This window comes from Lepisosteus oculatus, chromosome 12, assembly GCF_040954835.1.
Source record: "Lepisosteus oculatus isolate fLepOcu1 chromosome 12, fLepOcu1.hap2, whole genome shotgun sequence".
NCBI classification, from domain to species: Eukaryota; Metazoa; Chordata; class Actinopteri; order Semionotiformes; family Lepisosteidae; genus Lepisosteus; species Lepisosteus oculatus.
The window spans coordinates 31,171,109-31,315,287 of NC_090707.1; the positions used below are offsets into that span (position 1 = coordinate 31,171,109).

The following is a 144,179-nucleotide window of genomic DNA, read 5'->3' on the forward strand; positions in this document are numbered from 1 at the left end:
TTTATTCCATGCTGAAAAAAAGAAGAAAGAAAACACAACGTTTTAGCAGTGGAGCCTTCTTCAGGTGTGAGAAAGACAAGGCAGTAAGCAAAGGTAATGTAGCGGGAGAACAAAAGCTGGGAGAGAGGAGGAGTGAGAGACAGGAGCAGGGGACAGAAAGAGAAGCCAATCAAGAGGTGTTAAGTCAGAATAGGTGTAGAGAGGTGTGAAAGGAAACCTACAATGAAAGGAGAGAATTTAGAAGAAAAATAGTCTGTCGTTAAGAGAAGGGGGAAGATGTGATCCTAGCTGCAGGATAATTTTGGTTTCTGTAGTCTTTCTGATGTATGAGTTCTGAAAACCATATTTGAGAACACAGACGTAGAGATTAGAATGGCCATGGCCATCAGAGGTGAAATGAGAAACAATGGACTTGGAGAGATCTTTAGTCTTCACAGCCCTAACATGTTCTGCAAGGGTTACAGTAAATAAGGTAATGGATAATGTTCTAACTGACTGAGAAAAAAAATCATGGATAGCAGAGCAACAGTTGACTCTGTGCTGCTGGGATACGGCTAAAATTGTCTGAGAAAGTCTGTGGTAATGTCATTGTGGAATGCTCCTCTTTTCTTCATTTCAGGAGTTGAAGAGATTGCAGAAGATTGAAAGATGGGGGTCAGAGGGGCTTCTCTGTGTTACATTTTTCTTATGTGGGTACAACATCAGGTGTCACGGACGTCCAAAGGGACTAACCGTGGGGAGCAGGAGAGCGGAAAAAGACCCATGTGCGTAGCGGCGAGATGGGAAAAAGGCCCGGGCTCATTAGTGCAAAGAGTTCAGGAATGCCATATAGAAACCTATGCCCTCAGGGAGCGGACGTGGGGCGCCCTGGTGCTAGGCGGGTCTCAGGACATCCGAACGTCAATGCTGAGCGAGGACAGAGTGCAAGACCCGGAAATATATAGCCCAAGGGAAAGAGAGGGACCGGAAGGACAGCAGACGGCTGCAGAGGGCGTGACACAGGTGATTTCTAAATATAATGAAAAATGGATCAAACGGAGGGGCAGCAGTTAACATTACTGTCTCAAAGCACTGGGGCCCTGGGATCAATTCCTGCATAGAGTTTGTATGCACTTCACATTTTCACATGGGTGAAAAAGTGGGTTTCCACTTGGGTCCTCTGGTTTCCTCCGAAGACATACTGGTAGGTTCACTGGCTTTGAGGAACATTAGTTCTTGTGTGAGTGTATGTGTGTTTGTGTCTGTGTCTGCCCTGCAATGTCTGGATTGGCTTTCTGTCCAGGGTCTGTCCTGGCTTGGGCCTGTTGCTTGCTGGGATAGTCTCTAGCTGCCTCACAACCCTGTATTGGATAAAGTGATTAGAAACTAGATGGATATGATGAAAAGGTATTGGCAATTTTTCTATAACCTGGAGGTTCTGAAAAGGACTGGTGTAAGACCAGAGTATAAACCTGGGGTCATACAGACTAATTATTTACAATTTATTAGTACCAAAAGGCCCAAGCTTTTAGCAAGAAATTCTTCCAGCTTGTCTTGGTCATGAAAAGAAGATTATTTTCTTGTACCATTGTACCTTTCCGTTATATCAATGAGATGCATTTTTTATTGAAAGGCTTGTAAAATTTTGAATCAATTAATATATGAAATATTCACAGCTTAGAAGCTTTAGAACATCTATTCCCCCTTCAAACATTAATCAAACAAAGCAAAAAACTTATCTCAATCAAGCTTTAACCATAATGTATGTACAATTGGCTGTGGTTCCTCAAGGAGTCAAATGAAGCACCCCATGCCAACTGACATTTTTACCTGATGGAATATCATGGCTTGATGCATGAGTCCTTTAAATTGACAATCTAGGATGTGGTATTGAAAAAACTAAGTGAACCATTTTTCCCACTGTGTCTGTGGTTTACCAATGCTTTTAAGTCTTGTATTACAAAAGGATGAAATTTTGGAACACATACAGAAAGGGAGCTGAAATCATACCAGTGATTCAAGACCAGAGAAAAAGATTTTGCATTGATCAAGTAAAAAGGTGAGTGCTTTTGCATGAATACTAAAAGGATTTTTGCCTGTTTTAATGATTTTCCTTGATGAAATGTTTTAATCTAGTATTGAATTTTATTCTGACTTTATGGAATGACTTAACAGAACCTTTTTTCATAAATCGATGCTTAAAATAAGAAAACAAATTATTTTAATTTTCATCTTTATTGGTGGACTTTATTTTTTTATTCAGTCAAAAAGTTACTGTTGAGCTCTAGCACAATTATTCAGCAGACTCAGAAATTCACTCATAAAAGTGTAATGGGTCTGCGCTCTGGAATAAACATTTGAATTTGAAGAGTTCCATAATTTAATGCTCTGTTTGGTAAAGTAGAATATTTAATAACTTAGAAAATTAGAAACAGAATTAACTAAGCCATCAAAATTTTAAAACATGTTTTGATTACCTCATGACTATTGTCAGCCTGTCCTGAAACAAAAAGTTAGGTTTAGGTACATAGATTAGAATAAATATTTGTGACAATATACAATTAATCAATCAGCAGAACTTTATTATCAATCAACAATATTTAGGTAAAAAAATACAACATATTGAATAATATAGCGATAGACATAAAGAAATAACATCATTAGTAAACCACAAAATCTGCCAGATACAGTTCTTCATTTATCTCAGCTGGTGACATGTTCAGTGTATGTGTAATAAGACCCCAATTGAAGTCCTTTTATTTTAAATGTTCACTTCTCTAATTACAAATTATTCTTGTTTTTAAATACCAACCAATTAAAAATATTCTAAAGTATGTACAGTACATTGTAGTTTCTCTTCCAAAACTCTTTCTATACAGGAAGTTTTATTTTTCCATTTAAAGCTTCTCTCGTACTCGTACATATCCTATGCCACATGAGCTTAATAGCAGATCAACTACATAACTACCTGAGCATGTAATGTGGAATTCAATCTTAAATGCAAGAAGCCCTGTTTAAATAGGAATATTAGTTTTATGTATGAGACAACTAACAAAACGATTGTCACGATTATAGTCCCTCCTCCTTAAGGGTGCTCCAGCCCTTTCACTTCAAACTTGATTATGTGCACCTGTCCCCTGCTCCCAGTCCACCTTAAAAGCCAGGCGCTGACGTTCATCTGGGCTTTACATTTGATCTCAGTATCGTGCGAGTCCAGGACCTGGAAGCACCCGGTCCCGGTCCGTCGGTTCTGACCCAGTTCATGTTTTTTAATCCCTTGTTGGATGGATCACCTGGCCATGGACTTATTCTTGTGTTTTTGGATTGTTTACCCCGGACTCACTCCCCTGGACACCTGCACACTTTGGACACGCCCCCCTGTTTTCACCCCGTATTCCTGCATTATCTTTTTCCTGGTGTTTCCTCACTTTTCTCTGGATCGTGTTGTCCGCATAGGGTCTGAAAGAACTGTTTGTTACAACTATTCATGTTTATCTAAATGTTTTTAAGCTTTTAACACAAGTTTATTTGTAAATTCAGATGGAGTGACACTGTAGGAGACAGAGTAAACTGGCAAAATTGACATGAATACCTTTTAAAATAGTTAAAAAATGACAAGCAATTATTAAAATATGTAGAGCTTTCCTATATACATAAACCATTATATGTTTATCTGCAATACTAGTTTTAATTACAATTGTGAAATACTTTAAAAACTCAACAATTATGGCAAATATTACAAACCTACCTAATCAAATACCATTAAGGTTTCTGTACTCTCTTACCTCATGTTTTTCCTTTCTCTCTTCTGTGCTGGATTGAGAGAGGCCATTTTCCTTAACCTGCAACACATAAAACAATTTCTGCTTTCATCATTCTGAATACAAAATAATTATCCACTTCATTTCACATGCCTTGTGATTTACATGAAACTTACAAAGGAGAACTGCAAACAATCTGAAAACTGCACTTAAGAATAAAAATAATATTTAATATATTAAACCTGGTGAAACAGTGTAGATGCAAATGCAAATTCAAAACTGTAGGATAAAGACTTTCATAGATACAATTGCAAAATTTTAGTTGCTTTATATAATTCTATTCTATTATTATTATATTGTTCTATTGTTTCTTAATAGATTTTTCAACCAACAAAAATTGTTGAAGGAATTCAGGTCAAGATTCAGGAAATCAGGTTATTATAAGATTCAATTAATCCTTTTGCCCTAAAGCAGGAGTGTGGAACGTCTGGCCCTGCCAAGGCAACCGCAGTTGTAGAGCCTGGCGATAATTCGATAACGATAAGTATAATTTTCCTTGATATCATTTAATCAAAAGTTTGATAAATGTTCATGCTTTACGCATGATACGCACATGCGCACTAAATACTGTGTGAGTGTGCGTGCGTGTTGCAGACCGGGCAGCTAACAGATTTGTTTCTGCTGTTTGGCAAGTGTTGTGTTCTTAAAATAAAGAGTTGTTTAATTCACCAATTAACTGTCTGGTTTCTTCAACTTTCACTCAGGAGAAAACAATTTGCCTTTAAACTTGAAAGAAATAGTGATTTGACATTTATCGTGATAATTATCGATATCGACTGATATGAATTTTTTTATCGTGATAATGTTTTTGGACATATTGCCCAGCCCTACGCAGGCAGGACTTGAAATTCAATAAATCTAGGAGCTTTTTTCATAACAACATAAATTTATATTAAGTGAATCATAATAATAACGTAAATTTTGAGGGACAAGCAAGGAACGTCCATTACGGGATAGACAGGACACATACAAGTACATGACGGGACAGACACGCATGCTTCTCGCCGGCTGGCCGCAGCCCGTCTGCCTGTATTGCGGTGACTCAGAGGACAGTCACTGCCAGGCAGGCTGGGAGTGTACACGTTGGGAAAGTGTTAACACACTGTGTTTTACGAACTGCGGGATGAAGTCAAGCAGTTCATGGAGGTGAAGGGAAAACCTGTCAGGTAACTCAATGATAGCAAGTGGCTGTTTGATCGATTGCGCTCCAGACTGACCGACGCAAACCTGGAAAAGCAGTTGCGAGTAGTAACATCATCAATACCAGCTAACATCATACGCCTCACCAAAGAGAGGCAGTTCCAGCCATCACATTAGGGGTGAGTTAATTAAATGTTTGACCAAATATAGCAGGCTAATTTATAAATTGATAATTTTGTATGGCCCGCGAATGATGTTATAAATAGCCAGATGGCCCTTGGCAGAAAAAAGGTTCCCCACCCCTGCCCTAAAGTATCTCCATATCCACTCCTCTTTAAACAGCTTCTTCTCAGTGTATCTATTCTTGTTTCTCTCTTATTCACTAAGCTAATGATCTTGTTGATTTACTGTATATCTTTTGATGCTTTAAATAAAATGCTTCCACATAACATAGAAGGTTACATAATTTAAATAACGTAACCACTGTTTGATTAAGGACAAAAGCATGCAAGAATTGAATGCTATGTGAATGTTTGGAATATTTGGTGAGATAGGCAGGCTTGTCATGTGTCAGCGTTGACAGACACTATGGAGTAAGCCGCTCCAGTGTGTCCCAACTGAAGAAAAGGTTTCAGCAGACTGGCAGAACAGATGACCATGAGAGATCCGGTCGCCTTCGAGTGACCACACCAGAGCAGGACTGACACATCAGATTGGTCCATCTGAGAGATCGTTTCAGATCTAAAACCACCAGCAGACACAATGCCCACATCAGTGACAGGACATTGAGGCTCCATGCTGCTGGCCTTAGAGCAAGGCGACCTGTCAGAGGATCTCTGCTCACACCTCCTAGACGTCACATCCGACTGGCTTGGGTCAGACAGAGGCTGCAATGGACTCATTAGTAGTGGCATCAGGTCCTGTTCAGGGACGAGTCACTCTTCAGCCTGTTCCATACAGACGGGAGGGCCAGAGTGTGGAAGAGGAGTTGTTGCGTTTCTTTTTTCCATCAGTATACTGTATATAGTTAATGTCAGTAAAAATGCTAATTAGATTAAGCTATGAGATTGACCTTTTAGTTATCCCCACCACACTTCAGTTAAAGGGGAACTGCAGTCCCAGTTTCTCAGACTGGTTATTAAATCTTGGTAACGAAATACAGTTATTGACGTTATAGAAGAGTTTAACAAATTTCAAGTTAAGCACAAAACCGTGAACTTTGTGAAAGTAATGTAAGTCGCTATACATTACACTATTCAACTCCAATACATTCTGCAAGAAAATGGAGGCTGAAATGTTCAATGTTGTAGCTCTGTAACGGGTTTGTTTTTCTTCAGATCATGATTTACTCCATGAACTCAAAAGTAAAAGCCTTTATACAGTTCATAAATCTAGAATAATACAGATCTGGATTTTCTTCCATCAAATCACAGCCCAGGAAGCTGAAACAAAGTTGCAACTTGGTAAAATGAAACATTACAGACTGTCCTGAAATCCTTTTGATTTTTTTTCCAACATCGTATATCTAAATGTTTCTTTTCTTTATTGATTGTTTGTGTGCCTGTTTATTTTACAGTAGAACAATGGATGGGTTTGAGAACGTTTTGAATAGAACAGAAGAGACCGACGTCTTCAACAGCAGCTATGTGATGGGCAATGAAAGCAACAGTACCACACTACCATGGGTGGATGTGTGCCTGGACACAATCTTTATGGTATTCGGGTGTTTGGGAAACGGATTGTTAATCTGGGTATTGGGGTTCCGGATGAAAGAAACTGGCTTCTTTATTTATGTACTCAATCTAGCAGTGGCAGATTTTGGATTTTGTGCCCTTCTTGCCACTCAGATTCCCATTGACCTCGCCAAAAATGACTACATCTATGGTCTGATGTTTTGTAGAATTGAGCAGTACCTTGCACGTGTCTTTTATTATGCCGGTACCCTTCTCATCACCACCATCTGCTTGGAACGCTGTGTGGCAATACGCCACCCTATCTGGTACAAGTGTAGGCGCCCAAAGAAAGTCCCTGTTTTTGCGTGTGCTCTCGTTTGGACTATCTCATGTCTTCTTGCCTTGATGACCCTCTTCAATTTGGAATTGGTCTTTTTCTGTTTCAATGATGGCTGTGGGCATCAATGCTTTGTGAAAGATCTAGAAGCATTAAAGCTTCTTACCACCTCAGAGGTAATACTGGTTTACCTCCTTCCCTTGTGCACGATCTTCACCTGCAGTTCCATCATTGTCTACCAGCTCACAAAAGACAGGAAAGTTGGGACTAAACGATGTCAGGTGAATCGCACAGTTTGCTTTACAGCACTTTTATTTTTGGTCTGTTGGACTCCTTTCCAGGTTTCCCAGTACATCCATGTTATTCAGTTGATTTTCCTTCCTAACAAAATCAGCTTAATTTCTCTTGCAGGTCAAGTTGGCTACTATGCTGCTTTTTTTCTTTATTTCAATAGCTGCGTCAATCCATTTATTTATGTGCTCATGGGCCGGGAGATAAAAAAAAAAGTTATGCTTTCCTTTCCTGGCCTCCGTATTATTTTGAAAAGAGCTTTCAATGAGTTCACTGGAAGTGTGCCAGAAGATCATTGTGCCACCACTGATAACACAGTTTAAAACTTCATTCAAGACAGATCTGAATATTTAACTGTGGTTACCAACATCTATATTTGGAAATGCACCATGAGCATGTAGCAAACATTTTTAATATTTATAATAGGTCTGAAAACAATGTACATAGAAAAAACTAAAACCAAGACATACTGTAAGTACATAACATAAACAAGAAAACTGAGTCTGCTATTTTCAACATGTACCATTTAACAAAGGATTTAAAATCAACCAAGGAACTAACATCCTGGATTTCTTTAGGAAGGGAGTTCTAGAGTTAAGGAATAAGAGTCTATTGCCCATTCTTGTAGTTCACAGAATATGAGAATCAGTGGATACTGTATAAATAGAAAACATCACATCAGAGCAATGCTTTAAGTGAACAAAGATTTATTTTAAAATCAATGCAGACCTTGACCAGAAACCAGTGTACAGATGCCAAAAAAGGAGTAATATGATCATGATCTATTCAATATTCTAGCTTTTCAACATTTTGCTGAGTTAATTGTTACATATGAAAGCTAAATTATCTATCACATTTTAATCTTTTTCCATGAGTGTAAGCTGGTTAATGTTCATGCATATTTTGTAATACTGTATGTGTATGCTGTCTACATTTAATTTATTTTGAAGTGTTGCATCTTTCCATATATTTCCACTCTTAACTGCTTCATATAATAGATGGAGTGGCTCTAAAATATTTTTACCTTTGATGCAATATGTCTTAGTCCTGGTTTTAACAAAAAAACTGCAAGTGTGCATTCCCCAAAATAATGAAAACATAAAAACGTTATGATTGAATGTAATCAGAATTGGATATCCCAAAATATGTTCCAATATTTAATATTTTTTATTTTAATAGATAGGCTTTTGCAATGTCCAATGCATGTGATGTTATAATTTGGTTACAGAATAGCTCTTAGTTGAATAACATCAAACACAGTGAATGAATAATCTTGAAAATACAGTATCTACAAAATATCCTGGTCAGTACCAATTATTGAGGGCAATAGACATAGATATTGGATAGATTGCTCCACAAACGAATGTTGTGCAAAATCTATTTTTATGGTTTGTAAATATCTGCCTTTTTGTCTTTGAATGTTTCTAAAATAAAACCCTAGTGTCAGAAAAGAATGTCTTCTTCCTGCTTATGAAATCATTTTTAGCAATTTTGTAAAGCAATTTTTAGCTTTCATTGCCTCAAGAAAATAATTTTCTTCAGTGTAACTGTAGCATAACTGAATATCTGTTTCATAGGCCTCAAGCGGTTTATATATTTAGATATATATATATTCACTCTGATGGTAAACAGCTATGAACAACATTCTTAGGTAGTCTACAATGTACAAATGGGGTTAAATGAAACAGCATTTCATTCCAGAAAATGCATTATGTTTTAATTATGTATTAGTTTGTATATTATTGCAGCCCTTACTTCAAATGTTAATATTAAAAACAAATGAAAATCTTTTTTTTAAATACTATATCAATTCTTTATTTCTTTTTGAATGGTAATTTAGTTTCCTCAAATGTGCATTCTGTAACTTCGATCTATGCTATTAAATTGAAATCTTTCTTTCTGTACTTTTGATTTATCAAGTACATTTGTAAAATATTATGCTGTAAAAGGATGCTGTGACCTTGGCTAACACAAATAAATTCATTGATTTTTGCCTCAATCAGGAATACAATTGATCAAGGTATTTACTTATGAAACAATATACTGCACATTGATTCTGTCTTTATTGCATGAAAATGTCTAATATATCTGAGCAGTTAAAAATAAAATCTGTATTTACCGCTATTGCTGTTGTCATTATTAGATCAATAATGACCAACATTTCTGAAATCAACAGAAAAGCATGCAAGCAGACACATGAAATATTTTTCCAAGAAGGGAGACCTAAGTAATATCAGCCAGTAGTTTATTTCACAAATTTGCTTAATGTAAGATGTTTTAAAACGTTATTTATGTTACGCTACACTACTGTACACTGTTACATTGGCAGCATGTATATTTTAACACTTCAATAGTTGGTTTTAATGTCATCAAATGTTAAAAATGTTCTTATAAATAACTAGAATTCAGTTTGTGTAACAAGGAATGTGTGATGTTAACTTGAAATATACAGTAGAAAATAAAACTAAAAAAATTAAAAAGCATTTTGCAAGTGTAAAAAGTATTACTTATTTTTTAAAAATGTCTTGTTAAATTTAAACAGCTTTTCTTGTAAGACATAATATCTTTAATACTATGAAAAAAGGGCTTTGAATACAGGGCACAGGATGGAGAATTCAAATGATTTTCTTCCTGGGAATGTCCTGTTTTAAGTGATTTTCAAATGGAAATATGTAGCATATATCTTGACTTTGCTTAAGCTTGTTGGTTTTGTTATGCATTTCCATTTGGAATGTTGAGAATAGTGGAAAATATTATTTTTTTTCCGCAGATGATTTATCTTTCTTCTTGAAATGATTAAGGCATAATACATTAGGTTTCATGTCAAACTTAAAAAAACAAGTAACAAAGTAAAGCAAGACTATTGCATTTCATAAAGTTTTTTCATGGTCAGATCATATTTTCTGTTTCAGAAAGCACTATTCTTAAGCAGAAAGTTAATGGAGAATATGCTCAAGTATACAGTTGCTGTAAAGCAGGTCTTTCTTCAAGCCATATTCTTAAGTAGAGAAGTTAATAGAGAATATACAGTATTCAAAGAGGCAGTGGTGCTGTATTCTCTGTGTGGTGAAAAGTGAGTATTCTGTTAGAAAACCATAGACTGGCCTATAGGGAAAATACTAATACATATTTCTGTACTGGATCACACACAGTTCCAGGAAACTATATAAGGGATTGATCTACTGAAGAGGATGTGTTTTCTGTATTTAAAGGACTTTGCTCTTCTCTTGATCGACCACTGTCAATAGAAAGAGAAATGTATCCCTTAGATTACTTTAAGTAAATGTAATTCCTTTATTGTATTAAATTCTCTTTTTTTAAAATTGATTTGACCACAGTATATGTTATTTTCACACAGATCTAATCAGTTTTTCCATAATAGATTTCAGAGTAGCCCATTTTATATACTGAAAAATCATAATCTTTCACCATTATTCAGGAATAATTAATAAAATTATATAAATATATTTTGGGATTAAAATATATATATATTCACAGCCTTGACATTCACACCTAAAATTTACAAAGATGCTTGAATGAATATGTAGTTTGGGAAATTGTGATCGCTCAGACTGCTGACCTGACTGTTCCAGGAGTGTCAATAGATGAAATTAGTTTTTTAATTCTTTAGATGATACAACATACTGTAAAGATGAAAAGATGAAGTGGAAAGCTGATTTGTTCTTTTTTTAACCAGAAGAAAATACGCATAATCATACCAGTTGACTTAAGCCACAAATGTTCCAAAAGCTGTCAAACAGGGACATCTACTGGGAAAGAGAGGAATTTGCAGTAGTATTAGTCGACATCACACCTTAAAGCTCTACTTTCTCTCTTCTTTTTGCTTCTTTTTATAGGAAAATTATGGGGAAAGCAGGTTAATTCATTTTAAAGTGTGTTACGTTTTTCTAAAAACATCTACTGCGTCAATATGTCAGCATGGATGTTAATCTGTTTTCTGTTGTGGAAGTAATTAAACCAAAACGGTTAAGGAAAAAGTAGTGTTACATAAAAGTATCTACTTCATGTTATTGTTATATGAACTCTCTGTACAGTGCTGCTAGTGATAAGAGAGGTTAATTTAAGGTTAAATAGTTTGAATTTAAGTTAATATAGTTAGAACAAGCAATTTATAATAAACAGTAGACTCTCAATAGACACTGAATACTGAAACATGTAATTTAGCTTCTGTAAGCTTTGATTAACAATTTAGTAGTACAGAAATAAATAAGCAATAGCTATTAACACAATTAGCGCTATTAACACAATTAAGACCCTAACAAACATGGAGAAGACATAAAACACAGAACCTAATATTTACAGATTGATATTAAAAGTAGAAATTAGAATTTAGCACCTCACAACTAACCTTCTCCAATATTGCCTTAAGATTGATCACCTCATTATCCTTAGAATGAGAAATTTTAAAAACAATCTTCACTAGGTATTAATTTAGTAGGTAGAACTGCTTTCACAAACTTCACAGGTCTGCTTTCAGTTCAGTTCAGTTTATTGTCATATGCACAAGTGCAATGAAATGCTTATTTGTATGTACACACCAATACAAAGACATTAATGAAATTACCAAAACATAAACACAGAACAGCAGCAGCAACAACAAATGAAATACCATACAATTTAAAAAAACATCAGTGTGAGCCAGTGGTAGGAGTAGAGTTCAGTAATCTGACGTAGACGGGCTTCGGAGACAGTAAGGAGGGCAGAATTTGAAGAGCGGAGGTTGCGAGATGGGGAGTAGGGTGATAATAGTTCGGACAGGTACTGAGGTGCCAAGCCATGCAGAGCCTTATAGGTGAGCATGAGGATTTTAAAGTCTACACGGAATTTGACCGGAAGCCAGTGCAAGGACTCCAGGACAGGAGTAATGTGAACACTTGCACTAGACCTGGTCAGGATTCTGGCTGCTGAATTTTGGACATACTGCAGTTTGTTCAGAGTAGATTTTGATACCCCTGCAAGTAGAGAATTACAGTAGTCAATTAACAAGAATGTGTCCAAAAAACAATAAGAAGAAATGTTGTCGACAAAATGTAAATAGGAAATTTGAATAGCTCCAGCAACATGACAATAAAGCTTCTTTCCCTACATATTGTCTGAGTCTTTTCAGTTTCCATTACCATACATGTTTTGGTTCATCAAGGAGGAATCCAGAGGTTAATGTCCGTTGTAATGTAACATACTCACATCTGCCTTACTGCTTTCCTGATATTTTCTTCTCTTCATATTATATATTTGTTACATTTTGCTGTCTTTCTTTTAGCTTTGAAGACATGAGCACAACTAGGGAAATTCCAGAAAGTCCATTCAGCTCAATTCCCTAAAATTGAGACAGATGTCTACTGTAGTTACAGTAGATATAATTGTACTGTAGCTGGCATGAATTGCTGTCATAAGCTTGGTAGGTTGTCCAATCATCTAGTCTCTACTCAGTTGAGGTTTGCTAAATAGGTTAGATTTCACCTCAGATGTACAAATATTAGTGTGTTGGTGTATCTTCCTAAGATGAAGGACAACAAAATCACCACCTTTTAAATTCATATATCATCTCACACATGATGTTAGACTTAACACACAACACAGTGTGATCCTCGGAGTCAAAGAAAGGTTCCATTGTGCAAGTAGTTTCATAATATTTGTAACAAAAAAGAGAAAAAGTATTACTTTGAATTTGTTTACAATTTTGGCAGAGAAAATAATCAAAAACAATTGGTCAAAAATATTTTTTGGATCATTGTAAAATTCACAGTTTTCTCTGTTTTGAAACAGAGAAATGGCATCTGTACAAGGTCTGCTCCTTAAATCTGAACAGTCTTGAGGAGGCACCAGCAGGTAGACAGCAGTCTCAATATTTACAAATACCTTGCTTCACCACTGTGGTGAAAGACGGGAGAAGTAGTTATCATAAAAGACAGGAGGGTAAACAAAAGGAACAGAAACGTCTGACAGATGATTAAAAAGAAAAGACAAGAATGTACAGTAGAAAGGGAAAGACAAGGGGCTGGACAGAGAGGAGAAGACAGAGTGATGAAGGGAATGTTAAGCAAGAAACAGGATTAGAAATCCTATGCAAACAGAGATATGGAGACAGTGAATATTACACAGAAAAGGAGCTGCATGGAAAAGAGGACAGAGACAGTCATACGAGGGTACAAGATTTCTGGCACATTTGAGCTCTGTGAAGATAACAGGGAATAAGACATTACAAAAAGGTGGGAAGAAAGGGAAGATCTGAACATTGCCAGCAGAGGTAACAGAAGCCATAGAATGAAATAACTGAAAAAAGAGGGCACATTCAAGACATTACACCTGTAGACAGGGGGTGAGGTAAAGAGAGACAGACATGATCTTGAAAGAAAAACTGAGAGTGGCATGAAGAGTTTTTTTGTGATTTGGAGCATTACACAGTAAAAGAAGTAAAAAAAAACAACAGGGTTCTAATTTTCGAAAGAGGGTAGGTCAAGAGAACTGTTTTGGAGAATATTGGCTACACCTACCTTTTTATTTCAAGAAAAAGGGAGATTGAAAAGAGAAATAGGACAGGAAAGGGAGGGTGATTAAGAATGCATGGATGAAAGATCAAGATGCAGACATTGGTTGAGATAAAGGATACAAACAGGGCAAAGAGTAGTATGAAATGTACAAGGAAGCAGTAGAACATTACTTCTAAATGTCAGAAATGTGGGAGAGGAGGGTGGAGTTAGAAGACGAAAGAGTCAGAAAGTTAGAGCAGAACTAACAGAAGATTAGGAAGATTACTTTTTGATGACATACTTTAAAAAAGGCAAGATAATTTTCAGCATTTTGATACTCTTTTTCATTTCTTGCTTTTCTGACTTTATCTAAATATTCATGTAACTTTGTTGGGGGAAATTGAAACCATTTGCTTATAATTGCTTCTGTTATGCTGTTATTTGTGAGGGCAACATAAAGTTTTAATCACCTAAGGAATGTCTTAAAGTGCTTTTTTTAACAAAACAAAGTAATTGAAAAGAATATCAAGCAACAGTTTTGGTAGAAGCAGCAGTTGTATTGTACAGATTCCTACAGAAAAACAGAAACCGAAAACAAATGGCTGCCTAACACTGATAACATAAATTATTAATTTAATGGGTGATATGCATTAATGTAGTAGCCCAAAAATATTGTTACATTTATTTCAAAATAGACAGATGGCAAAGGCTAATCCAAACATATTTTTTTTTAATGGAAAAATGTTTTCCTGTGGGGAACACTGAAATGTTTAAAAATGTCGGCACATTTAAAAAATGAAATTAAAAAGGAAACATACATTTTCATGATTTATTTTTCATGACAGATACTGCTGCCCTGAATGTTATATGTTTATTTCTTCATTCTTGTTAGATTGAGTAGAGCAGCATCTCTCCTGGCTCCTGCCAGAAGTTAAGCAAATTTGACACAAGGCAAGCGTCACATGTTGTTTGTTATTTTGCAAAATTTCAGAATTTCCTGGGACTGCAAAAAAACAACAATCATCTACTTATGCACATTCATCCATCTTTTTCTAACAACTTCCAATTCAGGGTCATGGGGGAGCTGAAGTCGATCCCAGCAAGCAAGAGATGCAAGGTAAGGTACACCTTGGGTGGGACGCCAGTCCATCAGAGGGCAGACGCAAACACAGATGCACACCCACTCACACCTAGGGCCAATTTTCCACTAAGCCAATTAGCCTTACAATGCTATGCTAACCACTATGCCATCCTACTTAGGCACATAATATTTGGAAATGAAAGAAAGGACAAATTATTAATTATAATTTACAGTATATTAACAAAATATTAATTCAAAACATCAATTTTATTACTTGCTCTCAACTTTTGTGGTCAGGTGTAAAATCCTAACAGTAAATTCAGATACCTTTTGACATAAATATTTAAATTTGACACAAGTGTACCACATAATTGAATAATGTTCTGCCTTGTTTCTCTATTTTTCTCTTCACATACATTGAATTACACTTTTAAAATGAAACCTTTTGAGTGGAATGTGAAAATGTTTCATTTTCCTAAGGGCTAAAATGAAATAACCTGGCTTATTTTTATATAGAACCAATATGATTTCATTGTTAAAGGACAGTGTATATATGAGAATACCAAAAGACAATTCTTTAAATTTGCTCCAATTGTTTTTTTAATACCTCAGAATTATTTTAAAATACTTTATTTAAAACAAATCAAGATATTTAGTTCATATTCAAATATATGCATGTAAAATTATAAAGACGCTTTTACTGGAACTTTAATGTTTATTAGCTCTGGCTGTTTCACAGTGCTAGAAAGCAGAACTATTTTTCTTGACTTTTTCTCTAAAGTCCAAGTAAGCAGGCATGGACAGCTGTTGAACACTCTTTCAGTAGTTTGGTTAAATGCTAATAATAATAAGAAAACAAAACAATGAATTAAAAGGGCAGTGTACTTAATATTTGGTGTTACCTAGCTAGGAAATTAAAGCACTGACCATAACCTTCTCCACTTGGGAGGACTAAACCAGGAAGAGAATGCTGCAAAGGTGAATGTGTGGTGAAGGGCACCTCTTTTTAAATATATATACTTTCCTATATTTTACCTATACTTTCACTGGTGAAGCTACCATATGAACGCAACTACCTACTTGAACTACTATGAACAGTATATACCGTACTGTATCTTACACGAAACACCATTCAGGGATAAAAGTGTCATAGCTAATTAAGAATCACAATCCCATAATTAATGGCTGGCTTACTCTTAAAAAATGCCATAGTCCTAAAAGTGTTCGCTGTAAGGCAGATAAATAGCAGTAAAAACAAAAACTTCCCTTACAGTATACATGTAATGCAATCTCAATAGTTACTTCAGTAGGTAACCCAAAAATAATAATCAGGCTGGGGTGGCTATTTATATTTAACAAGTAATGAAGAAAACAATGCAAAGTATTGAGGAAGGTATCCAATTACTGATAAACAAATGTTGTTATTACTTTATATTATACCTTTATAAAAGGGCATATACACTGTAATGAGCATCGTCATAATGCTATTATGGAGAGATCCCTATAGCAAAAGCACATGTGATTCATTTTTCTGGATTTTCAGACTGTGACCAAATTAATTACTGTAAGTATACTAGTTCAGTTTTCAATCAGATTTTAATCCATATCTCCAACATTCTCTCTAGACTTATGTCTGTGACTTAGCAGAAAGCAATATTGGGATGACCAATTATTCACTTAACAGGACATTTGTTCAATGAGATCCAGATAACATTACAAGGGACTCTGTCTCAAATAGAATACACTGTTATGCTTTCAACAATCAAATGCAGATGGAAAAGTGGATGAAATATCATTTTAAATGTATTAATTAAATTATGTGTTTGCACGGCAGAATTAATTAGGAAGTGCCCACATTTGTTCTTCATCAAATTTCCCACTGATTAATTATGATTATAATCACTGGAAAATTGCAATTCACTCAATAATAAAATATCAAAAATAGACAAATAAATGAAAAGGTATCTACATTTTCCCACTAAATCACACACTGATGATTTCAAGAGATAACGTGCATGTAATACTTTTCTTTGCTTTCTTTGTATTTTTTCTAGACTTTCAGGATAACCAAGGAATTTCCCAAAAGTCAGGCTGGTGTAAACATTGTTGTTCATCAGTAATAAGACAATAAATAATGAGAAGTTAAGTTTAGTTTTAAGTAACCTAAAAATCACAGTTGCTTTCCTTATGTTTGATACATTGTCACTTTTTATGCTTTTATGTTATAACTAAAGATAACCCAATAATCTTACTTCATATTACTGCATTACTTTACATTTCACTATTCAGTGTAAATTATAGGCCTAAGATTCATGGACTTGTGGCTGTGACAAATGAGGTAAACAGGGTCTGAAATGGGCTGGGGGGCGTCTGTTTGTAGACGATCTGTTATTTTCAAAAAAGCATACCGTGTGTGTAACCTTTGCCACTTCAGCCATTCCATGCTGCATTTAGGAAACCGGGTCTGGTGATTTAATAATGGAAACTATACAGTGTAATTGTAGCTTATTTATCCTAGGCAGGTACTGGAGAGACAGTGACCATTAGGGGGTAGGAATATGAATACGCTGTAAAAATTAAGGGGATATTAAGAAAATGCTTTCCATTCTTTGACATAGATATTATATGCTTTCCATTCTTTGACATAAATATTTATAACAAAATAACTCTTTTGTTACAAGAATTTGTAACAAAAGAATGGGGTTTGGTTTCTGCTTACACACTAAGAATATATCTTCTAATACTCCTTACAAAACAATATCTCCTAGTACAAGCAAATCCTTATATTTTATTAATCATCTGTGTTTGTATATACAGTACATGATTTTGTGATTATATACATACTTCCATATTTTAGGTAATACAAAATTGTTGCATAACAATTTCACTGCATCAGGGTGTTGCATATTACTTTTAAATGAAAAAACAAACAAACTGCTAATCTTTACACATTATGTAATTAAGCAATTTTGAATGAATTAACTCATTTAACCTGTTAAGGCAATTTAAATCTCTGTCAAACTCAGCTCATTTTCTTTGACCACCAAAAAACAAATACTTTTAGTCAGGTGCCCAATCATCAAACTCCTTCTCCTGTTCCCTCATGCATTTTTAATTAGATCCACTAGAGGACACTAGAAGAGTATTTCATGTTTCATAGAGTATCATGCTTTTCATAGTTCAATAAAACACTCTTTAAAATTTAGCTTTTGTAAATACATGTATTTTAGTATTTCAGTGGTTTTCTCCTATATCTTAGGAAAGTTATACATAAATTGGTACTTACAGTATATACAAGCTACTGTATATATATATACACACAAGGTATATATACAAACTATATATAAATTAGTTAGTGTATGTAATCTTACTATAATCTATATGCTTACTAGTGTTTTAAAAAGGAATATTCTAGAATCTGTTACAACAACAAATACATTGTGATGTTACTGCATCATTAATCTCATCCAGTGGGACATGTGTAATATACTGTAGAGTGCATTTAGATGACACAGACCACGTACCTTAGACCATGTAATTTAGAACATACCTTCCCATGAGATTTTAATATTTCTATTGAATTCGCTTGATATTACACAAACTTTGAATATTATAATTTTAAAAGTGGGGGATGCATTTCTGACCATTTTAGATCCTAGATAAAAGTTATTCAGTATAGGTGAAGGATATTAAGAATAAAACTGTATATAAAAAACAGCCGTTTGATTTTGGGCAGCTGATATCTTTTGAGGCATTTTTTTTAAGATATCGCATAGAAAAAAAAATTGGCAGAGTAAATAAATGACAGTTCATTTTGACTCGGATGTAGTATTCCTTTGTATAAAGGCTGTTTAATAAAGATTTGGAAAAAAAACACCCCCAAAAAATTAAATCCCATGCCAGAAATATACTTTTCTATACATAAATGTAATTTTGGATTTTACACACATAAACCAAAGTAATAATCTATTGAGCAATACAATTTGGATTGTTTTCAGTTTTAATAATAATGTATTATTATTTAAAATAACATTTTCCTATTCTCTATTTCTTACATTGAAATTAAGCAAATAAGAAGAACATGCAATTCTAAACATGAGGGCTCTTAAAGCTTATCTATTACTTATTGGAATGTTGAAAGAGCTGCTCTCTTTCAATTCCTTCACAGCAGTGCACTTAGATTGTAACCATCAAGATACAATTGAGGATTAATAAAGCACTCCAGAGTAGATTAAAAACTAATCAAGATAATTAAAAAGACTGTCACAGTCCTTGGCCATGTCCAAAAGCCTAATGGCTTTCTCTGTCATTTAATCTCCTTTAAATCAACTTGTGATCTTATGATTCAAAAGTTCTGGTCACCTTGTCCCTTGGGTTTTTGTTGTAATTTGTTAATCTCATTGAACTACACTACTTTAAAGATCTAAAGGGATCATCTTCAACAGACAAACACTACAAACAATAACAAACACTCATGATTCTTCATGCAGCATATGTCCTATTCTCAGTCTTAAATTCTTTTTAATGCCCATTTATTTGTCTAAGTCTTTGTTTTATTGTTCATTCTGATACTTGCATTAAGTCTTTAATATCTCTGATGAAAAAACATTCAGCCCTATGAACATATATGTGCAATTATAACATTTCTTTGAAACCAAAAGTTACCCAGTCCTTTTAACTACTTCACAGTAGCAAAAGTAGCAAAAGTCTCTTTTTAATATGATTATCAGAAATTATTCTAAATGAGGTTCTTCTGCTTTGGACACCTCCTGCATCTGAATAAAAATCACTACAAGGATAGTTACAGAATATGACTTATTTGCAGCATATAGCCACATTTCTTGTCATTAAACAATATTTAAAGCTGAATTCCCCCCCAAAATCACCATGCTTTTTGTTTCTAAGCCAATCATGACAACACATAGAATGCAATTTTAGACATCTGTCAAAACTGAATCCTGGCTTTTAATATGTCTCATGATCTGAATAGAAGAATCAAACTACAGACCTCAAAAAAATAATAATAAATTGTGTTTCAAATACAGTACTACCTGAACAGCTATAGAGCATTGTAGTTTTAGAGCTAGTGGATTTATGATCACTGTCATATTAACTTATGCAAAATTAATTATCTTTTATACATTGACTGGAAGCAAAGCTATCTACTTATTTACCTAAGACAATTACTCTAGGTACCTTAGGGCAAAAGGCAAATGTTCTTACTGCTCAAGCAAAACAACACCTCTGCCAGCTCACAGGGATATCCTTGTTTATCACAAGGATAATCTTTTATTCCTGGCTTGTGTGACACACACTGGAGTGCACCATAGGCAGCTAGTTTAAATTAGAGGGCCAGAAGAAAACTTTTAATCTTTAGAAGGGTTCATTTAAACTGCAAACCAGAATAAGTACAAAGAGGACCACAAGGACAATCTTTCTCAAAAAGAAGGGCATTCAGCTGGGACAAGCAGCAATGGGACAGACAAGTTCCCTTGAAAACAAGGAACTTGCATTACAGTAATCCTAAAACACCTCAGCTTCCATCCTAGGTTCTATTTTCTTTGGAAGATGAGCTCAGCTGGGCCTGTTTTTAAAATCTGGAAAAGAGACAAACTAACAGAAGCAAGAGCATAAACAACCTTATACAATACTGCAGTAATCTCCACCCATATAGTATCAGACATTGTTCTTAACAATTCTAGGAATGAAGGTCTGTGAACAACCATAGACACAAAAGGTGGGTATCAGTAGATGATTTATTCTATTTACTTCTTTCAATTACTTCCAAACATTATTTAGAATAATCATAATTGTTAGCCATTTTCAAAATACATCTAAAAGGTAGTTGCTATTCTTAATCCATTATTGTTGGTGATAATGTTTTTATTGTTTTGTATTCAAAAAGGGGTTTCATTTTAAAAAGAGTGTGTTTACAAAGTAACTTGAAATGATGTTTTTAATGCATAATCAATAACTACAGTCATTTCAATTTCTACTCAGGAGCAATTTTAGCACAAGAATAATTAAAATAAGGTTTAAACACATAACCATAAATTAATAGGAAAAATAATTTTGCTAAGTAATGACAAAAGATAGTAATCAAGATGTAATACAATCACAATTACTCACAATCACTTTTGTAAACTTTTTATTCAGGCATTGTAATGGAAGCCAGTCCTGACTCCCGTGAGTGCATAGTTTAGGACCCTGTGCAGACAGTATAATCCGGAGTGACTGGAAAAGGGCTACAGGGAAAACATGGTGAGGAATTGAAGGGATGGCGAACAAGGGGCAGTGCCAACAGTGATCCAGGTGCATGGGGGGAGCGTAGGCAAACATGTCCAAACGAGGGAAGTCCAAATGGGAAACCAGGGCGCAGTCCAGGGTCCAAGTGCCGAGAGATCCATCCAAGACAAACGATTAAAACAAGGAATGGGATCAGGAACACGAACAGGAACAAGGAAGTTAAAAACAGAGTGACGAGGCCAGTCGCTCCGAGCCCCGGACTCAGCTGATTAGGGTGCTGTTCGGAAGCCTATGCCTTCAAGCCACAGACTTAGGGCCACTTGATGCTAGGCGGGCCTCCGGGTGTCCATCTTCCAATGCAGAGCCCTGGGCTTCAGAGGCATGAGGTTGAAATAATAGACGGAACAAGGGGCAGGTGAACGAGATAATGAAACTAAAAAACAAAAGGATCGGAGCACCCTCTAGAGGAGGGATGAAGATCGTGACAGGCATGCAAGTATCAACAGGGTGACGTGAAAGTCAGTGCTGCTTACTGAAAGATTTTCAGTCTGATTTTGGCTGCAATGTTAGCCTCATATCCATGGTATCCCAGTTCCCAGACATCCCAAAGACTTGCAAGCTCAGTTGAACAGTGATGTTGTCTTGCCTTATGCCCACCAGGGTAGATTCTGGATTGCCTCACCCCTCACAATAGAAAGATAATGGATCAATGGATGAATATAATGTACATTCCATCTGTTACATGGGAAGTGAACAATTTAAACTGTGTAATTTACAAGGCAAAGTGAATCCTTTTCATGTGGTAAGAAATATTTTATAAAACCATAAAGCAAAGGTGGAACAGCAATGTAAGTTTCTCAGTATTTCACCTCTCAAGATTCAGTTTGCAAGAAGTAGGCTTATGAAAATCCCCAGCATAAGAAGCAAATAATAGTATTGTAGATAAAAAATAAAAGATGCCACAAAGGTATGTTGAACCTTTCATGAATTATTATGAACATAAATTGAAATTCATGTGCTATACTGTATATCAAGCTATATGCAGTATGTGTTTATATACATTATACTAAAAAAATTCTCTTCATGTATGTTTTTAGAAAATGGTGTGATAAGATAAAATTCTGTTAAGAATGTACACAGGTGTAGTAGGAATGAAAATGTCATAGTGTATTTGCACCAAAATCAGTCTGTGAGACTGTCTTTCCCTGTCTCAAAGAAAACACATTGAATTATGTGGTTGTGTCCTTACCAGATTTTTCAGAACCATTCTTGACAAGCTCAGTTTAACAGTGACTCTTAACTGTTAATGCGCATATTCTGGATGCCTAGCAATAGGGTAGCATCCAATCCATGATGCTGTCTTGCTTTATGACCACCAGGGTAGATTCTGGATTTGTTCAACCCTTTAAATACCTTGGAATTGTATATTGTTTACATTTTGAAATACATGTAATTACATATAGATTTTATAATTGATATTGTAATTGTATTATATCAGTCATGTGATCTATATGTAAATACATGTATTTCAAAGTGTAAATATCACAGAATTACAAGAAAATTACAGTGTGACGTATTTAAATCTGCTCATTTTAACAAACACTTAACTGTGTGTCCTGAATAAAATGCAATGTGCGACGGTATTAAAACACAATTCTAAATATATTACTTTTTACCTGACATTGTGGCAATTAAAACTTACCAGCTACAGTACTGTTAGAGTAGCTGAAAACATTGCTGAATGATGTATGAGGTTTGGAAACATACAGTACTTCTCTCCAGTCTAGAGTAAGAGCAAGAGTCTAGTTGTTGTAATCCAGTGATATGAGTGTCACAAACTTAATGAAACATACAGTAAAACTGCAAAATTAATGAATTCATGCCAGTTACCTTACACAGCTGATGCACAGCACATACAGCACAATAAATGCATCGAGTTAAAATGTATGAAAAACTGTCTGAAAAGAAAAGAAAATAAACACAATATTTTGGCTGTGGAGCCTTTTTCAGCCGAAACATTGTGTTTCTTTTCTTCTCTTCTCAGCATGGAATAAACCTTTACTTGTTCCTTTGCAGCCTACGCATGTTGACGCAGCTACAGTACCTACTTGAAAAACTGACTGCTTACATCCTGGATTAATTACAAAAGAAAACATATTTCATTCAACAAGCTCACAAATGCCATATACAGTCATATTAAGGATATTCAACCTGAAACAAGCGTGCACTTGCATGGATACCTCCCAATTATATTTCAGGAGAATGAACTTATCTAAATTGGACAAATACCGTATAAACAACCTTCTAAGGCAGTGGAATTTGTTTGGATGTTTTGGAAAAAAATGAAAAATAGCCTACCTAATATAAAAGGCTATATTATACTTGTCAGTTGTTACCAATTATATGGATGTTCAAAGAAGCATTTCTTCAAGTGGGTACGTTTTTGCACAGCAAACATCAATCCATGAAAGTTGAATGAGTAAACAATAATTAAATTTAACAGTAACATATAATACACCGGACCCTTTCTTTAGCTGAATTGTAAGGGACATTTGTGTGCTACTAGAAGATGGCCTTTTCTTATTTTTTTCACTTTACTTGTTTTTATATAGGCTGATGTAGCTTAAAATGTTCTTGCTCCTTTTTTTGTGATTTCAGTGTTATTAATCTCTTCAATCCAAGCAAAATTAATTAAAATTGCTCATTTTGAAATACATACCCCTTTTGAAAAAGTGTCAATATACATCACTGCTCATCTACATGGGGAATATGTGTGCAAGTAACATTAATTAAATGACAATTTAGTTCACTTTGGCATTGGAATGATTGTTTTAGGCTATAGAATATCTCGTAGTTATGAAAGGCTGAAATAAGGGTTTCAAAATTAGTGAAGAAAAAACAAACCCTTACATATAGACTATTATTTGTTACTGAGATGAGGTGACTGAAGAATCTGAACCATATGATATTTTTGCATGAATAAATGTGATCACCTGAAGGTAAACATAAGTATATAAGTATGCATTTTATGCATGTTTGCTCTCAGATATTTATTTTCTCTCCAAAAAAAATTACCCATAATGCAAATGTGCCAAATGTAATTCACATTCTCATTAAATCCTTTTTTCCACATATGACCATATTTCATCATGTAGTCAAACACTCAATGATAAAGATAATAAACCCAAACATTCTAAGTAGACAACTTCTTAAAGTGAATATGGGTATTTTGTCAGAGTTTCATTGCTGAACAATGTCATTAATTTGCTGTAGTACATATTTTTAAGGTGAATTTCCCTTACAGGCTTGGTAAAGACCTAAATGTGAAAAATACGCAATTTACTTAGGTGACAACTGTTTGAAATATTGCTTAACATGGCTTAAAGGTAAAACATAGCAACAAAGATAATGTAATGTGAGGACTATCCTATCCTTCCAGACCAGCCATCTCAAATTAACTTCTTTGAGGTGACTATCTCTTTTTCAAGGTGAGATCCAGGTTAAATTTGGGATCTACCTGGCAAAGTCCAGATGTCACATATCATGGCTGTATGTTTATCTGTTGTGTGTATCCAATTAAAAAAACACAGTATTTTGCGTTGGGTCACCAATTACAGCAGCAATCTGGTCTTCTATCCCAGTACAGACCAGACCCAGCATTGCTTAGTTTCTGAAATCTGAAGAGATTATACTAGAAAGTGGTAACACTGTTTTCCACCATAACAACAGTCTAGCTATGTGGCCTAGTTTGCCTTCTTTTAGGCAACATAGTCTTAAGGTAAAGGAGAAAATAGGTTGTTAAGCAAATCAAACAACAAACAATCAAACTAATGGTTGGAATGGTCTGAATGCATCAGTACATGTACCTCTCCTTGTACTAAACTCTCCAGGCAACACTGAGGACTGATTTTTTCAGACTGGCAGGGTGGCATTTTGGAGATGTTGTGGTACATACAGTATGATTATCATAGAAAAGGTTTTGAACACCAGTTTTGAACACCATGTATTTGATGTGTGATTTTGCAGGTACTTCCCCTCTAAATTGTTTATTTAGAAAGAAGTTGTATTTATCAGATAAATCCACAGATACTGTTTGTGCCAGAATGAAATGCTTTTAGGCAGAAATTAATATTTGTTCAGTGATTTTAGGATTCTACTGTAGCTATTTTAAAATGAGGGCCAGTAATTTTTCAGTGACCTATCTACAACTGATTAAAATGTATTTCAAAGTACCATGTCTGGCTTTGGGGCACTACACTTTTTATGCCAAAAATTAATGTGGTGGGAAATTTTCTATATTTTTTTGTAAAGTAACATTTCTTTCTTCTTCCAGATTACAGCATAAATGTAGACCCTGTACTGCTCAGTGGAATGTGACATTTGTGCTTGCGAGACACATTTTGATCTGATATACAGTATGTTCAAATCTGGACACTGCTTCCACTGTTAAATATACAGTATATACTGATACTGATGTTTATGTGAATTCAGATGACACTTTAAGGGGATTTTCAAATGATAACACCAGTGTTAATTATCAAATCATCTACCCATAATCCTTATATTTTAAAAGGATTGCAATTCAAATTTTGTAAATGTTTTAATATTTTTTAAATAACATCACTATTTCATCAAAAGCTTGAAAAAACCTCATAGCTGCTGATAAGCTAAACTAAATGTGACTGTATAGTATTTGTCTCCTGCAAAAAATTATTGTTACTCATATAGGGCTTTGAAACCAGAGTTACTGAAAAAATCTAGTTAATCATCATAGCCATTTTGCTTTGACTTCTTAATCTTGTTAGATGTTAAATCATGATTTGAGAATCTCAGTAGGGGAAAATTAAGTAGGCCAGATTGTGCAAGCTAAAAAATAGCCAGGACAGTGGATTTAAAATTCCTACCCTTGCAACATTGTAATGGGATATGTTATGATGAAGTAGCAAGGATCACATTCAATCTCACATTTGGTGATGTTGGCACCACCCTGGTCACTATACTGGGATATTATTTTTTAATATGCTACTCATAAAACATTAATTTTTAAATTGCATTGTGATAATGTGGCGTGGGATGTCTAGTCCTTATAGTCATCAAATGTAGAGATTAGTAGTACATTGAATTTGTGGTTCTTTGGTACAAATTCTGGGACTTCCCCTGCTTGTGGGCTCTTCCTGAAGGGACAAAACTCCATTAGGGCAACACTGCTCATGTAACAGCTGCTTTATTGGTGTATGAGAATGAGACAGTTAATGTAATGGATACCCTACTCAACTGATCCCCTTTGAACATTTGTAGAGTCATCTAGGAAAACGTGCTTGATCTAAGGCTCAAGAAACAGTCACATGATTGCTCAAACTGTACAAAAGGAGTGTTGTGTTACTTCTGAGAAAGTTCACAGGGTAAATCTCTTTAGATTTTAATCAGTGTGCAATACAGGCAATGAGTAATGTAGGGTCAGCAGATTGCAGTACAAAAGGCTCCTTGAGTCCTGGAGTCACTTAACCTGAAAACCTGTTAGGATTTCTGCAGTAATTTAGAATTCTGGAAATCCTCAAAGAAGAAGTCCTCAATTGAAGAACTGTCCAGGACAGTGAGACTTCCTAACATCTTTATCCCTACACTTTGGATCAAGATTGTTTTCTGTCAAATATATATGTTGAAACTGGTGTGTCATGCTTTCTCACAGCAAAAGATGTCATATGTAGGCACCTTCCATCCTCAGAATATTTCCCCATTATTTTGTTGACCATTATTTGGTGATAGTAATAAGACCATTGATGTCTGGAAGCTCCTAATGATGATCTACCAATAGAAGTGATTGTTACCAGAGGGTTTGAAAGGATTAAAGTTTGAACAAAAGTGTAACTGCAACTGAATAGTCTTTTTAGGATACACTCTGTTCACCCATTTTGGAAAAGGGACCAGAAAAGTGCCCTAAACTTAGTCTGCATCACCATTCAATTGGATAGTCATGTCCTGGAGGGTCACCTTTCTGCTGTAAAACATTTAAAAGAAAGTTTTAATTTGGAAAAAGGACATCAGAACCCCCATGAACTGCTCAGACAAAGACCATCCAGTATGCTGTAACGTATTAGTTTCCCTGGAACGTCTAAGATATGATATCAACAACACTAACCTGAGTAAAACATGAAAAGCTGGAGAAAGTCACCAAAAGAACAAGAAGGTGACATCATTTTCATATGGATTGGTAAATCAGAGAAAAGTTGTAAATTCATGTATGGAATATGTATGCATCTGTGTCTTTTCTATTTTCTTTCATATTAATGATCTATTTTCATCTTGTTTTAGTTTTTGATTTTAATGTGTGGATTAGGTTGTGTATCAAACTAAATACTGAACACAACTAGTATTTCATTTGAACCTGCAAATGTTTTTAGTGTTTTTAATGTTTCATCTCTTAATTTAATGATGTCTACATACTGTATTGTATAAAACTGCAAAAAACAGCATACCTTCTGACTAATCAGCACCCTTCACCTTTTCTTCTTAACTTGTGCTTCCCTATTTATTTATCTACCTGTTGTTGTTTTGGCAAATGTAGTTTATAATATACAGTACCCATTAGGAAAACTTAACTTAAATAGTGAAAATAAAGTAAAAAAAGGTCCCTGATACTTGACTGATTGATTAAAACAATTAAACAACATGAAGAATACAATTCAATTGTTCAAAATAAGTTGTTTTCAGATTAAGCAAAGAAAAACAGCTTCATCTGAATTGTGCTTGCACTTTACAATGTCTATAAGAAATGTGCACATCTTTGTCATTCTTACATTGTTACTTAGACAAAGAAGGCAAAAACAGAGCAGTGCAATTCCCAATCCCATTATTCCTCTTTGCAGCCCATGAGCACTCAATGAAAAAAAATCACTCTTTCCCAACAGGTTCTGTCTCTGTTACAGATAAGTGATACCATCCTGCATTCCACATATTACCAATTAGTATCCTACAGTCTGTAGACTTGTTCCCACAAGAAAGTAGTAATACAATAAGAAATACTAGAGTTTAATCAGGTAGTATGAACTGTATACATTACAATCTTCAACTAAACATGGGTAAGTGGTGTCTTCTACTGCCTAAAGGTCTTCATTGAATGAATTGTTTTCTTAAGATATGATTTACAGAATGCTAGATGTGACATTAGATGTAACATGAATTATTTCCTTTCGGAAACAAACTCTTACAGTATGTTCCAGTAATACACAGACCTAAAACTGTAATACTGAAATATTTCATACCTACTAAGGTCTTTACACACAAAACAAGCTAGGTTAGTATGAGTAACTAATCCACCATATTATAGAAAATAGTTAATGTTCTGTATATTAGGCATTTAATTTTAGCCCTCTCAAAATTTCCAGAACATCTTATGAATTACTTAAGAAGGGACTTGTCACTGGTGCTACTTTAATCTTTTAATGATTTATAATCTGATAAAAGATAAAGATCCTTATGTCCTCAGATTATCAGATCGATTTTCAGATGTTCAAAATGCATTCTTGAGATATAACAGTTTTGGAAATGCTATTAATACTTTTTAAAAGTAGCTTACAGGAGTTTAATACCGTAATATGAATGCAAACCATTTATATTTATGCCTACACTGTAACACATTTACAATATCATTAACCTTGGTGATTATTGCAGGCTGCCTAAGGCATCTCTCTAAAGTGGGTTGGCTAAATTTAGAAAAAACCTAATCTGAAACAACAACAGTTTATGAACATACTATAGTTCTTATCACAAATTCTAATAAAGACTTGTTTAGTTTCCCACATCAACTATTTAACAGTTTCAATGTTTTTTTCTAATTTGTTTTCAATCTTATTTAGAATGTCTTATAAAATATCTTATAAAACTCATAAAATCTCACATTGTTCAAAATGTAAGAAACCCAAGAAAGAAAAAGAACTCTGAAACTTTAGCTGCTGTTCATGTAAAATCACATGAGTGCATACTTTTCCATTCTGGGAAAAGCAGCCAAGGAATTTGCACTTAAGGCATTCTGAGTGGCATTTTCATTGTGTTAATTGGTAGACCTAGGGTGCTTGTTCCTTCCCACTTTTCATTTAACCTTTTCTCTTTGAGGCTGTATAGACCACGTACACAAGTATCTGACAAGTCTCACCATAGAAGCAACAATGGGCAAAGAGAGAAAAATTCCTGCGCCTAGGAAACAAGTCTACTTATGTGTTCAATCCTGGGAAAATACTACACAAATTACTTGCTACTTTTGCAGAGAAATACTGCAGAATCTTTAGGAGCAAGAATGCCAGATGGCACTGACCTCTCCATTCAGTTCAATAGTAGTCTTTAGATCCAGATTCTTCCCAATGATCTTTAATTCCTTTGTTTTTCTGAAGTCCAGCCAATCCTCTTCCACCATGACTATCCTTCGCAATGCAAATTAATCCCTTTGAGCCTCTCATCATCCCCTCTCTAGTGGCACAGTTGTTTTTCAGCCTCCTGTAAAGTGTGATTCACATGGCGCAGTTCTGACAACAAGCAGAGTGACAAATTATCCAAAGGGAAAGAGGAGTAGAGATTTACTGACTATTGTCAGGAAATATGAGGAATTTCACAGCATTTAATTGAAAAAGGATTCGAAAATGCCAACATTTGAATAGTTAAGATTACTGTGGTGACTTAGCAGGCAAACAGGCAAACATTGAGAAGATGGAGTTTTGCTGATTATAATAAAGTCTCTTCTACCTTGATCAGGCTAAAACAATTACTACTGGTGTACTTACTATAATGCCCACATTTATGATATACTTTTTTTTTCATTTTTGGACTGCTTGCATTTCTGCTTCTCTTTCAACTTCATAACACTGTAGTTTCCCCACAGCATATGATTGCTAAAGGTAATTTCATTAGTGCAGTATATTAGTGTTTCAGTTGACTATTCTGTAAGTTACACACCCAAAAAATAACAACAAAACTCATCATATTCCCCATTAATATGGACATTATAGAGGGTTTAAGCTTGCTGTAGAGAAAAAATATTTGACAGAGGGATGTCCAGTGAGTTTCATTCTGGGAGTGCTCAGTATTACTGTTCATTCAGACACATAATGTACCTATAGAAATTCTACATACTCTTTCCAAAGCAACACATTTTGTGGCCTAACCACACAACCACACAACAAGCCAACACCTGCATTCAATTGTTTGATTCTGATGATTTCTGAGCTATGTGCCTTGATTTTAGGCTGTCCGGCCACAAAATGTGCTACTTTGGGAAGGGTGTTCAGTCTTTCTACAGGCACTGTATGTATTGTGTAAAATGTGAAATAATTAATCGAAATTGAGTTTGTACAGTGATGTCCTTAAGCATTGTAATAAATTGTAATGTAGCACACTAATGAAGCAATCCAAGTATGAGAACTAGGCTTTTATAAATTGGCCGTGGTAACTAAAGTGGCAAGCAGGAGGCAAATTATTACCCTTTTTGCAGCACATGCACTATTAAAGCCATAATAAAAATACTCCTTTTTAGTATAGATGGGGAAAAGCAGCATTAAAGAGTGTGACACAATCAATTTCTACAGAAAACAAATGTAAGAAAAAAACACTTTTCTGATTGAGTCATTAATGGGATTTTCCATGCTTAATAATTGTTTACTGCCCTGTGATGCTCTGGAGTCCGGTCAATGGTGTATCCTGCCTTGCACTCATTGCTTGCCAGGATAGGCTCTGGCTCCCCCATTGACCTGCATCAGATAAATAAGTAGAAAATCAAAAGATTGATGGATAAATTTTAACACTTTCTTTTGTAAAATAATTTAATGTATAGGGAAGAATTTAATTTTATAATTGTTACTCAGTGACACCAAATGTGTTGACATTGACTGTAGATGGCTCCAAAAGGATTTAACTGTTTGTACCGATACAATGGATTACATCTGAAAGAGATGGGCACCAACATGTGTGGGAAAAGGATCTAAAAAGTAATTCAGAAACTTTTACATCGGAAAGGACAGGTGAAGAGTCCAAAGAGCATCTGCAGACCTACAAGAGGAATGCCTATATTGATCTAGGCGTTTTGAATAATTAAGATTAAATAAGACAAAAAGAGGTGACAGAACTTTAATGGAACTGTGATCATGGGAAGATATGCTTTAAAATATAACTTGAATCGGTACAGTCCAAACATAAGTTTTGCAATTAAAGAAGGCTATGAAGAAATTAGTTTAACAGTAGTAAAGTGCAATATGATGAATGTGGAATCAGAAAGGAATTAATAGAAACAGTTTAATGATACTCTGCATGAAGAAATAGAAAAAATCAGTTCCTAAACTAAGTCAAAGTCTACAAAATTGCGTAAGCACTAAAACAAGAAATATATAAAGGGGGAAAAAACTCTTCACATCATAATTTAAAAGAATAGCATCAAATTAAAGAAATGGTGTACATAAGATTGGAAGCTCAGGTAAAATGGATATTAGAAAAGCTAAGCAAGAGAAAGAAAATAATACTGTAATGAAGGCTAAAATAATAAATGTTTAGTATTACAGAAATACAATAACAGTAAAAGAAGAGGAAATGAGTCTCAGAGATGTTAGTGAAAAGCTTTTAGATGATGAAAGGTAATGGATAATATAGTAACTGAATATCTCACCCTGACTGACAACATGCCACATGCTGGGAGCAAGTAAAATTTAATATTAAATTTGAGGGAAATAGAAAAAAAATTATTGTGATATCAACTGTATTGCAAGAAACAAGTAGCAAAATGTATATGTCGACAAAACTGTTCAGATAGTCAATCAAGATGGAGTAATACTCTTTGTGTGGCATTCATCAACCAAAAGTGAACCATGTAATTAAAGACTCTACCTTCATTCATATTTTGGTCATGGAAAAAAGAATAAGAAATAATCCAGTTCTACATCTACATGACATTGTCTTCTTTAATTTATGTGGTAGAGTTGTCTGAACAAGAAACCGTAGGAACAGATACAGACAGAGCATATGATATAGTGTATTAAGATGTTTGTAAGGTTTTAAAAAAATTGCATGAAAGATTAATACTTAGCAGAATTCACTAAAGGCAATGGCTGGGGATTAAGAACTAATTATTGGATAGGAAATGGAGTGTACAGATATAGGGTGGATGCTTAAATTAGTGTGATATCAGTACCACTGAGATCTGTATTTATATGGGTGTTTTTTTAATTTAAATCAGTGAGCCATATCACCCTGCAGCTCACAAATAGCAACGCACCAAAACTAAGCAGGTACGGGCCTAGCCAGTACTTGCATGGGAGACCTCCTGGAAAACACTAAGGTTGCTGGAAGATGTATTATATCAGCCAGCAGGGGATGCTCACCCTGTGGTCTATGTGGGTCCTAATACCCCAGTATAATGAAGGGACACTATACTAAAAAGGTGCCGTCCTTTAGATGATAAATAAGATCAAGGTCTTGACCCTCTGTGGTCATTAAAAATCCCAAGGCCTTTCTCGAAAAGAGTAGGGGTGTTACTCTGGCGTCCTGGCCAAATTTCCCATTGGCATTTACCAGGTGATGGCCTCCTGATAATCTTTATGATATGTCTTCATCACTTTGTTCTCCTCCCCACTGATACTAGCACACTGTGGCTGCTGTTACATCATCCAGGTGGGTGCTTTGCATTGGTGGTGGTGGAAGGGAGTTCTTATTACCTGTAAAGCGCTTTGAGTGGAATGTCCAGAAAAGCACTATATAAGTGGAAGGAATTATTAGTTGTAAACTAATCAAGTTTGCAGATGAAACCAAAGCAAGATGATAAGCACATACCGTGAAAGAATTCCAAAGAGAAGTGGACAACATTCAAGCCTGAGTAAACTCTTGGCAGATAAGATTTAATATAAAAAATACAAAGTATCACATACTGTATAGGTAAAAAAATATGCCTAAATATACTGCATGATGGTAATCACTGCATTTCATGAAGCACCTATGTACAGTAAAACACTTACATGGTATCATTTTCATGTCTGGGAGGCACAGTTGTGCAGTGCTGAGCATCACTGCTATGCAGTGTTGGGGCACTGGGTTTACAGTGTTTACAGCAACAGTGTTGGGGTGGAGCGGTGGCTCTATGGCTAAAGATTTGCACCTGTGGCTGGAAGGTTGCTGATTCAAGTCCTGTGGCTGGCAGAGGAATCCTACTCTGTTGGGCCCCTGAGCAAGGCCCTTAACCCCAGCTGCTCCAGGGATACTGTACAATGGCTGACCCTGTGCTCTGACCCCAAGCTTCTCTTCCTGTCTATGTGTCTCATGTAGAGCAAGCTGGGATATGTGAAAAAGACAAATTTATAATGCTAGAAATTGTACATGGCTAATGAACTGATCTTTTCTTGTCTTATCTTAATTCAGGATCTGTGTGGAGCTTGGATGTTCTCCCTGTTTTTGCGAGGTGCTCTGGTTTCCTCCTACAAACTAAAGCCATAGTGGTAGGTTTATTCGGCATCTGGAAAAATTGTTCCTGTTGTGAGTTTGTGCATGATGTGAAACAAATGTTTGTGTCTGCGTGAATCCCACCTAGCACCCTCTACTTTGCCAGGATAGGCTCTGGTTTCTCTGCAACCCTGGATTGAAAGAGGCAGTTAGAAAATGGATGGATGGATTGATGGATTTTCTTGTTCTACAGTTTATGATGTGGGAAAGAAATTTAAAAAGCGGACAAAGTTTTAAGATAAACAGCTGTAAGTGTAGAAATTAAAGTACAAAATGTTAAGTGACAATTGCATTATGTACTAGTAAAATCTCAGAATACAGTGTACAATATTGCTAACCACACTGTAACAAAAATATGACACTTCTGGAGTCAGTCCAGAGAGAAGCAGCCATGGTTTTCAAAGGAGTCTCCTGCTATGACAGGTTTAAACAGCTGAATATTTTTTAACATTGAACAGGGTGAACGACTAGGTGAGCTGATACAAGTATTCCCAATCCTCAAAGGCATTGACAAAGTCATCCCATTGAATGTCTTTAGAGCGAACAATGAAAATCAAGCCAGGAACAAGCTGCTCGGTCATTTTATCGATTACAGTGGCTTGGCATCTTTAAAGACATGGCTGGATGAGATCCTTAGTATTAAGTCTTCCATGTATTTTATATTTGCTCACTTACCATAGTGTTCTTCCTTTTACCTGTTCTCTTGCTATTTCTGAAAATACCTTTGAGATTCAAAAAGCTGTTTTATTTAATTAAATGTACTACGAAGAGGACCTAAACCACAATAAAAAAGTGTGGTTTACATTTAAGTAAAAAGAGTTTTTGTCATCATTACCAGCCATTCCCTGACCTCCACAAACAACAATCCTGTTTTTTAAATGTTGAGTCTAAATGATCTACTTAATGTTTGTATGTGCAGTGAATACAACACAAAATTAACCACTGAAGGGACTACATATCTATAATATGTATAATATTCGACCCTTTTAGGCACATGCTTAAAAACTGTTACTGCATAAAAGCTATCGATGCTGTTAATAACCACCTGTTATTTGAGTATGTTAAAATTATATTTTATGTGATTTTACCAAAATAATGTTGGCAGCCCCTTCTCAATGAAGTGTAAACTGAAGGCTATAAGGTATGTGGTTTAAAATTAAGTTTTAATTTACAGTACGTGCTCACTTGCAAATTGGGATACTCTAGTATCAGTAGTGCCTGTTTATTGTCTTCTTAAAATCAGACAAGGTGGAACAGTAACAATTTGCCGGAATGTAAATTAATACATTTTTAAAACATGGTGCATAGTTTTGGACCATTACATGCCAGTTTTAACTTCAGACAAATACATCTACATGAAGAATGGGAGATTGTATAGTTGCACTGTTATTATATTAGACTTTTTGCACTTTAATTCACTTTTTTGTTTAGATTAGTGCAGGTTTAAATTATTGTGGTATTTGCTTGCTCTTACATTTTTAGCTGCTCCCTGTCTCCAGCCTCTTGAATTGTCAACGGTTGAATTATTCATAATTGACCTATTAATGAAAGCTCATGATTTAAGCAAGCACAATGGCCATTCTTTGGGCATATGTCTATCATTCTGTATGTTGGACAGAGAAATAGAAACAAGACACAGGTGTAAATGAACAATATAGTATTTATGAGCTTCAGAAACTAAGTAAAAAATACTAAATGTAAGTTATAGAGAGCACTAGACTAGGAAACATTTTAATGAGCTACAGTAAATCTGACTAAGCTCTCTCCTTTGCACATACCATGTGTTTAATTTGTAGATTTTTATAGAAACACTTTTCTGATGTTAGAGACTAATAAATATTACTACCCCTATTCTCAGGTATAGCAGAAATTTGGATGTTATCCACTTCACTGGGAGTCTTGTCACCTATTAAATCATACTTTAGTTTTGCCAAGCAGAAGCTGTTTGTTTGAGTTCATGTTTCTCAAAATGGTTTATACAGTATGTTAAAGGTGTTAATATTACGATAGCAAATCTTCAGGCTTAAACTGTAATGGTTTTCAAAGATGGGTTAAGCTACCATCTTAGGTGTTGCACAACCCCCAGTTTTGTTACAATTCTAATGGTTTGTCAGTCACAGTAGACCTGCTTTTTAAGGAGTTGCTTGGTTGCCAAGCAGAAAGAAATCCTTACAAATTATATAATAGAGTTCTCTTCAGAAGCCTAAAAAAGATCTTTAAAGAATCCAGGCCGTCATGAGGCACAACCTTAAAGAAAAACTTGGAAAAACTAGAAATCTATACTGATTCAGTCAGTAATTGATTATTTTACGTTTTTAAGATGTTAGGTAGAATGTGACCCTTCAGGACCAGAATTCTTTCTGTAGTTTGGGAGTTTAATATTAATTAATGTATTATATCATTATTCTTCGCTTCATTGGTATTTTGTATTAATGATTGTGTTTTTTGGTCAAGAATACCATACTTTTTATTTGTTTGCAACAAAAGTGTATGCAATATTTTGTGGTTACCTTAGAGCGTTCTCTAGCTTTAAATAAATCCTGAAGGTTTATTTATTCATATCTCAAATTTATTTGAAGTGTGAAAAAGCTCAAATAAAATCTGGCTTTGTGTTGTAGCTTTAGGGTAGTGTTGAGGAATGGAATTGAAATTCAATTTAGAGACTGCTTTTGTTGCTTTTGTTCACTTTTATGTATTAGAACATCATCTTGGATAGAGCAGAATGCAATGTTTTTTTTTGGAATACTGATGAAGTTACAAATTTATTTTTACCAGCTGAAAGAAATTGCATGACCCATATTGATCAATGTGAATTTCTTTTCCCTCTTTTCTTTCTTTTTTATACTGAAGGATTTGGTAAGACGTGTGAAATCACCCTTAATTATTATTATTATTATTTTAATTTCCAGATTTAATTTAGCAAATTCAATGCTCATTTACCTTACTTAATGAAATGAAACATATTAATATTTTCCTGCAATAAAGCCACTTGGTTCTGTTTGAAACAAAATTCTAATTTCCATTCTTGTTGCTGAGTTTTTAATGCTACTGACTTTCATTTTTAGATGTCAGAAATTGTTTTTTTTATTTCGCCATAGCTTTCATAAAAGTAATACTAGCAGAATCAGAAATGTGCAGGAACAGTATTAATTCCAGAACCATATGGAGAGCAGCTGTTTGTTAATTAAAAATGTAATGTATTTTAGTATTTTTATGACCATAACTATTCTTATAGTTTGCAGTAAAATTAATTTGCAAAAATATACTTCAGTTTGGCAGTAGATGTAATTTATACAGTATGTGCTGTTATAATGATATCTTGTACTTGTACTTGTACTTGCATTTTACCATGAGTCTATGAGTCTGTTTATACTATACTTACATTTACTGTGACACTTTGTACAAGTTGTATAAATAAGGGCAACTTCTGAAAAAATAAATGTTAATAATTCCCGTCGAAGACAACTTTTGCACACCAGATGCGTCTTTAATATTTTTATGCAGTCTCAATCAGAATGACTATTTTACAGAGTAAAGAGAAGTGGACAACACTCTAGTCTGAGTAAACTCTTGGCAGATAATTTAATATACAAAATACAAAGTATTACATATAGGTAAAACAATATGCCTAAATATACTGCATGATGGTAATCACTGCATTTCATGAAGTACCTACATACAGTAAAACACTAACATGGTATCATTTTCATGTCTGGGTGGCAGAGTTGTATATAGTATAGTTGTATATAGTTGTAAATAGTATTGCTGCCTTGCAGCTCTGGGACCCTGGGTTCAGTTCTGGACCTGAGGTTCTATCTGTGTGGAGTTTGTATGTTCTCCCTGCTCATGTCGGTTTCCTCCAGGTGCTCTGGTTTCCTCCCACAGTCCAAAGACATACTGGCAGGTTAATTGGCTTCTGGGAAGGTTGGCCCAGGTGTGCATGTCTGTGTTTGTGTCTGTATGTCTGCTCTACGATGGAACTGGTGTCCCATCCAGGGTGTCCTGTCTTCTGCTGTTTGCTGGGATGGGCTCCGGCTCCCCCGTGACCATGAATTGGATGAAGCAGAAAAAGATTAACAGTATGCACCAAGTTTTAGAGCTTTATTTATTGATTTAGAAGTTAAGCAGTGACTACATTTTTAATTATATAGCATAATTGCATAACTAAAAAACAAAGGATGTTGGAATCAAGGACAAAAGATCGGTCTTTTTAGAGCTTTATTTATTGTTTTAGAAGTTTAGCAGTGACTACATTTTTAATTATATAGCATAATTGTATAACTAAAAAACAAAGGATGTTGGAATCAAGGACAAAAGATCGGTCTTTTTTTTTTTCTTTTACAAAGAGGCTTGGGTTGAATCTGAAGTTTTTATGTACCTGCTAATAACCATGGCCTTTTATCGGATACAAGAAATCACTGTCAAACCTGCAAGCATAAACAGGATTTTTAATTTGAAATTGTCTGGTAGATCACAGTTTTTATAAATCTGACTATAGGCAGTCTCAATCATATTTGCTGTCATTCCTTTGAAGAAATATGTATTTAAACATGAATATAACCAAGATTTTGAAGAAATGCATTGATTCACATTATGATATGTGACGCTCAACACTGACATCTTGGATATCTGGATAAATTTAATTTTCAAATCTCACATACATTAATCTTTATGAAATGGAGCCTACTGGGAAAATAACTCTTGAGTAACATTTAATAATTTATAATATGTCTGAGGAATCTCTGCAGCTCGGGCAAGAGTTTTGCAAGAGATACAGAGAGGGGGAGTGGTAACACAGGATAGGCCCTGGCAGAGATGTAGCCAGAGGTCTGAAGGAAGATAATAAGAAAAAAAAACTGACTGACAGCCCAGAGTCTCTTAAAACATTTTGCAGCGTATGATTTCAAGAGATTCATTTTCACTCAAGATGAGCTGTCCTTAAGGGTTTAAAATCTAAAACTTCCCACAGAAACTCATACTGTATTTCTAGTTGTTCTGCAATTAGAATTTCAATGTACAGTATCTGCACTTAACCATATTTTTTTCTCTGTTTCCCGATATTAGGAACTAATGGAAAATAACAAAGAAGGTGAGGCATTAAAATCAATTTCTGAAAAATCATTTGTATCGTAATATTTGTACAATTTGTCTGAATTTTGTTCATATCACTACTGTAGTGTGAAGGCATATTTTAATAATCAGATTATTTCTGATTATAGTTTCTTATGTCTTATATAATTATATGATATCTTCAAAACTCTTGGGTCAGACTATCTTTAAAGGGGCTGCAGTGCCCATAAAATGGCCTATAGAGGACACTGTGGACAAAGTGACAAAGACTCTCGCATGTAAATGCTTTGCTTGTTTATTAACTATATGATTGATTGTTTGAAATGCATAATATTAATTAATTTTAATATAGCATCGATCTATTTAAATTCTGCACATTTAATTATGTATTCCAGCATTCTGTTTTGCCTTGTATTGCTTCCTCACGTTATTTGACATATACTGTAAGTGATGTGTCAACTTAAAAACCTCTTATAGAGCTTTATGAAACTCAGTGTTTTTGTGTATGTAGTTTGTTTTCGTTACCATAATGTAATACTCTACACCTGCCATCTATTATATATCTCCTGGATGTTTAATACTAAATTCTTCATCTTTTTTAATTTTTCAGCTACAGAACATCTGGTTTTATTTTCAGCTTGCACAAAAATGCCCTGTGTCTTCTAACCATTTCAGCTTCTGTTGTTTTTTATGGCTTTTAAACTCAGCATTATTTTCTCAACATCTTCTGTGGCTGCACCTGAGTCTCCTGGTGTTCTGCTGAACAAACCATTTTAAGGTATCTCCATGCTGTTTGTACAGCAAGATCCCTGGGAGAGAGTTTGTGTATTTTTTATTTATGTGCCTGCCGGGAGGCTTCAGTTTTTCAGGCAGTGCTGATTTCTGCAAATCGGTCTTTGAGATGAAACTCCAAGTAAGAAGAAACCGTGCTGGCTGGAATTTGTGGAAGTTTTGTTTAAAGTTACCGTAACTATAGTGATTTCTTAGCTGAAACTATGCACACCTGCCTAAATCTCTGGAAACACCAAAGCAATGAAGAAAGGAAGGTATGTGAGGGGAGTGTAGTTTTCATTAATCAGACCTGCTTAATATCTTAATGTATGAAACCCTTTAGCAAGACGTTCTCTCCACAGCTCTAATATTGATACTTTAAGGGCAGAGGTGTCTTAGTTATAAAGGTACAGCATACAAAGCTCATCCTGGTGTGTGCATTTTTCATTAAAGCAAATACAAATTCTACATTATTAAAAAGCGAGGTAACCTAACAAACAACCATCTTTTTTAAAAGTAAACCTAAATAAGAAAAATAAGACTAAAATTTAGCATTACAGAACACCATATGCTGCTTTTTTTCTAGTCTACATTATGGCATTTTTTAAATATACAAATAATGTAAACCATGCTAATGCAGCACACATTGTCCTTGTGTCTTTCTTATGACAAAAGATGCTTGTAGTCTATATTTCCCACACCTGAAGAAGGCTCCACGGCCGAAACGTTGTGTTCTCTTTCTTCTTTTTTTCAGCATGGAATAAACCTATTACTTGTTCCTTTGCAGCCTACGCATGCTGACGCAGCTACCCACCTGAACTACTATATTTCCATTAGATTATAATCATACTAGTTTTGTTTTAAGTGGTAGTTAGCATTGCTGCCTCACAGCGCTGGGACCCTGGGTTCAATTTCTGGGGTGCTATCCACATGGAGTTTGTACAGTATATTCTGCCTGTTTTCACCTGGTTTCCTGGGTGCTCTGGTTTCTTTCCACAGTCTAAAGACATACTTGTAGGTTAATTGGCTTCTGGGAAATGTGGCCCTCGTGTGAGTCTGTGCGTTTCCTGCGATGTACTAGCGTCTCATCCAAGGCGTATCCTGCCTTGAGTCTGTTGCTTGCTGGGTTCACCCACAACCCTTTATTGGATAAAGCAGTAAGGAAATAGATTGATTGTTTTGCTTTATTTAATTCATTTTTTGCTACTTTTTGAATGGTTCATATGGAATTTTAAACCTATAGGAGAAAATGGTAAATGCAACAATGTTCTTCAAGATATTTAGAATGGTAGTCACTGCAGGACTATATGGATTCAGAAAGGCTCTGTACTGAATATGTATTAATGTAAGTTACCATACCACTTTTTACTCAAATCTTTTTGCTCAAATTCCTATGAATTACTAGAGATACATTTTGTATTTTCTATATAGTTATAAATCTCCTGCAGGATTCACCAATGCAAAATGAAATGTATGAGGCTGTTTTGAATTCTAAAGTTCTAAACAAGTATATTTTATATGCATATACTGTATGCATATATAGCTGTATGTGTTGGATTGATAGGTAATAGTAACAGCAATGAATTGAAATCATAAGACTCAGATTGTGTTACAGGCTCATGTAGTCTTTATAACAGTAGTCAGTAAAAGGATATACTAAGATTTTATACACTAGTATACACTTACAACCTACAGTATTTCAAAGAGAAATCCTCTGCACAGCATATTACCTGTTTACTGGTGATTCCATGCAGTCATTACAAAAATTACAACTGGTGTGAGAAATGAAAAATGGCCTGCAAACAGGAGACAGTTTAAAGTGAACATTGTTTCCATGGAATGTGGCAACTTTTTAATTCTGGAAAGTTCCTGATAACAAAGATAACAAAGGAAAAGGAACAGCCCCATCAGGTAGTGGATCGCCAGCACTACAGATGATAATATTGGTGAGAATTCGCAGGAACTCATGTGAAAGAACTAAGCCTTATTAAACGACCTCCTAGGTTCTAAATTTTAGGAAGTTTAGAAGCTGGAAATGAGACACTTTTTTTTTCTCAGTCATATACAAGAAATAACTCTTCAGACCCGTAACTGGTAGCTCATACTATGTTTCAGTTTTATGAAAACAGGTTTTGATTTATTATGTTACCTATATATTTTATTGTGTGGGTTCAGCGGACCCATTTATGTAGAGAGGTACTTGAGCAACTGCTGCTCTGCTTTGCATTTGAAGAGCTGAATACTGATCAGCTAGGAGCGCAGCAGCTCTGCTGTTGCCGTGGAAACACAGGAAGCTTGTGAAAAGAGGTTTCTAGTCAGTCTGTGTTCTCATTGCAAAGAAGAGACAGAGAGAGCACTCCCTTCCTTAACCAAACACAATCAGCAGCATTATTATAAAAACTTACATGTTTAACCTCTCTACTGTGAGAAATCTGTATGGAAATATCTCTAGTTTTGTTTCAAAAAGGGGGTCTGTATTAAATCTGTATTCTAACAACTGAAGTGATGTTAAACAAAATATTATTACCCTCTTCAGGTTTACCATTTCCACTATGAGATTTAATCAGAGAAAGTATAGATTCTGTATTTTAACTAGTTTGTCACAAAATATTAAGTACATCATTGTTAAACAAAATGGCAAGTCCTTGCCAAGCTTATTCTTTAAGATGTTTCTTTTATTAACAATTATACACTCAGTGATTCAGTCTTTAGAAAGGTTTTCAAGTAGGTAGCTATCAAAAGTAGGTAATGTTTTTTTTTTGGAGCCTTCCCCGGGTGTTTCATTTCTTTCTGTTTTCAGCATGGAATAAACCTTCACTTGTCACTTTGGAAAGATGACACATTTTAAATACATTTGCAAAGCTAAACCACTCACCTGCATTATTATATGAGAGGTTGTAATATATCTGTACAGTACAAAGTATTGGAGTGGCATTGCCTTTTTCCACAGCTCTTGAGTATGAAATCATAATAAATGAAACCACAGATCTGGTAATAAAGATGTGTACTTTTGCACCCTGAACACAATCATATGAGAAATATGTTTACATGTTGAAAATGATGTCACAAACAAAACCTAACTTTTATTCTACTTAATGCTTGTCTTCATGTTGTGCTGGTACAGTATATTTTAACTAATACGATATATCAAGTGCCTGTAAAATGTAGTAAACTGCAGAAAAACTAATATGGTATCGCCCTGTTTCTTGAAGCATGTACTGTAAGTATTTTCTTACTCCTCCACACATTACTCCAGAACAGTCCGGTATGGGGTTACCATAGGGGTTACCACCACAGTTTTTATTATTATAACATCAGTTTCCACACACTGCAGACTTGTCAAGACTTGTTTTCATTCTGTAAAATATAGAACAGTCTTTCAAAATGTACTATGAATGTCAATGAATATGGTGTTGAATAATTATATGCATGTATTCAATTTTCAAGTCAGCAAATGTCATTTTTTAGAGACCCATAGATGTTTCCCTAGTCAATCTTTAGCAGTGTCAGGCGTTATTAAAAATTCATCATTGCTCCTCTAGTAGATATATCTAGAGACTATAAAGCTCTCTAAAGACACTACTAAAGTATAACTGCAGAGAATAAAAGTAGTAATTTAACATGAAATACAGAAAACTGGAAGACCTTTCCTTACAAGCTGCAGATAGATAATGCGAGTGTACTGACTGTAGTGGTACATTTCTGTGTGCTAATCTTCTGGAATTAGTTATATATATTAATCTACACCATGAAAGGTAAATTCAATTGCAATATCTTTGACATTGATGTTGGCAAAGCCATGCTTTGTGAGTCATTAACATGTTCTGTACGGTAAGTGTTGCTGATTTTAAAGTTAGTTTTACTTGTAAAAAATGTCTGGCTAACCCAAAGGTGATGGAAACAATATGTGAACTGGAGGACCACATGCATCTACTCAGAGAAAATAGAGACCAAGAAGTGTGTTAATTTGGCATAATTTTCCAATTCAGCATCTATTCCTTTGCCAAGTCAGACCACCTCTTGGTCTCAGTTAAAATGGTCTCTAGGTGAACATATTAGCTCTCACACAACCAATTCACCATTCAGACGTCAAACATATTCAAGCCTCTTAGTTTGCTTGTTACTATGGTGCTTATAATAGGAGATTACATAGTTAGAAATTTTAAGATTACGCCAAGAAGTTTCTGTAAAATGCCTCCTGGGAGACTAAGGTTTTGATCTTGAAGTTAAGATGGATGAATTGTCAAAGTTTTCACTATAAATGTACATTCTGACACTTACAATATATGATATAGACAATCAGAGAAAATAAAGTGAATCTTTATCCCAGTCAAAGTATGAAAACTATTTCTGGCCCCACACCTCAATGAGGGGATGAATGCTTTATCAGGCTCTTCTCCCATGGAACACTCTGCTCAGCACACAAAATGCACTTTTAATAATTGGAGCTATTTCATCTGCTTTTTCTAGGAGAGACATGTTGCCCCCTAGGTGGGGGGATACTTTATGCCATGAGAGAATATATAAGAGCACTGTACAGGCCACAGTCTCACAGTGTCTGTGTCACAGATTATTTCTACATAAATCTAAATCTTATGTGGGGCATCTGAAAAGAACACAGAAACCATTTCAAATCTAGAAAATAAAAATAAGTTTCCCATTAAAACTATCACTGTTCTTGTGGAATGAAATTGATATTCACTGATATTTTTCATTAGGTGCTATCACACAGGTAATTTATTTAAATAAGTCCTGATAAGATAACAGGTGTGTCACCACCATGTTAGGCTTTGATGTATTTCAACAATTTTACTTACCATTAATACAAAATATTTGCTACCTGACTAGCAGAGCAGTTTTAACAATAGTTGAGGATTTCCCAGATGAATTTTAACATTTGCTTCAGTTAAAATCCAAACATTTCAATCCATAACTGTTTATAGCTGGTTGGGTTAACCGCAGGACTATTCTTCTTCCAGTGTGAAGTTTAGAGAATTTTCTCTTTACATTATTTGTGAGGGAATTATTCTTAATTCCTTTTATATCTTAAACACCTGTGTCTTGAAACATCCTACTCCAATGGTTGTGAAAGTATGTAGTTCTGTTTTTGTCTATATATGCTGGATTGTCAACGTATGTTATGCTGCAAGGCATAACAGCCAGATGTTCCTGGCAGAGTTACAAAAACAATGAGGAACTTGCTTGACTGTTCTTCACATGCACAGCCAATGTCAAATCCCTTTTATGGACAAGTTTTACAGACTTTACTGTATAAAAAGTGTAACGAACAGTTCTTTCCAGACCCTATGCGGACGACACAATCCGAAGAAGTGGGGAAACACTAGGAAAACGTAATGCAGGAATACGGGGCTGAAAACAGGGGGGCGTGTCCAAAGTGCGCTGGTGCACGGGGGAGGTGTGGCCGAGGCAAACAATCCAAAAGAGTAATACATAGAGGGAATTCAAAACACGAGAATAAGTCCATTGCCAGGTGATCCATCCAAACAGGAACTAAAACCATGAACCAGGTCGGAACCGGCGGACAGGGAACGGGAACAGAGATAAAACCTTAACGGGACCAGGCGCTTCCAGGTCCCGGACTCACATGGTGCGGAAACCAGATGCAGAGCCAGGATGAACATCAACGCCTGGCTTTTAAGGTGGACTGGGAAAAGGGGTCAGGTGCACAGAATTAAGTCTAAAGTGAAAGGGCTGGAGCACCCTTAAGGAGGGGGGACTATAATCGTGACAAAAAGACCACTCTTTGAGTCTGGCCTTCAAGAGCTAGGCTCCCATATGCATATGTAATAAAGAAGACTTCTGTTACGCGGACATTACTGTCATTTGTTTGACACAATAGTTGTTAATTTTGATAACATTCTTTGTGATACCTGTGTACGCTCACATAAATATTTTTTTATTTATTAGTAATTAGTAGTATTACTTATAAATTATTTATTTATAAGTAACGTGAAGTACTGCAGATGTCAGTGCATGACCCAACACTGTTTTTCCTATACAGTACATGTTTCTGCCAGGGAACATCATTCGGAAACATAATCCAAACCAAATCCAAAACCAAAACCTTCTGCCTTGCAAATGTAAAAATTGGATTTTGTATCCTATTTAATAACTTTCTTATTTTACAATTTTAGATCAAATTAAATTTTACAATTTGAAAAGAACCCTGGACTGTCTTAACTCTAGTGCCATCCATTTCCTAATTTTAACACAACAGTGGAAACACACCTGTGCCAATTTTCCCAGAAACCAAATAATCTATCATTGTCTTGACCTTTTGGTTTAGATCAAGTGTATGTAGCTTGATTTCCAAAGGTCAAGAAGGTGATCGAAGACCTTGAAGAGTTCTTGAGCCGGTATTGGTTTGGTTTGAGCCCATTATATTAAAGCCAAGCAGCAGCTAAGCTGGGTGGGAACCAATATTTCCTCTTCCTTCTCCCTCCTTTCTTTCTATCTGCCTCCTTGGCCTCAAGGCTGATAGTAAGTGCTTGTGGCCTGCCTGAGACACTTGCTGTCTCCTTGAGGCTTGAGAGAAAAGAGAGGCTATCTGTTCTCTCTTTTCTCTGCTTTTTTTCCTGTCTCTTTGCTGGGCCTGCATGTGTGGCTTGCCCGCAGCACTCATCTTCCTCTTCGAGATCAGTGAAGGCTCTCTCCCTGTACTTCTTCCTGCACCTGAACCTGGTTGGGTTAACCGCAAGTGAAACAAGGTCAGGGCTCCTTTCCTCTATTCTTGTCTTCCACTGGAGCCTTGTGTTTTTTCCCTCTGCAGGAATGCCAAACACCAGAAATACAGTGTGATTCCAATGGGAGAACACAGAGGAGAAAATGACAACACGTTGCCACTTCATGGTGACTCTCCTCCAGGGACTGCTACGGCTCCCAGTGGGGGAAATATACTTCCTCCAGGAGACTTGATCAGAATGATACCATACATGGAGGCTTTCCTGGCTTCTGACAAGAGTTACCAGAAGGTAACCACAAAATGTAGGGAGTTGGGATCTAGGTCACCACTTTACAATTTCAGGGTGGAACCCATGAAAGGAGAAACATAGGACCATCACGCTCCTGATGTACAACCCCTGTGTGCCGACAGAGCTGGTAACAGCTTTCCTGAAACGACACGTGGGACAAGTTCGACGTCTGGACTGGCAAATGCCAGTACTGGGTTTTCCTGAGGGATGACCCAGTCCGTGTCAATAGACTACACCAGCCACCAGTGCAGTCCTCCATTGGTGGTTAGAGAAGGTAGCTCTGCTACCCAAGACCCAAGTTCGTCTTGGAGGTAGGTATGAGTACGTCATGAGAAACTGGATGTGTCAGACAGTCGAGGAAGGGAAGAGACATGCCACATTTCTCCCTAAAACTAGACAGCATCTTCTCCTGCAACCTCTGTTGTACACTGCGGGAGCCAATCAGCCAGTATTTTGTCCCAGTACTTTGTTGTTCTATGGCTCTCTGTCCTGATGAGGCACCTGACAGAAAGCAGAAAAGTCCAGTGGACAAACACCAGACAGAAAGCAGAAAAGCAACTGGAGACCTGCAGCTATGCTGTCAAGTAGAGCAGGAGGTATGAGTCTACAAGACAGCCAGAGCTCTGCACCAAACAGAGCCCTGTACAAAGAGGTGAGGGGGCAACTGGTCACCAGAGAAAGATTGTTGGTTCACAGACAAGTCTGGGAAAGGACGTAACCAAAAGAATCGGACAATAAGCTAAAGGACCTCAATTGAATGGCCAGGCACCAGAGGCTGGTGACTAGAGAGGTCCTCTACAGAAACTCACTCACTAGGAACCTGCATTGCCCTCCAGGCATTTGTTTCATCAAGGAAACGCAGGAGCACTGGAGTATTCTGGAGCTGTCCCTTCGGCAAAGCAGTGTGGGGCAGGATGGACAACACTACTCCTGGGACTGAGAGTGGTACTCAGCTACCACTGCATCCGGCTGGGGCTGGCTCCGACCGGATTGGGCAAAGGGACATAGTACTTGCTTTGAAAACTGGTGTCCCTAACGAAACAAGGACTATGGAATGCAAGGAACACTCTCATCCAGCACAACACAAAGTAGGGAGCGGGGGAGCTGGAGGAATAATCCTTGCAAACTTCATAGGGAGGATGATGCACGACATCACCAAATGAAGCTTCTCAAGGGTGAAGGAGCATTGGAAAGGACTACGGGCCTTGTACGGGGATTCCTCAAGAGGGAATCCCTGTTCCCTGGAGCTGCTGTGAAGGACTGGATGACCATAGTTCCAGAGCCAAGACAGGGAAAAGGCTTGGACAACAGCAAGTGGTAGGGCTTGGAGGGACTCTTTCATTATGCAGATCTGGCTCCAACATCCACTTGCTCTGATTGATAAAGGACAATTATATTTTTTTAGTACAGTTGTCAAATAGTAGAGATTGCATGACTCTGCATGTGTGTGTACTTATTATTGTGAAATAAAGTTTATTTTGATAGAAAATATAATCATATATGGGAGAAAGTGGTGCGAAAGCCCACATGAACATGAGAAGAACATATAAATTCTATGCAGATAGCAGCCCAGGAATTGGACCACTACTACAAGGCAGTAATGCTAAGCACTACGCCACTATGCTAACCAAGCCCCAGTGCCTTGATATATAATTTAGATGTGCTAAAACTTTTGTTCACATGTAAAAAAAAATGTTGTTTCCATCTTAGAAGTATTTCCTGGATAAACAGTTTTTTTCAACATGGGACAAAAAAAATTATATGCACTTGTTACTTTCTGAATGCTTTCTGATTGGACAAAAGGGTAAACATCCTCGAGTCAGGGCCCTAACCTTAATCCAGTTGAAAATCTGTGTAATGATTTGAAGGTCCATCAATGGTTCTCTGCCAATTCAATTGAGCTTGCATAGTTCTGTAAAGTGGAATGAGCTTAAGATTGCCAAATATAGGTGTGCTACATTGGTTCAGACCTATGCAAACAGAATTCAAGCTAAAGGTGCTTTCACCAAATGCAGACTCATTTTTGAGGTTTTCATTTAATTCTTTTTTGGAATGTCTCAGCATTTGTTTTTTACTTTGCGATTGTATGTTACAATGTATAAATAAATGTAAAATAAATTCTGGTTTAACATGTCTTGATTTCAGACTGTAATGCCACAAAATGCATTACTTTAAAAAGTGTATGTAGACTTTCTATAGTCACTGTACCTTGTTCATGCCAAAATTATCTTATAGCCCTTTTTTAGTTTGTTTTTATCAAGCTCATATGATGTGACAGAAGTTAGTTTCAACAGTGTCAATATTTGTGCAACGCAACTAGAGGAAAAGTTTTGAAAGTTTGTTTAGTGATACCTGTTCAAAGGTTCTTAAATTTGCTTTGATGTTGTGATTCAAGTTTTTTTTAAATGTACCATAAACCAAAACAAGCCTCTGAATAGAAGTCGAAATTCCACACCATGATGCTCTGTATGTTTAGGCATACAATACTAAAATAAAGCCATTGAATTTTAATTAACTTTTTCCACATAACAAACAGCAGTAAGTCAGTAAAGCAGTATAGAATCTGTATTTTGTGTGATCATTTCAAGCTCTTTCCTTGTTCCAGAGCTCTAGAGCTCTAGATAAAGTAAGATGTTTCTGTAACATCCATAGAATGACTGAAAAAAGTTCACTTTGAAAAAACACAGAGAATTCTGAATAACAATCATTCATTATCTAGAAGCAAAATGAACTGCATTTGAACTACATGAGTCTACAGCAGCACAACATACAATCACAGTCAACTACAATTGTAAAGTTAATGCAATTGGTAATAATAATTGGTAATAAAACTGAAAACTGTCATAGTATTCCTGTTGTACAGAAATTGAGATAAAACCATTAAACCATGCAGGAAACAACATCTGTTTCTCTGAAGTAAGTACTGGGATTATGTTAATGTTCTCTGTATAATCAAAAAGCTATCTCAGAAATATGGGTGTTAAGTTTCAGAAATGTGTTTCTTGTGTGATGCCTTTTATCTAGGAACGTTGTGCCACTTATGAAAGTCAGTATTCTTTACTTATCAAAGTGATGCATTTTCCTGTGTGTGTTATCTGGTAGAAATACATCACCAGCTTCAGCTCTGTGAGGCAACAATTCTAACTACAACTCTGTGCTTCCCTAAAAGAATTAACTACCAGAGGTAAATGGTATTTTTTATGGTATTCAAATTAAATTAATTCTATAAAATCTGTGCCCACATGCCTACAGTTCTAAATAGGTACTCACAACATGTTGAAGCAGGAAGCTTCTGAACTCACACAAAAGGAATTTGCCTTAGTGGAGGCAAAAAAATAGACTTTTGTTGTAATTTTACATTCATGTTACTGCAAGTTTTAGGTCTTGCCCAAAATTCAGCAGTGCATAATCTACAAGTACTGGTTAAAATAAAACATATACATAATTACAAATGTGTACATGTGTACATGTGTACATTTTTTCCTTCAATATTTGAACCATAACACTTAAAACTGTCAAAACGTTTTCATAGTAGAGAACAATAAAAAGCAATACATCTTAAAGATAATTACAATAAATTTGTTACAGTGAGAAAGGTCCATTCCTTAATGTTGTCTGTATTTCTTTAGTGTCTGATACCTGATCCAGTAGGATTCAATTCATCAGAAGAATCCAAAGGGGAATGTTGGTTGTAGGCTGTAACCTGTTACTGTGTTATTGCTTCTCCTTATATCTTCTGTTCTCTTTCTTATGCAGTTACATCTGCTATCTTTTTAAATTAGGATAAATTAATATTTTTTTATTATACCAATCCAGTTTAGAATTGCCAATAGTGTGGTTTGCTGGACTGAACACAGGGGGAAATAAGGAAGTACTACAGTCGTATAAAGTACAAACAATCTGTTTCCAAAGTTACATATTTTGTAGCCTAACAGCCTGAAATGAAGACATTTTTAATCAGAATTTACCATTTTTTTACCTTTATGAACACATTATATATGACAATTTCCAAGTGAAAAACAAATGCTCAAACATTCTGAAAAGTCTTCTTAAAATCTAGAAAAATTGAGATTGAGATTGAGATTTTTAGTCCGTGCAGAAAAGATACTTCCTTTATTGTCCCAGTTTTTAGGGCAGATTAACACATCATCGAAAATTACCATAACAACCCCAGACATCTTTTCTCCACCATCAACAGCTTGCTAAAGCCAAACTGCCCCACCACATTACCTGCCTCATCACAACTTTGCAGCACATTCTTAGATTTCTTTAGCTCCAAGATTGACAACATCCAGCATCACATCCTCTCCACTACGCATATCATTTCCATACCTCCTCCCTCCTTATCCAACTTTTCTGGTTCCCTTCTCTCCAACTTCTCTTCTTGACTCAGCATCCCTCAATGAGCTAGTTACACACATGAAACCCACCACATCTGTTTTAGATCCCATTCCCACCACTTTATTTCAGTCCTGTTTCTCTTCTCTCTGTCCCATTGTCCTCAATATTATAAATGAATCCTTGAGCACTGGCGTTGTACCAACGCTCCTCAAAACTGCTGCCGTTGCCCCTGCGCCAAAAAAGCCTAACATGGCTCTCAACAATCTTAACAATTTTTGCCCCATCTCCAACTTACCCTTTCTTGCAAAGATTCTAGAACGTGCTGTCACACTTCAGTTACATAACCACCTCATGACAAACAACCTTTTCAAACCCCTCCAATCTGGCTTCCATCAACTTCACAGCTCCGAAACTTCCCTGGTCAAAGTCACTAATGATCTTCTAATAGCTTCTGATTCTGGTTCTCTTTCCATACTCATCATTCTTGATCTCAGTGCTACTTTTGACACTGTTGACCATGACATCTTACTTTCTCGTCTTGAGACTTGTTTGGAGTTTCTGACATTGCTCTCAAATGATTAAAGTCTTACCTCACTGATTGCTGTCACTTTGTCTCTCTTAATGGGTATAGGTCTGAAATTGGTCTTGTTAAGTCTGGAGTTCCTCAGGGCTCAATACTGGGCCCCTTGCTCTTCAGTATTTACATGTTTCCACTTGGTCAGCTTTTAAGGTCACATGGCTTCAGCTATCATTTCTATGCCGATGATACTCAAATATACATCCAAACCATACCATACCAAACCTGACACTGATGTGGTTGTCTCTATTCTATCTAATTGCATCTCTGTCATAAAAATTTGGATGAAAATTTCCATAATCTCAACTGTAACAAAACTGAAGTCATGTTTATTGGCACCCCCATCAACTCTGTAAAGACAATCCTGTAACCCTATCTTTAGATGGTTCTGTATTTGAGCATTAGTCTAAATTGAAAAATCTTGGGGTGATATTTGATTTTGGCTTAACATTCGACTCACATGTGCAGCATATTGTCAAAACATCTTTTTTAACCTCAGAAATATCATTAGACTACGCCCTATGTTATTACTAACTGTGGCTGAAAAGCTGATCAACACATTTTTGTTCTCTCGAATTGACTACTGTAATGCTCTACTCGCTGGGGTATCTAAATCTACTTTGAACAAACTGCAGTATGTCCAAAATTCGGCAGCCAGAATCCTTACCAGGTCTAGTGCAAGTGATCACATTACTCCTATCCTGGAGTCCTTGCACTGGCTTCCTGTCATATTCCATCTGGACTTTAAACTCCTCATGCTCACCAGGCTCTGCATGGCTTGGCACCTCAGTACCTGTCAGAATTATTATCGCCCTACTCCCCACCTTTGCTCTTCTAATTCTGATCTCCTAACTGTCCTCCAAGCCCTTCTACATTGGGTGACAGGGCCTTCTCCTGTTATGCCCCCAAGCTCTGGAACTCTCTCCCCAAGGACATCAGAAAGTCACCTTCTCTAAACTCCTTTAAATCCAGACTCAAAACCTTCTTCTTTAGATGAGCCTTTACTTACCTGGATCCATTCTTTACCCCTCTACTTCTACTTTTCTTAGTTCCACCTTCCACGGTCTCCTCTGTATATTGTAATTGTATTTTATGTTGTGTATTCTTTTTATTTATTGTTGTTGTCATTCTGTAAAGCGCTTTGAGAAGCCACCTATAAAGCCGCTATATAAAATAAAGTTTATTATTATTATTAAAAAAGGTACACAATGCATAAGAAATTTCACACAACACAAATCCATTTAATCTTATGCATTTATTAATGCATACGATTAAAAAACAAGGATTGCCAGTGAGTGAAATGGATACATAAGATAAATACAGGACATGATTATATTAACATACAACAAACATTAAAATTCCTTGTGCAATATCCCAACAATAAAACAACAAGTATAGCACAAATATAAATACTTTCTATCCACCCTAAATCTATCCTATTTGCTTAGTTCACACTACTGTGTTTCAAATTTTTTGTTATAAATATACATGTCAAGTATCCTCAAATGAAATATGAATGCATGCATATGACAAATATCATCATAATAGCTACAAAATACTTATTTTTGATATTTATAAAGTATTTATACAATCAGTAATTATTTGCCTTGGTACAATCTACTCTATATTTTTCATTAATGTTAAAGCATAAGCTGTTTTCCTGGTCTTAGTCATAACAATAATTTAAGCACTTCTGCTATTGTAGGCTCTTATACAAGCACAAACTGTTTCCATATAAAGAAGCAAACACAAAAAAGTTAATTAGCAAGACAAAAAAAACCTCCAGCCATACAATGCAGGAAATATTTTTTGTCAGCTAGGCAGTCTTATAGTGGTTACTTAAAGGATTATATGTTAACATTTAGGACAGCAGCAAATGAAATGAGCATGCTATTGGAACACTAACAGCTAAAATGTTTTGAAGGTCTACTACTTTTTCTGTGAAAATGTTTATTTTCTTTCATTCAGGGAGGAACACAAATACCTTAATGTTTTTGTTTTTCAAATATAATAGTTTCACTGCTGTTAAAACAAAGTTAACAGTTGGATTTAGAATATATCAGAGATCACTTGCATGTGCAATACTTTGTGAAAATATTAAAAGAAATATGCTGTTTATGATAATACAAGTTTAACTTTAAGGTGCCATGACCCTTGTATGGTCGCAGGTGTCTGTGAGAGCTCTTACAATGTCTTCATATTTTCCGTTTCTAATAGTATAAAATCCTCCTCATACTGTCATTAATATTTTATTCCGTATATCCCAGAATTGAGCTGTCACTGTTTTTTGGATGTGACTGATAGAAGCATTTTTAACAGATGTGCTGTGTTACTCAATGTGATGTGTCACATCAAGTAAGTCGACTGCATTACTACAAACAGTATTAATTCAAACCTAAACTATTGTAAAACCTCACCCTTTGTTGAAACTAATAAAGTAGTGGGACTTTTAAGTGTCTGCTCTGCACACCACGGTGCTTGCAATGAAGTAGAAGGTGGAGGGACTTTTTACCCCACATTACAGGTGTCAGTGACTTTGAATAACCCTATTTACACAACTCCCATGTTTTAATGTTATTGGGCTTTACCAAACAGCACATTTTATTCCAGACATTTGTCGATTACAGCACTATGTCATTCTTATTGTGTACAGATCATTTGGACTACATGGACATACTATAGTTAATTTCCTCATCCTCAACTGAAGAAATATAAAGAAACAAACTATCAACTCTTCCTTTTGTGTATTTTGTACATACAAATGTGATGCTATAATTTTGAACTGAACCTACCTGCATTTATATGTAAATACACCCATTTCTCAAAACAGCTAAAGAAAATACAGTGTGTTAAACTCAAATTTATTGCAGCACTGTAGTGCTCGGTGTTTACAGACATATTTATTTTTCCTTTATCAAGAGTGATCTAAACAATATTTACATAACGGTAATGTGTTAAGGCCTTTGTTCTTGTAATAAACATCCTGTGATTATTTTTAATCCATTTGAAGCCTTTGTTTAGGCAAGTATCAATATTTCTGGGAAATACATCATGCAACAAGCAGGTTAGTTCCACACTGAAAAGTCCAATGATAGAAGACACAGCTTTGGCTGTGGAGCTTTCTTTTGCAAGAATAAGAGGCATACAGTACATACGGTGTAAGGAATTAATACTACTACTACTTTTGCTTTTAAATTGTCTCCTGAAAAGAGAAGATCAATGACTAAGATAAGGTGCCCGAATCCATTATATGCAGAACACTAGTGCTACACAGGTAGTGTAAACAATGGGGAAAAGCAAATGCATTCAAATTTCAATGGTAAATAGTGTCTTTAAATCTGGTAGCATTCTATGCGCTGAAAATCAAATCACAATGCCTGACCATTTCCCCTGTAAGTGTTTCTCTTGCCCTCACTTGGTTTGTCGCTGTTGTGTGTTTACCAGTACTGAAACCATCAGTAAGCACACACACGCAAAAGTGTCAATTAACCTTCTCAGCACGGCTTTGGAGAAGATGAAAGGACACCAGAACACCCAAAGAAAACTGAGATCCAGGTATAACCACAAAGATATGTGAATAATGTACACACTCCACCAAAGAAGGTGATCCAAGAGAAAACAGGACACAAGAGGAGTGATGGAGCAGCAATAATTATGACTCACTGTTTATTGTTAACCGAATAATTATGCAATATCAAAGAAGCTGACAGACAATCTTTAGTATGTGCATCATGAATGTTTAAACTCAAAGTGAATGCTTGTGAAGAGAATGTGAACTGAGGTCTGCCAATCATCGGCAAATATAGCAGAGCACACAAGAACTACTAGACTGTTCAAGATGGCGTGCAATTAAATAGCTGTTAGGTGCATACCTCTTCTCCATTTACATAGTGTTAGCCATTTACTGCAATAAGCGATACAATGGGAACACAATGTCCTGTCTTTTGGGATAGTATCAGCTTTTCAACTGAACACCCATTTCACAGTTCTCAGTTATCATTTATGAATGTGGTGCTGAGCTGCACAAGCAATATCACTTAACTATCCGTAGTATGTGAAATGATGGTGGTGGCCTGAGAGAGAACTATAAATATAATAGCCTTTCACTTAAATGTACACATTCTGTGACAGGATCAGGGATGTGCTGCAGTCCCATAAAACATGATATTGCAGTTAATATAACGCGTGAGGTTTTGCTCGACTTAAAAAAAGGGGGGATATTTTTCCCCACTCACTTTTTTCAGAGCTGTGCATGTTTACTGCTGATACTGTAAACACGGGGTTAGATCTCCAGCTGGAGACTTCCTTAACTGGAATGATTAAAAATGTGCAGCCTTCATACAGCGAGCTGAATAATGCTGACTAAACACCACCAAGTGCTGAGTACCCAAAGGCCAACAGCACAGAGCGTTAAATGTAACTGAATCACGTCCACGTCGAATTTTCAAAGTTTCACGTTTGTATCCACCAGGTCTCCCAGGGGCAATAGGAAAGTTCGCGAGGAGCTCTGACGGAGAAAAATAAAGGTCGCGCAATTATATTTAGAGCTCAGGGTTTGTTTTTTTGTGACCCGTAATTATTATAAGTAGGAAACATAACTTGGATCGTGGTTTGCATTACTAGTTTGTACTATACTGGAACATTTAAATGTAATCTGAAACTCCCGATTGAATGACATCAGTGGAACCGCTGGTTCCCGTCCCTCCCTCCCAGTGACATCACGAAGCCTCTGCTTTTTTTGTAAGCACAGTACTGTATAGTGGAGACTCACAAAGGAGTGATATCAGAAGTACCTGCGTTCGAAAGCTGTCCCTAGTTGGATGTATTCACCGTTAGTTATCAATTTTTACTTCGGTAAGTAAAACGTGGTTTTCAGCTTTTTATTTCTTTGTTTCTTTTTCAATGTGCTTTACGTGAGCGATCTTGTTTCGAAAAGTATTGGTAAAGATTTTAAGGAGCACATTTGTTCTGTACGGTTTGTGCTAAAGGTTTTTTTTTGTTTAGTGATACAATATAACTTGGGGACTGAATTGGACTGGTACTGTATTCTAGATGTTTAGCGAGCTAGTTGCAGAGAATTTTGACAACCTTCGTTAGCACACATTAATGGTGGTTTGTATGTGTTGGTGGGGATGGTTAGGACATTCTTAATCGAGAAAACTATGATGGCTATATTTTTAGTTTTCTGACCTCCCCATTTTCAATTAATTTAACATCAATATAAAATTATTATTTGCTGGATTATGTTATTATGTTAATTGATGAATTATCTGAATCTCTGGGTGAACATAGGTATCCAGTGTGGTTATTCGACTACTTAATTCATTGTTCAATTGTACAGATTAATAAATCTATTTAAAACATTATCAGTTTGAAAAGTTACTTTGATGTAGAAGTGTGTGTGGACCTTGTGGGTTGTATTTATGAGCCTTTTCGCGTGCTTCTAGTAATGTTGGGAGTATGTGACAACATTGCGTCCACGTCTAGTGTTTTTGTACTGTAGTAGTTTTAAAATTAGAATACGCATGTTTTTTTTGTCAACTTAGTGATTCTTCATCACATTACGTATTAGGAATGTATAGCTTGTTGATATTTTTAAGATCATTCCAACGTGACAAACCTCAAGTGTATGTAATTTGTTTCCATGGCAGTATACAGAAGTTTTTTTCCAGCCTACTGGTGTAAATTCCGTTTGGAATTCGCATGTAGCTGAGCGACTCCATGCATACTTGGCCTCAAATTTGAAACGTTTTAAACTATGCTCCCAGAATTGTATCGTTATTTTTTTAAGTGAAACTTGAAGGCTTGCTTTTAAAAGATAACTTGGAACTGTTTTATAAAAACCGGACTAAGGCTGACGTTTTCAGAAAATAATAATAATAATAACAGCAAAATAAATTTGATGACATTTCATGTACAAGCTGCAGCACGATGTGGACAATTCAGTGAATTATTTAAATGAAACACTTTTGGTGTTTTGTTCACAGATCGGGCTATGCTTTACTTAGTCATGTGGTTGATAAGAAGTAGTCCCTTTTGAAATTCTGTTTTCAACCTCCTGCTGAGTTAGTTGTCCGTTTTCAATATTTTGTGTAGTCAACAAGATGTGTGCGGGGTGTAACGCTCAGACGAAGCTGTTCATTTCGGTTACTGTTGAGGCTACTTCGGTTCCTAGGTGGCAGTTAATGGTTTACAAGTTAATGAAAATGTTAAAGCATTGAAATTAATTTGGATTAAGCGGCAAAAAAGCTTATTTTATGTAGAAAAAGACAGTCAAATGCTTTAATTAAAACGCTCTATCCTTTTTTGAACCAAAACGAATAGATTCTAAATTTAAGGTAGGTGAAGTATTCAATAACAGTACGATTATCAAGTTTATTTCTCTTCTTGGATATCAATGATTTAGATTTTTTTTAAACCAGTTAGAAGATCTCATTGCAATTTTAATTTCATTGTTTCCTTAAGAACATGTTTGCAAATGAGAGGAGGCTTTTCAGCCTATCTGGTTTAAATAGACCTCTCCCTCCCATGTCATTAGGAAACAATTGGTGTGATATTTCTATTTGCCATCTGAATACAACAGAGGGTAGCTCAATAGCTGTGCCCCATTTCCCTAATCCCTAGATGCAATCAAATGGTAGGATACCTTTAAGGATAACCTTATCACTAATAAATACTATTGTTACTAAATCAAGACAGTGAGGAAACCCACTTAATTTTATTTCTGCGGCACTGAGAAGTGTAGAAATGTGTGTAGCACACATTTTATGCTCGTTTGCTTAAAACACATTAATTCTTAATATTGCATTAGAGTGCCATGCACAGTATGTTTTATTTACAGAGTATGACTTCAAACTACATGCTTTCATATAGCCACTGAAAAACAGCTCTATCATTTCATCCTGTAAGTGATTTGTGGTTTAGATAAAATGTAAAAAAGAAAAAGTCATCCCGGCTTTGATAAACCCGATTTTTTTTTGCTAGAGTGTCCTAGATGATTGAATAGATGCATTGTGTAATGAATTAATGTTTTATTCAAATCTACACCTTGAAAGGGCAGATTGCTAAACCCTGGACAGCAAACTAATTCCAGCTGACACACAGGTAGTGGAGAGAAAAATAGAAACACCAATGTAAAGTCACTTCAATATGCTGTTGGACCGCTCGGCATTGCCAGTACAGCATAGGGCCTACCCGCATCTGGAGTTTTGCAGGAGTGGTGAGGCACCGAAACTCTATGAGAAAGTCAATTCATTCAAGTCACACCTGGTTAAGGGAGATGGTAAACACTGTCTTGAGAACTGTTTTCCAGTCCCAAAAATGCTTGATTGGATTGAAATCTGGTGACTGAGAAGGCCAGGAGATACAGTATGTATGACATGACATCAGTGACATGTTTATCAAATTATTGAGTAACCACACATGCTCTGTGGATGGGATGGAAGACAACCCTCCCTAAGGGGAAGAAATAATAATAAACTTTATTTTATATAATGTCTTTACAGGTGGCTTCTCAAAGCACTTTATAGAATGACAACAACAATGGAAAAAAATACAACAGATGCACAATGAGAATACAATGAGAGGAGACAGTAGATGGGGATACTTGAGACAGTAGGAGCAGAGGCATAAAGAACTGAGCCAATTAAGTAAAGGCCCTTCTAAAGAAGGCGGATTTGAATCTAGATTTGAAGGAGTTTAGGGAAAGTGACTCTCTGATATTTGTAACATAGGGTGAAGATGATCATTCGATTCCATTAAACAGACATTAGCATTGCCTTCTAAGAGAATGAGTGCACCCAAACCATGCCACTGGACTCACAAATGTATATTTCCAGGTTTGTGCACTTCAGTTCAACTGAAGTATCCCACTATGATGAACCTGTCTGCTTGCACCTCAGGTTGAAATTTACAGTCAACTGATCAGCAGTAGCTCACCCGTTTTGCCTTACAGTTCAAACTGATGCATTGTACAGAAAGATGAATTTCCACTGACTGTTAACTTTTTCTAATCCTATGCAATATTGCGTAACAACCTGCAAAAATGTTCCCCTTGTATATCCTTCATGACACCACCTCAGTTGTTTGTGAAACATTGGAAAGTCTAGGTCACTCAATTTCCCGTGTAATGCACCCCAACAATCACCAGTCTTTCAAAGTTGCTGCAGTCTCATTGTGCAAGACAAATGTATTAATCATTTAATAAGACAACATTAATCAATTCTATTGAAACTGAGATAGAAGAAAGAACTTATACACGCAGAATTTCTTTGGCCTCAATCTTTGGCTTAAGTGTTCTCCATATGTAGTTTATTATATTTCTGTCCTGTTACTGTCTTTATATTTTGTGCATTATATACACTCAGAGTAATTTGGGTTTATATTTCTACTTAAGCCCTTGCCTTCTAAGTTTAGAAGAAGTTCTAAGTTGGCCTATAACACCAACAGTGTTGGTGTACAAAGCTTTTCTAACACGCACAAAGGAGTCCCTAAACTATATTTTTGCTGGTAAGGTAGTTTATATGTTAAGTAGGATTGTATGAGGAGACAGAAGACGTATAAAGTTGAAATACTGTAGCTTTTAAAACCCAGTTGTGAATATTAATTATCTATGTCAGTATTAAATTACACATATGTAGGCTATATTCTAACATGGCGTTTGTTGGAGTTTGAGTCATTAACCTGTCTTTATACTACTTGTGTTTAAAATATATTAACTGTACTTTAAATGGAGCCTCTGCAGAGATCAAATTGAACTGTTGAGTCTAGACAAGTTTGTATCATTTGTGGATATATGCTATAATGCTGGTCACTTCCTTTTCCATAGTAATCCCAGTATTGACATAGCAGAGTGCAGGCCTATATGCCAAATAGCAGCCTGTCTCTCAAGCACTGCCCAGCTGTGAGAGTCGACATCTTGAAGGTGTGTTCAAGTCCTCAGGGAGTTTCCCAGGAGACATGCAGCCTCTGTGCTATGCAATTATGCATTGTTCCTTACTGGAAAGTACGCTTGTGTTGGGAGCTTTCAGGCTCATCCCACAGAGATCTGATTGGAAGTGAGTATGTGCTCTTGAAGTGCACACTGTTTAGTAGGCTGGTGCTCTTTTGGGAAGCTGTGGAGGGGGACAGGGGTAAAAGAACAAAGGGGAAAATTGGTCAGCTTTTAATTACAAGTAGAAATCTTGGTCACACTAGGATATGTCATGTCTTGGGGTTAGACTTGCAGTAACCAGACACTGGGCCTCCTGACCTCCAAGTAGATCCTTTTTTGGGAGGCTGTTGTTTTTCATGTTTGTTTTTTAAACAGGAACCTGCGTCATTTAACTGGCTATTTTTTAGTTTAAAAACATAGTCTGTGTTTATGGTATTTGAGCATTAAATGTTGAAAGACAATAAAAGGGTATTTTTTATAGCTCTAAAAATAGCAGCTTCTAGCCTTTTAAGGCCTGAGGCAGTTGTTTGCTAATGGGTTGGGCTAAGCACTGACATATGCCATTTGTATCATGACCGGTTTTGTGCAAGGATGCATGCTGAGGATCAGTTTTACAGAGATGTCAAGTCTTGCACATTAAGTGTGAAAAACACACATGTCACTCTTATCCTGTGCTCACTTGCTTAACTCTTTAAATTACATGACATTCTCCTCCTGGACAGAGTGGTCTTTATGGGAAATGTAGAAAAGAAAAGCTTGCATAGAACTCCCCCTTTGGAAAAGTGGTTTTTGCAGCAGTAGCATTTCCGAAAGGGAATAATGTAGTAAAACTACTCTAATGAGTCTTTCAAATATTCTTCCGTTTTAAAAAGTTTTAGTTTGTAAGTTATGGGGGGAAAAAAAGAGAGGACCATAAAGAAGACTTGTTAGTGATAAGATTAGGCAAATAAAATTGTCAAGGAATGTTGTCACAGTTTCCACTTATCTGTGTGGATATGCTACGGCTGGAGGAATTGAATCTCTAGATATTAATATAATAAACTAGATATTCCACAGTAGGATGCACTGTCTTTAATCACCTTCTTTAATCAATCAGCAAAAAAATTGTTTGAAAAAATTTTAGTTTAGTCTGATTCAGACGGCTATAAATATTTTTTTTCCTTTTCCCCTTGATAGAAAATGAAGGAAATATTACACTTAATTAATTTTCAACGTTTCTTGGTTCTTTGAGTTGTCATTTTACCATGTTTGTGAACAATTAGAAGAAGGGGAAAATACTTGGAAAATAAATCAAAGTAGTGTGGGCCTCATCTTATAAACCACTGAGCGTGATTTGCAAGGTGAAACTTGGCCGAAAAGAAATGTTTGTCTGCGGGCCCCCTGTACACCGCACGAATACTTTTGAAAAAGCAAAAAAGAAGTTTCACTCTTGAATTTCAGGCTATGGAGCAATAAATTCCACTCTAAAGAACAGTCAACTCTTGGCATCCTTTGCATTGGCAGTGCTGTATACTAGACCCAGTTATGCTAGCTCTAATCCGTTTGTGTTTCTTGGGGTGGATATCTTAATCTATCAGAATCACCACGTATTGTAATCTAAAACTTTTTTTGTGATACAGCTTTCAGTAAAGCAATTCAAATATACAGTACAAGGCATGATACTGTATATTAAGCTATTGGTTAGCTATCACCTATACAAAGTAACTTAGATTTATAAGCTTTTAACCATTTGGGGATTTGTGCAGAAATAAGGTAGGAGAGATATTTTGCTCAAGAATATAACCGCTGTGTCCCATCTATAATATGAAACTGGACGTCCAGGTAGAGGTCCCAGTACCCTAATCTTCATTTAAATCAACTTCTAATCCAGGCAGTAAGTCATTCTTCTTTGTGCTCTTAATAACTTCAATTTCCTCTGTTGCCTTCGATAGCCCTAACAGAAAACAGATGGGGATACTAAACCTTGGTTTCAGAAGCCGTCACTTTTGTAATTGGTCATATTTTACAAAGTAGATGGTTTGTAGTCCGAAATCTGAATGCTTTTCATCTATACTGGTTCACTTGTGCTCCGCAATATTTATTAGTACATCCCATACTAATTTATACTGCAACTCGGAGAACCGGAACAAATTCTACCTTAATACTTATTCAGTGTGCTTTGTTTTTTTTAAACACAATATTATAAGCACAAAAAACTGTAATTCATAAGAACTGTACTAAATGTTAGCTTTTATTGACCTGATTTATATAATTTGGCTACACAAGTGATACAGAGATATTGTCTGTAGCTTTGAAATGTACCAATAATGCTGATGGATTTCTTGAAACTAATATCTAAGACATGTTGTCACTTAATTACGAAAACATCACCGACATGTGGCACGCCTGGAGGATTCTCAGTCTGTGTAAAAAAAACTGAGTGGATAAATAAAAGCAGCAAAGTGTCATCTCCTTCCTTTTCCTTTTCAGGTTTCAGGTTGTAGTATATTTGATATGTTACCAGTCAAGGTTTCAGATTCCTCCTCAGTTCTCATCTGATTTCTTCATCTGTCAAGATTTTAGCAGTGACATCAAGCACTCTCTGAGATTGTGACAGATAGTAATTCACAGACAAGCAGCTCTCTAGGCAGCACATTTTTTTGTATGCTGAAACTCTTTGCAGTTATCACAGTCAGCTTTGTTTTTTCATTGGCTTGTGTTGCCTGCAAACACCGGTACTCAAACTCCCAGGCAGTGGGGAACCGAAAATCAATTCTGGATTTCATGTTAACTGTACTTTGGGAACAACAGGTATTGAAAGTCTTTGTCTTTAATGTTTTCCAGAGACTTAGAATTTATCCTTTTATATTTGTTACTTCTGTTTTTTTTGGTGCCATACAACATTGTTTAAAAACACGAAATAATCTTAAAAAATTAATAGTTCTATTAGTATTTCATTTTTCACAAGTATGGCTTCCAGCTGGATCTAATTAACATTGCATAACTGATAATGACCTTTGACTGATTTTATTTATTTAACTGCCTCAGGCTTTGAGTTCTCAGGCTCATGATACTTTTAGCCACAAGCTGTTCCATAATATTTGTCCTTAAATAAAGATGAAGATTTCTATACACACCAAGTATTTGGATGCATATCACTTTGAAAGTTGAAATGTTAGTACCAGACTCCCATGACCAGAAAAAAATGTTTTTTTAAAATAATTGTGGAAAGTTTGAATGTGGATGCTGAGATAACACTGGTTTCTGAGCAAGATAGTTTTCTGGAAAACAGCAATATTGAGTAACTACAGTTAATGTGTAATTAATTCTGAGCAAAAGCAGTCCAATTAAAATACTTTACTTTATTAGCAGAGGTACTTGCCAGAGGCAGGATACATGATGGATCATGTGCGTGTGGGAGTTCATAGCACTACTTACCCTAAAAGCTGTCTTAAAATGGAATCATGGGTCTTGACTGGGCCTGTCTCCAGAGATTTTGTTAAAGAGTCATGAAGTCGTATTCAGAGCCCTGGTATGTACAGTAGGTGCTGAGTAAAATGGCCTGGGATCATATTAAAAATGTTCTGTGTGTTGTTTAATTCTTTCAATCCTTTCAGCACAAATAACCTTTGATATGTGAAACGTTTTTGATCTGTATACCAGAATCACTTCATTAATAGAAGAGACTGTTGTATCTTTTAGCTTGGTTCCAGTCACTGATTCACAAGGTTATGTTTAGTTGCTGATCCTCCCCAGCACTGTCACATGAACTTCTTTGTCATTGGTGACGTTCTTGTCCTTGAAGAGCTTTTTTTGACCCAGTGGTGCGAGGAATGACTTCCTCGTTATCACCAGCACCAAAAAAACTTCAAACAATGTCCATAGGTCAGGAAAGCAATGATGACAATATTCTGGGATCAAAGGGAGGCTCTTGTGACCCACTTCATTTTGGCCCATGAAATAGTAACAAGTCTAACATACTTCATGCTTCTAAAAATAATACTGGAAACAGCAATATGCATAAAGTATTGCAGGGCATTCAATAGAAATATCAGAATGTATAAAACATTGAACTGCAGCTCCTGAAGCTAAATAACATTTTTATGGAGGAAGTGACTTACCTACCAGCTCTGAGTGACATTAGAACAAGTAATAGGTTTATTCCATGATGAAAAAAAGAAGAAAGAAAACACAACGTTTCGGCCATGGAGCTTCTTCAGGTGTGTCACAAGAGAATGAAGAGCCTCCCTTGATCCCAGAAGACTGTCATCATTGCTTTCCTGACCTATGGACATTGTTTGAAGACCTGAGTGACATTAGACAGATAGCAAGCAAGGACATCTTTTGAGCATTGAGTCTTAACTTAAAATCTGATTCTTGAAAGTGGAACAATGCACACACTATTTAATCAGATAAATCAATTTTTGGTGAACCTCAAGTGCAGTCAACCCATGAATCACAAAGTGCTGAAGGTACTTATTTCTTCTCATTAATCATATGATACCATTGTTATTGTCAATATTATTATTATTAATCATAATAATGTTACTAACATAATTACAATAATGTAAACAAACACCCTATTTTTAAACTAGAATGAGGCATAGCTTGTTTAAAAAGGCCAAAGCTGGGGGGGGAACTGGGAGGCAGCATCCTTTAATCACAATAGAGAAAAGAATAAAGAGTCAAATCTGGCTGGAGTTCCTCATCAGGAAGGCATTTCCTTTTCGTTTTCCCTCCTCAGACGCTTCCTGCCTTGGGACCTGCCCTCCCAGCTTCGTAAACACAAGCTGAGCTACCCCCAGGAACGGCAGGAAGAAACATCATACCACCCCTGCAAGACCACAAAGCATGAGAAATTCCATTTGTGACCAAGTATTAATGGGTTTTAATCGTAAAGCTTGCACAACTTTAACTCATGTCAAAGCTTTGCTACAACTTAAGGAATCATTCAAATTGTGTGTACAGTGCATGTCATAGTGTCCAAATAGATAAGAGCTTTAAATTAGTGTAGCAGAGGGATTAATAAAACAATGACATATGGCACGAATAAGGCAGTGGTCAGTCCAGGCAACCCTAGGGGGTTTTAGTTTGGATAAAACTGGATAAAGATTTAATGGGGAGAGCCAGAAAACACCAATGCCTTTTCACTGATATTTACTTTTGCATGCAATCTCATTTTATAAAGCAGGCTGCTGGTTTCGTCAGCATTTTGTTACAGTACTGATGTGGCAGTATTTGTAAAATTGTAAAATGAGGACGTTGATATAATTATGTAATTATTTTTTTCATGGCAGGGAATGAGCACTTAAATATTTTAATATAGCTTTTTAAGTAACCTAAAACACTGGTCACAAACTGTTTGTTAGGACTTTCTTATTGATCTTCTAAGAATTTATAAAGCACATGCTTTTTTAATACAGATTGTAGACTTGTTAAAATATTTGAATATTTTTGTTTTGCAGTCTTTGAAACATCTTTCAATATTTTTTTTTCTGTAAGTCAACTCACAGTCAACACCCCGTTAATTTTTCTTGGATTTTAATTTAAGCCCCAAGAAAATATTTTAGATTTTTAAAAAATTATATAAAATGTTAATTCAAATAGTATATCTATAACATTTATTCAATATTTATAAAGGTACAAAAATGTATATTGAAGAACATTATTAGGTTGTTGCCAACATTGCATTACATGGGAAAATGAAAAGACCAGAACCTGCACCTGCTCTGTTTCTTTAATTAACGTTTGTAGAAATTAGTCGAACCAGGACCAAGAGTGGGAAACAATTCCATTGTATGTCCCAGGACATACAATCTTACACGCAAGATTGTAGGATTTAAAATTATTGTGCTGAATATTATTATTTAGAGCAAGTAACAGCCATATGAATATTACTTTTTAGAGCACACAACTGCAGTATTCAGCATATGAGTATAATGAGTAAAACATAATAATAAATGAATTATTATTGGAATATCCATCCATTTTCTAACCACTTCCTCTGATTCAGTGTACAAGGCACAAGGCAGGGTACACCTGTAGACACAAACACATTCCCACCAGGAAGAGTTTTCCCTGAAGCCAATTCATCTGCGATGTTTTTCAGCTGTCTGGGGGAACTGGAGCACCTGGAGAAAACCCACACAAACACTGAGAGAACAGAGAAACTCCATACAGATAGCACCTCAGGTCTGGATTTGAACCCAGGGCCCTAGGGCTGCATGGCAGCAATGCTAACCACTTCACCACTGTGTCACCTTATTAGGGGAATATATGTTATAAAGACCTTTTTTAAGATGCTTGCTTTTGCCTGACTTCAGTGGATTCTGATGTTTGTTTGTTTTTCCCCTGGTATCTGTGAAATGAAAGATGGGAAGCCATAGAGATGCTTTAGTCAGAAAGCGAGACCACTTTTCTTTTAGCCATCTACTGTATACTGATCTCCTTGCAATGCGTGATCTTAATCAAAAAGAGCACTGGAAAGAGTATAGCAATGATGTTGTTTTGGGTGATTCTATCTATATTTAAGTTCTTCACAGTTGTGCTTGTTTGGGTTACCTATCTGTTGATACTTAGTTTTGATCGATGTTCTTTTGCATTTGGATCTTTAGACAGGGTATGATCAAAACTCTACAAAAGAATCTGCACAGATAGGAAAGGATAGGATAAGCAATTTATCCTTCATGTGTAGTCTTTTGTTCCTTTTTTTATTTAGAAACCATCATTGTAAACTAAGTGGCTATTCCTTCGTGTATGAGAGTCTGCTTTTTTCATCATCTTTCAGGAGTGCCTTTAAAATTTTGCTTTCACCAATAAATTCACATCCAACAGCAAAATCTGTAGGGCAGTTTTTATTCCCATATGCTGCAGATTGTTTTGATAATTTGAGATTTCTACTAGTCATAAATTCTGACACACCAACAGCCTTTTCTAATATGGGCACTGCAGGGCTGTATACTTATATCTTAGATATTTTGATTAGCACAACTTTTGTATAGGTTAGAGATTAGGTTATTAAATAATTAAGTTGTTATTATTACAACTTATGTACTTATTGAAACTTGTTTTTCAACTACTGAAAAATGAGCTTGGATGCAGTTATGTTGGGTGAAAAGAGTTTATTCAGAAAATGCAAACAACATTTTAATTGTAATTATGTAATCGATCAGAAATTTCAATTGCATGATTCCTAGAAAGAAAGGTGCAGTCTGCAGTTGTTTCAGGAATTATGTAATTAATTAAAGTGTTAAAAAATAAGTAGTTAATTTTAGGTCACCACATGAAATGGATAAACGTCATGCCATATCAACATACAATTAACAAGTGCTGTTCAATGAAAACCATTAAATTAAATGTTAACAATGAGTGAAAAAGATGAAATGCCGAGTTTTCCTTCTGTATTAAGTTGGTTTTAGGGTTATTTCCAGCCTTTAATGATATGCATAGTCCTAATTAAATTTGTGTGTGTGCAGTCTGTAACATTATCGGTTAGATGCTATGTTTGTTTAAACAATACAGTGAAACCCATTGCCTTATGTATATACAGAATGCAGTGTATATTAACTGCAGTTTTTCAGAAATGCAGCCTAAATGTTTATATTTCTTGCTGATATCTTAACTGTCAGGTTTGACCTTGGTGTGCTTTCTCTGTAGCATGCCTGAACTGCCTTTGAGAGGAGCGATTGATCTGCTTCCAATGAGTTCAGTTATCGGAGATAAGAACCCACATATAGCCCAGTCCTCATTTACAGTTGACATATTGGCTGCAGAGGCAAAAAGCTTGTCTTGTTAATGCAATTTAGCAAGATATGAGAACCAAAGCAAATGTCAGGACAAGGCTTTTTTCATCTTCTGTGACCCAGAAGGAAGAAGGCCAATATGGTTTTGTCACACAGCAATATAATAACTTTTACAGTAGCCCTTGGGATGGTAAAATGTGAGAAACAAGCTCACTGAACAATGCAGACACACTGATGACAGACTAATAATGCATTTCAAACCAATGAATTTGCTTCTAAATAGACTATTTAAATGTTGGCACAGGCAGACCTGAAGGCAACAATGTTGTGTAATAGGTTTCTAACAGGTTACTCACTCTCAGGCCTTTTCTCCTTTTCTCCTATCCCAGAATACTGATGCCTTTCTGTGGATTCTCAGATAAAAAATAGTTTCTGCCTCTAATAAGTTGCAAAAGTTAAATTAATCACTAATTATAAATGAGATGCATACACATAAGGCAAGGGGAGGACTCCTCCATATCCCTCCGGACTGGAGAAATATATACTTTACAAAACGATTCAGCATATTTTCTTTTCTGTTCATTTTGTGGGTTTGGCCAAATCATTGCTCTGGAGGAAAGGCATTTAAAAAATAACTCACAAACTTATTCTCACTGTAAAAGTTTTGTTTTCAATCATTAATTAATGGGAAGATGACTCAACCTCAGCCTTTTTTTCTGCTTTCAGAAAAATACTGTGAGGAAGGTATTCATTTTCAGGCTATGTAAGTAAAGAAACATTGTTCTCGGAACAGCTAGTCCCAAGATGCTTTTCTCCTGCAAGGTCGTAGCCGTGGAAACTGCACAAGTGCCAACTGAAAGGACCGGGGCAGGCATGAACTAATAACCATTAGCGGAACTGCAGCTCAAGTTAATTATTGTGGAGCTCCGACATTGAAGATGGATTTAGATGCTGAAAAAAGCATTCATGGTTTTGCTGATATTGAGTTTGTGTTTAAAGCAGAGTTTGTGTTTAAAGCCTGATTAAATTACTGACAGGAGAGTTTATGAATCTTAAACTAGTTTTTTAGAGTTTTCTCTAAAATAGAGAGAACTATACTTTTAGAAAAAAGAGATGTGAAATTAGCGTGGTATGGAATTGATTTATTGGTGTAAAGCTATGTTTGTTTAAATTAACCGTCCTTGTCGCATGAGTAGGTAGTGCACAAAGACATGTGATCTCCATCTTGGGAGGATGACAGATATTTTTGTTACAATTAACATGCTCACAAACACTTGATCTGGAAATTAATGTTGTCTTTCTTCTGCATGGAGAGAACGGCCTTTAGCCTTTAGGAGATTTGAAGTTGCCATCTCAACAATTAATAAGTTATGTATTTTGGACCAAACTCATAGTAAATTAACACTAAGTTTATTCTGTTTTGTTTTCTTAATTAGCCTTAGGTTAGCAGGTTCCAGAATGTAAGCTCAATTCTCAATCTGTAAAACTGCTTTGGCTCTGAATGCTTTATGGTGAGAAATAGACAGTATAGAGACTATTGTTAGACAATTTATTTTCACCAATTTCTGTTTTTTGAACAATGGTTCCAATGTTTTGTATTTTTGAAAGATATACAATACATTGCCTTTTTTCCTTTCCTTATACAGTAAACTTGTCAATGCCAATACAGTAGAATGAAATAAGGGATTCTAATGGAGACTTTGAACTACATGTGTAGTAAAAGACTATTTAATATTGTAGTTGCTCCCCACAGAAACTTTGAATCTAGAGACAGTGCTCAGTGTTCTGAGCTCAATCAAGGCTTAACTAATATTTAATATAGATTTCCATTTTTATGATCCTGTGAAAGTCAGTTGTTAACTTTGCCTGATTCGGTTATTTTTTTCTATTTGTAACAATTTCACACAGGAAAGAGTACAGCATTAAAAGCTGTGGAATGAGGTCCTCCCCATATGGTTTTCTTTAAGAATAAAGAATGCAGTGGATACTTTGATTCAAGGGAGCTGCCACCATGACTTTAGAAAAACGGCACCAAATGACTTGTATTCAATTCTAAATCATACCACAGAGATCTGACTAGGATCACTGCTCTTCCTAACGTACAGTATATTCACCCATTTTCTAACTGCTTTATCCAATACTTGGTTGTGGGAGAGCAACAGAGGCATATCAGTCCATCGCAGGGCAGACACAGACATGCACACAATCACACAGGGGCCAGTTTTCCCAGAACCCAGTATGTCTTTAGGCTGTGAGAAAACTGCAGCACCCAGATGAAACCCATGTGAACATGAGGAGAATCCACAAACTCCATGCAGGTGGTAGAGCCCAGTACCTCAGTGCTGTGAGGCAGCAATGCTAACCACTGTCTCACCATGCCTCCCCCTATTTTTTCTGTTATAGTTACTAAACCAATCACGTTTTCAAACAATAGTAAAAAAGTAAGATTAGAAAACACTTGCAACAGCAAATGAAATCCAGAAAGATTTAGATAAGAATAAAGACTGGGAAAACTGCTGGCTGATGAAGTTTGCACTTGCAGGCAAGTGCAGTATTACATGCAGGTAGCAAAAATATAAACTATCAATACAAAATAGGAAACACTAAGCTTGAAGAGATTACTCATGAAAAAAGAAGCATTAAAAAGCATAGAATGTTAGGATGTAAAGTTAAAAGTGTAGAATTTGTCACAACGCTATTAAAATTGTGTAGGTAAGACCTTGTTTAGAATGTAGTGCACATCCTGGTTACCATGTTATAAAAAGATATTGCAGTTGGCACATAGAAAAGCAGCTAGATACATTTGAGGGCTTAAGTGTATATTTTATGCTGACAGTCTGAAGACACACAACCTAGAGGACACAAGTCTTTCACCATGTTTTCAACAAGAACATATGTCATACTAACCTAAAGGACTCTACTGCGCTGAGTGTTCTGTTGCAACATTGAAGAGGTCTGCTGGTTCAATAATGTTGTGGGATGCATTTTCCTGACATTTTTTGGGTACACTCATTCCCTCAGAAGGCAAGGTCAATGGTAATTGCTATCTCTCATCTTCAGAACTTTTGTGGTTTCCCAGTGGTTTCATGAGCATGATGTCAACGTTATCCATATGTTACAGCCTTGTCATTCAGCACGTCTGAATCCAATCGAATATTTATGAGATACTGTAGAATAATGCCCAATGTTCTACCTACTGCAACTAGGCATGAGTTGATTGACTTTCTTCTTGAAAAATGATGCTGCATTCCGCCCGCAGAATTCCAGATGCTATACCATGGTGCACGCAGGCTGTACTGACTGCATGAAGTGGTCTTAAACCCTTTTAAGTCACTTTGCATTGGTGTTACCAATTTTTGTGCACTGTCTCTAGGTTCTAAACTTGTCAGAATAATGAAGACAATACCAAACACTTTTCTACATAAGCTATCTGATATGATCATGGGTACTTACCTTTTAAACTAAAATATTTTCACTTCTTTTGCCTTCATCTGTAAAACCCAAGGTATATTAAGAAATATATTTCTTGTAGTAGTAGTGTCAGAAACATGGATAGTTTTTCCTGAAGTTATGTTGCCAGGCAACAACCACTGAGCCTTTTTGCAGAAAATAAAAAACAGACATATGCTTTGGTTTACTTTTTCTGCAGTGTAATGACTTCATATACACTGTTTTGGTACTAATTGGTTCAGAAATAAAAACTACATAAACCTACATCCAGAGATTGGATCAGTTAACTCTTCACTGAAGCGATCTTCTTGAAATATACTAAATTTACCTCACATGAAAAAGAATAATAAGACCAAGTTTATGGTTAGTGTGAAGGAATACACTTCATTTCTATGGATTAATGTACTGTATCGACTATAATCTGTATTAAATTTATTTTAAAAGTATATATAAATAGGAATATACTCCTAGTTAGTATTAGAAATAATAAATTGAAAAATGTCACAAAATGGTAATTCACAGTAAGTTGGTGTCCCTCAGTGCTGTGGAATAATTTATAATGCACCAAGTCAGCCACCTGGGTGTTTTATTGGTTTGGCATTGGTTAAAGAATGGTAGTGTGCATTTCAACAAGTTGTGTAAGTGAACTGTGTAAAGACTTTACAGTGCATTGTGAGAAGCAAAACAGATTCACAAAAAAGGAGGTGTTCTTTAATAATAATAAACTTTATTTCATTGCACTTTTAAAGGTGGCTTCTCAAAGCACTTTACAGACTTATAACAACAATAAAAAAATATGCATGATGAGAAAACACAGTTAGAGGAGACAGTAGATGGTGGTACAAAATACAAAGTTTGAAAAATGGAATACCATTGAAAAATTGATTTTTTTGGGAATACCGTTTACATTTAAATCGGTGAGTTTTGCAAAGATTCCTTTCCTTTGTGGGAAAGAGCAGGGTATGCTTTAAGTTATAGTTTTAAGCAGATTTTCTGACGCAGCTCCTGTCAAAATGTGTTAAAAGTGACAGCATTGTCTTGCCTTGGGTTTAGAGTGGATAACAAAAGATAATGTGAAAAACAAATGCCAAGGACTGTTTATAATGAAGACATGTTAACCTAGCTTGTGGTAGGTTACTATATGGACATTAAATAAAATTAATTTCTGAAACCAGGTAAAAGAGATGCATTAAACTGCAAGATTACCTTTACTTTTGTTTTTATTATTATATAGGTTATAGGTATATTGATTCTAATGCTATTTACCTTTATATGCCTTTATACCTCACAGTGGTCCACTTCCGTTCCCTGAACCGAAGAAAAATGGCTATAATGCGAGAGCATGTTTTGCTTATCTCCAAAGTGCAAGAAGTCTGCTTTGAAAATGCAGCAACAATGCAGTTTAATACCAAGGCTAGTAATGGTATAACAATCTAAATAGTAAACAACTTTAGAAAAGTAGTATCATGTGTATTTATACTATATTAATAATTTCAAATCATCACAAAACAGACACAAGAAAATGTTTTCTTAAGCACATATACAGGTATATTCTTAAAAATAGCTGCAGATAAAATGGTACTTAAAAGCTTTTTGCAAGTCCATTTAGTAAAGAGGATGTTACAGGTTCACTAACAGTGAAGCAGTAGAGAAACATAAGCTCATGAAAAACGCCACACAAAAATAGTTTTGAGAATCCCACGTGGGACTTGATGAGAATAAAATGTGTTCATATGAAATTCATACGCGTGGCTTAGTGTTGCTAAAAATACACCAGTACTGAATACAGATTAATATTCATAAAAATCAAAGTAGGTTATTATCATTGATTAGGAATACTGAAAAGAAAGGTCATTCTCTTTTCACTTTCACTTTCTCTTTCTCTTTATGATTCAATATGGACAGTTAGCAAAGCATAAGAGATTCTGTGAAGAAATATGCGTCATTAAGTAAAATGGGTAGATAAAATTCTGAAAATTCCACATGTTCTTTATTGCTGCAAAATATTGCCCCTCATCTCATTTATATTTTTGTGTATACATCCGAATGTGTCTCTGAAATACATTTTTAGGCAAATGTGTTTGTTTTAGTGACATGATAATAGTTGTATCCTGGTGAAAATCTCTTTATGAGACAGGGACATGTTTTCGAGACAAGGAAGTTAATACTAGACAAGGAACTAAATCTGTATATATAGTATAATCATACAGTCAATATAATCATACAGTAGCTATATGATTATATTACTAAAGAATATTTTGAAATGCAGTTTTTATTTTAGAATATAGGCTGTAGTCTTTACAGTGTATGCCATGGAAAGTGTTATAATCTTTTTAAAGTCCTATAAACAGCAGATCTTTTCAATTTTTTATGTGCTCATCGTTGGATGATTTCCAAAGATGCATAGTGACGCATTTAGTAGGCTTGTGGTCTACGAACATGGTCACAAGGACAGTGTGATCAGCTTTCTCTCAGACCCAGTGGCACTTAGTCACAGCAGGTCATCATAAGATTGGAGATTGCAGCTCTGGGAAACTATAAGGCAGTGAACACAACTGCAAGTTGTATTTAGATGATTTTGAATGCAGAAAACAAGGTGGTAATTTTTTTTCACATTTTTGTGAATGAATTGTGTTTCTTAACTGTATCTATTTGTGATTGTGCTGGACACTGACTTCCTGAGGAATAAAATTGTCAATTCACCAAATGTACAGTACTAATTCTCAAACAATTTTTTGTGTTGTGAATGGAACATTTGAGTCATAGACTGTACACCTGTTTGTTAAATAGTCACACATTAGAAAATGTCTGTATGATACTGAAATGACTTTGTTTACTGTTTTGGCTTGCTGCTTTTTTATGTAGATGGAGCATTAAAAAGATGTTCTCTCCAAAAATACTTTTTTCCTGAAAAAAATGTTTTTGCTGTATTCACATTCTTGTTTTGGAGAAAGGAGTAGATTATGTCATACAGGATGATGTAACCATTCACCCCAGCATTTTCTTTTTGGGTCCATGAAAAATTACCCTGACAACAACAGACAAGAAGTGGTAAATACTACAGATTAAATGTGCTTCCCTTGGAAACCTAATATAAATGCTTATTGTTCAGTAATAGGTATTAGTTAAAAAAAACATTTTGAAGAAATTATAGGTGTGCCCAGAGAAAGAAATATTATAAAAATAAAAAATTAAGTTAGGAGAATGTTAGGAGAATGTTAGTGCTCTAGTCTCTGTGAAATGTCCCTGCAGTGTGGAACTGATTTTTAAATACTTCCTTTCCCCCAACACAGCATAGAACAACCCATAAATATTTCATTTAATATTGCATATCTATCCAAAGAAATCCTAAAATATGCAAATTCTATTGTACATATTTCTGAAAAACTATTTGACACTAAACACAAAATGTATAGCAGTTCCAAATGTAAATAAAATCAGATTTCCTTAAAATGAGAGAAAAAGATTAATTGTATCTACCCAACATAAGTAATTTAGTGAGGAATTAGCGTCAGGACTCCATGCATCACTCAGCAGAGTAGAAACAGTGCATTTGAAAAACAGGCACTGTAATGACAAGTTTGGTTTTGTTTAGAAAAGACTTGTGTGATCCTACGACAATATGACACAGCGGTAACATCCCTACTCTTTTTGAGAATTGCCCTGGGATTTTTAATGACCACAAAGTGTCAGGACCTTTACGTCTCATCCAAAGGATGGCGCCTTTTTACAGTATAGTGTCCCCATCACTATATTGGGGCATTAGGACCCACACTGACTGCAGGGTGAGCACCTCCTACTGGTCCCATTAACACCTCTTCCAGCAGCATCCTTAGTTCTTCCCATGAGGTCTCCCATCCAGGTACTGACCAGGCTCATACCTGCTTAGCTTCAGTGAATATCCTACTTCAATATGCTTTTGCCTAACTACATATAGATAATAAATGCTACCATGTTACCTAAAAAAGCAAGAAATTCAAATGAGAACTTTATCTAAAAAATAAGCTTATCACTAATGTGTTTGTAGTTTCTTATCCTATCTTATAGGGTAAAAGTAATTTTTCCACTCTGTGTGTCTGGGTATCCTTAATTACTGTAGAGGCACCCTGAGGCCTCTGGTAGGAAACCCTCTTTGATGTCTAGTTGTACTGAACTATGCCACATCCCTGTTAAAGAAGACCTCAGGGGACTGTTACAGACAGCATACAAGCTCAATTGCTTTGGTTTTGCCTGATTCTACAAAAAATGTTTTTATAGACAAATTAGAAGGAAGGGCATTTAGTTTTTATGCAGCACCAGTTTTAGAAAATGCCAAATTTACAAGTAAAGCCTGGGTTTAGCTGTGATTGATTACACATAGAATGATCAACACCAACTTGTTAAGAGCTTTTTTTGGAGTATACTTTGGAAAAGTAACTCGGTGAGTTTAGTAGTGGGGTAACATGCATGACTTAAAAATCTTTTCATCGCTACAAATGCATTTCATATTGAAGTAGGAAACCAAACAAAAGCAAAATAGAGTTACTGATATACATTTTCTTAACTTTATGTAAATGCTGATTTATATAAACAGAATAATTTCTTAATTGTTTTAGCAATTATCTATTTGACATTGTAATTAAAAGAATTGTATTATTGTGATTGAATTTGAAAAATAAACTGTGTATATCATTAAGGTGCATATGTAGAAGTCTTCAGTTGAAATAGGAAGAGCTTTTCAAACGACCAGTTGTACAGTTTTGCTGTGAAATGTAGATATGTTATTGGGGTTTCATTTCGGGCTCTAAAACTGAAAAACAGCACCTCAGATTAAAGATTGACAACTAAAGTAAGTATGAGTGGCAGGTGTGGGTAGTATAATGTCTCGATTAAATGGATTTCCAAAGGTTAACTCTGTTTGACTTGTGACTAGTCCTGTTGTAGACTTCAGGGAAGGAAGTTATGTGACTGAGATTTTTGATGAATGTCATCATTTTATTTCAAAATGATGTCTGTTGTGTTCATCCCGCTGCCTACCCCCTTTCACAATAATAATGTGCAGTGTGTTATCAACTGCATTAATGTTGATTTTTTTTTCTGAGAAAAAATTGGCAGTTCTTTTCCTTTTTCGCTACAGATAATGATGCATTTAATCCAGCTGAATCCCATTATTAAGCACACATGGAATGAAAAGAACCTTAATCCAACATTCTGTTATAATGCCAAAAACTATTAAAAAGGTTTACCTTATAATATTTAAGATATCCTTGTAAACACAGTAGTATTTGACTATGTTTTGGATGAGGCACTAGTGCCTTTATGTGCAGGTGCACAAAAGAAATGCAACACTTTAGTGGATTTAATCAAAATATTTTTAATGTAGGTATTTTACAAAATCACTGATTGATTGTGAGCAAAAATACAGATCAAAGAAAGTTATGATGTACAGTGTGATACACAGGAAAGCATCACAAACGTAACATTAATGCAATCCTGGTAGCTTTGATGCATAGACCTGATGTGGGATGTTCTGCTGTTCTCCTGGTGGCACTGTCGCGAGCTGGTGAAGGTTGACCAGTTGCATTTTTCTCCCGTTGATGATCTTGAAAAATTGATACCATAAAACTACTGATTGAAATCAGGAAAATGTCAAGTCAGGAAAATGTTTTAAAGACTGCTGTATATCTGATCAGTACATTTGTCCTCAGTGTGTGTCAAAGGTGTTTTTGTGTTAAATATTATTTCTCCCTACATCAGCCTTATGCCTTTCTACAGGTTGGATTTAGCAGTGTGGATATAATGGTCACGGCAATACCTCTACATACTCCAAAACAGTTTTCATCATTGAATGAAACATTCCACTGGTGTCTCTTCCACCATCTCAGGTATCTGATCTACATAGGAAGACAGTTTTGTACCTTGTCAGTCAGTTGTTGGTTCTTAACAGCCTGGAAGCACACAGATCATTTTCATGCAGGCAGCCACTCCATAGTCTTTCTGCTAATGCACAGGTTAAATATTTCTTGATTCTTTTTTTTTTTTTTATTGTGTTGCTACTGCAGTCTTTAAGCCTTACATGAACGAATCAGATGGATGCAAGTGTTCTGGGCCGGTGTGGCATCAGGACATGGACTTTGCCAGTTTCTTGTTTTCTCTGGAATAGTTTCCTAGCTACTTAAGCAGAACATCTAATTCTCCAGGCAGCTTCTATTCATTATCTTCATTACTCTCTTGTTGTACAGCCGTATACAAATTTTGCTTTCCTTATGTTGAAAAAAAAATGTAATTTCTAAAGTTATAAAGATTCCTAATCAATTTTAACTGAAAAATCAGATACTGGGCACCTGGTGGGTTTGTGTAATCCCATGATATGTTATCCCAAGGCCTAATAATACTCAGTAAACAAACCAATCTGCTTACTATTTAAAAAGTAAAAAGGGTTCTCCACAGGAATTTGAAGTATGATGGCACAAGTGGTGGATGCAGAGAGAATTAGCAGGTGGAGGTTTTTTAACATTTACAAGACTGATGGAGGCCATTTCCTGCAATTTGAGCATTGTGTTTTGCCAGCAGTTTAGAAGCATGACAGCTTGAATTCACACAGTATTTACACAATATGCTTATTAGACAACATGACAACTCATGACCTGTTTTAAATCATACCCAGATGAACAGGACACAATTCTTTCAAATCTAATATTCCAAATGTGAACAAAGCAATTTTTCTTATTTTTGGCTCTGGTGTTTTTGTTTTCTGTTTACTCTACAGCTGTTCTTTAAATACTGTTTAAGTGTTTGAATTCAGCACCCTGTTACTGTCGGCAAATATGAATGTCTTTTGCTTGCTTCCTAGATTAATTTCTTAACGTTGTACCACAGATTGCTTGTAAAACTGGATGCCACGATGAAATAACTGGAAATCCATTGCTAATCGCTGGCAGTTGCCAGTTTTATTTGGCCAAGTTAATTTTCCCAGTTTTTTTAACCATGGAAACACACAGGCAGTTTGTACTTCCTGCCACTTTTACTTCAACGTATCCTGTTAGATAGTCTCAGTAATGTCATGTTGTTTGCCTAACCGCTTTATGCCATACGGTTTTGCGGGAAGCCGGAGCATACCCAGCAAGCAACAAGCACAAGACAGTGTACCCCTGGACGGGGTGCCAGTCCATCGCAGGGCAAGTGCAAGCCAATCATACATGAAGACAATTTGGAGGCCACGGTAAAGGCCAAGGGGGGAAAGTTGGCCCGACACCAGGATAACTCCCTACTCTTATCGATAAATGCCCCGGGATCTTTAATGACTGCTGAGAGTCAGGACCTCGGTTTAACGTCTCATCCGAAAGATGACTCCCACTAAAGGAAAGTGTCCCCGTCACTATACCGGGGCATTAGAACCCACACAGACCCCAGAGTGGGCCCCTGCTCGTCCCACTAACACTTCTTCCAGCAGCAACCGTAGCTTCCCATGAGACCTCCAATCCAGGTACTGACCAGGCTCAACCCTGCTTGGCTTCAGTGGGTAGCCAGTTGAGACCTGTAGGATATAGCTGCTAGCTAGTATCAGTAATCACTATGTAAATTCACAGGTACTGAAATGCAGTACCTTCATGAAAATCATTCCTATTGCTTTGTTGCTTTAGTGAGTGGAATTTGGTTGGTTTGTCCTCTCTCGCTCTATGCATCCATTATCAGTAAGCATTTTTCCTAGATGTGGCATGCAAACCAGAGCCTATCCTGGAAACATAGGGTGTAAGACGGGACTTCACTCTGGATGTGATGCTATTCCGTCACAGGGTATGTGCACAGGAGTACAGTTTAGAGACCTCAATTAACCTAACCAGTATGTCTTTGGAAGGAGGAAAGTACCAAACAGAAACCGACACAAACAGGGAGAATGGTCACACAGAATTGAAGTGAGATGCAAAACCTGTGATGCAGTGGTGCCTACAGCTACACTACAGTTCCACCCATGTTTGTCACGTCTGCATTTTATGTTTCTTGTTAAAGTGATGGCATTGCAGAGAGCATTGTTCTGTGTTTGAGCCCAGAGTATACACTTCATCATTAAAATAGTCAGAAATTTAAAAATAAGAACTAAACATCATTTTTGAGTATTACTATGACGATGCTGTAACCATTTTTTCCATTCATACCCTCCACCCTGTATTATTTGCATGACCAATGAGCCTTAATGTAGAACTTGTTTCCATTGTGCATCAGTATGGTTTTGCCTTTCTGAGTGTTCTATGAATGAGTAATTTTTTATGCAAATGTTTTTGCTTGCAGTTACAGAGACTAATTGCAACAAACAAGCAAGCCAATCGGTGTGTTTTTTTTGTAGTTGAAAACAGAACGTAATAACATGGAAAATTAATTCTTGTTTGATCTATTTTTTTTATTCCACCTGGACAGTTTGTAAATTGGATTTTATGTCATGTATGCCTCCTGGAATAATAAAGCCAAACGTCTTTTCTTTCTATATATGATTTCTGGATGAAGGGTGCTTGGCCCCATTGTGTCATCTAAGATTAAGAAATATATTTTGAAATTTTGTTTTATAATTAATAACGAGTACAAAGGCTCGTCAAAGTATGCTAAATGTACTTTAGGAAGTAAGGAGGACTTCTACTGCAATTTAATGTCATGGTTTATGAATTAGACAATTAGAACATTAGCGTTTGTTTCTTATGAGTATCTTCTTTGTGGAATGTCATTGTTTTCAGTACTTTCTGACTTAATGTGAATAAGTGTAGGCTTTTGGCTTTTTAATTGGTTTTGAGTATTCTGTGCCAACTGGCAGTACAGGCATTTAAGGCATATCTATACAGTACATGAGTTATGTGTCTGTTTCACATCTTAAAGAACAGCTTTGATGTACCAGTAATATTCCAGTTTACAAAAGAGTTAAACTACTTGCTGTAGTATGGGCTGCCAGAGGACAAGGCTTAATCCATCTGCCTGAAGTGACACAAATAAGCTGCATATTGTTTTGAAATCAGTTCATTAAGAAGATGAATGTACAGAATGTTACGCCCCAGTGTGTGGTCCATGTGTGTTTCTGTTATTATGTTCCACACTTCTGACTTTGATTGTTCTCCCTCCCCCATTGGTCCATCATTACACCATTGTTTTTGTATTACATCATCTTCAATTAATTCTCGACCAATCAGAACTCATCTTATTCAGTATATAACATAGAGGTTTTCAGAAGGAAGGTGCCTTTCGTTTGACTTCGGTCCTGCTTGGTTTCGCTTTGCTTCATTTCGCTTTTGGTTTTTGTTTCGGCTTTGTTCTTTTGGTTTTTGCTTAAGCTTCAGCTTTGTTGGTTTGTTGTTTTGCTTTGTGTGTGTGTATTTTCGTATAGCTTCAGCTTTTGTTGGGTTCTGTTCATCTCCTCGTACTTTCATTTGTTTGTGTTTATCCTTTTTTTGCCATTACCTTGCCCAAACTTGTTATTGCTTCAAACTCTGTGTTATTTTGTACCCTGTTACTTGTCTACTCTCATTTGTATTCATAGTTGACTTGTGTATTTGTGTGAAAGTTTGTGTATTGAGTTAGTTCAGGTGGATGGGTACATTCAACACACGTAGTTGATTCTTGTATTAATCACACTAGTTTAGTATGGGTGAGTGCCATTTGTCTTGTATGGTTTTGGGTAGTCAGTGAAGGTTACCTAGGGAGTTTGAAGACTGTGCTTCGGGTTTTCTTTTGTAATTAGGTCAGCTTTCCCTCACTTTCTTAGCCAGTTCCATTTTGTTTGTTATTTTCTTTTCTTTGGCACCACCCTAGCTCCCTTACCCATGTGTGTTATTGTGTCCTATTTTGTACCAGTCACTTATTCACCTTAAAATCATCACTTTTGCACCAACCCATGTTATCAAGCTTCCTAAGTCCCTCCCCAGCACCCACCTGCATCCAAAAATTATCCTAAATGTTACACCTCTTTACCCCTAAACACTTGGGGTCATAACACAGAATAAGTACATGTAAGAATTTGTAACTAAATTACTTTCTTAGAACACACACATTAGACTACTTTTGCTGAATGGAATTGTTTTCTACAACAGTAATACTTGAGTAATACTCTTGTGAATGTTGAATTTAGAACCAGTAAGCAAAATGCATGTAAATAAAATTAATAAAGATGACAAAAAACAATAGAATCCTTCAGTGTCTTTCAGACATTGCTGTATATGTTTAACAGCAAAATAAAAATATTGACCAAGTTGGTATCATACACTGTCTGTGCCTCAAGCTTGCTGTTACTAATTTGTTTTCTGATTGACGTGTTATACAAGCTGTTTCTGGTCACTCTGATACCTTCTCATTTTGACCTGTTGTTTGTTGGAAGATCTTGCGGAAGCCAGGTTATGGTAGTTGAAATTATTGAATGTACAGAAACTTCATGCATTGAACCATGCTCATGCATGTGTGCAAATATGGGAGGTGCTCATTGTGTTACGTGGTCAACAAATTTATTATTTTTTTAAACATGCATAGTGGTGAAGTCACAAACCGGTTTAATGTACTGTACAAACAGTGACGGGAAGTACTAATAGACATGGGTTTTATGCTAAATTTCAATGCAGCAGTAGGCTTGGCACATAGCTAAGGAGGAAGCTGTTGACATATTGCTTGTCATAGGTCAAAAGTGAAAGAGTCAATTAGACTAATTTCATGTGACTCCCTGGGAACTTAGATTGAGTGCAATGTATATGTCCAGATACGTTATTTAGAATGAGCCCCTTTTCTGCAATATATTAGAGAAAATGTGAACTATTTTCATATGAGTAAAAATACACATTTTTATTTTTTTATTTGCTAAAGTGATAGTAACCTATGTATTGTCTGAGATCTCTTTCCTCTGAAGAGACACTAATTGTCCATTCATCTCCATACTAAGTTTTAAAAAAGTGCCGTTGTTTCTTACAGTTTGTAAATTCTGTAAATTTGTATACGACACCGTTTTAAATTCAAAACATTTAAATAAACACGTTTTTTTACTGTTACTTTAGTATTCACGTTTTTGCCAGAGATAAAATCCATACTAAAAGGAACCAAAAATTCATTTTGTAGTTTATCCTTTACATTAAATGTTAAACCATGTTCCTGGCTATCTGAATGTTACCACCATTCTTTTGCCTTTATATTGTCATGTAAAATGTGATATGGTGAAACCCAAAGGCAGTATAACTAAGAGGATAAAAAAAGAAATCAATAGAAAATATAACCATAGACAAATGATTAAAAATGTATGTGATAAACACTTTAAAGCTGCTCACAACTCATAAATGAGACTCCAGAGAAAAGTAAAAGGAGAGGAAAAAGAAAAATCTTTATGTGCAATTCCCATGAAACTATATTTTTTGTAGTCCTGTCCTAGTAGAGAAATGCAGGAACCTAGGAACATTATATATTCCATAAAAAGAATGCATAAAATACATTGATAAGACAAAAAAAAGAAATGTGTCCATTAATCCAAGAGATCAATGTCCTGAAAAAGGTCTGCACACACAAGGAAAAATATTATGTTGACACCAAACTCAGAAAACAAAAGGAAATCCCCAAATTACTGGCATCATATTGCAAAATTCCTCCAAAAACAGGGTAAAATGTTCAATACAACTAACTTCAAAGGGTGCAAACGGGAAGATCTAACACCAAAAACAAAAACTGTCTCCCCACAAACACCCTTGAGAATAAAGGGTAATTTTTTTTTCATTTCTTGCAATTTAAACAAAGTGCATCTTTCAAAGAAAACAACTTTATCCTGCATTTCCTCTTTTCACTCACCTTATGCTGTCACACAAAAAGTAACACATACTCACAAAAGATTAACATGCACAGTTGCATTCAACATCTTGTTTTTATACAATATATGACCTGTTGTTCACGGTCTTAATAACTACAGTATTTTGATCAGTGATAATAATCAGATCTCTTGTCATCAAACCATTCAAGATCCCATTGTGCTTTTTCCAAGAATAACCCCCATGTCCTGACTACATTCTCCTCTTCTAAAATATGACATCTCTGACGTTCTACCTTATTTAAGTTGGTTAACCTGTTTCACACTTCTCAACCTGATCTGCTTTGTAGTTGGGCCACTGGTACACAATGGCTATCGGACATCCCACGTTAGAAGTGACATCTAAAGTGGCACTATTTTGATTCTGTTATAGGAATATGGTTGTGTGCCATATGGTTGTGAATATAGTTCTGTATTGTACAGTTGGAATTAGAAACCCTGGTATTTTTTCAATACTTATATCAAGCAAAAGTGAAAGATAAGCAGTTGAATGTAACATTAGGTATGAGAACAGGAAAAACTAAGTATTTCATTAGTAGTAGTCTCTTGGATCTACATGTATCGGCAGATGCAATATTTCATTTTCCTTTGCCTCCAGCCACTGTTTCACAAATGAAGCCTTGTCACAAAACCAATTTTCAGTAACCTATTGTTTATTTTTGCTCATACCTGATTTGACAACACATATGCAGTCTACAGTATACCAAGCTATACATGTTGAAATGCTGCCGGAATGCTTAGATGTTTGTGTTGTTAAAAAGTTTACAGTGTACCTACTTCGTTTAAGAGCGCTTTACAATTTTCAGGACTCAGTGTAAATCATCCAGTAAATATACTATTTTTAGGCTAGAATGTAAATATTCATCTAGTAAATGTAATGTACATCTACAAATTTAATGTACAACTGATTAAATTGCCAATCATTTTCTCACCTCATCACTTAGCTAAGAAACCTGAGTATATATGAGAAGACAATGGACTAAAGGACCACGACACTGCCATGATGAACTGTATAATCCAGTTGTGCCCAGCTCTAGCTCTGTAGATCCTCAATGTCTATATGTTATCATTCCACCTCTATTATTAATGACCTAATTAAAACTATTCATTAGCTTAACTAGACCTATTCAACATATTTTTAAAGGTCTTCTGCTGTTGATGAATACAAGAGACGGCAAAACTAGTTGAATTCTAGCCTTCAAGGACTGGTGTTTTTCGTGTACTGCACATAAAGTAAGACCATATAATAAGACCAGGGGCCAGCAGAGAATACTACTCATTAATTACACATTATGTGGTTTTAGTAGACTGAATGTTGTCCTTCTTTCTACTGTGATCTTAATCAGTTATGAAACTGCACATCCATAAAGTTCATGGTCTTTGTATTTACTTGTACATGCATAGAGAGGTCATCTGGTTTATACATCTTTTAGAAAAATTTTTGAATTTTAGATCTATTATTATTTTGGTCATCTAACAGTCATGTTTCATGCTAAGTACCATTTTAACTGTTTCAAAATATTCAGCATGTTGGTTTGGGGGAAGAAGAGCACTACATGATGCACTTAATCTGTGTAAGTGTTTTAGTCTTTATTATCTCCTTGCAAGCTGATTATAAACTGCTTCATTGGGTTTGCCAGTATGGAGTGCACTTTTATAATGAATCTGTTCTTTCAAAAGTGCTGTCCCATGCATTTAAGTGGCTGATCTCAGTTTGTTCTTTCTGTTTTTATTTTAGAAGAAATGAAATGCTTCCAATGACTGCTTTTGTCATGGGTGTAATGGATATGGACAAATAGTCTCCCTGGACAAGGACGGACATGGCTGCCCACAGAATTCGAGCTACCAACAATAACAACGTGCTCCCACGCTGTAAATCTGAAGGGACGCTCATAGACCTCAGTGATGGAGTGTCTGAGCCAAATTTTACTGATGTCAAAGGTAACTGTCTTTCACTATACATTCCATTTAGCATGATTGAAAATGTGTTTTTTGTTTTAAAGGGGAGCTGAAATGCTGTTTTTATATTATATGTCAGAAAGAATCCGCATTGATGAGTGCATTTCAAACTGTAATGAAATTAAAATGTATAGAGTAAAGAGGAAAACTCCAATTTATATCACAGAATTGACAGAATTTCCTGGTTTGTGCAGCACCATGTTCTGCAATTCAGACCGAGGCAACAAAGCTTCCAGTGACATGAAGCGGCCCTATTACATTTTAAACAAGCAGGCTTGTGAACACATCTCTTTTATATCCAATTGAAATATTGCTCTTACCTTTTGCTGGCAAATACTGCTTATTTGTTGACTCTGCATATAGATCAGCGTTGCAATATTTCTGCGTTGAAATGTTGAGAACGGTGAGCAGGAAGGGCTGCTTCACGTTGCAATCCGTGCGAATTCCCGTTCTCATCTGTGGCGAGAGCAGTAGTTTGCAACAACTTACAGTGCTTTCATAAAACTTGTGCTCAATTCAAAATTTGTGAAATCTATACCGTCAATGAATTTATTACTGAGATTTAGTAATCAGTCATAGAAACTGAGAACTGCAGTTCCCCTTTTACTTATAGTAATAGTAAGACCTCATTTAGAATGTTGTGTAGAGTTTTGGTCTCCACATTAGAAAAAATATATTGCTGCTGTGGAATCAGTCCAGAAAAGAGCAACCAGATATGTTCCCAGGTTCCAAATGAAATGTCCTACACTGACAGACGAAAGAACTGAATCTTCTAGTCTTGAAAAGAGAAGGCTACATGAGGAGATGCTGCACATTTTCAAAATCCTCAAAGGCTTTGACAAAGTCTTATCATCTTCAGAATCAACAGGAAAGCTTGAGCCTTATGACACAAGTACAAGCCATGTCTAAACTATATTTGCACAGAGTGTTGGGCCATGTGGTTGAGGCTACAATCCTGACTTCTGTCTCAGTATATAAGAAAGACGTTTTACTTTTAGAACAGTAATGCAAAATATTAAGATTTTTAAATAAAACATAATTTACAAATAAGATGAATGGCTCTTCTCTCTGTAGCATTGTTATTGAAGTCTAAACATATTTTAAAAAATACATACTTCTGTTACATAATTGAAATATTAGATAAAGGCAGTACTTCCATGAATTGTTTGCGGTTATTATCTAAATTAGTCAGATTTGGCTGTTGATGCTTCCTGTGTTGTCCTTTGGCCTGATGCTGATTTACAGCTAAAGGATTGTGAGGCTTATGATTAAGGGTAAAAAATAAAACCTAATCTAGCTGTTGCAAATTATGATGTTGCACATCATGATACATTAGACAAGCATAAAGGCTTCTCCTGTACAGTGATCTAGCCCTAGTTCTTAAGAGTATATTTAATTCTTTTTTCACAGTGCCTTCTCCAAGTGCCTTACGGCTGGATAACTCCTCTTCCTTTGGAACTGCTCGTGAGGTTGTTGCCATCAAGGACTACTGTCCTACCAGCTTCACTACGTTGAAGTTCTCCAAGGGTGACCGCCTCTTTGTGCTAGACACATCAGGAGGAGAGTGGTGGTATGCCCACAACAATACAGAAATGGGTTATATCCCTGCAGCATATGTCCAACCAGTCAACCACCGGAACTCATCCCTCAGTGACAGTGGGATGATAGACAATCTTGGTGACAGTGCTGATGAGGGAGCCAAGGAACTGGACCTCCTTGGAGAGTGGACAGGAGTTGTCCTGAATCCTACAAAACCATATGACAGCAATCCTTTCACACACCGATCCTCCACAAATCCATTTCTTAATGGAGCCTTGCAAACAGCCCTTGATCAGAACAGTGATAAGGCTGTGAAAAATACAGCAGTGGATTTGCTGTTTTTTGACTCCCTGGCTCCACCTGTCCCTGTTGCTGATTCTTCAAACACCAATAGTTTTACCAACAGCATTTTTGATATTACTCCCTGTAGCCCAAACCTAGAGATAAACCAACCACTCAGGAGGGACAACCCTTTCTTCAGGAGCAAACGCTCATACAGCTTGTCAGAGCTTTCCATCCTCCAGGCCCAGTCTGGTTCAACAGGAGCATCATGTGGTTTCTTCTCTGGCTTAAAGGCTCCTTCCCCTGAACAGTTTCAAAGCAGGGAGGACTTTAGGACTGCTTGGCTGAACCATAGGAAACTTGCAAGGTCTTGTCATGACTTGGATTCTCTGGGGCAGAATCCCGGCTGGGGACAGACACAGCCAGTGGAAACCAATATAGTTTGTAAGCTGGACAGTTCGGGGGGTGCTGTGCAGCTGCCAGACACCAGCATCAGTATTCATGTCCCTGAGGGCCATGTAGCACCTGGGGACACCCAGCAGATCTCTATGAAAGCTCTGCTTGATCCACCTCTGGAGCTCAACAATGACAAATACTCCACTGTGAGTCCTGTTGTTGAGATAAAGCTAAACAACATGGAGATCAAGACCTTCATAACCTTGGAAATGAAAGTGTCTGTGGATATAAAAAAGAATAGCAGTAAAACAGCAGAGATATTGTGTGTAAGAAGTGACTGCAAAGAAGGGCCTTATGCTCCTGTGCCCCAAGCATACATATATGGGGACACTGTGCAAGTTCAGCTGGACAATTTGGAGCCTTGTATGTATGTAGCTGTGATAGTACAAGCACAGCACGTCTCTCCCCCCATGACAGTCTGGGACCATGTTATTAAGAAAGTCACACTTGGTGTCTATGGACCTAAACACATTCACCCTTCCTTCAAAACTGTTGTGGCAATTTTTGGGCATGATTGTGCACCAAAAACCTTGTTAGTGAGTGAGGTTGGAAAGCAGGCACACAGCGCTCCACCAGTGGCTTTACAACTGTGGGGAAAGCACCAGTTTGTTTTGGGAAGACCACAGGACTTACAAATAGGCATGTACTCAAACATGTCTAATTACGAAGTCAAGGCAAATGAACAAGCTCGGATTGTACGCGGGTTTCAGATTAAGTTGGGAAAAGTAAGTCGGCTCATTTATGTGATTGCATCCCGTAATGCTGAAGACATTTCTGACTTCACTCTTCGGGTCCAAGTGAAAGATGACCAGGAATGCATTCTGGCACAATTTTGTGTGCAGACGCCTCAGCCACCACCTAAAACAGGTGTTCGGACTACTGGGCAAAGGAGATTCCTGAAGAAAAAGGAAATCGGGAAGATAATATTGTCTCCCCTGGCTGCCACAACCAAATATCCAGTATTTCAGGACCGTTGCATTAACAGCTTAAAATATGGCAAGCTACTAAAAACAGTAGTCAGACAAAACAAGAATCAGTACCTCTTAGAGTACAAGAAAGGAGATGTGATTGCTTTGCTGAGTGAGGAGAAAATCAAATTAAAGGGACAGTTATGGACCAAAGAGTGGTATATCGGGTACTATCAAGGAAAGACTGGGCTTGTCCATGCAAAAAATGTTCTGATTGTTGGAAAAATGAAACCTACTTTTTTCTGTGGACCTGATCTCACAACCTCAACCTTGTTGGAGCAGATCCTAAAGCCTTGCAAGTTCTTAACGTATATCTATGCTTCAGTGCGGACAATTCTGATGGAAAACATAGGGAGCTGGCGAGCATTCTCTGATGCTCTTGGCTACACCAATCTACCTTTGTCATACTTTTGCCGAGCAGATCTAGACAGTGAGCCAGAGAGAGTAGCTTCTGTACTAGAGAAGCTGAAGGAGGATTGCAATAATGCAGACAACAAAGAAAAAAAGTCATTTCAGAAGGAGCTCATGACCGTAAGTACAATTGTTTTCTGTTTGCTAAGTTATTCATGCCTATTCTATTTGCTAAGTTATTTGTTTCTTCAAAACATTTGAGGAAATATTTGACAGCAGTTATTTTAATATATTGTGGATATTTGAAGCACAACAGAATATTTCGGTGCTGCAGTCATTAACTGTGTAGCAGACAGCATATGTAACTAAGCTTATTTCACAGCTGCCTTTTAGCGATTTTCTGCTAAATTTATAAAACTGCGATTAAGGATATGACTTCATCCACAATAAAATAATTAGCACAAGACTGTATAACATTATCCAGTAAAAAAAAATACCTTCCAAATAGTTTGTTTGCCTTGTACCGTAAAAGGGTTGCAATGCAAGTGGTTAATCTTCCATTTGCTAGTAGTTGCAGTGCATGTTCTAATTGTGTCTCAAGTACTCCACAGTCTCAGGGTTTAGATGTGATCTGTTTGTGTAATCATGTTGGCTAACAGCTTGTTGGTAAGCTTCAGACAATGCAGGCTCTGCTTGTCATCTGATTAGATTTATATACTGAGAGGCGTTAATAACAAATGAGTATTGGAATTAATAGGTGGTGTTTTTATTAGTATAGAATACTCAGTATAGAATTCAGATCAAAGGAACTTTTTAAGGCTTTTTATAGCTTTGGTAAAAGAATAAACTATTTCTATTCTGAGCTATGAATAACAAGACAGAAACAACATTAAAGCTATTAAATAACCTTTTGGTTTGATTTGTAGAAAACTATTTTGTCCAGCATTACCAAGGCACACGAGTATTTTTTTACTCTTTCTGCTGCGACCCTCTTTTCCTCTCAGCTACAGCTGTTTATATTACCAATTCCTTTCAGTTAAATGTCTGTTTTATTGCACTTCGGAATTTTAAAACAGGGAAAAAATAGATGTACACATGGTTTAACATAGGACATTCAATTAACGTTTAGATTTTATCACTACAGATGTTTCATTTTTTTCTGAATTAATCTTAGGATCCAATGTACAGCCTCCACTTAGAGTTGACAGTGCCTTATAGTCCTGGGATCACTGGTTCAGATCTACACTGTGTCATTGTCTGGTTGATATATACCACATGGGGCACCTCACAATTGTCCTAGAGTGCTAGTATTGGGTGGGATCTTACGTTAGTGAGTGTTTGCTGAATATGTCATTACACTGTGACCCCTGAAGACTACAGTGTACATTTTAGAGGATTTTTGTATGTTGTTTCTATCCAGAACTGATGATAAGGTTGCTATGGTGAGTTGACCTGATTAACAGTTGGCACTCAAAATTACGGGGTTTTAAAAACACAACTAGCAATTATATATATTTTTAAAATGTGTTGTTATATTACATTTCTCAGGTAATATAAAATAAGTGACTTGTGTTTTTAAAAGGTGAATGTCCATTTAAAAAATGATGTGACATTCTGTACTGAAGCACAGAAATACATAGAGCAGAACATGTATGATCACTGAGTAAAAAATACCCCACAAGAAAACTAGTGCAGTTTATGAAAGCTATAATTTAATTCAAGTTATAAACAGAGTGGTTACAAGTATTTATAGATTTTAAAGTTGTATTGGTGTGGGAGAAATATAATTTAGGTAAGACCTGTTTAGGCACAGACCAGATGCATTTGCTTGTATGGAATTAAACACAGTCCTTTAATTTATGTGAAGTTATATTGCATGTGCTATTAAATAAACATTAACTTTTTAAAGCCCAAAAGTGAATAGGATTTTTTTGTTTTGTATAGTCATTTAACTCTCACAGGTGCTAGCAGAGATTATAGCTGCATTTAAATGTATAATGGACACATAATTATTTAATGGGCAGTGTAGTGGAATCATCACAGCTAGTCCTGGGTTACATTCTGGACCTGGATATATTCTGTGGGGAGTCTGTAGCAGTTTGTCTGGGTTATCTCTGTGGAGATACCACCCACCTTCCAAAGATTCGCTGGCTAGTTTACTCTGTGTCTCTAATTTGTCCCTGTGCTTGTGCATACATTTTCTGTGATTGATTAGCAGTTTATTCAGCATGTAGTCCTGCCTTGTCCCTTGTGTATCCGTTTAAAGTTCAGGGGTGGACACAACCGTCACTTGAAATAACTGGCTTTTCTTAACAGATTGATGATCAGGTAGCCTTTAGATCTGTTGCCATTACTCTAGATCGGTTATCATTACTACATATATGGACAGATAAAAGCAGAAAATGAGTGTATTGTTTTTGTCTTGAACAGTGAGGATTCAGATCTAGCAAATTGCAACATTACCACTTTTTATCAGTTCTGATGAAGTCAGTGGGGTTTGTATTATGTGATTTACTCAGTGACTAGGCATATATAAAATTAATCAGATTGATTTTTGTCGGGCCTTCATGCTGAATTAATTTAAAAGGTTCAGATTATGGGTTTTCTTTTTATAGAATTCCACCCCAAATTTCCTAAAGGCACTGCCCTTGTTTTCTAAAGGTTGTGCATTAAGTAAGGGCAAATTGATTTAAAGTTAAAGTTATGGCATTCTACAATTTCTACTAAAAGGAATCCTACAGCCGACAACCACTGGAAAAAAATCTGAAATATTTCCAAATATTAATTACTGGTCCTTTTGTTTAGTGTCTTGTGTCTTTGGCACAAATAGAGGAACATCTACAAATTACCTTTTCATAGAAAATCCCTATGGTTTAAAATAAAATTGTTGATGTAATAAATAGCTGATAAAAGCCATCCAAAAAGGTGTGAGATGAAAAATGACCTGGACAAGGGGCTCAAAGGCAATCGTGTATTAGGAAAAACGGGCTGTAAATAAATATTTTTAGAACACTAAGCCATATCTGGATGGGTAATGAATAAAATCACACGAAAAGGCTTTATAGTTTAACATTTACAGTATTTGAATTAAATAAAGGAACTCTGTAAGTTCCCAGAACAGAGCAGTAATGGAAAATATTGAAATACTGTGTTTGTTTCCAGTTTTCATTCTACCCTTAATGGTTTAATTGAACTAATTAAAGTGTGTTTTTCAGCTGCATTTCTGCTCAGACTGAAGTTTATCTATAAAAACTGATACCCGTGATGAGGATTTTCCTACCCGTGCTTTTAAAGATTTGTCCTCACAGCTGTCTGTTGTTTTGATTACCTTGTGATAACCTTTTTCTTTGCTAATTGATATTTGCCATTGTTTGTATCCCAGCTTCATGTAAATGGACTGAGTAAAAATTGGCTGATCACTCCCTGTGCCCTTTGAAATTGGTGTGTTATTGGTGCCTAGTCCTACTTTTGAAAAAGCAAAGGAAAAACAGGCAGATGCTGTTTTGGGGCAACAAATGGATGTATAATTCAAGTCCTGAGTTCCACTCCTGAACTTTTACCCACATTTAAAAAAAATGGAATTAACATTTGGAATTTAGTTTTTAAAAAGTATAATCTTCGTGATGATTGAAATAAATACCAAATTTTGCAATATCAAGCATAAAGAAATGTGCTTTAGGGATCTCCCTCCTTCGATATAAACTTTATTTTTTTCCAGTTATTGATCTATAATCATGCGATTCTCTGTACAAAAGGTACAAAAAGGCATCATGAATGAAACAAGAGACACAAAGAAAACATTAACTGTAAACACAATTATCCTGACTATGCAAAAATCACCTAATTTCTTATTACACAGTATTAATATTCATATTCAGAATTGGATCAGAATTGATGTGTTACCCATTTCACCATTCCCTGTGGATCAATTGTTTAACATTTATTCAATTTTTAGAATACCACTAACAACTGGACAGTAACATCAGTCAGTGATGATATATACAGTAATTTAAGTGGACTGGAGTACATTAAGTTAACTCTTGAAAATCTAGTTTTGCCTTAATGCTCAGTTATAAGGGAACATAACTAGATAGAAACGAAGAACAGAGAAGCAGACATGATGCACGGTGATGATATTTGTCCCTTGTTGTCAGTAATGACCATGACTAGCTGATTTCCATTAGTTCAGCTTGTGCATTTTTATGTAAGTCTTTATTTATGCAAGAAATGGTTTAATATGCACAGGATATTGTATATGATTCTAGTTTGACCTTGCCTTTTCTGTACCTTTGATGTATTAACATAATCTGGTCTGTCACTTCACCCTTTGCTAATTAATGATAATTAGTAACATAATCTTGAAAGCTCATCAACAAATTTCTGTGGCATCAGATACACAAAAGGAACCACGTTCATCAGTGTTCAAAAAGCTATCTCCCTAAACTAACAGATTTAAATTCTAGCTTTACATTGGAGATTTTCTGTAATCGAATAACATAAAAATATAAGCTTGGTTCATACACACTGTTCCTTTTAATGAACTTGTGTAATTTTAAAAGAATGAGGATGGTTATAAATACTGAAAGTTCCATGAAGTGGGTCAGAATTATATTTTCTGTAAAAATTGGCCCTAATCTGAATGTGTGCGTGTTTGTGTCTGTTGGACTGGTGCCCTGTCCAGGGTGCATCCAGTCGTGCCCCCAATGCTTCCTGGGATAGGCTGCAGGACACAGTGACCCTGAATTGGATAAGCGGTTCTTGAAAGTGATGTGATGTTGTGATGTCGCAGATGAAAGAGGCTTATCTTATCACTCACTTCGACCCTCAGGCATCTAGGCTTAGTCAGATTTCTACAGCAGAGGTAAATGCTGAACATGTTTGTTAAATTACACTGGTGTCCAAAGCAGTACTATTCAGAATGTGCTTTGTGAATCATTAACAAATATTGTATTCTAGAACAATTAATAGCAGGTTCTCTAAAGCTGAAGCACTTTAGTATTGTACTGCACCGATACTGTGTGAATGTAACACTTATTATTAAAAGCTGGATTTCTGAATCAAGTGCATATCACCAATACATTTATTTTTTACCAGTTCCTATTTACTTCAGCCTAAAATTGCATACATATCACATGGAAATACCCATTTCTTCGATGCTACTGAGTTATTTTTTTCTTCAATGCTGAATCTTTTGTTTGTTTTCGAAAAGCTGTTTTTGACTTAAAGTGTATTATGTACAGTATATACAGTATTTGCACAAAAGGATTAAACAGATTATGAGTTTGTCCATGTTAATGACTCTTAGTCCTGTGATTTGGTAGAATCACTGTACATCCATTTTTGAATGGACTATGTTTTTTTTTCATTTTTGTAATAGTTCATTCATTTTTGTTGAAGGAACATGTATTGCGTACTGTGGCCTATTCGATCAAACGTTACACTTTACACTTCATTTAAAAACTTTTCAAATATGCAATTACTGTCCATCTGTAGTTTTAGATTTGCATAATTCCATCTCGCCCAGTTCCTATAAATGACAAAATTCATAAACTTTTTTTTCAAAAGGTGGGAGATTAAATTTAAATTAATTGGAGATTTAAACAAATCCTAATATAAGAAATAGGAAAAAAAGGTTTGAATCATACATATTTGTACATTAATGTAAGTGACTTATATTTTACAGTCCTTGACTGTTTTGACCATGTCAGTTTTAGCTTCTTTGTTCCTCACCACAATTTACGAGTCTGTGGAAAATTGAAATCTTCTAATACTATAGTGTCTCCTCTGCTACATATCTTCCTGATCTCATACAGTAAGCTGCTTACTTTCTGCATCAGGTGGTCTTCAGCATACACCTGTTGTTAAGCCCTTAGAATCTAGCCCTTAGTTTCCCATGTTAATCCATATAGATTGTAAAATTCCTGTGCACTTTTGCTTCAATTCTTTAACTTTCAGGTTATGTCTCACATATAGTCTTACACAACCACCCCTTCTATTTTTTAAAAAAAATGTGTGTAATTTAATTTTGAATAATTGTTCCCCAAGCTATGTTTCAATTCTTACTGTAATGCAATAGTAACTTGCGCTCTTGTAGTGAATTCCTTATTTTTTTAGAAAATAATATCGGCTATTACTTTTAAAATAGAATCTGATGAATGCATAAATAAGACCTGAGAGCTAACATAAGAGATAGATGGAAACCCAGCATTTACAAGACAGTTATAAAAATCAGTGGAGAATTTCTTATAATTTATGTCAATTTGTAGCCTAACTATACATGGCATTCTAATATATACACAAGACAGTAATGGTAAGTGTACAAAGTGTATTTAAAAAAATGTAAAAGGCAACAAAAATAACCTATACCACACAGATCAGCTAAACCAAACTATGAGAGTGAAAACATAAATATGAATTAGAGTTGTTTTACTTTAAAAGGTTATTGCTTCTGACTGACTGCCCTTTAGGTAAAGAACTTCATACTCGTGTATGACAGCAAAGGGTATGTTTAGAATTGTATTTTAGCACCATGGTAGCTGTTTGATTTATGACTGGTACACCATTGCATCTCATTTATTAATTGTTTGATGTACTTGAATATTGCCTGGAATGCCTCTTCAGTCTGCTCAACACAAAGAAAGCAAATTGAGAACATTTAATCCTGGTATTGCTAAAAGGAAAGAACGTTTGATTATGCACATAACCTGCGCTTGTTCCTGGGAGAGCATTGAAAATTCAAGTAAAACATAAATCTGGACATCAGTGACTGTCATTTATTCAGCCTGCATTTTTACCTAAGTTCATTTACAACTTCTTACGTTGTCTGAAAATGGCTTACTAAACAATCACTAGTGATGAAAAATTAGCACGTGAAGCAAACGCTGCAAAGCTTACAATGATGAATCGACAGTTTAGTCCATTTTGAGGTTTCATGAGATGTCGTATGCAGTGTATTTTGTCAAAAATATATTCTCAGGGCCAGTTAGTCCTCTACCAAATTGACTTTAGTCTGCTGTAGTTGTGTTCTTTGATAATGCTTGAGATATCTTTTTAGATTAACTTCATTTTCTTTTGGCCCCTTGCTGTTTTAGAGGAGGTAGTTATTATCTTTAAATTCAGAAGAATTAAGAATATATATTTGACATATAGGGTTAGTTGTATAAGCCTATAGATTTATCACAGGAGCATTTGCAGAGGTTCTGAATGCTGTGAAATTTATTGCTAATATAAAATCCAATTTACCTCATAGGTGTCCCCTCATACAAAAGCAAGGAGCTTTCACTTCTGTTTTTCTCTTTTCCATTTATGAGTGGCCAGAGAGGTCACTTTGACATCTATTTCAGTTGAGGTGGAATATTTCAAACGGTCTTCAGCTTCATCATAGATAAGAGCAATCTAAACAGAATACAATAAATAATAGCTCAAATAAAATGCCACTGTAACACGGATCTAAATAAGACATTGAACTTAGCTTGTAACTTCGGCTGCAGTGACTCCATTGCATTTAATATGAGCATTTATTTATACATAGTTTTTACATTTATTAATTTAAAGGATTCAGCTGATCCATATTTATTAGCATATCACGTGGAAGAACTGGTAATAAAATCAAAATTTTGTGCTTATGGCTGTGAAAAATATTCAAAAATCTACAGGAAACAGAAAAGGTGAAGTGACAGAAACTCTGAAGTAGCACTAATGAAGTAAAATCTGAGCAGTTTCTATTGGCAAGACAATTGATGATCTTTCAGTTGCTCTGTGACGCTGATTCATGGCAAGTGCATGTTTTTTTATGTTGAAGGAGGAAATTTTTAATGAGGTATTATCACTAAAATTCATGGTTGTTTAAAAACTAACCTTATTACTAGCTTAGCACTTTACTATGATTTTATTGCCTTCTAGAGGAGACAAAATGTTAAAAATGCTACATCAAACACATAGTATACCATACAAAACTTGGCAGTTATAATAGCAGTTCTGTGGTGAAAAACGTGAAATCAAGACAGCTGGTTAACACTGAGCTAAGAATTGCTCAAGCTATTTAAGGAACTATGAGTAACTGTAGTATTTTTTTATACTTACAGGATTTTTATTATGATAGACTTAAGTGTTTGCTTATTATTGGTTAAAAGAATTAACAGGAAAGGTAGGTAGCCAAGGTCCCATTGCATGACTTAAGTGGCCCCAGAACTGTCTCTTGAATATCAAACAGTACATTTACAGATATCAGGGAATAATTTAACATTGTCACATGTGTTGCCATGGTAATTTTCATTCTTTAATTCAAATTATGCATTCTTTTCAAACAGTTTGGCCATTATTCATAACACATCTCCAGTTATGAATCAGCTCTGTTTACTGACCTGTCCCCTGTCCTGCACAGGAAGAGAGAGGACCTGTTCTTGTAGTCCTTCAACATGCCCATCTATTGATCACTTGACACACTGCAAGCTGTAGTAGAGTAAGCATAGAATGGCAGACTAGTATTTTTCTTGATGAAATCATTTATAGCATAAGGATGCACTATAGATTCTGGGAATGTTATTTTCCAAGCCAAGGAATCCCTGACCAACTCAAACTCGCTGCAACTACTAGGTTAATCCAGGTTACAGTCACTTAATGACAGCTCCAACCATTGATCACAGCACTACAGGGCTTTAACTGCATTCTAACCAAAAACCTTTACTGGGTACTTATTTTATAGACTTCAAATTTTGAAAGGTTATCAATGAAAATGTGATTTGGACTTGCATTACTTGAACATTTGAGGCAACATAATCATTTATACAAAACATTTTTTACCAAATGTTTGGATATTTTGATGTTTATATGTTTTGGTTTTAACTGAGAGATATTTCTAAAATATTAAACTGTCCCTATAATTTGTAATGTTAAAAGTTTAGAGCTCTAACCTGGTTAGAGCTTTTGCTCTCATGAATCTAAGTGAATCTCAGAACTTTCTTTTTGACAACCCACACCATTAATGTTTTTGACCTTCTGAATTTAAATTAGAAACGGTAGTGGCCTATATGTAGAGTATGGACAATTGTTTTTTACATTAAAAAACATGTCTCTTCATGACTCTTGGTTTATAAACCAATCACTTAAATTTATCACAAAAGATATACTATGTTTATGTTCCATAGAAAAATGACAGACTGAAGTTTAATCATACCAGTTTATTTAGCTTTGTCCATAGCAAATTATATTTTTGTCCATTTATACAGCTGGACACTTCAGTGGATCAATTTTAAGTGCACTACTTTCCCCGAGGATACAACAGCATCCCCAGTTCAGAATATGTCCCTAAATCCTTCTAGTTACAGGCCCAGAGACCATATTCTACTCCCCTTTTGTATGGGTGTCTGTTGTGTAAATCACCTTCGAGTTATTATATTTATAAAGACTATTGGGTCAGGGAAACCTGGTTATCTGTTAAGTAAATAAGCACCTTAATCCCCAATCCTTTCTGCACATCATATGCAGTAGGTCAAGACTGATGATGATGGATGGCTGGTGTTCAGAGACAGATAATGTGTCTGAATACACTTTTGCATAAGAATGCACAAAATGTATTGAGTCGTATTATAATCCGTTATTAGCATGTTCTACTATAGCCTTCCGAAAACCTTGGAATTTTAATTTTAGTAAGTTGTTCTGATACATAGTACAAGGCAAGTTCCTATAAAGTTTGATGAATTCAGTTGTGACATTCTGATACTACATCGATTATACAACAAATGCTGTTCTAGTTGGCTGGAGGCATTTTTATATTTTGGAGAATGCAGGTCACATTGTTACTACAGTTCTCCTTTCTCTGGGAGAATTCATTCTCAGACTTATCTGTCAGCTGTGACAGATGGCAAAAATGTGGCCTACACAGAAAGGCAACCATGCAGAATTTATTTTTAGTCTTTTTGACAGCAATAATGAGAAGCCTGACTCGGCACTTTGAGGTCATTAGCAAGGCCCCACGTGGTTCAGATTGACAACTGCAGAAACCCTGTGATATTTCCTCTTTCAGACATAAGTAACAGCAATGAGTGTCTTCAGATTCAGTACAGTAATTCATACATAAATACTGGAAGATATTAAGAAAAGGAAACACAAACCACATTCGCGTTATTTTCTTATAATTCAGTGGTATAACACCTATGCACTTTGTTGTCAAGGTACTGCTGTGTTTTTCTTGCACAGAACATGTAAAGTCTAAATTAATTTGGATCATAACTGCAATGTACTCTGTTTCCTTCCAAATGGGATTTGTTTAAAATGTTTTGATAGCATAGGTATTCATCCCCTGCATTCAATACTTGGAAGCATACTTGACAGCTACAAATCCTTTGAAATATGTATCTGCCAACCTTGCACACTGGGTTGATTCTTCTTTGTAAGCTTGTATCAGTATGTGTCAAGATGGTGGTCACTCCATTGTAGTTTTAGCTATGTGCTTTGGGTCATTTACTTGCTGAGAGGTAAATTTCCTGACTTATGGTGAATGTCGTCCTAGTTTTAGGTTTATGTATCTGCTTTGGCAAACTGAATGAACTTTGCTTGATCCATTTTCCCCCCACCAATCTCAGAAAGCTTCCACTCCCTACAGATGAGATTTTACCTTGTAATACCTTGTAAACCATTATTATTGCACACAAGCAGAGGGCAAATAACTATGTGACAATGTAACTTTTTGTGTACCTCAACTAATTTAGGTTTTTCATAGCAACTAGGTGATTACTAAGATGTTTACTTGCAATAAACATCATAGGGTTTTATTTTTCTTTGCAGTTTTGTCTGATAATTATTTTTTTTCCCATGCATGTGTTCATGTTTTGAGCATTCAGGTTTTAATTGTAAATTTTCACTTGAAAAAATGTGTCTACACATCTTCTACATGTCTATCTTTTGTAATTCTACATCACTGGATCACTTTTGGAAGGGGAAGAATACTTCTGCAAGGCAGCATATATTATTAATTTGATTATATTTTTCTTTTTTGAGCTCATTGTAATATCTCAAAAGAAATAGAAATGCTTTTGTTTTTATTTGTATGTTCACGATTTTAGGTTTCTATATCACTGCAGAAATATATACTATGTATATGTTTGCTCATTGACTCAGAGCTGGCTTTCTTTACTACACGGTGTCAAAAAAGTAAAGAACAAACCTACATATAATCTTTGTTGTGACACTGTTTTAAATGTGTGAAGGAGATTCAAACACAAATATTATTATTAAAGCTGCCATCTCATGTCGAGCAATAGAAAATGGCATCTCATAGTATGCAATTAAACTGAATAATAAATAAAAGCAGCTCTCTCTAGAGGTGCATTTATTCTACTCCAAAACTTAGGCTTCAAACAAAAGGTAGGGTTTTTAATGTTGCTCCTGGCAACCAGAGGTATGTTAAATTAATTTTTTTCCTTTATTTTCCCTGGTGGATTTGTAAGCTTATTTCACTTGGGAGAGAGAGGTGGCAACTCTAAACAAAAGCTGTTGTGTAACCTTCTTGAATAAAGCAGATTATTAAAATAAAGAATTTAAATCTGAAATGCACACACAGCATCCATGTACTGTTGTGTGGTCTACAATAGCTAGAAAGCTGTACAAGTATTTTAAGAGGTATTATGATCATCTGGTTTTATGTGAAGTACAGTATATTACAACCACTTTTGCATTTATACTTTCCTGTTCCATTGTTTAGTTTATTTATAGAATTGTCGATTTGAGAACTTAAATGAGTGATAACTGGTGTGTGCATGCTTGAGTAGCAAACAAAAAACTTTCTAAATCTTTAGAAATGAAAGCATTGACAGCATTTAAAAACATACCTGACACCTCATACTACAAATACTAATTTGAATTAAATAAACAGCAGGTATTAATTTGTACTCACATGGAAACAAACATTATACTCAGGAGACTGTTAACAATTTGAGTTAAATCTAGTTATCCTACATTATACCACATCATCAGACTTGGATAATGTTAACTTCATCCTTCTGCTCATAACGTTAGACTGCAGAGATGCATTTAGAAGACGGTTCACACTCAGGTCGCAAATAAAACTGGGCATGCTGAAGTGCCACAGAATACTGCATGGTGTTATTGTTTCCTGTTATGCCATTTAATGTCATTACTGTGGATACAATTTAGCTATTAAGAGTTTGTAGCATATGTTGTGTGACTGCTACAAAATGACTGCAAAACCTTATGTAGCATTTCTTATTTTGTTACAAGTTATTGATTAAATGATATTTGGGTATAATAAGGGAATTTTCTTAAGAGAAATCCCAGAATCCCTTCAAAGTCAACCACTGGGAAAGTATTGTCAAATTTGTTGGGGGGAGGGTGTTTTTCACAATATGGAAAAGTGCAACTTAACAGATGTTTCCTGTACATTGTTATTAATGAAACAAAGCACCATTTTGGGACATTAAAGGAGGTGTGTTGCAAGGCTTCTGCTCAGCTCCCCAAGGTATAGCACAGTTCATTTCTTGAAAGATTATATAATACATTAGTCTGAGAATAAATCAAGGTGGTTGTAGTACATAAATCACCTGTGTATGTGTATGGTTTGGCCTATTAATATTGTAACTTTTAAAGGATTTAAACATTTTCTAAGCCAAGGAATTGAAATATATTTTATAGTCTTTTATGTCTATATAAAAAAGTGCATGAGTTCAACATGGTAGTATTTAATTCAGCACTGTTACAGCTTTATTTGGATGATGCTTTTATCCCAAATTACTTTTATTTGCACAAAGTTATACTGCTGGGTACTAAAGAAAATGACATATCTTGGTCACAAGTATGACAACAGTGCTCCACCTAGGATATCAACCCATAACCTCTTAGGTACAATGCAAGAGCACATATAGTTTCAGCTACAGAATACAGTAGGTCAAGTGTTTTTCCTCATTTGAAAGTGGGGTAAAAAATATCGTAACTTGGACTCTGCATTCAGCTCCTCCCTTAAATAATGTATTATTTTAAAGAAAGCATTAGCTTTTCTGAAAGGTAAACAACTAGAATATTTTATGAATTTGGCTATATTGCAGTGCCAATATGCTTATCAGTCATTGACCTAATACTGGAGTTTAGAGCTGCCAGATTTCTTTGACAGGAATTGCATAGCATTTTAAAATATGCAGAGATTAAGAGATGAGAACTGATTTCCTGGGAGGGCTAAGCTTAACGTGGTTTTATTTGTGACCTGAGTGTGAACTGTCTTCCAAAGGCATCTCTGCAGCCTAGCCTTGTTAACCTCCTCAGTCTCCTGCTCACATTATCCAATTCGTAGTATTTATGGTAGCATAATATAGGATAACTAGAGTTAACTAAAGTGGTTAACAGTCTAATAGAGTATAATGTTTGTTTTAATGTATCAAAAAATACCTTTTGTTTAAGTAAACATTTTGTTTGCTTAGTACCTTTTGTTTTTATTTTATTCAAATTAGTATATTTATGCAAAGTTTGGGAGCACCTTTTACATTTTTTAATGATGTGCGAAAACCAGGTATATGTTTTATGAGCTGTCTGTGCTCTTATTTCTTAGGATGATAAGGTCAGCAGTTATGCTTAAGTATATTACTTGAACCAATTTTGTAATCACATTTTTTCCGTGAATACTTTGTTAATGAATAAATGAACAATGAAATAATACGTTCTCTTGATTTAGGTATATAGTCTCTTAATGAAAGCATGTATATTTTGTTTAATAGGGGTTTTGTGCTTAGTTAAATACAAGATTAGGATGTTTCTGATTAAATATCTTGTATCTTACTGAAAGTAAGAATTTGTGTATAATCAATTAATAAATAAACAAAGTTTATCTTTGTTTCCCCCTTTAAAAAGTCCCTTAATGGATTTTTCTAAATCTGAGACTCTCTGGTTGAATTCATATGGTGTGATTTTGTTAGCCTTAGCTATGTTTTGGTATAAAGTAATTTACCAAATGAAATGTCTGTTGCATCCCCACTGCCTTTCATACTTAGAAACTTTACAAATAATTTCTGTTGAAGTGCCCAACACATTACTTATCCTTCAAACAATCATGTTTAAAATCCAGAAAACAAGATTCTAATAAATAATAATATTATTTTAGTTATTTAAATATTATTATATAATAATAATATTAAATATTATATTATAATAATAATATTTAAATATTATTATATAATAATAATATTTAAAATGTTCAGTATTTTGCAGAAAACTGGATGATAGTGGCAGGGTGGATAAGAGTTTTTTTATTTCTTCTTGAGGAAACCTCCTTCCCTGAAAAATGACTAGGCAGTGACATTTACTGGGCTCTAAAAACATGATATTAAGCTTTTTATTACTGTACAATTACAAATACACTGTCCCAATATATAATACATTTTTATAGCAGTTAGTATAGCAGCTTTGTTTTACAAGCTGTACCCTTGTATTAAAAAGCTGCGATAATCAAAATGATGTAAATACACCTAACATAAAGTCATGCATAGTCTTGTTACTTTGAAGCAGAGCTTCACAAGCAAAACAATATTGAAAATGTTACATCTTCACACTTTACAACAGCTTATAGAAGTTGATCAAACTTCCATTCAATTGTTGTTATATATCATAATTTTAATAAAGGGTATAGTTTGTGTTTCCTCAGTCATAACCTGACTGCCATCAATGCCTGTTTCAAGGACATTCCTGCAACCCATTTGTTTTCAAATTTCCTGAAGTAAAGAGAAGCTTGCTCATCCATTTCTGCTTGCACTGGCATGTCTCCCATTCCAGACATTCCAAGCTATCACCGACCTGTAACCGTAATGTTTCAAATCAGCCTGTTGCCCAGGGCACTGCCTTCTTCAGTGTGGTACTGTGTCAGAAATGAATGGATACAATCTCTGACCTTGTGATCTTCATTCGCAAGAGCTTCTGCTGGCTCACACCATATAACTGGCAGTGCTTTACACACTGGCTCCAACCCAGCATCATCACACTATACTTTATTTGTGAATGGATGACAAATATTTGTCTTAGAGAATCATCATGTTTGAAAATAACAAGGATACTTGTCACAAAAAACTTGTAGCATAAGTGATGTTGCAATTGTAAACCACGTCTGGCACCGTAACATTTGAATACAGAAAACAAGTATAATTGAGTGCAGAAGGAAGATTGGCTTTGCAAAGTATGTGCCCTCCACTGCAGTTAACATATCTGTCTATTTGTAACTCAGTCTTTTTGCTCATCTTTTTTTCTTAACCGGAGAGGCCTGGTTTCTTTTCCAAGATCTGCCAGTTGTGCTTCAGATACGTTTGGATTAACTTAACCTTTCTGTTAATTTATTTAGCAGTGTACTGCTAAACATTACTTTGAATTTTCATACTGTAACATTTAATTGCCAAGGCTCTGTGTCATTCTGCCTAGGTGAAAGCCATATCAAAATGTACTGTAATCTTTGTTGTAGTAAAAGAATGAAAAGGGCTTTCTTGGTTAAGACACTTCAGATATAGATCCCAGACAGGCATATTAAAATCACCACAGACCAAGATTACGCACATGCAGCAAAACATGAAAGATGAAATGACACATGCATGCAAGTCTCAGTAGCCTGGCCTCATGTCAGTGATACAGAATTGATATAGGAGAATCGGACAATTCCACCCAGTTCTGTTGAATCTCTGAAGTGACACTTGGTCCTTGTACAACTTGTCAACACTGTGCTTTTGGTTCCTCAGGCCCTGCTGAAGATGGACTGCCAGGGGCTGGTTGCCAGGCTTATCCAGGACTTTGTGCTGCTCACCACTGCTGTGGAAATAGCTGGCAGGTGGAGGGAGCTAGCTGAGAAATTGGCAAAGGTGTCCAAACAGCAAATGGATGCTTACGAAGCTCCTCACAGGGACAAAAATGGAGTGGTGGACAGTGAGGTAAGACTACAGGGATATATGATAGTATGCAAATAGTACGTACATATGCTCAGACTTCTCTCCAAATATTTTTCTACAACATATTTTAATTATATATAAATATTGAAATAAATCAGTTGCAAATTAGCATTGTTTTTAAAGTTCCAAGATATTTTTATTTTCCATGTTATGAAGTAAAAACTCAGGGAAAGGCCCTTTTTGACTGACATTCTAGACTTCCAATTTAACTTTACTCTTTAGTGACAGTATTTCCTTTAGTTTTGTGAAGGTGTTAAGATATTTTAAAAAAATATTTACTTTTTGGATGTGTTATGTTAAAACACTATAGGGTTTTATATAAAGGAATGAGGGAATATGCATTGTAATTCAACATATTAAGAAACCGAATACTTAAAGTAGTCATTGCTTATCAAGATATGAAATAACCTATGACTCATTGTTGTCACATTTATTTTAATAAAATGGGTCTTTCTCGTTTCCCCGACTTATCTACTTCAAGATTACACAATTTCATACCCTAAATTAATATGATAAAGCACTGTTGTTCCATTGCCGTTTGAAGGGGTTATACAGTTTTCAATATTGACCATGCATTTTCAATGAAGAAAACGCTGCATCTCTGAATAACAATATCAAGCTGTGCCTGACTGATTGATAATGCTTCTTACAAGTCACTCACTAAATTAATCTTGTATTTCTGTCGTAGGCAATGTGGAAGCCGGCGTATGATTTTCTGCTGACCTGGGCGGCCCAGATTGGCGACAGTTACCGCGATGTGATCCAAGAGCTGCACTTAGGACTGGACAAAATGAAGAACCCAATCACTAAGCGCTGGAAACACCTGACAGGCACGCTGATACTTGTCAACTGTCTGGACACACTGAGGGCTTCAGCCTTCAGCCCTTCCACTCAGGATGACTTTGCTATTTAAATGCCTGCGCTCCTGCCCACTGTTAGACTGGATCCCTCATGAGAATCGTGGACATAGTTTGCCCTGTGATATCCCAGCCAAAAATTAAGTGGTCTCAGTATTTTTTAACAAAATATTGTTTTTTAATTATCAATATGGTTGTCAATGTAATTGTTTAAATCTTGTTTTTTAAGTGGCACATTTTTGTCTTCTTTTAACCACTTTATGACACCTTTTCACATTATCTGCATAACAAATGAGTAGAGGTTTGTTTGGGAAAACAATATATGTAAACACTAGTGCAACAGTTATTATTACAGAAATTGCTATCCTGTATTTTGATTACAAAAGTGTTTGGAACAGGTGTTCAGAAATGGCTAGTGAGGATGATAATTTGGCTCTTCTTAACCTAAACCAATAAAAGTCCAAATTGCTCTTTGTCCAATCAAGAACCTCCACTCAACTTTGTCTGCCTCCTATCTAGTTCTCATTAAAAGAACGTCCATTTCATAGATCGCTATTTTTGTGCTTCTATTTCTATGACTTCAGGCTGCTTTTTACAACTGCATTTTTGTATATTTTGTACTGGAGCTTCTTGAAAATAAAGGTTTTTAACCTTTTTTAGGCTACCTGCTTTTTAAATAAAGTCAGCCAGTAATGTCAAGGAGAAATACATTTGTATCCGCATAAATCCTGTATTTGAAGTTTCTGGATTTTTTTCTAGGCTTTGTACACTGTGCAAAGAACAATATTATAAATTGAATCTCACTACTGCATATTGTTAAGTCCCTTTGTAAAAAATGTTAACACCTGGTTTTAAGTGTATTTTAGTATCATAGATTCATTTTGTTATGTTTTGTTTTATTCATTTATACTGGTGGCCTAATTTAAAACATGTTTTCACGGCATTGCTGCATCACAACTTCACCTGGTAGTGGTTTATTCCACATGTTCAGAGATTTGATCTTGTATATACTTGTGAACACAATCAGCGATGTCATTATGTCTGTTTCATTTGTTTTGGCTTTTGCTCAAAGCATTTAAGAAAATCTTCAGTAAATTTGGATTGTATTTCTTTTCCATAAACTCAATAAAAAGTGGCTGCACATTTTGAAATATTTTTAGTATATAGTTCTTTCCTGTTTATCACAATAATGCACAGAGAAGCAAGTCAATATTTTCTATCTAAAATGATACATGCTTGCCAAGATTAAAAATGTTTGTGCAAAAAATTAAGGGAGAACTGGCTTACTTGCCTATACAGAACTCTTCACTTCTATGGTATTTACTACAATAACACATTTTTTGTCTTAATTTAGTCTTACATCTACATTTAAAAATGTTAGACAAGGAGTACTCACTTGAAATAACAAAGGGTTCATTTGTTGTGCTTTCCCAGTTAAGAATGCCCGTCCATCATTTACAGACATCTTTATAGAATGGCAGGCTAAAGAGGTTGCACCTAAAGTTTTTCTAAGGTATGGAGAGGTGTACACAGATGGGAATTCTTCGGAATAATTGATTGAGTTTGATCAACCCCATAAGTGAATTCACTACAAGTGATATAAATGGCAATGCAGTTTATTGTACAGCAAATTAAAGACATTCTTTTAGAATTCAAAGTGCCCATTTCATTTTCACAAGAGAAATAAATATATTATTTAAATAATGTCGAGAGATGAAATTATATGGAAAAAAACTTTTTTTATCCTAAGGGTTTAATTGCAATAGGCATTAAAGCTTGATACGAAGGCTGTATAATAGCTCATTTTAACATAAATTTGTTTGCTTTAACAGCATTCCATACTGAAGCATTAATCTTGAACAAAAAGCAAAATATCAAATTCAAAAATCAATTGACAACTGATTTTGATCACTACTAAAAAAAAAAGAGCTAAAATGAGTACAAAACGCTGTACAGTATAACAGTGTCCACCAAGAAAACAGTATAATGAAATAACAAGGGCTGGAAAACATTAAAATATTTTCAGCTATGATGTAAACAGATGACATAAAGTAATGCTTTGAAGTGAAATAATTGCACTCCCTGGGGCATTTAAGGTCAGTATAACAACATGTGGCTGAAAACGTTCTTCATACCAGTTGTGGAAGTTAATACAGTATTACCAAAACCCACAGTAGGTTATTTTTTAGGTGCTTAAATTTGTGTTTTTTTTTTTGTCTCTTCTGATCTCTGGATGTACACCTTGGTAGCAAACTCTAGGCTCATTTCTGAGGGGAGTGAGGTTAGAATTCTACAACAAGGGATAAACCCCTGGTCATTTCTTGTGAATGTTGCTTTTGAATGTTTGCTTTTTTCCCCAGAACATTTCAGATTGTAAACTGGGTAGTCCTAGGATAAATGCATTTGATAGAACTTATTATGTTTTTTTTTGTGATGTAGCATTTATTCAATAACTTCAGAACAAGAAAGGTTACAAATGAAAAAAAGATAACATCGATTAATGGATCACATCTAGCTGTTTTTTAAGGAAGTCAAGGCATTAACCTTAACTTCAACTTGGCTGGGTACCTTGTTTCAAACCTTTGGATAAAGTAGTGCTTCCTCTTCTCAGATTTAAGTGCCCCTCCACCTAATTTTCACTTCTGTCATCTGGCTCTTGTTTCACTGTTGTGAAGAAGTGCACTGGCTTTACTTTGTCACTGCCCTTGAGAATTTTGAATATTTCTAACAGGTCACCTCCTAAGTGACCTCTGTACTTTTTCTGTCAGAATGTAGGACATTCCTGTAAGTCCTGGAATGTCGTTCTCTGGATTGTTTTTAGATATAATCAACAATTTAGCATGTGGAATCAATGTTTGTTATAATCGATATTGAATCAAACTGGAATCAACACCAACATGTGAAATCAATTGTAACAAACTAAAAGCCTAATGTACAATTTTAGCATCTCTTGATTTGAATTATTATCCATTTATTTTTGAATTATTGAATTACAATGGTTGAGTTTCAAAACTATGGTTGCTGCTGGAAGAGGTGTTAGTGAGGCCAGCAGGGGGCACTCACCCTGCGGTCCATGTGGGTCCTAATGCCCCCTTCAGGTTAAACGTAAAACCGAGGTCCTGACTCTCTGTGGTCATTAAAAATCCCAGGGCGTTTCTCGAAAAGAGTAGGGGTGTAACCCCGGCGTCCTGGCCAAATGTCCCATTGGCCCTTACCAATCATGGCCTCCTAATAATCCCCCTCTATGAATTGGCTACATTACTCTGCTCTCCTCCCCACTAATAGCTGATGTGTGGTGAGCGTTCTGGCGCACTATGTCTGCCGTCGCATCATCCAGGTGGATGCTGCACATTGGTGGTGCTGGAGGGGAGTCCCCATTACCTGTAAAGCGCTTTGAGTGGAGTGTCCAGAAAAAGCGCTATATAAATATAAGCAATAATTATTATTATTATTATTATTATTATTATTAATTACAAGTATTTAAAACTTCTGGTGAGTGAAATTGTGACTGAAAAATTAAATCTCTAATTTAGAATGAACCTAGGATACCAAATTAATATCTCATAACAATGTTTTGATTAAATAAAACTAAGTGCTTAATTTGAATGGTGTATATCAGCAGAAATTTACATTTGCTTTCAGTAAAAAAAACAACTACTAACATCAGTTCCTTGCCATTTGTTAAAGTCCAAAAGCTCCATTCATGTTACATCCTATGCAACACAATGGAGACAAAGGAAGACTAAAGAACTGATCTGAATCCCTGTAATTTGATTTCCATAACTCATTCATAAGCATAGAAACAGCAGAGAAAGAACAGAAAGAATCTGAAATGTGATTATATCTTAAGGTGCTGAGGCACCTGGGAAAAACCCCAGATTTCCCTTAACTAATTTCCAGTCTGTGCTGATTTCATAATGTTGATGTACTACATTCATAATGACTCGCTCTTATCACCATAGGAGATAGAGCCAAACTGTTTTCCATTACCTTTGCTCATGGCTTTAATCACGTACAATATTTTGTTTCTATCTACCGTTTCTGCCTAACTCTACATTCAGAACTAAAAGCATATTTAATACCTACTCTTCACAATTTTTCCTTCACAGTCCTTCCTCTGAACTAAGAGGCCTTCCTCAGTATCCGCTTTAGTCAGAAAGCACAGGCTTTTGGGCATAAAAAAATTGTTTGATTTGGACATTCAAGTTTTGCTGAAAAATGCATTTTAAAAAGTGCATATGTCATTTTTAACCCTCCCGTTACTTCATCCAATTCAGGGTCATGGGGGAGCTGGAGCCTATCCCAGCAAGTCAAAGAAGCAAGGCAGGGCACACCCTGGATGGGACACCAGTCCATCACAGGGCCATGTCACAAATTACAAAATGTATCATTCAAAAGGTTTCCAAAGGGAAACTGAAGAATACTGGTGTATTCAGAGACAATTAAAACAGTTCTGCATCCTTGAGTAACTGGACTAACCTAACTTAGATAGGCAAGTCAAGTGACTCGTTTGCAATAGTTTTTTTCCTGCTGGTTAGAAAGACCTTTTGTGTTTTTTCCAGGGTGTTAGCCTGCAGTGCTGATCTTAATATTTTATATGAGGTTATCCTGTACTGTTTAAATTCAAATTTACGTCACTAATAGTGAAATCTATTTGTGACATAAATTAGTACCACAATCTAAATCTAGTACCATTTTAAAGCAAAAGCTTAAATTGTAGTTTCTCATACCCAAGAGATTGGGAAACCTTGTTTTAATGAGGAAATAAAGAAGAAAAGTTTTTGCTTTTCTGCATGATCTCTGTACAGAGATCCAAAGGAGACCACATTTCCCTAATGTTCCATTTAGAAAAAACTGATTGTAGCAGAGCTGTTGGAGACTTAATTAATTAATGTTTTGTTGCCCTTAGTGATGGAATCTTAAATCCCCCAAAATATAAAGTGACTTAGCACAGAAACGTGACCTTTAAAGCAAACAACTCATTCTAACACATATTAACATTTGTTCAGAAATTAACATTGGTTAACTACGATAGGTACTGTATCAATGAATTACAATGACCGTGAGGACATTATATTTATTATATGGAAGCTTTATTTTAATTTTTTGCATAGTATTCCTGTACACAGAATTGCATTACTGTAGTAAAAACGTTGCAGCAGAAATGTCAAGATGCTGATGTATTTCCCCAGCTATGTCACTTTCACAACGCACTGGCAAATCTTTCTTTACTGAGCTGAAGTTTCATTAAAAAAGTAAAGTCAACTGACAAAATACTGAAAAAAAAATTACTACATTATTACAAATTATGTTCTTTAATTATTATTTTCTATAAATGATACATGGACAGAAAGGCACAGATTCTTTGGGTTTTGTTGATAAAGTAAGTGTTATCACAAACTTCTGCTAACAAGGAAACCTCTTTATTCCATGTCATTGTTTATTTGTTTGCAATTTACATTCTATTCATAATCCCCTGTGTACAAAGAGTTCATGATATATAATATATAATGATCTTGTGTTATTCTGATGGATGTGAAATTCAGTCATATGATAAGCTTTTTTGCATCAGTACATACATCAAGCAAAAGTCACATTGTTGCCATTTAAAGGGCAGGCTGTGAATCTGATTTTAATATTTCATTATCAAATGGATTGTTACATTTACTATAATACAGTATGTAGTTTAAATTTCATGTCAGTTATAACTATTGTTTACCCATTGAAAGAAATAGCTAAAAGGTGGTCTCCAAGCAAAGACAATATTTTAATAACAGCTCTTTCTTTTAAGAAAGGTACATCTAAATGCACTCAACATAACTGGAAGAATACTCTTTATAGCTTTATAGTTTGAACCATTTCGGCTTTCATATTCATACTGTATAAGCCGACAGCAGGACTGCATATTTTGAACTTGCCATCTTATTTTGAGTGCACTTACTTACACTGGCTCATTGGAATAACACAATATGTAAAATCTCATTTTTATGTGTATCATTTTGTGTTGACAGCCTTCAAGTGATAAACCTGAAGTGGGTCAATCTTCAATGGAAAAGAAGACTGTGTTTAGTTAAACCTGTCCTAGTGATTCCCAACAACAGGCTTGTACTACACACGGCCTGCATGGGCAATAGGTTAACTTAATTTGCAGAGAGTTGTGTTCAGAAAAATTGGCTAGTATAGATCTAGTTGGCACTGACATATAAGGTGAATTCATATAATGCCTCTATGTTGTGAGACACTAAACCGCATGTCAGTTGTGATGTCCTACAGGTTCCTCCCAGGCCTGATGGTGTTGGTCAGGTGTGATACACTTTTGTTAAGAATTAACCCATAGGATCTCTTATTTATGTTTGCTTCTGAAAAAAAATATTAAAATACAATGGGGAGAGGTGACTTCCAGATGATTCCTTATGGTGGCACAGGACACTAGTATCGCAGGGCACTATCAATCTACACGAGGATGCTAATGCTTAGGCAATTACCACACACTTTGTCACCTGGTTACATTTGCTTCCATGCAACATCAACCATGTCGGACAGATTTGGATGGATGGATAAATGGCCTTTAAATTCAAACTCTTATAACAACATAAGAAATTTTTGTAAGAAATTGGGTTTCCGTCTTCAACTACATGGCTGAGTAGCTTGTTCCATCCTAAACAACCCTTTGCTCTCCCCAGGTACCACTTGTTCACACATTTAAATGCACATGTAGTTTGCACTAGTGACCTCATGTTTCACTGTTGAATACGAAGAAGCCAACTGAGTTTACTTGTCAATAGCTTTGACTAGAAAGGTTAAACTCTTTTAGCCTGTCAGTGTAGGATATTCCTTTAAGCCTCAGAATATATTTGGCTGCTCTGCTCTGGAATGATCCCAGAGCTGCAATATATTTTTTGTATTGCAGTGTTTAAACTTGCACACAATATTCGAAATGTAGTATTTACTAACGCAGTGCATAATTTTAGCATATTATATAGCTTGATTTAAAGAATATGATTTTAGATACAGTATATATCCTAACATTTTGTTTGCCTTTTGCCCTTTTGTATAGCTTCCCTGCATTGCCTAGTTGTAAAGCATATGTCAACACAAATATATAAGTCTTTTTCATATCTTCAACCTCAGAATTTTCCATTGTTATATACAGCTTATATTTACTATCTGATGTAATATCCACTTGTCTAGGCTGTATTAAATGTCATCTATGTCATCTGCCAGTTTTCCCATTGCTGGTTTTTATCAGGATTGTTTTGAATTTAATTTGCAGCTTCTCCAATGTTTGCTACTTCTTCAGTTTTAGTGCCCTCTGCAAACCTGAATATTTTACCACGTATACGGTATCAGAATCTAGATCATCAATCTAAATTATGAATAGCAGTGGTCCTAGAACTGTGTTAGCATTTTCCCCTTATCTGTACTGTTTTCTGTTAATCAATTCTCAATCCAGACACAAGCATTTCTCTAAATGCCTACCACCTGCAATTTTAGAATTAATCTCTCATGAAAAACTTAATCAAAAGTCTTATAAAAGCCTTAATACACCGTATTGTTGCTCTGTGTGTGTCAGTTACTGTTGTTGCTTGTTCAACCTTTATCAGATAAGATATGTAAGGTCTTCTTTTTCTAAATCCATGACTATTCCATAGGATCATATTTCCAAGTTATCCTCAAGTTTATTTCTAATTAAGGGTTCCATAACTTTACATATAGCAGAAGTCAAGACTTATTGGTTTATAAATACTGATACAATTTCCTTATTTTTTGTAACAGGCTACTACATCAGCAATTCTCCAGTTCCTAGATACTACCCCTGTCTTGAGAGACTGTTCATTGAAGAATGATGTCAATGATCTCTGATTAACATCCCTTGGTTTTTGAGGCAAGACACCAACAGTGTCCGGGGATTTATTAATCTTAATTATTTATAGTACTGTACCTGAAACACTTCTGCCTTTTTTAGTGCTTGAACTATTTAATACATAACTTTGTCCTTCCACTCCCTAGGGCAAGTTATTGATTTCACACAGAACACCAGAGTGAAATACTCATTTAGTACATTAGCCTTTTCCCATGAAGTGTCTAGCAGTTTCCAGTTTCGTTCTGGATATATATTTACTTCCTCAAAAACATTTACATAAACATTCAGATGCAATTTGCCACATTTGTGATGCAATGCAAATTTCCTTTACAATGGAAGTTTTCGAGTGACCAAGAAAGCTGAAGCCTTCTCCTACACATTGTGTCTTCATCTATGTGTTGTATTGATGTGTTTTTTATGCTTTTTGTGCCATATGGATAATAACAACTGTGTTGTTGCCTGCCTCAGCTAGGAGCCTATGAACTTTATGGACAACATCAGCCACCTCAGCTACAGGGTGACAAAATGTTGCGGTCAACTCATGGTCCCTGGTGTGGTGTTCTGCATATAGTTTCCAACAAACACCAATTTTTGTTTACCTCTCCTGAAAGGCTTTGACTTGCAGACTAGCACTAATGGTCTCCAGTATGTCTACATTCCACACACACAGCCCTATACCATTAAAATGATTAATTTGCAAATTGAGTTTTGTTCTTTAGAAACAAAGCTTAATTACTGTTATTAATGAACAAATCATTTTCCAAATATAAAATTGCTTTCAACTGGGCCTAGTAGTCTCTAAGTGTGAAAACAGGAGATGTAGAACTTATTTGAAATCTGTCTGAAAATCTAAATACACCTTTATAGCCACATTCATCACCCCCATGAGCTACATGACAGCCCTTTTTTTTGGACACCCACAGTCTGTGACTCACACTTTTGCATCTACTGCACTTGAATATAACTTGTGGAGTTTTTACAGACCTGCAGCTGAGTTTCCTTCTATGGTCGTGTTGTTTTGCTTTTCTGGGGTGTCTATAAACTGAAGCCTCCTAACCTGAAACCAGAGCATGCTCACTGCAGGACCAGACTCCAGTCTTCAGTGAAACTCCAAGCTTTACAGAGTCCTACAGGGAATAAGAGAAGGTATAGAACAGAAAACATAAGACAGAGACTAGAGCCCATAACCAAACCTGTAAACGTTAAACCTTTATGTGTTCACACACCACAACCAACCTGAGAACAATAACCAGTAGATCTTCATACCATATGCATCAGCCCGTAACCACATCGGCTAAGCCAAAGCCCTATACATTAGTCCATAATTGTAATAACCTGGTGTTTTCTCTATAGAGTATATCCAGATGTTATTTTATTGTGTAACTCCCTTAACGATTATTAATAACTGTGTTTTCCCTCTTAGGGAATGTTTTTAGCAACAGGCTGAAACATGGCAGTCATATGAGCACTGCTGTTCTTTATAACCTTGGGGCAAAACCAGAGCTTCTTATCTTCAGAGTTAACCCAAAGGGAAAGCTAACTTTTACTCCTCCCTCCCTGTCTTCCCTTTCAATACAGAGCCAATCTCCTAAGCAGAGAATGTTCTCCAGGTGTACCTAAACCTCAAACTTGTCTAACCTTCCACAGCTGGAATATAGGTCTTAGCCTTCTACAGGGAAACTCCACGATGGATGTTCTCTCACTGTGTAACCTTCCGCTCTGATCTCAAGAGTTTCTGTCTCAACCATTTAAAGAGACCACAGAAGAATGTCAGCTATGGCAGGATGCCGCAGTGCTCTCACGTGCAGCTGCACAGCTTAGCTGTATGTCCAAATGTTTGTAATTATCCCATCTGCACGCATTTGCCCCAATCTCTATACTAACCCCACTAACAAGTCAATCCATATATGGTTCCCTAGACACCACAACTAAATCAAACTCTCCACATGGCGGCTGCCCTGCTACAAGCATAATGCTATAGCATGCTCTGTATTTGTTCATTACAGCTGATGTCAAAGAAATTTGATCAACAAGATCCCCCTCCTATGTCAATGCTGATTGTCCCCTACAATCATATTAGTAAATTCTATTTATTGTCTCCATAACCTAACATTTAATGAAGTAAGACACTTATTGGTCTATAATTACTCTCTTTAATTTTGTCAACAATTTTGTTAAATAAAACATTTTTCTGCTGAAAAAAAAACACATTTCTAAGTAATGTGAGAAGAGCAGAAAATTGAGCTTTGGATACTTTTCTGTATATAAATGTATTTTCAAAGGAAAGCAAAGGAGACAAAAGCTGGAGGTTAAAGAAAAGGGAAGCAGTGACATCTGACAGTGACAATCTGATAGACCATATGGAAAGAGCACATTGAATTACATTTACAAAAAGATAAAGAATGAGTGCCACTGTGACACAGTGCTTAGCATTGCTGCCTTGTTACACTGGGGCCTTGGGTTCAATTCCTGGTTTGTCATTTGTGTGTATGTTCTCCCAGGGTTTGTGTGCGTTTCCTCCTGGTACTGTGGTTTCCGTGAACAGTATACTGTGGACATACTGGAAGCTTAATCAGCTTCTGAGAAAACTGACCCTGGTGTGAGTGTGTGCTTGTTTGTTCAGCTGATTTCTGCCTTGTGCCCATTGCTTGCAGGGATTGGTTCTAGTTCCTCAGCAACCTGGAATTGGATAAAGTGATTAGTAAATGGATGAATTAATGGTATCGTCTTAAAGAAGACATTTCTTGCCAACATTATGCCCTCTGTGTGACCCTAAAGTGGCCACAAAAACCATGTACATGTGTAGTATATAATGTATATCCTGTTTAATATTTTTTGGCTTGTGATAGAGTAGCTTTTCTTCCATTCTATGAGACTGTATAAAATTGATTGAAATGTGAGGTAATAAGTGAGATTGGATAAAAGGTTCTGGTTAAACAATCTGTCTGTAACATGACTTTGTTTGTTGAGTGTTAGGAAAGAATTGAAGGACATAAGCAAAATGATCCTGACTGTGGAGACACCTCCTCGGATTGTTTTCTCAAGAGCTGGTTTTGGCTCGGCCAAAGGCTCTGGTAATGGTGTGTGAAGGATATCTCTTATTAGTGAAAACAGATAACAAATAGCATAAATCTGATTACACTTGAATGAAGCTAAAAAACTCCATTGTAAGTTCATCAAAAAAATACAACACAATATAATAACATGCATAATTCTTTACAAGTATTTTGTTATTCAAACATGTATATAATGTGACATAGTTTCAGCTGAATGTTAAAACCAGAACTCCAGGTAGACAGACACAAGCTGAAAACAATCAAAGACACCGTTACGGAATTGATGTATGTATGTTCATAAATCACCACACTATTGTGCCACACAAAGTACAGTTTTATATACTGTATATACATAATATTTAGATTCTAAGTACAGTGTAGCATTCACTGGATCTCAAGGTTATTAATAAACTGCGAGCACAGAGCAGGTCTGATTCATTTATAGTGAGGACTAGCAACATGTTATAGTAGTCCACACACAAATTTTGCAGATCTTCAATGGTAGTTTCACCTTTAGTATTAGAGGTGTCTTAGTTCTGTATTAATAATTTAGTATGTCAAGCCATCATTAATGAATAGTTCACTGATTCAAAGATTGTGTGATAGTGTTTCACTTGAGCAGCAATGTTAATGTATCAAAGTGCCATGGAAAATGTGTTTTTCCTTCATCAGTAACAGTTGTATTTTCTGGTTTCTGTTCATTAATATTTCTGTCCGCCTAATAACATTCTATTAAACTCTTTTAATATTAATTATTTTTCTATATCTTTAAGTACTATACTAACAAAAGATAGCATAATAGCATAGAAAGCTACCAACAAGCCTTTCATGGTGTAGAAATTATATAATCTATCAAAACGTATTGCATATCCACAGTATGATGACAACTAATTAATATTGGACAAAAATATGGAAATTGCTTGCCCTCTGGTCCCTGTGAAATAATAGCAGAAAAGAATGACTTTGGCACATTGATCCAAAATATGGCTCAGCTAAGTGTTTAGAAGTTTTGACACTGCTGGTCCAGTTCAAACAGGCTTTAAAGCTATGAACAGATTCTAAACCAAATGCCTTTATTTGAATTTTCTTACTTTTTCAGTTGAGACAGTTGTCTCTCAGCTAACACAGAGATGGGTATAACTACACAACAAACTACACATATTATGTTTTAGTATTTATTATGTATGTTCTTAATGTTATTCTCGCCCCACTGTACCTCAGCAGGGTATGTCAGCTCTGCCCTGATCACTGTGGAGACAGCTTACGCACTACTTTTCTGAAGTGAGAACTGTTACGGCAGCAGGTGCTCAGGGATATTTAAACCCTGCTTGTTTTCTCTTCGGTAATTCTGCATTGACATTGACTCAACTGCCTCCTAGGTTCACAGTGGGGCCCTTTCCTGTTCCTGGTCTCCAGTTTCAGAGCTCCACCTGGGAGCTCTGCCAGATCTCTTCCAGGCTGCTGAGTGCAGAAGAGAGGCCAGTACCCCTCTTTGGATCCTAACTCAGCAGATGTCTGGTCTATAGTACACCTTAGAAGTCAGCCCTGACAGCTTCCCTGATCTTGGCAGGAGACCCCTCCCCCCAAAGAGCGTGCATTAGTGCACCTTCGGACAACTGTCCTGACATAAGTAGCACAGCTCCAGACCCTTGTGGCTCTGCTTGTCCTGCACCTGCTTTCCCTGAACTCCTCCCCTGTGTTCCAGTCTCTCAGTATGCCTAAAAGCATCCTGTCCGCTACCCCGTGCGGCCTCTTCACCAAGGGCCTGGCAGCAAGGAATCAGGACCGAACCTGTGGATTCCAAAAATCTGGGCAGCCCAAGTTCCTGGAACCTGGCTGTGGATTTCCTCAGGCAATTTCACCTGAGGACAGTTTCAACCTCCGTCTAGCACACGAGGAGCAATGAGCCGGACACTCACCCTGGACTGTGGTGCCCAAGCTCTTGGTTCCGTGACATCTACAGTGTCCATGGGGGTCGGTGCCTGGTTGCAACACTTACACTTTTAAACTAATGACTAGATTCCACGTAATCATCATTGCTGTGAGTTTTATTTTTCATAAAAGGTACATACTCAATTCTAAATAATATTGTGTCATGCTTGGTTATATGTATGTTTCACCAGTGCTTTTCTTGGCAATATCAAACAGAAATCAAGTATTACATTTTTCATTGGAATGGTTCATGTTTTCAATAGACCAGAACTTATTTTAAATATCGCTTGTCTGAAATATTTTTGTCATAATATAGTTTTGTATGGTTAAAGCAATCCTTTGAGGAATGAAGCTATCATGTTATAAAAGTGTATCACCTATCGAAATGTCAGCTCTACTCTTTGCTCACTTCATTTTGTTTAATACTCTTTGTTAATGACAAATTGCACAATACATTTCACAATACACAATATATCTGATTTATAAAATACCTTTACTGTATATCAACCACTTACAAAAATAGTCAATGATTCTGCAACAACAAAATTGACATTGAAAGGCATTCTCATGAGCATGTTCAATGAAAAAAAAAAATCTTTCCCTTACATTTCTACTGTTTAGCATATCAGATAAAGTCAGTTAATTTGTTGCAAATAAAAAAAAGACAAATACTGATATTTAAATATAGTTAGAGTGTTTTCCAGAGAATTGTAAATCCTGAAATGTAGCAAAGCCTCCAGTTGATTTGTTACTAGCAAAGCTTCTTGGACAAACTGTCACCCTTATTTTGAAAGAGACCAGCTCAAAGAATTCTCCTTAATAACAAGTGCAATTTTAAAAGGTACTGGTAGAAATTGCAGCTTTCTTGGTGGAGTGTTTCCATGGTAACTATTTTGCTTGTGCAGGCTTTAAAGTCTATGACAATAAAGGGGTTTTCTTTATTTGTATCTTCTGTAGCAGATGAAAGACAGAGTCTGTTGCATCAGTGAATGACACAACGAAAAGGAAAAAAACAAAGGAAATGGTTTGCAATAGGAGATGAATTTCTCCTGTTAAAGTGCATGGAATTGTTCACAAAATCAGTGGTGACACTAAAGTGGTCAATGACCAATATATAGGAATATAGGAAATAATATTTAAAATATTTAAAGAATTTCATTTGATGTTACAGTGAATTTTAACCTGGCTGTGATTCTCGTACTGCTAAATATTTTTAAAAATCATAGACACTCTGAATCTAACAGTCATCCTGATTTTAATAAATGCCACAACTTCACATCATAGTTTGTGTTATTTCTTTGTCATTTTATAAAGTATTTGTTATATGTAGGTTATTCTGAATTTGAAGATAAGACAAGTAATATATTTAAAAAGGATATGATTTGTTTAACAAAATAATTGAATATGATTTTTTGCATTTCTATGCTTATTATTCAGTATGGTATAGAAGCTGAAACAATACAATCTGTTTTCGATGGAGTGTAATTGTGGTATGAAAATGAAATGAAGTTGAAGCACACGTCTGTGCACTTTATCAGTCTAGTAGTCTTAATATTCCAAAGTACAATGAATACACCCTATCAAATTGAGGCCCAACTAGTCCCGATAACACTCAAAGCCCTGAGGTTCACACAGCGGCCATTTGGAGGCAGAGCCACTAGGGAACTCCTCAAAGTAAGTCAGATAATTATTTAGAAAAATGGGACTAAAAACTCATGTAGAAACCAATTTAGTACCTATTGGCATTTATAGCTTTTGTTTATAAAAAACATGAGCTATAACATAACAAATATTGTAAGATCACTTTATTATACAATTTCTTGCATTATAAATTTGTCTTTTCATATAGCCCAACATGCTCTCCATGAGAGAGGCAGGTGGGGAGAGAGAAGCTCAGGGTCAGAACACAAGGTCAGCCATTTATATGGCATGCCTGGAGCAGCAAGGGTTAAGGGCCTTGCCCAGGGGCCCAACAGAGTAGGATTCTTCTGTGAGCCACAGGATTTGAACCAGCAACCTTCTAGTCACAGGCATAGATCCTTAGCCACAGTGCCACTGCTCCACCCCAGATTTAAAAGAACCGCATACCTATTTTTTCACTAGGTGTATGTAAGTATCATACATGTATCATAATGACAAAATATTGGTAGATATGCATTGTATAGTATGATACAAGTGGCTCAGAAAAACACCAAAATGTGATCTCATGATTGTTTTGATTATTTTAAGCATAACAAAGAACACCTTTTCAGTGGCTGATTTAGTGTTACACTGTAGACAGTACAGAAAGAACAACTGCAGAATTTAGTTATATTTCAAAGACAATTAATTTCTATAAGTAAGAGTAAGACTTGACAACATAACTAGCTCAACTCTAAACCTAAAAAAAGAAACTATGTAAATCCGAATACCAACTGGTATTTAAAGATTTCTGTTTCCTGCCGAGTTAAATACAATGAAACTTGCAAATGCATTGACAGCCGTGCTAAGTAATGGCTATATAATGCAAAAACTGAAGCTTTAAGTCATTACCATTGTAAAAAAAAACGTCTTCACTGCCAAAGAATAAAAAAAGCCGCCTCTGTGTACATTTTGGTTTGTACATCTGAAAAAGTGGAAGTTTAAATTGTAGGAAGTTCCTTAATTAGATGTCTTATTCAAAAGAATGTGAAAAATGTTAGAACAAAAGATTATAGAACAAAATTAGTCGTAGCTCTAGTGCCTCTTTTATCAGTCAATGACTATATACTTTCAGATGTGTGGGGAATAGTTAGTGATGTCTTAAGATAAAAAAAGTATTTATTATGTGTTATTTCCTGTTGCAAATTGTCTAAAATCAGGACTAGAATCTTCCAAACATCCGGATCCCCTTGCCATTAGCTGACAGCCGGAGGACTTGAAGAATGTACTGGGAATGGAAAACATCTGTGCATGTGTCAATTTATAAATTGTAGAGAAAGGATTGGAGTACGAAGCCATGGAGTCCAGGATGATTGGCGGCATCATTCTGTTCCAGTCTTTGTCCGACAGAACAGCTGTTGAGACATCCCAGGTGTTACATCTTCTTCTACCTGTTATGTCATTGACAACTTGGCTACAAGAGCCTTGTTTCCTCTGTATTTTGAATCTAAGGAGGTTTTCATGAAAAATAACTTGAATCTAGAACTGGAGATTACCTTTCCCACTTCATTATTTGCTCTGACCCTACATTACTCATTCCGCAGTTCCACAGTGAGAATGGAGGAGGTGGAAATTAAAATTAAGCAATTTCAAATCAATATATACTGAGTGTACAAAACATAAGAGACCCTACTCTTTCCTTGAAATAGACTGACCAGGTGACTGAATCCAGGTGAACGCTATGATCCCTAATTGATTTCACCTGGTAAATCCCCTTCAATCCATGTAGATGAAGGGGAGGAGACAGGTTAAAGCAGGATTTTTAAAGTTTGAGACAATTGAGACTTGAATTGTGTACGTGAGGGAGAAGGGGCAAGAAGAAAGGTGGTGGTGGTGCGATGGTGTTGGTCGTGTTTTCATAGCACACATTGGGCCCCTTGATAATAATTAATAATAATAATTGCTTGCGCTTTACAGGTAATGGTAATGCCCCTCCACAACCACCAATGTGCAGCATCCACCTAGATGACGCGAAGGCAGCCATAGTGTGCCAGAACGCTCACCACACATAAGCTATCAGTGGGGAGGAGAGCAGAGTAATGAAGCCAATTCATAGATGGGGATTATTAGGAGGCCATGATTGGTAAGAGCCAAAGGGAAATTTGGCCAGGATGCCGGGGTTACACCCCTACTCTTTTTGAGAATCGCCCTGGGATTTTTAATGACCACAGAGAGTCAGGACCTTGATTTTATGTCTCATCTGAAGGACGGTGCCTGTTTACAGTACAGTGTCCCCATCACTATACTGGGGCATTAGGACCCACATGGACTGCAGGGTGTGTGCCCCCTGCTGGACCCGCTAACACCTCTTCCAGCAGCAACCTGACCAGGCTCACACCTGCTTAGCTTCTATAGGTTGCCAGTTGTGAGATTGCAGAGTGATATGGCTTGATAGAAGTGGAGCAACATTTGAATGCCACAGGATATCTGAACATCATTGCCAATCAGTTGCATCCCTTCATGGCAGCAGTGTATCCATCTGCAAATTGATTTTCTTTCAGCAGGATAATGCCCCATGTCACAAAGGCTATGGTTGTCCAGGAATGGTTCCATGAACATGACAATGAACTTGACTTAATGCAGTGGCCTGCCCAGTAACTAATCCAGTTGAACATCTGTGGGATGAGATGGAACAATCTATTCAGAAGAGAGATCCACCACCAGCCAACTCAACACAACTGTGGAAAGCATTGGAGTCAGGATGGGCCAGCATCCCTGTGGAAGACTTTCGACCAACGAATTGCAGCTGCTCTGAAGGCAAAAGGTTGTGCAATGCATTATTAGGAAGGTGTCCCTAATATTTTGTATACTCAGTGTAAATTGGTATGCATTTTCATGTTCTAGTCTTCTAATACTATTTGTCAGGTTATTCTAAAACTACAAGGTCCCCATCAAAAATTGCTTGGAATAACCACTTTCTTAGTCTTGGTAAGGTTCTTCATCCTTCACTTTTCTAACTCCAATCCAATTCAGGATCGCAGCAGAGATAGAGCCTATCCTGGCAAGCAACGGGAGAAAGGCAGGATACACCAAGGACGGGATGCTAGTCCATCACAGCGTAGACAAACACAAACACAGACACATACACACCAAAGCCAATTTTCCCCAGAAGCCAATTAAACTACCTGTTTATGTTTTAGATTGTGGGGAGAAAAACTCACATATGTGAACACTGGGAGAACACACAGCATCAATGCAGAATGCATCCCAGGACTGGAATTAAACACTGGGCCCAAGCAGAGCAAGGCACCAATGCTAACCACTGTTCCTCCATGCCACCCCCCTGTCATTCAGTTATTCATTAAAGTTTACCATATCAAAAGCACACTTGTTCCATTGTTTACATTTCTGCTCATAGTGACATACATTTCAAATGGTTTATAATGCTTTCCATGAGAATTGCTGTACAGGACACTGATAACATAATATTTTGTGAGAAAACATGCTAAGTAGCTTATAAAAATAAAAATAGAGAAGTAATGTGGTAAATCCTAGCATTATCATAGTTTACTGCAACACAATACAAGGAAATCTACTGAGAATAATAAAAGCAAGATAAAGCAGTGCAAAAATTGAGAAAACTGCATATAAACTCACAGATTCCTGAAAAGGCATAAATGTTCATTTTAGACGCAGCAGTTTTTTCATTTAATCCAAAATTGCTGAGTGACACAAGAAGCATCTGATTGTGGTAAGAGGCAAAGAATTCTTCTTTTCTGCTTGAGTAAAGAAATCACTCCATAAGCTGAATGGAATTATATGGCCATATCATTGTAATTCATTGTTTGCTGTTGGCTGCAAGAAGGAAGCAGTGTATTCAACCCAAAAGGATATGCAATGCAAATCGGATTGAGATGTTTTTTTTCTGCTTGGTCATTTACCCAAAAGAGCTCTCGATACTGATGCCACTTCCTCCTGGTCAGTGAAGCAGAGAGTTTAATAATAAAGTCTATCTGTATTCATGGCGGCCCATCTGCCCAAAGAGAAGCTGTGTGAATTTCCAGCATTTCCCTAATGGACAGTATGTCCTTGAAATAAAGAATTCCCCAAAATATCTTGGTCACAGACATCAAGAACGTTTGCGTTTTGTGTTTTATTTTGTAAAATGAATTTCCAAAAGATTTAAAAGCTAGGAAATTCTCTAAACACATATTACTAGATTTGGACGGTTATCAGCTGTTGACTACACTGGCAAAGTAATGGGCTTTAGCTGTAAATCAATAGTAATGATATAGACCTCTCATTAATTGTAATGTAATAAACATATTTATAAAGATGTGACTAAACTAATAAATGTGGTAATAAGACCAAAATGTTTCATATAATCTTTTAAAATTCTTTTAAAATAATTTTTAAAGCTGACGACCGAATGCTTAATGAATACTTTTTGTCCATTGGAAAAAGGTTTTAAAATGACATTAAGCTTGGAGAAGATAAGAAATTGTGAGGTCAAATGAAATAAGAAACCAGATAAAAATAACTATTTTTAATTAAAATTCTTATTTGCTTAGAAGTAGAAACCCTGAAGAGACAGTTTGACTGTGATTTTTTAATTAAGTTTTTTTTCCACCTACAGAAAATGACACATCCGGGTTTGTGCATCAATGTAATATTGTCTGTATATTTATTATTCTCACAAGGCATGAGTGCAGGGGGGCAGAAATAAAGGACGTTCCATTATACAAAAAAGAAGAGTTCAAAATAAGTACCACAGAAAATCTGGAATTTTAATTATACAGAAAGGTCCCATCTCTTGCTCTGTGCTTCGTCCTGGATTTCTATAACATGGACCAGGAATAAAACCATTAACATAATGAATGAATTATAAAGAAACGCATTTAGTTTCATACAGTATGTGCTCTCTGTCTCAGTGATTTATGTGATATAATCAAAATATTGAGGAATCCGGACATACTTATAGCTGTTCTATATGTTTTGTGAAGCATATGGTTCTAAAAGCATGCCACAAAATAGTTTGGGGTCCTGCATCCTCAATAATGGGGGAGAATTTCTAATGAGGAAACATGGAGAATTTTTCATTTTGATGTTAGAATAACCAGAGGCACACACCATTAAAATGCAAAATTTGCCCCAGAGATGTTGAAATATTGTCTTGGGTTGGTTTCCAGGCTCTGATCTATTAATGAAACATGATTTTGTATTCAAAGGTGCAAAGATGACACAAGAGCCTATTTTTAAGTATGGACCGAGGAAGCGATGGCGTGCACTATTCAGATGTAAGGGACTATCAGGAAACATAGACACCACAGCAACATCTGTAGAAGAGCTGCTTGATTCCCCTGATTTAAATATTTTAAAACGCTGTGTACCACACCTCGTGTACTATGTGTGTGTATACCATTTAAAGATTTAGTCATCTGAACATCATATCTAAGGCAAAATAGCAAAAGCAAGAAATTGTCAGGGCAACATGGTGGCACAGTGGTTAGTATCATTGTTGCATGTTTTCAGTTCTGGACCTGAGATGCTATCTGTGTGGAGCTTGTATGGTCTGCCTGTATTCATGTGGGTTTCATCCAGGTGCTGTGGTTTCCTCTCACAGTCCAAAGACATACTGGTAAGTTAACTGGGCTCGGTTGTGATTGTATGCGTGGCTGTGTCTTTGTGCGCTCTGCGATGGGCTGACATCCCATCCAGGGTGCACGACCCCTTGTGGCCGTTGCTTGCCACTGAGACTGTGAATTGGCTGAAGAGGTTAGAAAATAGATGGGCAGATGGAAATATAATATATTTAATTCTATATATTAAGAAACAAAAGTTGTGTATTGTACTTTAATGGCTTCTATGGTATGTAATAGCTTTAATTACAGTACATAAAAAAGTTACACATTAGCATTCGTCTGTTCTGGAAGGAATGGCTCTACTACAAACATACTCCAAATAAAGTATGCAGAAGAAGGTTCTATATTTCTAAATATGTGACTTGGAGTCAGAAATAAATTGAAGGAATATTTCAAATGCATTGCTCAATGTAACAATTTTAAAACTGCATGAACATTTTATGTACTGAAAAACTAGTTAGCATGGCCTTGCTGTTATTTAATTTTATTGATCCTGCTTGGATTACATTCAAAATCAATGTCCCGCATAGGAATAGAAAGCAATTACTGTGGAATAAGGTGTTGTTGAATCACACAACACAATGAACAGTCCCACTCTGAATGTAAATAAGGAATCTCATTCTATTTCAGGCTAAAAAAATAACCTTCTGACAAACAGAGGAATAAATATTCCATAATGCAGAATAATATATAATTCTTATAAAGGTTAAAGATATTATTTTTATTACTACAAAAGCCTGGTGCAGAATTTATTATAGATTATTTATTTTGTTTACTTGTTTAAATTAATTTGTTCTTAAGAATTATTCACAACTGAATGAAAATTGGGTACTGTTCAATTAAGTGTTTCTAAGATGGAAAAAAACAGAAAACCACTAAAAGCTAGGGAAAAGTTAAAAACCTTGTACTAGTAACCTAGTACTGGATTAATTGAACAGTCTACACAGATTTCATACAACACTGTATGTCATGAACTTAAATCGATGTACACAACCTGAAATGTTATGTAATTAATATATTCCCAAAAAGTATTGTCAGTTCCCAATACAGTTTTAGTTTTAATACTAAAATAAGCTAAAATATAGGTTTTAGCAATAAAACTTATTGTTTGCTTATTATTGTGATGGGGCTGTCACTTTATTTTCACTCTCTCTTACACTTGGAGTTGATAGACCACTGTTACTCCTGCACCTCATGATCTCCTCTCATTATGTGATCCAACTAACTTTTGCCTCTTCCAACCCAGGATGGGAGTAATTTTCTGATTACTTCTAGAACAAGTAACTTTTCAGCATCGACCTCTCTGTAGAAAGCCACCTGCATTCTTTTCATTCACCTGCTAATATCTGATTTTTCTTCCAGTTCTCTTGTCATCAGCTCTCCCTGGAATTCTGGACAACTTCCTCTCCCCCTCCCCTTATTCTCCATTTATGGTCAAGTGTCCAACCCACTGCATGTGTCTCCATAGAAGCACTCCGCATCAATCTGCACTCCGCATCAATCTGTACTGGGTCCAAGGTCTTTGTTTTAAACCCTTGATAACCCCAGTGCCAGCACCTGTCATGGTCCTAGCTGATATAGCTAAAGGTCCCTAAATCTCTCATCCCTCCAATGGTGTCCAACTGTTGTGGTGTCAGTCTGTCACGATTGTAATCCCTCCTCTTAAGGGCTCTCCGGCTCTTTTACATTTAAGTTGATCATATGTACCTGCCTCTAATCCTCCCCTCCTTATTTAAGGCAAGCGCTCTCGCTACTTCCGGCTCTGCATTGGAAGACAGACGCCCAGAGGCCTGCCTACCACCAAGTTGCCCCACACCCGCGACTTGAGGGCATAGGCCTCCTATCGGCGTCCTAACCCAGCTGAGTCCGGGGCTCAGAGCACCTGGTCCCGTAACCCCCATTTTTATTCCCTCTCCCTGCACCGGATCCTGTTCCGGTTTTTAACTTTGTCTCACCTGGATTTCCCGGTTTTGGACTCTTGGACTTCACCCTGGATTTCCCCCCTGGACTCCCTCGGACTTGTTTGCCTTGGTCACACTCCCCGAGCGCCAGTTCACTGTCGTCACGCCCCCCTGTTCCTCAACCTGCCCAGTTCCTCGTCATCTCTTCCCCGTGTCTGTTTCACTCCCTTCCGGATTCTCCCGTCTGCATAGGGTCCTGATCTACACAGCGTGATACAGTCCTTAAGTCCTCACTCCATCCCCCTCAAAAAGCTCCCACCTACAGCCTCTCAAGGTCAACAAAGCCAGTTTGTCCTATGGCCCATTGTTTTAACTGATATTTTTATCTTTTGGGGGTTCCACATGGAATCCATTTTTATCCATATAGTTCAATTCAAATTTCATCAACACATAACTCACTGTTCGGTTCCTATCCTTCTTCAGAATGACAGGCTACTCTTTCTGGCTCGGCACAGCATCTTTCGCTGCTCACCACAGAACTGATCTAAGGTTTGACTCTACCACCACCTGCTCACTGATTTGTGTTCCATCACCTACATCATACATATTTCTCATTCACTGCAAGCCGCAACACACATTCCCTGAATTCTTCTTCCTCCTAAACCTTGCATATCCAACCAGCTCAATCAAACAAAGCTCTCATACCAATAGCTCCTGTCATTAAATAAATGCTTAAGTGTTTTGGAACCCTGATCCATGATCAGTGCTGTCATTTCCTCAGCAATGCAAGTTAATGCCAAACTGAAATATTAAGTATGCTATCCATTTATATTCATCTGCTAATCTCAATAATAAGAATGTATTTCTAATTTGACAGAATTATATAATCCTGTACATCTTCCACAATGTATAAACATGGTAATATATCAAGTCTAATATCTATATATAACAACATATCTGCTACAGCATATACAAAATCAACCTAAGGTTAGTTGGTCAAATAAATATGTTTAAGTTTTAATATGTATATTTAGATTATTTAAAATAATAAGGACTGAAGGTTCAGTTACCCATGACACCATTTTAATTAGAGGTTGTGATACAACAGGGTGTGTTTGACAGTTATGCAGAGCTCTCAGAGGTAGATTAATGTGTCCACCTTACTCATGCTGAGGCGTGGTAGTGAGAGTGGCTGGGCTGATGCAGTGAAAGATCACATGTTAGGAGCAGGTGTGAGGGTTGTAGAAAAACCCTCTATCTGGCTGCTGATCTCTAATGGTAGGCATGTGTCACGGAACCTATACGTGGAATAGGAGGATCCTTATGCGTGACCGGAATCCCACAGGGCACAAAGTAGCAAAGGGACAATCCAAAAGACAAAATCCAAAGGCTGGGTCGATAAGGGAGGCAGAGAGTCCGGTAACGAGAGATATTCAAAACAATACAAAGGCAAAATCCAGAAGGCAAGGTCAAGAGGCGGAAGCAGAAGATTCATAACAGGAGATCAGTCAAAAGGTTTGGAAACACACACTGGAGAATACTAAGAAAGGCTTCTCAATAGTGAGCATGGGAAGGTGTGCGAAGGGGGGTTTAAATACTGAAAGGAAAGGGGTGTGATTGGATGATTGGTTAGGGAGTGAGAATTTGAGGAATCTGATGCATGTGAGAATGTGCTGGGTTCAATCAGGGATGAGATTGGGAAGCAGAGGTTCTGGGAATGTAACGTCGTTTGCGAGGGAGAGTGTGGGACGTGACAGCGTGCAGTTGCAACAGTGTGAGGGTGCCACTGATTCAGGTATGTGAGAAATCAGTGAGGATTATGTGCCAGAAGCTATATCAGTGAGTTTTAGGGAAAAGATAGTGAGGCTGGGCACAAAAGAGAGTTGTGCCTGAAGCTGTGACTTATGTGAAGTGATGTGTGAATGGGAGTTCAGAGAGCAGGAATGTGGTACAAGGTCCTGCATCTTGGCAATTTGAGGTATCAGATAGGAGAAAGGGTCTATCTGGCTGCAGGCCTCTGGTAAAGTGTGACTTGTGAGTAAAGGCAGCGGTGGGTGGGAACGAGAAAGGTGTGCTGGCAGCTACCAATTCACAGCCTGGGACATCTGTAGGAGGAATGGGGAGGTTATGAAATGAGAGTACTTTGAGTCTGGGCATGACCTTGAGGCACTGGAGACTGTTATTAGTGTTGTGAGTGTGAGACCCTTCACGAGAGAGTAAAAAATAGGGAATGGGAGGATCTGAGAGAGATGTGTGTAAGGAGCAGGAAGCTCTGAGTGAGATCTGTGTAACATCAGGGAGTAGACTGAGATAGAGACATTGAGGTGCAGAGAAGACTCACAATGAGTAGGTGCCTCTGTCGTTGCCATGTCAGCCCGCCAGTAAGGTAAAGAAGGTGGTAGAGCAGGTCCAGCCAAACAAGAATGACCGAGTCAAGGGTTGTTCAATGTTGTTTCCAAAAAGGGACTGAAAAAGAGAGAACCAGAAGTGAGGTTTGTTGAGCCTGGGTATATGTGAGTGAAGGGCTCAGCAACTTGAATAAACCTCAAGATGATCTTGGAAGACTTCATGGAAGAACAGAAGCATGTAAGAGTATAAGACTTTGAACCTGAGAGTCGGTGAACTGCAGGCTCATAAAAACATTGAAGGACATCTCTATGCTAATTGCCCTGGTGAGGGGGCTGTATGACAGCACCACTCTCAGAGGAGTGTGTGCGGAAGTTTTGAAAGAAAAAGCTCCCCAACAGCTTGTGAGGGACACTCAGTCAGTGGACATGCCTGTTTCATTCCTGAACTGATGGCCATGCCCCGTGGCGTCACAAGGTGTGAAGTCCTATTTTTCAAAACATTAGTAACATGGGCTCAACCTGTGCAGCCTAAAGTTAAAATTAAATCTAAACTGCTAAACATATATCTGAACCTCATCTATTTCAATGTTTATTGTTATTACTTATTTCACACAAATATAGATACAAATAATAAGGAGACTTAAAAAGCCTTACTAGGTGGTTTTAAATGCAAACGATTATTGATCTCTCAGTGTATTGATCTACAGTACATTGAAAACAGGAGCTGCACAATAACATACAGCAGCACTGTTGAAGTTTCAGAATTGTCTTTTCTTTTATGTCCTTTGACAAAATGAAAAATACTGATGCACCCACTCACAGCTGGAAATAAAATGATGATTTATTTTCCCCAGAATGATGAAACAATTTTTTCTCTCATTTTTCCTTAATAGTGGGCTTGGAGACTCAGATGCCATTTTACTGAGGGGGCAACGTAAAAAGTTTGTTTTCTTTTGTGAGGATAATTTCTGCTTCATTTTGCAAAACCCATTTTCTTTTCCAGACCTCAAGATGTATGGCACTTTCCCACAGAAAGCTTGTATTTTAAGGACAGAGATATTACTATCAATAAGAAATTAATATTTAGAATGAGTGTTTTAAAACTATATAGATATACAGAACATTACTTTAGAATTGTTTACAATGCTTTTTCATTGATGTCTCCCTGCCCAGCCCCCAACTGATCCTCATATTTAATGCCTTGAATTCATACAGACCATTCTCTGTCACAAGTTCTACTACTCTCACCTGCATGACTTTGATGTAGCCCCAAATTAAAGTTAAATGATTTGCTGGTGTTTGAATGCTGAGACATCCAATCGCTTTATCCAATACAGGGTTGCAGCGGAACTGGAGCTTATCCTTGCAAGCAATGAATGCAAGGCAGGATACACTCTGAACAGGCCACCAGTCCATTGTGGGGTACACACAGACACACTCACACCAGGGTCAGTTTTCCAGGAAGCAAATACTGTGACCGTGTCTTGGACTGTGGGAGGGAACTGGAATACCCAGAAAAAATCCACACAAACATGGGGAGAGCATACAAACACAACAAAGATAGCAAGAAATAGGTATTGAGCCCAGAGCCCCAAAGCTGCAAGGCAGCAATGCTGACCACTGTTCTGCTCATGCTTAGACATGAGAATGCAGATTCCTAACAGACCCATTAATCATTCAGTATCACTCAATGAAATGAGTTGATCCAAAGAGACAAAAATATGTTTTTTTGTTATTTTCATTTCTAAAACAAAAACAAAACAAATCCACATATTTACTGGTGAGGATATAACAATGTTATTTGGCTGTAAAGTATTTATTATTATTTTTTTCCTTTCATTTATTGTTACAAACGCCATCCTGTAATCCTGTGGTGACTCTCGGCTTGCTGTTGCCCTGGGAAACTGGAGCATTTTCACAAGGGCCCATGGTTTTCCACGGCTTACTACAGCATTCATACCTTCTTTCATCCTGTCCTCCTAATCATCAATCAGGACTGCAGTTATTCCATTCCCCCTCCCGCCCACATAATTCAGAACTGTCTCTGTTGCATCGTTATAGTTCTGCCAACACACCCTTTCACCCCACCGTCTGGCCATTTCTCTCAGGCTGACTTTTAATAATAATAATAATAATAATAATAATAATAATAATAATTGCTTACACTTACAAACTGCTGTTCTGGATGCTCCACTCTAAGCGCTTTACAGGTAATGGGGACTCCCCTCCTCCACCACCAATGTGCAGCCCCACCTGGATGATGTGACAGCAGCCATAGTGCACCAGTACACTCACCACACACTAACAATAGTGGGGAGGAGAATAGAGTGAGGAAGCCAGTTCATAGATGGGGATTATAAGGAGGCCATGGTTGATAAATGCTAATGAGAAATTTGGCCAGGACGCCGGGGTTACACCCCTTCCCTCCCATCTCACTCTTGCCGCTACACAGCTCTCTTCCTGAGCAGCATTATTCATCCACATTCTAATAAATAATGATCCTTTGTTTTTTAAGTAGTAAGGAAGCTGTAAAGGAATCCATATTGTTTTTGCAACAGGATTATGAAAATGTATAGTGAGATGGCAAAAAGCTGTTTCTAAACGGGGGGGGGGGGGGTGATGTTGAAAAATAATTTTAAGTGTTAGCATTAAAATCCAATGTGTATTAATATCCTGAAATACCCTTTTGTGTTAAAAGTATTTTTAAGGGCAGCATGGTGATGCAGTGGATGTCCTCACAATGCTGGGAACCTGGGCTTCAATTCCTGAGGCGCAATATCTGTGTGGAGTTTTATGTTCTCCCCTTGTTTATGTGGGTTTCCTCTAGGTGCTCCAGTTTCCTCTCAGAGCCCATAGGTCTTGGTTTGTATGTGTGTGCCCTGTGTGTGCTGTTACAGTCACCATCCCCTCCTACAGAGGTTGCCCCAACCTCCTCATGTTAGTCTTTTTATTTATTACCCCACATTTCCTGGTGTGCCTTTATTTTACCTCCCCTATTTAAGTTTACTCTTAAGCCTGTGGACATAGGCCTGTTTATTGTTACCGACCCACTGAGTCCAGGGCTTGGAAGAGAGCCCCATATTTCCTGGATTCTTGTCTTGTCTGTGTTCCTGTTTGTCTGTGTCTCCTGATGGATCACCTGGCAATGGACAGTCCTATGGCTTCCTGACTTCCCCTTGAACGTCCTTGGATATGTTTGCCTTTGTATTTTCCCCACACTTCTGCATGGATTTCCCTACTTCACTGTGAGCACCAATAAACCCCTGTGTGTCTTCCCTGAACCCTGTCTATGGTCCTTTTTCCAGATTTGCCTCCTTGCGTAGTGTCTAAACATCACCTTCCACGGGAGACCAACCCAGTTCCCGTGACATGTGCCCTGTGATGGACTGGCATTCCGTCCAGGGTCTATCCTGCCTTGAACCTGTTACTCACCAGGCTCTGGCTCCCCTGCAATGCTAAATTGGAAGAAGCAATTTGAAAATGGATGGATGGAAGGATAAGTATTTCTGTGATGTGATTATAAAATCTAGGATATATTTTGTGGACTGAAAACTTATCATACATGGTAGTAGGCAAGATTTTCCTATTCAGGTGACCCAATTTATTTCAGCAATTATATATACTAGATTTTACCAAGCACACCATCCGAAGTTTAATATATTACTTCTCCACTTCCACTTAATTTCCATTTCCGCTTAATTTCAACTCCATTACACTGGTTAAATACATTTCTCCTCTTTTGTCAATCATCTTTTAGTAGAGCACAAATACTTTTAAATTTTAGAAAGCCAGATTTCAGTACAAAATATCTAATTTAGTTTTTCTTTTCCAAAAAGTAGATCTTGAAGACGTTGTCATTTGGATCCCAAAAAAATGCATTGGAGAACATTGTTTTTGTACTGGAATACAAAATATTTCTTAATTCTTTTGTGTTGCTGCTGTGGCAGGTTTTTGAATGCACGTGTTGATAGCTTTGGCATCAAGCTTGTTTGCTCATATTGAGAGCACATTATAACTGAAGCCCAAGCCCATGTACAATGTAGTTATACATCCAGAGATTATTTTTTCTTAGTAATAGAACCATATCTTTAGGCTTTGCATTTTATGTTAATGTAAAAGTACTTTCCCCTAATCTTCAAGGAGTTCTTACCTGCTTAAGAAGCTTTGCCATCTGCCAAAGTGCAAAGAGATATGAGGGGGACCTCTAACTAATCATAGAAAGCATTAAAACTGAAAGCAGTTTTTGCATGTTGGTCTAAATCTTTTTTAAGGACTAATAGGTAATATACTGAAGAACATTATATGCTAGAAGTTTTCTGAGAAAAAAAATGATATGTTCACCGATCTTTAAAACACAAAACATTAAAAATATTTTGCTTGCTTATATGTTCACCCCATTTTCATGTTACATATTCCCTTATCTATGATTGTCTAATATCTCACTTAAAATATGTTTTGATATAAAGGAGATGTGAAAAAAATACAAAGGCACAACCAATATGTTTGAATTTAATTACTTCAACATATTTCAGTGAAAAAAAAACTATTTGAAAACAATGGAAAACTGCCGATTGATTACCACTTGTAGACATCAATACATAAATATACAGGAAAAAAACAAATTTATATTCATTGTTTTTAAGTTGACAAGGCTGTCAGATGTACCAATCTACTTCCTGAGATCCATATGTGTAGTTTCTCTCCAACATTACACAGAACTTGTAAGTTTTTCATAAAAGATAAAGTTGTGCCCCATGGGCACTGTGTCATTTATTTACAGATTTGATTCTGCATATATATGTGTTACTGTTTGGGAATTCTAAAAATAAACAACAGAAATGGACACACACAGAATATATGATATGGTATATTTCAGTTTTCAGAAGGTGTTTTATAAAAAAGATTACATCTCAAATTTCAGGCGGTAGGTATTTGGGGAATTGACGGTGTTTGGATTCAAAATTGGTTAACAAAACAGTACAGATAAGGAGAGAGTACTCAGACTGGGGTCAGGTAATTAGCAGATTACCACAGGGATATGTACTAAAACTATGTCTCTTCCTAGTATGCAGCATATCAATTATCTAGATTCTGTTATACTTAGTAAAACAATCAGGTTTATAGATTAGATCAAAACAAAATGATTCACAAATAAAATGCAAACAGATTTTGATAAAATTCAAGACTAAAAAAACTGGCAGGTATTTTTTGTAGATATGGAGAATTTTACATGCAGACAGCAAAGCCATGAGCTGTTAATAAAAAATCGAAAATGTCGAGTTTGAAGCTGATTTTTATAAAATGATGTAGGTTTCTATGTTGTCACAGCCTTTAGATATATATACAATCAGGGGGATTCATAAAAAGGCAAACAAAATGTTATGATATACAGTTAAAAGTTTATAATGTAAGTGACAGGATTTAATGTTAAAATTGTAGAATTAATACAAAGTTAGACCACATTTATAACTGGTCTGGGTGACCAAACTTGTACATTTATTTATGCACAAGTTTGGCCATCCTGTTACAACAAATACACTTTTGCTCTGGAACCAGTACATACTGTACACAGCAACCACATGGACTAAAACAATTGTCCTGCACTGACAGGCTAAAGAACTGAACCTCTTCGGTCTTGAACTCAAAAGACTAAGAGGGGACCTGAATGACTTAAAGTTGTCATCAATGAAGTGAAACGTGAACCAGAGGTTACAAGTGGAAACAATGTGTAAATCTGAGAACAGCTGGCACTTTTTACGCGAAGATTTGTGGAAGTATGGAACAAGCCATATTGTAGAGTTCAATATCCTGCATTCTTTGAAAAAATGGACGAATGAGACCCTTAGATCAATCATTTGTATCTTCTTAAGTAGCTTGCCCTTTTCATAGTTGCATTCCTGCACATGAAAGGTTTTGTATGTAAGTCTTGTTTCAGTTGAGAGATCAGTGCTTTTGCTCCCTGCACAAGACTTATTGAAGTTAGTGATTAAAGTTATTATCCAGGATATTAGATAAATGATTATGTTAGCAATATATAGCGGTATTATATGAGTATGTAGCAGTATATAGCAAAATTATATGAGACATAAGAAGTTTAGTGCTGTAAAATAAAAATGCAGATTATTTGTTCTCCTTAATTGAACATTTTTCCATTCACTATTAACTATTTTAGTCACTATGTGATTACTTTCAAGTCCTATGTCAGAATTACTATTTATTACTTGTTTTCTACTATGAACACTAGGCACCCTCCCAGATCCCAACTCTCAGACTAAAATTCAACATTTACAACCCTGCCAAGTGATTCTCTTCTCATGCAAATGGTGCAGATACATGGAAGTTTTGATTTCTAGGGGGAAACATGCTGGTTTCACAGCATTTGTGTTTTCTAGAAGGAGAATGACTACATTGCATTAGCTTTAAGGACTTCAGTGTGTCAGCAAGAGATGTGTCTCTAAATATGTGTCTGTCAGGCTCGAAGCTTGAGCAACCCAATAAGACTTTGCCAATAACTTGCTGTACTTCTGCTCTGTCAGCTTTATTTATACCTCTTCAGCTTGTTCATTATGTATTTACACCTAATTCATAAGAGTAAGGACTGTTTCTTTGTCTTCCAAATCTTCAGTTCAGTGACTTTTTTACTTCATGTCAGAATACAAACAAAGCATGGACTACAGTCCATAGCTAATGTGCCCTTTGCTCTTGTAATCTTGCCTTGCAGCTCTCCAGGACAGATACCAGAGTCTGGGCCAGTATTTGGTTCAGTGACAAGCTCACTTCTGCTCCATATTTACACCTCTGCTGGTAGTCATCCCATTAAAAAACCACTTAGCAACCACACCCTTTTCTTGATTTCACCCCCTGCCACCCCAAGAAATACCTGTACTATAAAGAAAAAGAAAAACCTCCTCTCACTGACCTAAATACTCAGTGGTGCAGTTTAAATTTGTTCTTTCACAAAATAGAATGGAAAAGAGATATACAATTCAAAATTACCATTGTGTACTTTTCTTACACTGTTTAAGAACACACATAATAAAAAATAGTTGTTGTTGTTGTTATTATTATTATTAATAGCAGTATTCCTTACACTTATATAGCGCTTTTCTATACACTCTACTCAAAGCACTTTACTGGTAATGGGGACTCCCCTGCACCTGCCCCCACCTGGATGATGCACCAGAATGCTCACCACACACCAGTTATCAGTGGGGAAGAGAACAGAGTGATGGAGCCAGTTCATAGATGGGGATTATTAGGAGGCCATGATCGATAAAGGCCAAAATAAACACCAGGAAAACTTCCCTATTCTTTTCGAGAAACGCCCTGGGATTTTCAATAACCTCAGATAGTCGGGACCTTGGTTTTATGTCTCATTCAGTAGTAGTGTCCCCCTTGCTATACTGTGGCATTAGGACCCGCACAGGCAGCAGGGTGAGCGCCCCCTGCTGACCCCACTAACACCCTTTCCAGCAGCAACCTTATCTTTTTCCCAGGACGTCTTGATCTGCCGAGCTTTAGTGGGTTGTCAGTTGTGACTTGCAGGGTGATATGGCTGCTAGCACACTTCCAATTTTGGTTTAATCTGCCAAAATGAGCAGTTTAATAACTAATAATAATTATACAAACAGATCTGTTTAGTTCTTATCAACAATTCTCTTCATTATAATCAATTTTGATAGTTCTATATTATAGGCATAAAATTCAAAGCCTGAAATATTTCTTTGCTCTTAAGGAACAAATAATGTAAAAATCATTATCTTTGTAGGTTATCTGCACAATTAAGTAGGCCACAGTGCCGAATCAGTCCATTATTTTGTTTTTAAAAGACATGCATGAACACAATATGAAATAACAGGAACAATAGGACCCTTCATCCAATAAGTGAGTTACTCTATCAGTTTAGAATGTTAATTTTACCCTTAATTCTGTATAATTCTGGTGCTATGATAACTTCCATCTCTCTAAGGGTACATTAATGGATTCCTTATGCAATAAAAAAGAAAGAAGCATACTTTTCAAAACTGGATTTGCATTTATTATCTTGTTCCGTGCCTAGGCATTTATTTGTTCCTCTAACGGTGAGGAATTTCAGTAATCAATCTGGCTGTCTAGAGCAGCCCAAAATATTAACTAATATTGGTTTGAGTTGTGAAGATAGTCAATGAGCTCCACTGACATTGAATTAACGTGAGACCCAATTAAATTTCAATTCTATCCTTCTACCATGATTATTATTATTATACCATATTGTACTGTAACACATAAGGCCAACGGTGAGTGTGTAAGAGCCAGCTTACCAGAGCGGTGACGTCACCGCCCTTCCCTGTAATAGCAGGGTCCACAGCCGCTGGGCTTGGGGGAGATCTCTCTTTAGCTCAACAGGCTGGGTCCCTGTTGAGTGACCCCGGAGGCACAGGTTCGAGTCCCCGACAGTGGGGGGCTGACCTGATGCTGCAGCAGGCGAGGGCGCCCACGTGAACCCCGTAGCGTTACAGTACTTAGTAACTACTGTATCCAAGAATCTCACCCAGCAGTAGCCAGAGTGCTGGTTTATACAACATGGCTGAGAAGATTGTTCTAACCCCAAAAGAGCTGTTTAAAGAAGTACCCCCTGTACTAAGTTTTAAAAGTTCTTCCATGTAGTTCCCACTTGAATGTTTTGTACTTTTTTTTGGAAGAAGTCAGCTAGATTGAGTATGTCAATGCCTTTCTGAATTTCGAATGCTTGGATTAGGTTATTCATGATCTTCTGCTCTGTTTAGCTCTATTCAATACTGAAAAGTTTCATTTCCTTACGCCTGTCAGTGTAAGATGCTCCCTTCAACTGGAAAATTTCAGCAGGATTTTTCTTGGTAAATGATTCTAGTCATTATCAGACTCTCTAAACATTATCAGCAATGTAGCTCTTGTAGCTCCCTTTAAATGTTTGAATGCTCTAATGTTTTGTAGTTTACATTATTTCTATCTTTTTAAAAAATAAAATCAGTTTGTGAATTATCTAACCCAAATAATGTCAGAATGACATTTCAGAAAACTGAACTGAAACCTAACAGATTTATGACTTATTACAGGGTGATTCTTTCGTTTTTGCTTGGTTTTATACAATAAAACAATAAAACAAGCTTGCATTTTCGTTCATCTAGTACTATCACCTTCACATCAGCAGCACAGTTGAAGGTGAAGGGAGGTTTGCCAGAATCTGGAGGCAGATCATTTCAACTCGTATGCGGGATGGACACTTTAAGTTCTGAGTTTTGATAAAAGTATTTCACAGTGCCAACATGCATAGTTACCAGGTCTGAGGGATTACAACACCACTGATAAGGAGCACTTCACTTTATAAGATACAAAAAGAAAAATGTGTGGTTTACAGTCCATTTAGAGAGAGTATATAGTATGGAAAAATCATTTTAAAACTTTATTTGCATCAATTTAGCCTTACAAATGTTTTTTTTTTTAAACCTTTGTATTTTCCTGGACAGAAATAAATTCTGTCTTTCACGTTGTAAATGATTGTGCTAGTTCTGTAGGTGGTATTTGTATTATTATTTGTGTTATTTGTTTCACAAAATGTATTTCATCATTAGCTAAATCCAAGAATAACACAGAGGCATGACTCACATTTCTAGACTTTATAATTTAGATCACACACCAAATATTTTTGATTTATAAACAATGCGCCATAGAAAGGAATTTCCTGTAATAATAATCAACTGTTTGTTGAATAAGGGATAACCATTATGAGACCCAGGGAACTACTTTCTTATCATTATTCTAGCATGTGGAATGCTTTTATTCCAAGGTGTTTTTGTCTGTGGAACCTCGTCTCCTCTTTTTTGTTTTAAAATCATTTGTGCCATCTAGAGGTAAAAATCAATTGTTGCAGCTACCATACATACTGTAGATAGGTTACTGAAAAGATGCGATTAAAACTAAAGTTTAAAGAACTTTAATTGAACACCATTCACAGTCCTTTTTTTCCATTTATACACAAAGCCATTAGACTGTCAATTAATCATGAATGTGAGAGACTTTTAAGGTACCTTTATGCTTGCATTTTTCCCCTTCATTCTCCATAAAATCCATTTTTTATGTTTAAATATATATTAAAATATTTATAAAGTGTCTTGAATCTATATTCTGCCTTCTAAAAATATTTTACTTAATATTTTAAGAAACCTAGTAAATAGGGGATATGTTGTATTTAACAGATATGAATCAATAAAATTACCTCATAACCACTGACATTATCATTCATTCAATTCAGTTTGCAATTATAAATATTCCTGAAATAATCTGAAATGTCTTGTAGAAAAGGTTTGAAAAAGCACCAGATTTACAACGACATTGAGTTACAGTACTTGTTTCCATGAAGCTTTGTGTGATAATATACATAGAACAGATATACAAGAAGCAGGAAATGGATCATGCAGATGTTGTAAAAAAAACGTACAAAAGAGTCTTACTTTTTAAAGTAATTCAGGTGGGTAGCTGTGCCAGCATGCGTAGGCTGCAAATGAACAAGTAATAGGTTTATTCCATGCTGAAAAGAGAAGAAAGAAAACACAACATTTTGGCTTAGGAAACTCTTCAGGTGTGAGCCCTTTTTAAAGTACTTTGTTCTAGTCTGGAATTGACATTTATATTACATAAGGCTTAATAACATATTTTTGGTACAGATAAAGAACTATTTTTTAAAAAATCAATAATGTGCATTTTTTAGATTTAATTACAACTTGTTTTTCTGAAAAACACAAATTCAGTTCCTAAACATGTAATCATAAGCCTGCTCAAATTTAAGATGTTTTTACACTCAAATTATAGTACATCAAAAACACCCATTGTGCAATCCCATCTTGTACATCACAATGCAAAAGTTATTTCCAAAAACGACTTTTTTTCTTGATCCAGGCTTCATTTTTGTTCTTTTACATTGTCTGAAGCAACTTCAAAGTGTCATGGTGTCATCCAACAGCATGCCACTAAATTTATAATGTAAATGCTAGCCAGTAAATTTGGTTTGTCCAGAAAGTTTATGTCGATATCACTTAAATCTAAATTCCTGGGTGAATTGCAGACAGTAGCAAAAATAATTAACTTTCTTTATAGAACTCTTTTACAAGACAAGAAGAAGTTGTGATTTTGTTATATGCTTCACTCAAACTACTGTACTTAACTGTTAGGTTTTCTAGTTCTAGTTTGCTTTTATATTGTATTCTATTTATTTGTTTTGTGTCATTATATTCTATTATATTCTATTCTATTATATTATTCTTTTCACTGTGGAGTGTGTATTTTAGCTGCTGAATTTTTCTTTATTTTTTCCTCCATATGCAGTGTGCTGGGCTACACTTAGCACAAAAGGAGTGAGATAAACAAAGCGTGATTATTTTTTGAATAATCACTGTGAATTACAGGTTGATGAAGGAAGTGTCATCACTTTCCATCATTCAAAATGTTCTCTGTGGGTGCTAAGCAGACCCTGGAGTCCTTAATTACAGGAGCTTTGCAGTGCTCTTTGACTCCATTAGCAGAGATGCAAAGTGTTCCGTCAGAGAAATAAGTTACAACTGAAACACATCACGGCAAATCCATTTCCATTACTGCATCCTGCAGACTCTTGCAAGAGTTGCACTGTTCAGTAAAAAAAAAAAGGATATATACACTATATACACTTTTTTTTTCTTTTCATTATTTTAATGCTTTTTAACAATTAATGCCCACTAAAAACTGAAGTGAACACCAAATATAGAATATAAATATCATAATGTACTCTATGATGATTTATATCAAAGTGTGGAACTTGAAATACAATAACTCAAGCTTCAGTACCTTGTATCATTTATTAATGTATGATTCTATATCAGTCAGACAAGATCACTTTCTTTTTCTTTTGCCACAGAATTTCTAAACTAAACTGACTTATTTATCTCTTTGCTCTTCTTTTTTGTTTCTCTTATTTCATGCATTCAGGTCTTCTTCTTCAATCTGATTTATTTTATTTGGTCACCTGGGCTCTCCGATATCATTTTGATCAGTTTTTTGGTCAGTTATTGCTGTTTCTGATTTTTTCTGAACATATCTATGTCACGGTCGTCATCCCTCCTCTAGGGGGCGCTCCTACCTTTATTGTTGTGTTCCCAGTTTTATTTGTCCCAGTTGAGTCTTATCCCCTTTTCCCTATTCAAGCCCTGGGTCTCCGTAGTTTTGGGCTCAGCCTTGGAAAACGGAGGCTCGGAAGCCCGCCTACCACCGGGCACAGGAGTGTCCCAAGGTCATAGGCTTCGTCACAGTGTCCTGACCTACTGAGTCCGGGGCTCAGAGCACCTTGTCCCGTTATGGTTTTAACTATCCGTATTCCTAGTTCTCTGTTCCCTGTATTCGTCTCGGATGGATCTCCCAGCACCTGGACCTTGGACTGCGCCCTGATTTCCCCCATTAGACTTCCTTTTGGACTCGTTCGCCTGCGCTCCCCCCATACACCAGATCACCACCGTCATCACCCCCCTGTGTTTCTTCCCGACCTGATCCTGCTGTGTCTTCCCTGATGTCCTACCCCAGTCACTTCCGGATTATACCCTCTCATATAAGGTTTTTAACCACGCATTTCACAGGAGTCAAAACAGGCTCCTATGACAGTTTAAATGTTTTCTGGCTTGTTAAGTAAAGACTCAAAATAAATCCAAATGTTTTTGAATGGCATGCATGTATAACACACGCAAAAGCATGCGATTATCAGCACCAAAATGCCAAGAAGTGTTTAGCATGGACATACAAAAGCTATTGTCCCTCAGTCCTGTATGAACCTGAAGCAGTCTGACATTTCATGAGGAAGTGATTTCACAGATGATTTTCTTTTAGTTGGACACTGATGTCATTTTTAGTAATTGTTTTGAGATATCAAAGAGATTGTGCTCTGAAAACACATTATTAATTGATCTGTCAGTGTGAGACTACAACATTTTCATAAAACAGAAATTGTGCTGACAAATATTGTCTTTCCAAAGTCACTGTCTTGTTGTTTACAAAAGTAAAAAAGAGAAAGAAGGCATAGTTTTGTTAAAATATGTTCTAATTGTCACACACTGTTTATGCAGCAAACACTGAATCTGACTCATGGAATTATTTTGATCTATTTAATGAAAGACTTATGAAATACAACAGATTGTACATTTCATCTTTAGAAAAAGACTTATCCTCTGTAGAATTCTCTCTTACTTTAAATACAGGTTCTTGGCTTTAGTTAACAGAGTTGTCATGGGATTTGCACAGTAACTGTTTCAGCTCAGGTGGGTAGCTGCGTCAGCATGCGTAGGCTGCAAAGGAACAAGTAATGGGTTTATTCAATGCTGAAAAGAGAAGAAAGGAAACACAACATTTCGGCTGTGGAGCCTTCATCGGGTGTGACAGAAGCAGTTATCTTGCACATGTGTAACATTGAGTTTTACTCTCACACCCTCACACCCAATGAAGGCTCCGCAGCTGAAACGTTGTGTTTCCTTTCTTCTCTTTTCAGCAAGATATAAACCTATTACTTGTTCCTTTGCAGTGACTGTTTTATATGAGCTATTGTGTTATACTGAAGTTCAAATGGATTCACGGGGGGGGGGGGGGGGGGTCACAGGGTAGATGGATCCCAGCAAGCAACGAGCACAGGACAGGATGCACCCTTGACAGGATGCCAGTCGGCCTCTGTGCACACACGGACACAAGCACGCACACACTTATACCAGGCCAGTTCCCCCAGAAACCAAATAACCTATCAGTATGTATTTGGACTGTGAGAGGAAATCAGAGCACCTGGTGAAAACCCACATGAACAGAGGGATAACATACAAACTGCATACAGACATGCAGATAGCACCCCAGGTCGAAAATTGAAACCAGGGCCCCAGTGCTGTGAGGCAGCAATGCAAACCATTGTGCATATTGCATTATGATTCCTTATACTGTATGTCAAATCCCACCCATGTAAAGATCAATCAAAGTGCAATTAGCTAAAACCCTCATACCACATTGAGAAGAATGAAGACCTGTGCATATATTTCCCCAACAAACAACTTAGACTTCCTGACCAAACCTCAGGAATTCCTGTGTGTCAAACTGAGGTTACTCTGACTCTAATCCACCCTACCCTAGTGGTATTCTACCAGTTAGGCACCATGACTTGCACAATAACTAGCAGTTGAACTAGCTTAAACTAGCAATGCATGGACCACATTAGTCCCTTTCCTGACTGACTCTGGAATGTCGGGAAAGAGTGCCTTTTATCCTGTGTCACCATTGCAAAATAATAAGTTCAA

At 36.3% G+C, this 144,179-nt stretch overlaps 1 protein-coding gene across 6 annotated transcripts; it reads left to right on the top strand.

Annotated features, from left to right (window-relative positions):
- Positions 1 to 56,033: 56,033 nt before the first annotated feature.
- On the top strand, positions 56,034 to 106,663 carry sh3bp4a (SH3-domain binding protein 4a). 6 transcript variants are annotated; one of them, XM_069196430.1, is made up of 7 exons: positions 56,034 to 56,132; positions 64,934 to 65,064; positions 66,299 to 66,381; positions 84,911 to 85,113; positions 86,542 to 88,907; positions 104,447 to 104,635; positions 105,342 to 106,663. In XM_069196430.1, the coding sequence occupies exons 4-7, from the start codon at positions 84,993 to 84,995 to the stop codon at positions 105,564 to 105,566; spliced, it is 2,901 nt and encodes a 966-aa protein (XP_069052531.1). In that variant the 5' UTR covers positions 56,034 to 56,132; positions 64,934 to 65,064; positions 66,299 to 66,381; positions 84,911 to 84,992; the 3' UTR covers positions 105,567 to 106,663. The 6 variants fall into 6 exon arrangements, with proteins under 6 accessions (XP_069052531.1, XP_069052532.1, XP_015214905.2 ...); XM_069196431.1 differs by lacking the exon at positions 66,299 to 66,381 and adding an exon at positions 77,136 to 77,245; XM_015359419.2 differs by lacking the exon at positions 66,299 to 66,381.
- Positions 106,664 to 144,179: the final 37,516 nt, after the last annotated feature.

What these genes read in the sequence shown, in the direction of transcription:
- sh3bp4a (XM_069196430.1), top strand. Translation starts at nt 84,993, where the DNA reads ATGGCTGCCCACAGAATTCGAGCTACCAACAATAACAACGTGCTCCCA. An exon ending in AAATTTTACTGATGTCAAAG is followed by an intron (nt 85,114 to 86,541) that starts GTAACTGTCTTT and finishes CTTTTTTCACAG; the next exon opens with TGCCTTCTCCAAGTGCCTTA. An exon ending in TTCAGAAGGAGCTCATGACC is followed by an intron (nt 88,908 to 104,446) that starts GTAAGTACAATT and finishes TTGGTTCCTCAG; the next exon opens with GCCCTGCTGAAGATGGACTG.